Source organism: Parasteatoda tepidariorum, unplaced genomic scaffold (genome assembly GCF_982258835.1).
Source record: "Parasteatoda tepidariorum strain Cologne lab strain unplaced genomic scaffold, Ptep-v5.0 scaffold_79, whole genome shotgun sequence".
Taxonomy (NCBI): Eukaryota; Metazoa; Arthropoda; class Arachnida; order Araneae; family Theridiidae; genus Parasteatoda; species Parasteatoda tepidariorum.
The window spans coordinates 1-122,000 of record NW_028257438.1 but is presented as its reverse complement, the minus strand read 5'-3'; the positions used below and the strand labels follow the sequence as shown (position 1 = coordinate 122,000).

The following is a 122,000-nucleotide window of genomic DNA, read 5'->3' as shown; positions in this document are numbered from 1 at the left end:
ACATTTATGATTGATCTTGCACATATTTTTTTTTAAGCTAGAATGATACAAGAGTTCGCTTGTTTGTTACGCATAAAATAATACTTATTTCTCTAAAGCATATAATTATAGTTTTTTTTCTGTTTAAGTGTGTCCTTGTATGTGACATTTATGATTGATCTTGCACAACTTTTTTTAAGCTAGAATGTTACAAGAGGTCGCTTGTTTGTCACGCATTAAATAATGCTTATTTCTCTAAAGCATATAATTATAATTTTTTTTCTGTTTAAGTGTGTCCTTGTATGTGACATTTATGAATTGAGTGATATTTATTACTTGAGTGGGCGAAGGAGATGACGCCAGAAAAAGTTTATTCCAGACGATTCTGTCTTTTGATCTTGCACAAAATTTTTTTAACGCTAAAATGATACAAAAGTTTACAGTTTTTTTTATTTTTTATATCAAGTATATAATTATAGTTTTTTTTTTCTGTTTATGTGTGTCCTTTCACGTAATATTTATAATTGGTCTTGCGCAACTTATAACACGCTAGAATGATACAAAAAGTTCACTTGAATTAATTATAGTTTTATTCTATGTATGTGTGTCCTTTCATGTGATTAAAAATTAAAAGTCACGGTGGCTTCTTAGCCTCGACTTAATGATGTCCGCGGGTCAGTCCAGACCTTTAATCCTCTTTCATAATAAATAATAAATGACATGATACAAATTTTAACATTAGAATGACACAAAAGGTCGCTGTTTCTCAAAAGCATAAAAACAATTTCTATTTACATGTGTCCTTGCATGCGATTAACAAATAAAGTCAGATGATCAGAATCAAGTGAAGTAAAAAAAAAATAATAATAATAATAATAATACCATCAAATAGATTTATTCCTTTTACTAAGCGACTATTGCGAATTTTTAAATAGTTATTCATACCACCACAAATGCAATTTTCAGATTTCAAGTATTTATATAATTCTTTCCATTGTTCTAATTTACAGGAATGTGCAGAGTCAAAAAATACTTTTAAAAGTTCTTTTCTAGATCAAGTATGCCTTTTATAACATAACCGTTGGTCCCTTTTTAAAAGATTATTCAAATCACTAAAGAGCTTGTTATAATAAACGTCTTTATGTAGACTTTCCAAAATTTTCAAAAGTCTTTTTGGATTTTCATATTGGATGCGTTCCTTTATTCGCATTGATTGTAAAAACTGGAAACTAGTTTGAGATGATTCTACTTTCTTCCGTTTCGAACCAAAGACATGAACCTAAAAGAAAAGAAATAAAATGCGATTAAAATTTTAAAAATGATATAGAGTAGGATAAAAATGTTAATTTGTTATTAATAGTTAAAATAATAATAGAATCCTTTCTATCCCTTTGAACAAACATCCGTAATTGGAATAACATTTATCGTCAAATAATAATAGAATCCTTTCTATCCCTTTGAACAAACATCCGTAATTGGAATAACATTTATCGTCAAATAATAATAGAATCACGACTAAATTAAGCGTTACGCGATAAAGAAAACCACGAAATGTTTTTTTTTTTTTTTTTCAAATAACTAAACTGTAATAAGATTCTTTATAAAGAAACTCCTGAATAACTTGCAATTCCACCAATAGAGGATAGCATGATACAGTTCTTTTTTTTTTTTTTTTTTTTTACCTATTCAGACAGTCTGCGATAAAGAAATCCCTGAAAATGTTTTTTTTGTATTTATAATTATTTGTATTGTCTAATTCTATTTTGATTTATAATTCTATTTTGATTTATAATTATCTTTTACAAGATTTAATTATTTGTATTGTCTAATTAGTTTTGATTTATAATTAGTTTTATTGTCTAATTATCTTTTACAAGATTTAATTATTTGTATTGTCTAATTAGTTTTGATTTATAATTAGTTTTATTGTCTAATTATCTTTTACAAGATTTAATTATTTGTATTGTCTAATTAGTTTTATTTATAATTAGTTTTATTGTCTAATTATCTTTTACAAGATTTAATTATTTGTATTGTCTAATTAGTTTTATTTATAATTAGTTTTATTGTCTAATTATCTTTTATAAGATATTTGTCTAAGGTGATAGAGTGTTTTCTTTTCTAAGCTGTAAAATTTCAAACTATAAAATAATTAATCATTTAAAAAAACAATCTTTATTTCAAACCTAGTACTATAAAGGGGCTTCTGCGCCACGGATTTGCGATAGTACTATAAAGGGGCTTCTGCGCCACGGATTTGCGATAGTTATTGAGAATATTAACCAAAGATTCTTCAAAAAAGAAACAACAGCGCTCCTGATGTTGGATGTGGCCAAAGCCTTTGACCGAGTCTGGCATCAGGGCCTCGTATACAAGCTCATAAATTTCAATATCCCCAAAGATCTAATACTACTAATTAATAATTATCTGACAAACAGAACTTTTCATATTAAGATCAATTACAGCATTTTTCTTCCGCTAGAAACATTAAAGCAGGAGTTCCGCAAGGTTCAATTCTCGGCCCTGTGCTCTACCTAATTTATTCAGCAGACTTTCCAAATTTTAATAATATGAGAAACATCACCTCAGCCATCTACGCAGATGATACAGCACTTATGAGCAGATCAATAAATCCCAAGAAGTCAGTTACTAATCTCAGTAATATCATACCTCATATCGAAGACTGGTGCACAAAAATGGAAAGTTAGCCATCAACACCACTAAATCTTCACTACTAATTATTATGAGCAGATCAATAAATCCCAAGAAATCAGTTACTAATCTCAGTAATATCATACCTCATATCGAAGACTGGTGCACAAAAATGGAAAGTTAGCCATCAACACCACTAAATCTTCACTACTAATTATTATGAGCAGATCAATAAATCCCAAGAAATCAGTTACTAATCTCAGTAATATCATACCTCATATCGAAGACTGGTGCACAAAAATGGAAAGTTAGCCATCAACACCACTAAATCTTCACTACTAATTATTATGAGCAGATCAATAAATCCCAAGAAATCAGTTATCCAAATATTACTCTTTTCAATGATGCAATACCACTAGTTCTTTAAACTGGAATACCAATATTAAAACTATAAATCTCTGAAAACCACTAGTTCTTTAAACTGGAATACCAATATTAAAACTATAAATCTCTGAAAACCAATATTAAAACTATAAATCTCTGAAAACCAATATTAAAACTATAAATCTCTGAAAACCAATATTAAAACTATAAATCTCTGAAAACCAATATTAAAACTATAAATCTCTGAAAACCAATATTAAAACTATAGATCTCTGAAACCAATATTAAAACTATCACTTAAACCAATATTAAAACTATAGATCTCTGAAACCAATATTAAAACTATCACTTAAACCAATATTAAAACTATAAATCTCTGAAATCAATATTAAAACTATAAATCTCTGAAATCAATATTAAAACTATAAATCTCTGAAACCAATATTAAAACTATCACTTAAACCAATATTAAAACTATCACTTAAACCAATATTAAAACTATCACTTAAACCAATATTAAAAACTATAAATCTCTGAAACCAATATTAAAAACTATAAATCTCTGAAACCAATATTAAAACTATCACTTAAACCAATATTAAAACTATAGATCTCTGAAACCAGTATTAAAACTATAGATTTCTGAAACCAGTATTAAAACTATAGATTTCTGAAACCAATATTAAAACTATAAATCTCTGAAACCAATATTAAAACTATAAATCTCTGAAACCAATATTAAAACTATAAATCTCTGAAAACCAATATTAAAACTATAAATCTCTGAAACCAATATTAAAACTATAGATACTCAAAATAAATTCCTCAGATGTATTACAGGAGCCCCCAGATCCATGAGAATGAAAGATCTAAAAGACGAGAGTTAAAAAATCAACAAAATAGATGAGCACATAGCTGAACTATGTGCAAGTTTCTTCAAGAGATGCACTCTCTTGTCATACGTGCAATTACTTTAAAAAATTTTGATTTTGCACTCATCAAAGACAACATGAAATATAGCCCGGCAACCGCCTTTTTCCTATCCGACGGAGTATTGTCCCGTAAATTTTGTAAATAGCTGTAAATACTTGTAAATAATTTTGCGCATTTATTATGTATTTCTCCTTTTCTCTGGGGCTATGTGGCTACTGTGCACCTGAGAAGCTCGGGGGTAATACCTCGAAGGGAGGCGAGGCAGTCTGCCACAAAACCTCTTCTCTCTCTCTCTCTCTCAAACTTGTTTGTTCAATCTCACTACTTCATTCTAATTTTCTCTCAGTAAAAGATATTGAACCCCACATTTCAGTTGAGCTTCGGCGATTTATTATTTATTTCCACTCAGATGAATTAGTTGGAGCACCTAGCGGGGCTGATGCTAAGATAACCAACACATATGAGTAGGATTTGTGATAGTAGGATAAAGGGGCCAAATAAGGGATTGAGAGTACGAAAACAGAATTAAAATATTACGATTTTTTTTTTCCAAGTCTCAACCATAATACCCCTAATTATTTGTATTTATAATTATTTGCAAGATTTAATTATTTGTATTGTCTAATTATTTTTATTAAATCATATCTTTTATAAAATAATAGTTGTCTAAGGTGATAGAGTGTTTTTTTTTTTTTTTTTTTAAGCTGTGAAATTTCAAACTATAAAATAATTAATCATTTAAAAAAAAAAAACAATCTTTATTTCAAACCTAGTAGGATAAAGGGGCTTCCACCAAATAAGGGATTGAGAGTACGAAAACAGAATAAAATATTACGATTTTTTTTTTCCAAGTCTCAACATATCAACCATAATAACGGGCCATTTTATCTCTTACTGCATCGTATAAATCCTTTGAGAGCAAGCAGTTACCTACCTCTTCCAAACAAAAATAGCAACCAAAAAAAGTATTATTAATTGCAAAATTTAATTATTTGTATTGTCTAATTATTTTTATTAAATCATATCTTTTATAAAATAATAGTTGTCTAAGGTGATAGAGTGTTTTTTTTTTTTTTTTTTTTAAGCTGTGAAATTTCAAACTATAAAATAATTAATCATTTAAAAAAAAAAAACAATCTTTATTTCAAACCTAGTAGGATAAAGGGGCTTCCACCAAATAAGGGATTGAGAGTACGAAAACAGAATAAAATATTACGATTTTTTTTTTCCAAGTCTCAACATATCAACCATAATACCCCTAATTATTTGTATTTATAATTATTTGCAAGATTTAATTATTTGTATTGTCTAATTATTTTTATTAAATCATATCTTTTATAAAATAATAGTTGTCTAAGGTGATAGAGTGTTTTTTTTTTTTTTTTTAAGCTGTGAAATTTCAAACTATAAAATAATTAATCATTTAAAAAAAAAAAACAATCTTTATTTCAAACCTAGTAGGATAAAGGGGCTTCCACCAAATAAGGGATTGAGAGTACGAAAACAGAATAAAATATTACGATTTTTTTTTCCAAGTCTCAACATATCAACCATAATACCCCTAATTATTTGTATTTATAATTATTTGCAAGATTTAATTATTTGTATTGTCTAATTATTTTTATTAAATCATATCTTTTATAAAATAATAGTTGTCTAAGGTGATAGAGTGTTTTTTTTTTTTTTTTTTTAAGCTGTGAAATTTCAAACTATAAAATAATTAATCATTTAAAAAAAAAAAAAACAATCTTTATTTCAAACCTAGTAGGATAAAGGGGCTTCCACCAAATAAGGGATTGAGAGTACGAAAACAGAATAAAATATTACGATTTTTTTTTTCCAAGTCTCAACATATCAACCATAATAACGGGCCATTTTATCTCTTACTGCATCGTATAAATCCTTTGAGAGCAAGCAGTTACCTACCTCTTCCAAACAAAAATAGCAACCAAAAAAAGTATTATTAATTGCAAAATTTAATTATTTGTATTGTCTAATTATTTTTATTAAATCATATCTTTTATAAAATAATAGTTTTCTAAGGTGATAGAGTGTTTTTTTTTTTTTTTTTTTAAGCTGTTAAATTTCAAACTATAAAATAATTAATCATTTAAAAAAAAAAAACAATCTTTATTTCAAACCTAGTAGGATAAAGGGGCTTCCACCAAATAAGGGATTGAGAGTACGAAAACAGAATAAAATATTACGATTTTTTTTTTCCAAGTCTCAACATATCAACCATAATAACGGGCCATTTTATCTCTTACTGCATCGTATAAATCCTTTGAGAGCAAGCAGTTACCTACCTCTTCCAAACAAAAATAGCAACCAAAAAAAGTATTATTAATTGCAAAATTTAATTATTTGTATTGTCTAATTATTTTTATTAAATCATATCTTTTATAAAATAATAGTTTTCTAAGGTGATAGAGTGTTTTTTTTTTTTTTTTTTTAAGCTGTGAAATTTCAAACTATAAAATAATTAATCATTTAAAAAAAAAAAACAATCTTTATTTCAAACCTAGTAGGATAAAGGGGCTTCCACCAAATAAGGGATTGAGAGTACGAAAACAGAATAAAATATTACAATTTTTTTTTTCCAAGTCTCAACATATCAACCATAATACCCCTAATTATTTGTATTTATAATTATTTGCAAGATTTAATTATTTGTATTGTCTAATTATTTTTATTAAATCATATCTTTTATAAAATAATAGTTGTCTAAGGTGATAGAGTGTTTTTTTTTTTTTTTTTAAGCTGTGAAATTTCAAACTATAAAATAATTAATCATTTAAAAAAAAAAAACAATCTTTATTTCAAACCTAGTAGGATAAAGGGGCTTCCACCAAATAAGGGATTGAGAGTACGAAAACAGAATAAAATATTACGATTTTTTTTTTCCAAGTCTCAACATATCAACCATAATAACGGGCCATTTTATCTCTTACTGCATCGTATAAATCCTTTGAGAGCAAGCAGTTACCTACCTCTTCCAAACAAAAATAGCAACCAAAAAAAGTAGTATTAACTATTTACAATGAAAAAATATTGAAAGAGAAATTAATCTTTTAAGAAAATATTTATGTATTCTTAAAAAAAATTTCTATCTTTTTAAAGAAAATATTTATGTATTCTTAAAAAAATTTTCTATCTTTTTAAAGAAAATATTTATGTATTCTTAAAAAAATTAATCTTTTAAGAAAATATTTATGTATTCTTAAAAAAATTTTCTATCTTTTTAAAGAAAATATTTATGTATTCTTAAAAAAATTTTTTACTTTTGTTAAAAATTTTCCAGTTTTTCAAAAATTATTAAAGGATATAACTTTTTTCTTGATACTATAAACTTTTTTCACCTGTGAAAATGATCGATAAAGACAAAATATATTTTAATAAAATAAATAACATTTTATTCAAAGTTTCACCCTAGCACTTCTTCATTACCAGGTTTCTTATCAATTTTATTTTTACAATACATTTTTTAATTTTTTTATTTACATCTAAATGTGCTGGTAATTAAACATCGTTTAATGTTTTGAAAATACATTTTTCCCCACTGGAGCTGATTTTCTATTTCGCAAAAAGTCATTTATCTTGATATCCGAGTGCTTGTCCTATTTATAGGTCGTGTAGAAATCGTCCAAATGCTTTCCCCTTAACGAGAGCACAATGTTTTATAAACTCTGGTGCATGAAGAAAAAGTTGTTGTCAGTTCATCTACTTTAGTACAGCCAAAATCCTCTAAACTGTAAAACATTCTGCAACGGTGGTTGGAATGTACAAACTCCGGTAATGGGATTAACTTTCACGGCATGAAAAGCAAGTTCTTTGACAATGTAACACCATGACGAAAGTTGAAAACCTTCAAAATCAGTGACTAAAGCTGACAATCCCTTTTTCGGTTTCCTTCCTACAATAAAAAAAAGAAAATTTTGAATCACCAAGAAAAATAATTAGACGACACACAGTTAAAATGATTATGATAATCTTCATAACTCCTTTCGATTGCTACGATTAAGAATTTATTTGCAAAGTAAAAGTCTTTACCCCCTGAGTTCTGTCTAAAATAAACATTTTTTTACAAAAACAAATATGAAACGTTCCTTTAACAAAAAAAAAGTTAATTTAACAAATATTAGCTTTATTTAGATTTCGTAATGAAAAAAAAAAAATAACTGTTCGTAATTTGTAACTAAGAAGATAATAAATTTTTTTTATTATTAGCAAAATAAAAAAAATTAATTAAAATGAACAAAGCAATTTACTTTCTCCTGGTTAATTAAAGATACAGATTAACACAGCTCAGCAGATCTATAAATAATACTATTTAACATTGACAATACACTATTTTATCATCAATATAATAAAATAACATAGTTTTTTAAAATTTTAATAAAAAATTAGTACTTACTTGAATATCATCATGCTTCTGCTTTAGTATTGCGTTTCCATCCATAACGAAGAGAAGAATCCTTTTTTATTCTAGTGGCTCCATCTATATTTAAATATTAAAAAGAAAATATATGAATAACTCTTCCTAAATTCTACTAACTCTTCTCTTACTAAACTTATAACTCTTCTCTTACTAAATTCTCTTTACATGTTTCTTAGATTCAAAATAATTATTTTGAAACTTTTAGGAAATTTAAAATATAATTGATGATATAAATATGTAGCTATTCATTTTCTAATAGAAAATAAAATTAATTCAAATATTTCTTTCATGAGATTACAAAATAAGTATTTTAATATAATAATTAAATTGTATTAGTTGATAAATTATAAGTTTGAAGATGTTCGTTATTGTATTTAAAAATATGATTGAATAAACACTGTAAATATATTGTTATATATTAGTTTTTTAGTTAGATAATAATTGTTTCATAAAAATAAATCTAAAATTAATAAAATTTATATTTCCTAAATATCTATATTAATACGAGTTGAATATCTTGCAAAACTAAAAATTAGATGCAATCTGTTCAGTTTTCACAACTCTTACTGGTCGTTGGACTAAGCGTAGGAGGTTTTCGTAGTTTTCCTCTTCATATAACATGGGGACTCGACTAAGCGTAGGAGGTTTTCGTGGTTTTCCTCTTCATATAACATGGGGACTCGACTAAGCGTAGGAGGTTTTCGTGGTTTTCCTCTTCATATAACATGGGGACTCGACTAAGCGTAGGAGGTTTTCGTGGTTTTCCTCTTCATATAACATGGGGACTCGACTAAGCGTAGGAGGTTTTCGTGGTTTTCCTCTTCATATAACATGGGGATTCGACTAAGCGTAGGAGGTTTTCGTGGTTTTCCTCTTCATATAACATGGGGACTCGACTAAGCGTAGGAGGTTTTCGTGGTTTTCCTCTTCATATAACATGGGTACTCACAAAGTCCACTTCGAAGACATGTATTGTTTCAAGATCAAGGAGTTCCCTTGTCTTCTGGGTTCAAAAATGACAAGACTACATTGATAACCGTAAAATTTTAAGCTGTAAAATTTCAAAAGAAGGTGATAATTATCTAATTTTATAAAATAATTAATCATTTAAAAAAATAACATTCATTGATTTAAAATTAATATACCTTTAAGTCTAATACTTTTAATATTCTTAGTAGACATACTTAATAGATACAATTTTATTTTAATATTGAATCAATTTATTTGAAATGTATTCATTGATATTGATTAGGTTAGTTCTAATTAAGAACTATTATATCAACTATAGTTATATTAAAAATAACTAGAATTTAGGAAGAGTTATTCATATATTTTCTTTTTAATATTTAAATATAGATGGAGCCACTAGAATAAAAAAGGATTCTTCTCTTCGTTATGGATGGAAACGCAATACTAAAGCAGAAGCATGATGATATTCAAGTAAGTACTAATTTTTTATTAAAATTTTAAAAAACTATGTTATTTTATTATATTGATGATAAAATAGTGTATTGTCAATGTTAAATAGTATTATTTATAGATCTGCTGAGCTGTGTTAATCTGTATCTTTAATTAACCAGGAGAAAGTAAATTGCTTTGTTCATTTTAATTAATTTTTTTTATTTTGCTAATAATAAAAAAAATTTATTATCTTCTTAGTTACAAATTACGAACAGTTATTTTTTTTTTTTCATTACGAAATCTAAATAAAGCTAATATTTGTTAAATTAACTTTTTTTTTGTTAAAGGAACGTTTCATATTTGTTTTTGTAAAAAAATGTTTATTTTAGACAGAACTCAGGGGGTAAAGACTTTTACTTTGCAAATAAATTCTTAATCGTAGCAATCGAAAGGAGTTATGAAGATTATCATAATCATTTTAACTGTGTGTCGTCTAATTATTTTTCTTGGTGATTCAAAATTTTCTTTTTTTTATTGTAGGAAGGAAACCGAAAAAGGGATTGTCAGCTTTAGTCACTGATTTTGAAGGTTTTCAACTTTCGTCATGGTGTTACATTGTCAAAGAACTTGCTTTTCATGCCGTGAAAGTTAATCCCATTACCGGAGTTTGTACATTCCAACCACCGTTGCAGAATGTTTTACAGTTTAGAGGATTTTGGCTGTACTAAAGTAGATGAACTGACAACAACTTTTTCTTCATGCACCAGAGTTTATAAAACATTGTGCTCTCGTTAAGGGGAAAGCATTTGGACGATTTCTACACGACCTATAAATAGGACAAGCACTCGGATATCAAGATAAATGACTTTTTGCGAAATAGAAAATCAGCTCCAGTGGGGAAAAATGTATTTTCAAAACATTAAACGATGTTTAATTACCAGCACATTTAGATGTAAATAAAAAAATTAAAAAATGTATTGTAAAAATAAAATTGATAAGAAACCTGGTAATGAAGAAGTGCTAGGGTGAAACTTTGAATAAAATGTTATTTATTTTATTAAAATATATTTTGTCTTTATCGATCATTTTCACAGGTGAAAAAAGTTTATAGTATCAAGAAAAAAGTTATATCCTTTAATAATTTTTGAAAAACTGGAAAATTTTTAACAAAAGTAAAAAATTTTTTTAAGAATACATAAATATTTTCTTTAAAAAGATAGAAAATTTTTTTAAGAATACATAAATATTTTCTTAAAAGATTAATTTTTTTAAGAATACATAAATATTTTCTTTAAAAAGATAGAAAATTTTTTTAAGAATACATAAATATTTTCTTTAAAAAGATAGAAATTTTTTTTAAGAATACATAAATATTTTCGTAAAAGATTAATTTCTCTTTCAATATTTTTTCATTGTAAATAGTTAATACTACTTTTTTTGGTTGCTATTTTTGTTTGGAAGAGGTAGGTAACTGCTTGCTCTCAAAGGATTTATACGATGCAGTAAGAGATAAAATGGCCCGTTATTATGGTTGATATGTTGAGACTTGGAAAAAAAAAATCGTAATATTTTATTCTGTTTTCGTACTCTCAATCCCTTATTTGGTGGAAGCCCCTTTATCCTACTAGGTTTGAAATAAAGATTGTTTTTTTTTTTTAAATGATTAATTATTTTATAGTTTGAAATTTCACAGCTTAAAAAAAAAAAAAAAAACACTCTATCACCTTAGACAACTATTATTTTATAAAAGATATGATTTAATAAAAATAATTAGACAATACAAATAATTAAATCTTGCAAATAATTATAAATACAAATAATTAGGGGTATTATGGTTGATATGTTGAGACTTGGAAAAAAAAAATTGTAATATTTTATTCTGTTTTCGTACTCTCAATCCCTTATTTGGTGGAAGCCCCTTTATCCTACTAGGTTTGAAATAAAGATTGTTTTTTTTTTTTAAATGATTAATTATTTTATAGTTTGAAATTTCACAGCTTAAAAAAAAAAAAAAAAAAACACTCTATCACCTTAGAAAACTATTATTTTATAAAAGATATGATTTAATAAAAATAATTAGACAATACAAATAATTAAATTTTGCAATTAATAATACTTTTTTTGGTTGCTATTTTTGTTTGGAAGAGGTAGGTAACTGCTTGCTCTCAAAGGATTTATACGATGCAGTAAGAGATAAAATGGCCCGTTATTATGGTTGATATGTTGAGACTTGGAAAAAAAAAATCGTAATATTTTATTCTGTTTTCGTACTCTCAATCCCTTATTTGGTGGAAGCCCCTTTATCCTACTAGGTTTGAAATAAAGATTGTTTTTTTTTTTTAAATGATTAATTATTTTATAGTTTGAAATTTAACAGCTTAAAAAAAAAAAAAAAAAAACACTCTATCACCTTAGAAAACTATTATTTTATAAAAGATATGATTTAATAAAAATAATTAGACAATACAAATAATTAAATTTTGCAATTAATAATACTTTTTTTGGTTGCTATTTTTGTTTGGAAGAGGTAGGTAACTGCTTGCTCTCAAAGGATTTATACGATGCAGTAAGAGATAAAATGGCCCGTTATTATGGTTGATATGTTGAGACTTGGAAAAAAAAAATCGTAATATTTTATTCTGTTTTCGTACTCTCAATCCCTTATTTGGTGGAAGCCCCTTTATCCTACTAGGTTTGAAATAAAGATTGTTTTTTTTTTTTTTAAATGATTAATTATTTTATAGTTTGAAATTTCACAGCTTAAAAAAAAAAAAAAAAAAACACTCTATCACCTTAGACAACTATTATTTTATAAAAGATATGATTTAATAAAAATAATTAGACAATACAAATAATTAAATCTTGCAAATAATTATAAATACAAATAATTAGGGGTATTATGGTTGATATGTTGAGACTTGGAAAAAAAAATCGTAATATTTTATTCTGTTTTCGTACTCTCAATCCCTTATTTGGTGGAAGCCCCTTTATCCTACTAGGTTTGAAATAAAGATTGTTTTTTTTTTTTAAATGATTAATTATTTTATAGTTTGAAATTTCACAGCTTAAAAAAAAAAAAAAAAACACTCTATCACCTTAGACAACTATTATTTTATAAAAGATATGATTTAATAAAAATAATTAGACAATACAAATAATTAAATCTTGCAAATAATTATAAATACAAATAATTAGGGGTATTATGGTTGATATGTTGAGACTTGGAAAAAAAAAATCGTAATATTTTATTCTGTTTTCGTACTCTCAATCCCTTATTTGGTGGAAGCCCCTTTATCCTACTAGGTTTGAAATAAAGATTGTTTTTTTTTTTTAAATGATTAATTATTTTATAGTTTGAAATTTCACAGCTTAAAAAAAAAAAAAAAAAAAACACTCTATCACCTTAGACAACTATTATTTTATAAAAGATATGATTTAATAAAAATAATTAGACAATACAAATAATTAAATTTTGCAATTAATAATACTTTTTTTGGTTGCTATTTTTGTTTGGAAGAGGTAGGTAACTGCTTGCTCTCAAAGGATTTATACGATGCAGTAAGAGATAAAATGGCCCGTTATTATGGTTGATATGTTGAGACTTGGAAAAAAAAAATCGTAATATTTTATTCTGTTTTCGTACTCTCAATCCCTTATTTGGTGGAAGCCCCTTTATCCTACTAGGTTTGAAATAAAGATTGTTTTTTTTTTTTAAATGATTAATTATTTTATAGTTTGAAATTTCACAGCTTAAAAAAAAAAAAAAAAAAACACTCTATCACCTTAGACAACTATTATTTTATAAAAGATATGATTTAATAAAAATAATTAGACAATACAAATAATTAAATCTTGCAAATAATTATAAATACAAATAATTAGGGGTATTATGGTTGAGACTTGGAAAAAAAAAATCGTAATATTTTAATTCTGTTTTCGTACTCTCAATCCCTTATTTGGCCCCTTTATCCTACTATCACAAATCCTACTCATATGTGTTGGTTATCTTAGCATCAGCCCCGCTAGGTGCTCCAACTAATTCATCTGAGTGGAAATAAATAATAAATCGCCGAAGCTCAACTGAAATGTGGGGTTCAATATCTTTTACTGAGAGAAAATTAGAATGAAGTAGTGAGATTGAACAAACAAGTTTGAGAGAGAGAGAGAGAGAAGAGGTTTTGTGGCAGACTGCCTCGCCTCCCTTCGAGGTATTACCCCCGAGCTTCTCAGGTGCACAGTAGCCACATAGCCCCAGAGAAAAGGAGAAATACATAATAAATGCGCAAAATTATTTACAAGTATTTACAGCTATTTACAAAATTTACGGGACAATACTCCGTCGGATAGGAAAAAGGCGGTTGCCGGGCTATATTTCATGTTGTCTTTGATGAGTGCAAAATCAAAATTTTTTAAAGTAATTGCACGTATGACAAGAGAGTGCATCTCTTGAAGAAACTTGCACATAGTTCAGCTATGTGCTCATCTATTTTGTTGATTTTTTAACTCTCGTCTTTTAGATCTTTCATTCTCATGGATCTGGGGGCTCCTGTAATACATCTGAGGAATTTATTTTGAGTATCTATAGTTTTAATATTGGTTTCAGAGATTTATAGTTTTAATATTGGTTTTCAGAGATTTATAGTTTTAATATTGGTTTCAGAGATTTATAGTTTTAATATTGGTTTCAGAGATTTATAGTTTTAATATTGGTTTCAGAAATCTATAGTTTTAATACTGGTTTCAGAAATCTATAGTTTTAATACTGGTTTCAGAGATCTATAGTTTTAATATTGGTTTAAGTGATAGTTTTAATATTGGTTTCAGAGATTTATAGTTTTTAATATTGGTTTCAGAGATTTATAGTTTTTAATATTGGTTTAAGTGATAGTTTTAATATTGGTTTAAGTGATAGTTTTAATATTGGTTTAAGTGATAGTTTTAATATTGGTTTCAGAGATTTATAGTTTTAATATTGATTTCAGAGATTTATAGTTTTAATATTGATTTCAGAGATTTATAGTTTTAATATTGGTTTAAGTGATAGTTTTAATATTGGTTTCAGAGATCTATAGTTTTAATATTGGTTTAAGTGATAGTTTTAATATTGGTTTCAGAGATCTATAGTTTTAATATTGGTTTTCAGAGATTTATAGTTTTAATATTGGTTTTCAGAGATTTATAGTTTTAATATTGGTTTTCAGAGATTTATAGTTTTAATATTGGTTTTCAGAGATTTATAGTTTTAATATTGGTTTTCAGAGATTTATAGTTTTAATATTGGTATTCCAGTTTAAAGAACTAGTGGTTTTCAGAGATTTATAGTTTTAATATTGGTATTCCAGTTTAAAGAACTAGTGGTATTGCATCATTGAAAAGAGTAATATTTGGATAACTGATTTCTTGGGATTTATTGATCTGCTCATAATAATTAGTAGTGAAGATTTAGTGGTGTTGATGGCTAACTTTCCATTTTTGTGCACCAGTCTTCGATATGAGGTATGATATTACTGAGATTAGTAACTGATTTCTTGGGATTTATTGATCTGCTCATAATAATTAGTAGTGAAGATTTAGTGGTGTTGATGGCTAACTTTCCATTTTTGTGCACCAGTCTTCGATATGAGGTATGATATTACTGAGATTAGTAACTGATTTCTTGGGATTTATTGATCTGCTCATAATAATTAGTAGTGAAGATTTAGTGGTGTTGATGGCTAACTTTCCATTTTTGTGCACCAGTCTTCGATATGAGGTATGATATTACTGAGATTAGTAACTGACTTCTTGGGATTTATTGATCTGCTCATAAGTGCTGTATCATCTGCGTAGATGGCTGAGGTGATGTTTCTCATATTATTAAAATTTGGAAAGTCTGCTGAATAAATTAGGTAGAGCACAGGGCCGAGAATTGAACCTTGCGGAACTCCTGCTTTAATGTTTCTAGCGGAAGAAAAATGCTGTAATTGATCTTAATATGAAAAGTTCTGTTTGTCAGATAATTATTAATTAGTAGTATTAGATCTTTGGGGATATTGAAATTTATGAGCTTGTATACGAGGCCCTGATGCCAGACTCGGTCAAAGGCTTTGGCCACATCCAACATCAGGAGCGCTGTTGTTTCTTTTTTGAAGAATCTTTGGTTAATATTCTCAATAACTATCGCAAATCCGTGGCGCAGAAGCCCCTTTATAGTACTATCGCAAATCCGTGGCGCAGAAGCCCCTTTATAGTACTAGGTTTGAAATAAAGATTGTTTTTTTAAATGATTAATTATTTTATAGTTTGAAATTTTACAGCTTAGAAAAGAAAACACTCTATCACCTTAGACAAATATCTTATAAAAGATAATTAGACAATAAAACTAATTATAAATAAAACTAATTAGACAATACAAATAATTAAATCTTGTAAAAGATAATTAGACAATAAAACTAATTATAAATAAAACTAATTAGACAATACAAATAATTAAATCTTGTAAAAGATAATTAGACAATAAAACTAATTATAAATCAAAACTAATTAGACAATACAAATAATTAAATCTTGTAAAAGATAATTAGACAATAAAACTAATTATAAATCAAAACTAATTAGACAATACAAATAATTAAATCTTGTAAAAGATAATTATAAATCAAAATAGAATTATAAATCAAAATAGAATTAGACAATACAAATAATTATAAATACAAAAAAAACATTTTCAGGGATTTCTTTATCGCAGACTGTCTGAATAGGTAAAAAAAAAAAAAAAAAAAAAGAACTGTATCATGCTATCCTCTATTGGTGGAATTGCAAGTTATTCAGGAGTTTCTTTATAAAGAATCTTATTACAGTTTAGTTATTTGAAAAAAAAAAAAAAAAACATTTCGTGGTTTTCTTTATCGCGTAACGCTTAATTTAGTCGTGATTCTATTATTATTTGACGATAAATGTTATTCCAATTACGGATGTTTGTTCAAAGGGATAGAAAGGATTCTATTATTATTTGACGATAAATGTTATTCCAATTACGGATGTTTGTTCAAAGGGATAGAAAGGATTCTATTATTATTTTAACTATTAATAACAAATTAACATTTTTATCCTACTCTATATCATTTTTAAAATTTTAATCGCATTTTATTTCTTTTCTTTTAGGTTCATGTCTTTGGTTCGAAACGGAAGAAAGTAGAATCATCTCAAACTAGTTTCCAGTTTTTACAATCAATGCGAATAAAGGAACGCATCCAATATGAAAATCCAAAAAGACTTTTGAAAATTTTGGAAAGTCTACATAAAGACGTTTATTATAACAAGCTCTTTAGTGATTTGAATAATCTTTTAAAAAGGGACCAACGGTTATGTTATAAAAGGCATACTTGATCTAGAAAAGAACTTTTAAAAGTATTTTTTGACTCTGCACATTCCTGTAAATTAGAACAATGGAAAGAATTATATAAATACTTGAAATCTGAAAATTGCATTTGTGGTGGTATGAATAACTATTTAAAAATTCGCAATAGTCGCTTAGTAAAAGGAATAAATCTATTTGATGGTATTATTATTATTATTATTATTTTTTTTTTACTTCACTTGATTCTGATCATCTGACTTTATTTGTTAATCGCATGCAAGGACACATGTAAATAGAAATTGTTTTTATGCTTTTGAGAAACAGCGACCTTTTGTGTCATTCTAATGTTAAAATTTGTATCATGTCATTTATTATTTATTATGAAAGAGGATTAAAGGTCTGGACTGACCCGCGGACATCATTAAGTCGAGGCTAAGAAGCCACCGTGACTTTTAATTTTTAATCACATGAAAGGACACACATACATAGAATAAAACTATAATTAATTCAAGTGAACTTTTTGTATCATTCTAGCGTGTTATAAGTTGCGCAAGACCAATTATAAATATTACGTGAAAGGACACACATAAACAGAAAAAAAAAACTATAATTATATACTTGATATAAAAAATAAAAAAAACTGTAAACTTTTGTATCATTTTAGCGTTAAAAAAATTTTGTGCAAGATCAAAAGACAGAATCGTCTGGAATAAACTTTTTCTGGCGTCATCTCCTTCGCCCACTCAAGTAATAAATATCACTCAATTCATAAATGTCACATACAAGGACACACTTAAACAGAAAAAAAATTATAATTATATGCTTTAGAGAAATAAGCATTATTTAATGCGTGACAAACAAGCGACCTCTTGTAACATTCTAGCTTAAAAAAAGTTGTGCAAGATCAATCATAAATGTCACATACAAGGACACACTTAAACAGAAAAAAAACTATAATTATATGCTTTAGAGAAATAAGTATTATTTTATGCGTAACAAACAAGCGAACTCTTGTATCATTCTAGCTTAAAAAAAAATATGTGCAAGATCAATCATAAATGTCACATACAAGGACACACTTAAACAGAAAAAAAACTATAATTATATGCTTTAGAGAAATAAGTATTATTTTATGCGTAACAAACAAGCGACTTCTTGTATCATTCTAGCTTAAAAAAAAGTTGTGCAAGATCAATCATAAATGTCACATACAAGGACACACTTAAAAAAAAAAAAAAGGTTGTGCAAGATCAAAAGACAGAATCGTTTGGAATAAACTTTTTCTGGCGTCATCTCCTTCGCCCACACAATTCATACGATTATTTGAAACGTGGAGGTCTTTTCAAAAAAAAAAAAAAAAAAAAATTGTTTTCGAATCGTCTGGAATAAACTTTTCTAAAGTCATCTCCTTGACCTACCCAATTCATACGATCATTTGAAACGTGGAGGTCTTTTCAAAAAAAAAAAAAAAAAAAAATGTTGTTCGAATTGTCTGAAATAAGTAGGTTCTTTTCGACTGGATTTATTTCCATCTTGCAGAGTATAAAAAATTAGGTGTAATTCAAAAAATATTTGCTCTTGAATAAGTACTCTGAAAAAAAAAAAAAAAACTTGATTAGTTTAGTAGTAAGTATAGTTCCAACATATAACTTTCCTCTAATAATTTTTTTGTTGTAAAATTTCGTTGATATCTAACCCGAATAGGAACTGTGTTATTAGTATTTTTTCGTTATTTCAAGCATATAGCCATTTACTATCTGCTGCTCATTCGATATCTAACGCTTGTCAGGTACATCATAACGTTTGAGGTGGGGCCGATTCAAAACACTGAGGATTTATTTATCCTCTTTATGCAGTTATTATATAGAACATGGATTAGCAGCTTTCAAATTTACCAACCTTTCCAGAAAAATAAACACTCGGTGTTTTTTTGAATGTTTATAAAATGTGGAAGAAGAAGAAGAAGAAGAAAAAAAAACGATTGAATCTGGTAAGTACTAGTAAAGATTACGAGAAATAAATATTTTTATGTGGACTGTTTAGAGAAATAAACACTCTAATATTTTTATGTGGACTGTTTAGAGAAATAAACACTCTAATATTTTTATGTGGACTGTTTAGAGAAATAAACACTCTAATATTTTTATGTGGACTGTTTAGAGAAATAAACACTCTAATATTTTTATGTGGACTGTTTAGAGAAATAAACACTCTGTTTTTTTTTTGTTTTTTTTTTAATGTTTATAAAATGGATTTATTAAATTTTTAAAGCATTAAAACGTTCGACTACATTTTTTACAGACTGTAAAAAAATGTGTATTCCTCTATAAAACCACACCTTCTATTCTATTTTACACAGTATGACACCTTCCATTTAATTTTTCGCAGTTTTTTTACAAACTCTTTTAACATGTACAGTGCACTCCCGATTATCCGGGTTTATCACCGGGACAGGTCACACGGATAATCGATAAACACGGATAATCCGAAAACTTTTTTTATTAAAGAAAATTTCAATATCGGTACAAAAAATATGAAAATTACTGACATTTGCACGCATAACATCAAACTAGGAATTTTCCTTATTAAAAAATGTGTAATGCGTCTTCGCCATATATCGATACAGATATTTTATGTACTACAGTAATGTCACTGCAATCAAATCCTTCCATATAATCTAAATAAAGTTTTCACAGAGCAGCAGAATGAGAAATTGTATTTCATTTATTTACTACATCTCCTGCATCAGTTACTATCATCACTATTTGATTTAACAACATAACGATGTCTTCATGAGTCAAATACTGGAAGCCAGGCTCACATGCATCACTTTGAAACCAATCTTCTAAATTTTATTCATCAAGAATTTCGAAACCTTCAAAAATGAAATATACATTAAGGTTGTTTGAATCTGTCTTTAAACCACTGTAAATAAACACATACTCTATTTCAAAATCACACCCTCTCTTTGTGTCAGTATGAAAGAGCATTAAAATAGTTGAAGCATTTAAAGAGTATGATAGGTTTCATTTAATAAATAATTATTATTATTATTAATAAAAAAAAACCATTCGGCGTCAGTATGAAAGAGCATTAAAATAGTTGGAGCATTTAAAGAGTATGATAGGTTTCATTTAATAAATAATTAATATTATTAATAAAAAAAAACCATTCGGCGTCAGTATGAAAGAGCATTAAAATAGTTGGAGCATTTAAAGAGTATTATAGGTTTCATTAGATAAATAATTATTATTATTAATAAAAAAAAAACCATTCGGCGTCAGTATGAAAGAGCATTAAAATAGTTGGAGCATTTAAAGAGTATTATAGGTTTCATTTAATAAATAATTTACAAAAAAAAAAAACTCTGATGTAAGTTGTTAATAGATTGTTGATTCTTGGTTACAAATCTATTGCACAGAAACCTTTTTACTTTCCAGAGAAATAAACACTCTTGTTTTTTTTTTTAATGTTTATAAAATGGATTTATTGATTCTGGCAAGTACGACTAATGATTACTAGAAATAAATATTTTTGTGTAGACTCTTTAGAGAAATAAACACTATGTTTTTTTTTTTTTAAATGTTTATAAAATGGATTTATTGATTCTGGCAAGTACTACTAATGATTACTAGAAATAAATATTTTTGTGTAGACTCTTTAGAGAAATAAACACTATGTTTTTTTTTTTAATGTTTATAAAACGGATTTATTGATTTTTTAAAACGTTAAAACATTTGACTACATTTTTGACAAGTTGTAAAAGAATGTGTATTCTTCTATAAAACTGCACTCATATTCTATTTTACACAGTATGACATCTTCCATTCGATTTTTCACAGTTTTTTTATCAACTCTTTAACATGTATCTGGAAACCCTCTTTTCGTGTCAGTGGGGAAAAAACATTTTAAAATTTGTTTTGTTGAAAACATTACTTAGACATCTTTTTTAAGATTGATTATCCAAAAAAAACATTATTAATAAAAGTCCCTTAAAAAAATACATTTTAAAATAATTATAAATAACACAATACACAAACATTGTTTTTTTGAAATTTCATTTTAAAGAGTAATTAGTATTCTTAGTAAAAACACTCTGTATTAGTGGTAAAAAAGAATGTATTTTAACATTTATTCTGTTGAAAGCAATAATAAGGCATTCAATATTTATCAAATCTAGTCAAACGTTTCTCATTCATCCGGACCAAGAAGATTACATTCTGATATAGTGTTTCTCTTTCTAATATAATGCAATAAATTGAAATACAAATCTAGTCAAACGTTTCTCATTCATCCGGACCAAGAAGATAAAAACTCAAACCTATTCTTTTATAACATTTTTCCATAGCATTTTCATAACATTTTATTCTTTTATTTTTATTCAGTTGAAAGTTTTATAAAATGGATTTATTGATTTTATTAAGCCGTTAAAACGTTCGACTATATTTTTGACAAGTTGTAAAAGAATGTGTATTCTACTATAAAACTACACTCTTATTCTATTTTACACAGCATGACATCTTCCAAACGATTTTTCATAGTTTTTTTTATCAACTCTTTAACATGTATGTGGAACAATTATTTGAAATAGGTGGTGGATTGTAATCATATATTCTAAATACATCGGATGGTGCTGCTTCAAAAATGAAATATACATTAGGATTGTTTAAATCTGTTTTTAAGCCACTGCAAATAAACACATATACTAATATAAAGAGTATATAAATTAGTATTATTAATAAAAAACACTCGGTGTCCGTGGAAAGTAATGCAAATTCAGGTATTTCAGAATGATTACGGAATCTGGAATCAAAACTCACTGTAACGGAATCTGGAATCAAAACTCACTGTAACGGAATCTGGAATCAAAACTCACTGTAACGGAATCTGGAATCAAAACTCACTGTAACGGAATCTGGAATCAAAACTCACTGTAACGGAATCTGGAATCAAAATTCACTGTAACGGAATCTGGAATCAAAATTCACTGTAACGGAATCTGGAATCAAAATTCACTGTAACGGAATCTGGAATCAAAATTCACTGTAACGGAATCTGGAATCAAAATTCACTGTAACGGAATCTGGAATCAAAATTCACTGTAACGGAATCTGGAATCAAAACTCACTGTAACGGAATTTTTCAGATTTTTGCTTAAAGATCTTTAAAAGTTTAATTTTTTCCTCTGTATTTTATAAAATATAAAATGTAGATTGTTAAACAAAAAATATAATTAAATATAAACTGAGAATACTTTACAAAATCAGAGGTAAATACTGAATTTGAGAAAATTTCACTTAGAAATTAAAAAAAAAAAATTTCACCAATCAGAAGCCAGTATTTAGAAGGCTTCTTTGCACCCACAGACCACTCAACTGAAATTTGGAAACTCTCAAGCTAAGAGAATAGATATATAAAAAAAAAAAAAAAAAAAAAAAAAAAAAAAAAAACCTATTTTTTTTTTTTTTTTTTTTTTTTTTTTTTTTAATACATATATTGTCTTGGCTTGAGAGTTTCCAAATTTCAGTTGAGTGGTCTGTAGGTGCAAAGAAGCCTTCTAAATATTGGCTTCTGATTGATGAATTTTTTTTTTTTTGATATATATATTCTCTAATTTCAGTTGAGTGGTCTGTAGGTGCAAAGAAGCCTTCTAAATATTGGCTTCTGATTGATGAATTTTTTTTTTTTAATATATATATTCTCTTGGCTTGAGAGTTTCTAATTTTCAGTTGAGTGGTCTGTAGGTGCAAAGAAGCCTTCTAAATACTGGCTTCTGATCGATGAATTTTCGGTATCTATTTGTAGGTTTAAGATTTTGTTCCAAGAGTTTACCAAGACCATAAGAACTATTTGTATCAAACAACCAAAATATTTAGTGAAGTATTTTAAATCCTAAACAACCTCAACGATGGAAATATTTCAGTATGCAATAATTATACAACAATGATTTATTTTAATATAAACTTTCAAAAACTCTTTCTTTGATTTCACTTTGCGAAATTGTTTCAGTATGCAATAATTATACAACAACGATTTATTTTAATATAAACTTTCAAAAACTCTTTCTTTGATTTCACTTTGCGAAATTGTTTCAGTATGCAATAATTATACAACAACGATTTATTTTAATATAAACTTTCAAAAACTCTTTCTTTGATTTCACTTTGCGAAATTGTTTCAGTATGCAATAATTATACAACAACGATTTATTTTAATATAAACATTCAAAAATTCTCTTCTTTGATTTCACTTTGCGAAATTGTTTCAGTATGCAATAATTATACAACAACGATTTATTTTAATATAAACTTTCAAAAACTCTTTCTTTGATTTCACTTTGCGAAATTGTTTCAGTATGCAATAATTATACAACAACGATTTATTTTAATATAAACATTCAAAAATTCTCTTCTTTGATTTCACTTTGCGAAATTGTTTCAGTATGCAATAATTATACAACAACGATTTATTTTAATATAAACATTCAAAAATTCTCTTCTTTGATTTCACTTTGCGAAATTGTTTCAGTATGCAATAATTATACAACAACGATTTATTTTAATATAAACTTTCAAACATACATTTTTAACTCACTGTTAAAAAATACATGTTTTTGTTTAAAATCAAACTCTTTCGTCATTTTCACACATTTTTTGCATAGTTTATTTTAAGATGGTGAAACGTTAGTTCATCGGAAATCGGCCATTGTAAAACAAAGTAATTTATTTTAGGACGGTGAAACGCTAGTTTATCGGAATATCTACCATTAACAAATGAAGTAATTTATTTTAGGATGGTGAAACGTTAGTTCATCGGAAATCGGCCATTGTAAAACAAAGTAATTTATTTTAGGACGGTGAAACGCTAGTTTATCGGAATATCTACCATTAACAAATGAAGTAATTTATTTTAGGATGGTGAAACGTTAGTTCATCGGAAATCGGCCATTGTAAAACAAAGTAATTTATTTTAGGATAGTTTATAAATTGATTTTTTTAAATATACTTTCAAAAACCTTTTCTTTTGCTTTCACATTCGCAAAATTGTTTCAGTATGTAATATTTATACGACAGTAAATTTTTATTTTTTTTATATATAAACTTTCAAACTGTTTGAATACATTTTGAACTCACTGTCAATAAATACATTCTTTTGTTTAAAATCAAACTCTCTCTGCATTTTCACACATTTTTGCATAGTTTATTTTAGGATAATGAAACGTTATTTTATCTTAAATCTACCATTAAAAAATGAAGTTTATTTTTTTAGGACAATGAAACGTTATTTTATCTTCAATCTGTCATTTAAAAAAACTGTTGTTTATTTTTTTAGGACAATGAAACGTTATTTTATCTTCAATCTGTCATTTAAAAAAACTGTTGTTTATTTTTTTAGGATATTTTATTGGCTTTAAATTATCTGGAAATTTAATTGGTCAGTCTTGCAGTGTATAAAGAAACAAAAAAATGTTTTTTTTTTAAACCAATGTTTGGAATTTAAGAAAAAAAAATTTAATGACATATTTTAAATCCCAAGCAACCACATTCGCGGAATCGTCTTAGTACGTAATATTTAAACAACATTGATTTTTTATTAATTTTTTTGTTTATTTATTCTTTCAAACTGTTTTAATATATTTTTAACTTATTGTCAATAAATGCGTGTTTATGTTTAAAATCAAACTCTCTTTTCATTTTTCACACGTTTTTGCATAGTTTATCCACTTTAAATTAATCTAAAATTTAAAACAGTTGTTTATTTCTTAGGATAATTTCTCCACTTTAGTTTATCGGAAATCTACCATTTAAAAAGAGTAATTTTTTTTAGAATAGTTTATTGTTACTTTATCTGAAATCTTACATTGTGTTGTCATAACTAAATCTTTGACAAAATTTTTTTTGTATATTTAGAATAGTTTATTGTTACTTTATCTGAAATCTTACATTGTGTTGTCATAACTAAATCTTTGACAAAATTTTTTTTGTATATTTAGAATTTTTCCAACTTTCAATTGATCAGTTAGTCTTACATTGTATTGTCATAACTAATTCTTTGACAAAAAAATTTTTTTGTATATTTAGAATTTTTCCAACTTTCAATTGATCAGTTAGTCTTACAGTGTATTGTCATAACTAAATCTTTGACAAAAAAATTTTGTATATTTAGAATTTTTCCAACTTTCAATTGATCGGTCACTCTTACATTGTATTGTCATAACTAAATCTTTGACAAAAAAATTTTGTATATTTAGAATTTTTCCAACTTTCAATTGATCGGTCACTCTTACATTGTATTGTCATAACTAATTCTTTGACAAAAAATTTTTTTTGTATATTTAGAATTTTTCCAACTTTCAATTGATCAGTTAGTCTTACAGTGTATTGTCATAACTAAATCTTTGACAAAAAATTTTTTTTGTATATTTAGAATTTTTCCAACTTTCAATTGATCAGTTAGTCTTACAGTGTATTGTCATAACTAAATCTTTGACAAAAAATTTTTTTTGTATATTTAGAATTTTTCCAACTTTCAATTGATCAGTTAGTCTTACAGTGTATTGTCATAACTAAATCTTTGACAAAAAAATTTTTTTGTATATTTAGAATTTTTCCAACTTTCAATTGATCAGTTAGTCTTACAGTGTATAAAGAAGTATAATAATTAGATGTTTGACAAAAAAAGTATTTTATATTTGTATATTCGAAATTTTAAAAAAAATATTTAATAAAGTATTTTAAGTACTAAATTACCTCAGTGGTGTGTTTGTTTCTATATCTTATATATTTATGGTGAGAATAGTGTAACAAAACTTTAATATATTGAATGTATTTAGAAAAGGGTTGGGTCTAAACTGAGAAAAATTCAAAAAAAGGATTTAGGTGGCAAAAGAAAGTTGACATTTGCATTTAGCATATGCTCCGCGCCTTCATCACGTGGGCTGTGTTTTCATCACGTGATATTTGACAATACGAGTTCTCTGTATTGAACAATCCAGAAAAAGTTACCATCTGGCGATCGTGTGACATAAATATTTAATTTGCAATTATTATGTGTATTTTTCTTAACATTAAATATTTTGCAAAATTACTGTAAATCGTTTATTGTGAGATATAACTATTATGCTTTTTGGATATTTAAGGATTATTATTACGTCTTTATAATGTGTATGAATGTTTATATGGTGTATATAATGAGAAGTTTTCGTGATATTCCTCGACTCCAAAACTATGTCGTACACATCAATTTTGAAGTGGAAATGAATGAGTCTTACGCTTTTGAATGTGCTTTGGCGAACGTGAGGACGCGAGAAGTGACTTATTTAATTATTCCTAAAAGTGAACAAGGAAGAAATGACTTTAGGAAACAAGTTCCAAAATCTACTACTTTTTTCGTTGATGGTGACTATCAATATAGTTTATTGCTTGAGTTGTTGAGTGGTGATGGATCTACAATCAAGCGCTTGGATACCTTTTATTTTGCAGACTTTCCCGAACGACGAATTTATAGTTGGATTCCACCCATCTGTCTAGTGGAATACTATAAGCAACACATAGAATACAGTGCTATGTATTTAGCAACAATCATTGAGCCTACCGAGTTGAAACGTCTCAAATTTGTTCCCAGTCTCGTGGATCTGTGTTTAGCCAGAGTGACAGATTGCGTAGAGAGTCACAAGGATTTGAAATGCTTATCCGTACCAAAGTGCTTTGAAGAGGATTTAAAATACAAATATCTACAACGAAAAACTCTACCTTTTCTTAGACCTCTCAATTTCGTGATAGCCGACGTACAGGAATGTCCCTATCTAAGCCAATATTATGGGATTGATTTCATCAATTCTAATATGAACATTGCGGTGAAGCAAATGAATCAAAAGTTGGGATCGTATAACAAATTCATATTTCAGAGACGGATTAAAAATGAATTTTTATCTTTTCGCATTTTGATGACAAGAGTTTACCGTAATTTCGACAGTGAAGAGTTTGAAAACAATCGACATTTTAAGAGGATTGTATCCAACATACAAGGAAATTATAAAACAATTCAGGTGCATTTATCGTCATTGAATAATGTGCAGTTGTGTAAACCCGATGGATTAACGAATTGTTATATAGATAATTCTTTTTTCAACCACGTGGTACTCGTTGAATTTGAATTGGAGATTAAAAAAATCTGGAGGAAACGGAATATAGTGGTGTGCTTAAGAAATGATGGAAAATTAAATGTCCATCTGAGATCTATCATTTATTACCCTATGAATACAGAGACTCATAGTCCTATATATTGGGGGTCTAATGAAGAAATCCAACATGACGGATAATAAAATTTCTGAAAATTTTAATGTATAAAATATTTTAGTTGAAATAAATCTTTCTTTATTTTTAAGGTATGGCGAATTTAGAAATAATTTATTTTTAAGGCATGGCGAATTTAGAAATAATTTATTTTCAAGGCATGGCGAATTTAGAAATAATTTATTTTTAAGGCATGGCGAATTTAGAAATAGTAAATAGTAGAAAGAGTAGGGAGTATGGAAGTGATATTGCTATCAATCTTGTTATATTTATTAACATTTCAGATAAAACCTTTAGATACTTAAATAATGTTTTTTAAAGCTAAAATTTTATTAGAATTTTATTAACAGATTGAATGTAAATGTGTTTAAATTTTTTACCTTTATGGAGAATTAATTGCTTTGGAAGTCAAGTTAACTGTGAATGATTATATTTAAAAACAAATAAGAAGAAAAAATTATATATGCTACGCATTTTCAATAAAGTACTTACTTTTTTATGAAATTTGTAGCAAACTAGAAGAATTGAATCTGACTGTAAATCATTTTGCAACTGAAACACATTAACAAAAATATTTCTATTTTTTTTTTTACACCTCTTAACCGTTTCGTGTTTCTTTTCTTTTCTTTTTTTTTTTTTTTTCAAATATTCTTAAGAGAATGCGCTTATTTGTCGAAGGTAGAATATTATTTGAATTTTGATCTCATCGAGTAACTATTTGGTGATCACGTGTAATTCTATTAAGAAAACACGTGACTAACGCATGTAATGTTATGTATTGAAGAAACAGATAGCTATCGCGTGCTTCCCTTTATAAAAAAAAAAAAAAAAAAAAGAATCAGTTTAATTTGAACGTAAATCATTTGAAATATGCATTCAGAAAATTTTAAGAGTCGAGGAAACCATCACTGATAACCTAACACAACACAACTCCATTGGAGCAATTTCTATTCATATAGCAAAAGCCTTTGATCGGGTGTGGATTAAGGGGCTCATTCATAAACTAATCACTCTCAATTTCCCACACAACATTATTAAATTAATTATCTCATATTTACACAATAGAACATTTCAAGTAAAAATAAGAAAAATCCTTTTCTAATATTAAAAACATCTCTGCAGGTGTTCCTCAAGGTTCCAAACTTGGACCAACCCTCTTTCTCATTTATGTTAATGACATTCCTACTTCCCCATACCAATGATATTCATCTTTTTTGCAGATGATACCTTCATTCTTGCACACCACCAAAATATTGACAACTTAACTAACTATCTTAATATGCACTTTGAAATTCTCGAAAATTGGTTCAATAAATGGAGAATTAAAATAAATGCCGATAAAAGTACATCTATTCTTTTCAACTATAAAAGGATTATTACCAATAACTACCCAACATTATTCTACACCACACTGCCCTGGTCTGATACATGCAAATATTTAGGTATTACCTTCGATCCGAAACTAAGTCGGAATAAACATATTAAAATAATTTATGATAAATTTAGAGCCACTTTATCTCCTTTTATCTCGCAAATCTAAATTATCCCTAGAGAACAAAATTATCGTTTATAAAGCCTATCTCCGCCCTCTACTCACGTATGCACACCTCCCCTTGTGGAGTTACACTCATAAGACTAAAATTAATAAATTCGAATCCTTACAAAATCAAATTATTAAATTAATCACCAATTCACCACAAAATCAAATTATTAAATTAATCACCAATTCACCACAAAATCAAATTATTAAATTAATCACCAATTCACCACAAAATCAAATTATTAAATTAATCACCAATTCACCACAAAATCAAATTATTAAATTAATCACCAATTCACCACAAAATCAAATTATTAAATTAATCACCAATTCACCACAAAATCAAATTATTAAATTAATCACCAATTCACCACAAAATCAAATTATTAAATTAATCACCAATTCACCCTGGTATGTTAGAGGTGATAAAATTCGGCAAGAACTCCAAATGCCCACCATTAGGACATCATTCGCTAAAAATTGCAATAATCTTTATAAAAAAATTCACAGTATTAACAATGATATTATTCAAAATTTACCTATTTACGATTACCGATATAATTTATGTTGTTCGATCCCATGATCCCGCTAATAAATACAGACCCCGTGTTATTCTGAGATTTCAGAACCCCAGACCCCCTGATCCTTTCTTATTTTTCTTAATTTTATTACAAATTTTTGTACATTCATCTTTAGATTATTCTTCTCCCTTCACTTTCTGCCTCCACCACTATTATTAGCCACACCCCCTTAGGGAGCGACTTAGCTCTATTCCATTCTTAGCCGTCATGTGGCGACACCAAAGAGGAACTAATTTCCAGCCCTCTATCGGACAACACAAATTTACCTTTATTTTTAATTTCTTCAGGTTTTTATTGTTATTTTAATATTTTTAATTAATAATTAGGATAATTTACACCTTTTTTAATTTTTTCACTCAATTGTTTTTAATTTTATTACACATTGCTTGCTTGTTTAAACGTTGTTTAAACAATTTTTCCCTCATCTTCATCATGTTATATCTAAATCATACTTTATGTTATCCAACATAAATCTATATGTAATTTTTTATCCTTTTATCTATTAACTTTGCACCACTAATATGTGTAACTAATTTTGAGCCATGTTATCTTTCATTTGATATTACAGAGGATTAAGGGTCGGAGGACCCAGGTACCTCAATAAAACTAGGCAAAGAGCCCCAATGACTACCTTTGAGTTTGTTATTTTAACCTCTGACAATTTTGTCTATTTTTAATTAAAAAAAATTCAATTTTTTTTATTCCTTTCACAACTAATTTTTTTGCTAAAATGGGCGGAAAAATTATTGCAAGGAAAAGAAAGCGTAAGTTTATTGGAAATCAGTTTACTAAAGCAAAAAAAATTCAGCATGTTTTGAATGATACTTCAAATGATGTGAATGATATTTCAATTGCCAGTGCTCAAAAACTTGATAAATCTGAGAAAGGTATTGATATCGCTACTAACATCTTGACTGGAAATAAAGTATTTGATTTAGAAATATTTTTAAGCATATTTTATATCCTATGTTGTCCTTCTTGTTTGAACAATGGCTTGATTTTAGAGGAAGGATCAAGAATGGGAGTCTACTCTAATTTCAGCATACTATGTAAAAACTATGTTAAAATGAGAGTTTCAACGGTGTGGTGTGCTCTGGTTTACCAAAAAAATTTTTTTTTTGTGGAGAAGCAAACTCTGCGTTTGGGTGCTTTTTTTTTATACATGATACAATTTAATGAAGGTTTTTCTAGTGTTTCAAATTCAAAACAATATTCGCTACCCTCTGCAAAGTTGACTAGAAAAAAAATTACGTTCCAGCAGAAAGAAAAAAAAACTAAAATATTGAGAATAAGGAAGGTGGAGTATTTTTAGAATAATATTAGTAACATATACCATAAAAAAAAAACGCAAAATGTAAAACTTTAAGCACGTTTATTTAAAAAATCTATTTTTTAAGTACATTCAGCATTCGTGAAACATATCTCAAAAACTTACAAAGTAAACAAGTTGAAATTTTTCATCAAACACACTATTATACAAACAAGTTTTTATCAAACACACTATTAAAAAACGATATTATACAAGAATTTTGAATTAAAAGTAAGAATGATTAATTAAAATACATAAAACAGAATAATTTAAATTTAAGTTAAATTAATTTAGATTAATTAGCGTTGAATTTAAATAATTGGAATAATTAGACTAATTTAGGAAACAAATTCCCAGATATACAATCTATTAGATTGTATTGGATTAAAAAATAGTATTCAAGTAAAAGTTAAACAGATGTAGTACGAAAATAATTCTTAAGATGAACATAAGATGGCGCCATCATGGCTGTATTTCTAAAATTTTGGTGCATGCATACCATAACAAATACTTTTATAAAAGGTAACAAAGGGAAGATAATGAGTAAAAAAAATACCTAGTAAGTTAATATTTATATGGGAATAATTGGGTTATGTAATTGGTAATTAACAATTAATATCAAGTTGTAGTAGATGATAATTGTGTAATAGTAAATATATTAGGATATTAAAATACGAGGTGGGATACACAGGGAATTGTCAAGGATATAGTAGCTTAGTTAGTGCAGTTGGTGGATAACAAAAAATAATTAATAATGGAACTGCAAAAATTGAAGAGAAAAATTTATTATTGATAGTATTATTAGAAGTAACAGTAGTTACAGAGATGCCAACTTGCTCCGGACAACAAATATATATTTTAAAGTAGTAGTTTATCAATTGTAATTCTTGGCTTAATAAATTCAATTTAGCAAATTTTTATCTATCACTATCTCTAAATAATTCGCAGGTTTACATAATTCACCACTTTATAGCACATATATCATGCTATACCTTTTAAAAAGTAAGCAAAAATAGTGTAATATTTGCAAAATTTAATTTGTAGTTATTTACCGTTTTTTTTAAAATTATTTTGGCGTGTCCGGACAACGCCTTCTATAACTGAAAGTCTCCACGCGGTTTTTTGTAGGTAGTCCGATCAAATCATTATAAAGGTAAACTAAGTAGTAAAAGAACCATTTAATATGATATCTATTAAAAATTAGAAAGTGGTAGCAAATTTATATCTTAAAATTAGTTTAATTTAAGAATATAATTGGTTTGTGTTATTTACTTGTCAACCACCACAGATTCAACTCTCAAATATATGCCTATGCCTATGTCAGGTAGGAGTAGTGCCCCTTTGCACACTTCATACATCTTGGTAGATCAGTGCAGGAGTTCTGGGAGTGTCCGTAATTCTGGCAGCGAAACAATTTCCCTAATTCAAGGGAAATTAGGTCTGAGATTTTTTTGACTTCAATGTTCAATTTCCCTAATTCAAGGGAAATTAGGTCTGAGATTTTTTTGACTTCAATGTTCAATTTCCCTAATTCAAGGGAAATTAGGTCTGAGATTTTTTTGACTTCAATGTTCAATTTCCCTAATTCAAGGGAAATTAGGTCTGAGATTAAAGTCCTTTGGGAGGCCACGAAAAAGCACTTTCAGGAACTTTGAAGAATTCTCAGCATTGTTTGATGGCTCTAATAAGGGCCCTGGGAGGACGGCATCAGCTGGAGCTTCTTCGGTGGTTTCGGGACTGGAGGGGTGGCGCCGACTTCGGAAGAGCGTCGGAAGTTGGGCAGGCAGTAGGCTTAGGTGAGGATACTGCTTTGACTGCGCTAGACTTTTTCATCTTCTGCCGTCTCTTCTTCGGAGGCTCTATTGTAGGGCATTCTGTAGACGCTGGCTCGGATACCGAGGCTTCCTCGTCAGGCTCACAAGTCTGAGTTGTGCAGGTGGCGGCAGGGATCTCAGGTGCGGGCAGTCTGGGCTCGGGAACGGGCACAGGCTCTGTCGGAGTGACTGTTTCCTGGGAGGTTGAAGGAGTGAGAATTGACTCCTTCAACCTCCCATTTGATTTCAACATAAGTTCGTGAGTACAGTCGCAAAATCAAGTCGAAGAATCAATCAATCAATCTTTGAAGAATCATTTCCATCGCAGAACTAAGATATGCTGAGACAGCATTCGCCTCAGCAATGGAAGTTTCAAGTCGACGGCCGGGAGGTAAAACCTTCCCGCCGCGGGCAGATCGCTGGTACGGCATGGTCTGTATCGGAACTTGAAGTCATTGTGGCATCTTTGCCTAGGGTTAATGAGGCACCTGGGTCAACCTGACCCTTAATCCTCCTTCATAACATATTATAGGTGACATGGCACAAACTAGTCTACGCATATCAGTGGTGTAAAATTAATAATTAAAGGTGTGAAAATAACATAGTGAATTATGTTGAATGACATAATTTATGAGTTAGAGTTGACTTGAAACAAAAAGAAGAAAAAATTGTTTAAAACAATGTTTAAACAAGCAAGAAAATTGTGTAATAATATTTATTTATTTATTTATTTTTTTTTTTTTTTTGTTAAATGAATTAAATGCTGAGAAAAAGAAAATTTTCCCAACAATTATAAAAAGTTAGAAAAGTAAAACTAACCTGATAAAATTAAAATAAAATGAAAAAATGAATTGTCTGATAGAGGGTTGGAAATTTTTGGGTTCATGCGCACAAGTGGTTCGCTTTTTAAATAATCTGCGCAGACTATTTATAAGAAACCGTGTGGAGGCTTTCAGATGTTGGTGATGGTCCGGAGCAGTTGGCATTTCTGGTAGTGGAGAGATTGCGTGATGAGGTTGAGAGTGATTTGAAACAATAGATGGCACCACTGCGGTACCAAAAATTATGAGTAGGGAGTAACTGGTGATAGGAGTTTATAAAAAGGTAAATAAAAATATAGTTAAAAAAATAAAATATAGATAACTAAAATGGATGGGGATTTGGTGAATCAAGGGGTAATAGTAGTGAGGAGTAGGATTTAAAAATAAAAGGTGGATGATTAAATTGGAATGGGTAGGTATTGTTAGTAGGTGGGGAATGGTAAAAATATTAGGATTAATAAAGTAAAAGGTGGATGATTAAATTGGAATGGGTAGGTATTGTTAGTAGGTGGGGAATGGTAAAAATATTAGGATTAATAAAGTAAAAGGTGGATGATTAAATTGGAATGGGTAGGTATTGTTAGTAGGTGGGGAATGGTGGGGTTAGGGTTAAAAATGATCTAAAATATGGGTGGAATAAAATTAAAAACATAATCGTATTAAAGTAATACAAGTGGTATAATAGTAAATGTCTGGGGTTTGGGATAATTAGAGAAAAATAATTAGAAGAATACATAATATAACCAATTGATACAATATGGCAAGTGGAAAAATAAATTATTAAAAGTGATATATTTTACATAATAGTGTTGTAATAGCAATTTGATAAAAGAAGTAAATACAATGGTTTAATCATAATGAAGAATGTAATATTTATTAGAATGAGTAAAATAAAGTAAAAAAATAAGTTAAAATAATTGGAAAAGGGAAAAAATTTGTTTGGATAGGAAAAAATTTGTTTGGATATAAGTGTATTTAAAAATAAAGGCAACCAAGCAGCTGCATGAAAGAAAGTAGGAGGGGTTTGAAATTCCTAAAGAGGCGAAAAAATGGGAACCTTTAGAAAAAGTTCTCTTTTCGCTGTCTGGGAGTAAAAATAAGAATTAAGAATTTGGAAAATATTTTACTTTCGCTTTCTTTTAATTGGAATAGTATCATCATGATTTAAATTTAGAATTGCCCTTGGCCTTTTGGCTGAGGAGGGCTTGGTTGGGTCATATACAGGGATCTTTTGAATTGCTTCATTAGGAATTTGGGGGGTTTTTTAATTAAATTATTGGTTAATTTTTTAGCGAAAGTAAAAATAGTAGGTATGTTAAGATCGGAGTGAATAACTTCGTTCCGAACATACCAAAGGTCTTTAGTAATAACACGCAGGGTTTTATTTTGGAATGTCTGAATTTTCTTACGATTTGCTTTGGAGTGGGAGGCAAATCGTAAGAAAATTCAGACTCCAAACAATTATAAAAAATCCAAACAATTATCCAAGACGAACTCCAAACAATTATAAAAAATCCAAACAATTATCCAAGACGAACTCCAAACAATTATAAAAAATCCAAACAATTATCCAAGACGAACTCCAAACAATTATAAAAAATCCAAACAATTGTCCAAGACGAACTCCAAACAATTATAAAAAATCCAAACAATTATCCAAGACGAACTCCAAACAATTATAATATAGAGCACATTGAACTAATTCTTGTTTGTCAAATGTATATAAGAGTAAAATAAACAATTATAAAATATGAGCAGGGAAAGTAAAATAAGCTATGTACATTATTTACAAATGTATATAAGAGTAAAATAAACAATTATAAAATATGAGCAGGGAAAGTAAAATAAGCTATGTACATTATTTACAAATGTATATAAGAGTAAAATAAACAATTATAAAATATGAGCAGGGAAAGTAAAATAAGCTATGTACATTATTTACAAATGTATATAAGAGTAAAATAAACAATTATAAAATATGAGCAGGGAAAGTAAAATAAGCTATGTACATAATTTACAAGATATTTACAGGGTTTGAGTTGTGATTGTGTATTTAGTGTTTCTCTGCTAGCACAGAGACCCGGCCGTCCCGGTTATTACCGCTCGTACCGGGTTGCTCGCTGTGAAAATTAACAGAATGGCAGCTCACCCAGTTGGGACCCTTTCGGGTTGCTCTTGCCCCGGGCAAGCTACCTCCTGGTGTTATAATCTATGTGTGTTTGTCTGTTTAAAGTATATAGTATCATTAAAGGTAAAAAGTTATATACAGAAACTGATTCGCCGATGCGATAGAGTGACGACCAATAGGGGGAGAGAATAAAATCTGCATTGGTACCGCCTACTTTCGAAGAGAACATCTTGAGAAAAGATAAAACTGTTGGGCGATGTAGCGTCGGCCAATGAGCGTCGAGTATTCGTTTAAAAGTAATTTCACAAGACAATCAATTCCAACAAAAATGTGTATGGTAAAAATCTGTTTAAATGGGCCCGAAGCACCGGTAGTTACATATCGACTTTAACATAGGATGAAAGACTTTTTCCGAGAATTATTTCCCTTCCTCAAAAGAACAAAAACGCGTCACAGAAAAGAGGAAAGGCATTTTTGAAGCTATATCCCTAATAAGAAACTTTATGTTGTTCTGAAATTAACTTGAATGGACAAGTAAGGTGCCTTTTGAAATTTGGGAAAGTAAAGTAAAAGTGGAAAAATATCTTTATTTTCACTCTATTTTTTGAGCGTCGAAAACTTTATTTTGTTTCAAAATTGTAAAGGATTGCTTCACCCCCTTCTGAAATTTAGACATTCTCAAAAATAGTAGAATTAGTAAATTCAGAAAGATAAAAAAGCTATTTTTTTCAACATTTAAGTTATTTTCTATATAGAAAACTTAATTTTCCTCCAAATAAAAAAGAGAAATCTCTTTACATTTTTTTTAAGGAAAAGCAAATTTAAAGATATTTTCCAAGTAGAAAATTTAATTTTCCTCTTAAATTAAGACGAGGGAGCTAAGAAAGTACTTTGCTTCTTCTGTAATTCAGATATTCACGAAGATAAAGTAAAATTAGTATTTAACTCATTTTTTTCTACTTTTAAGCTATTTTTCAAGTAGCAATCTTTATTTTCCTCGTAAATTTAATTGATGAGCGCTAATGTCTGTTTATTAAATTATACCTGATGATTAAATTTGTAGTTATTGTAAACTTTGTTTGCTTAAGATTTTCTGATTATTGCTGCTAATTCTCATAAGCTTTAGTTTTTAACTATTAAATAGGAATAAATTATGTAACTAACTTATTTAATATGTATACATATGGTTAAATCTGCACAAAAAGTTTTAGTTTAAACTCAGATTTATTTTGACTTGAGATTTTTTCTTGTTTGTAATTATCAGTTTTTAACAGTAGTTTTATGTATTAATTTTTTGAAAAAATTAAGAAACCTTATTATTAGATAATTAATATTAGATTATTTCTTAACGTAACTAGTGTAGTGCTATGTTAAAGTGTAGTGTTATGTTAAAAGGGTCAATACTATGTATAGTTTCCAGAATTTTAATACATAGAATAGCTAAATTATTTTAAAATTTCTAATTTTCATTTTAAAATGTGAGAGGAACAATTTTTTTAGATGTTATATATATGAATTTATATTAAAATCTCAGATTCCTATTTTATTCTATAAGAAAGTGCAACATGAATTTTTTTAGAAGTTTTTAAAACATACTTATCCCATACATAAAGTTTTATTTAACATTCATATTTATTAATCTATGCATTCACATATGTGTTTAAATTTTACTTATTTAATAATATTAATTTCACATGCATTTCAAATAAATATAATTCAAATTTTTAAGAAATTTTTTAATTTAGAAACTTAACTCTTTTTTAATTAATGTATGTATGTATACATACTTAGTTATACAGCTTCTTTATTTGGCAAACTTTACTGTTATCACTTTTTATGGAATAAAATTTGCATTTGACAGTCTGAATCAAAATTTTTAAATTACCTTCATAGTAATATTTTATTTGTTACAGTGTTTTGGCTTATGTTGAATGTAACATTCAAGTCACCATTATCCAAAATTTCACATGCATTTCAAATAAATATAATTCAAATTTTTAAGAAATTTTTTAACAATCTGTTTATTTATTTCTGATTCATTAAAGACAAGATATTGAGTCAAATAAGAGAATCTTAACAATTTTTAAATTTAATAATTTACTTTAAATAAATAAAGTAGTTTTAAAGCAATATGATTGAAAGGCTGAGGACTTACACTTTTCTCAAAAAAATTAATCGATGTTATGATAATAAAACAAAACTCTTGCGATCTCAGCAAAAGTAAGATTTTTATTACCAAATAAGAAACAATTATTACCATTCTGCAAGGAACAAATAAAATAAAATAGGTCATACAGTTTTCAGACACACAGACTGCATGACAATCTAAGAATAAATGTTTGAACTTTTAAAGCAAATTACATACAATAAAAGCTATTGTGTGAAAAAAAATTAAAAAACAAGTTGTTACAAATGAGACTATTGTATGATTCCAGCAACTTAAAAATTCTTTTGGAATTTTAAAGACTAATGAATACTATTAAATAATAACAGAAAAGTTTTCGGTGTCTCTTTTGTCTCATTTTTGAAGCAGAATATAAATTAAAATACACATTTCACTTTTACTGATCCTGCTTTTCTCTGAATCGTTCTTATTAAGAAAGATGAATCGTGTTAAATTACGTTACATTAAGTTAGTAAATGTGTTTTCGCACTTAGGAGGAAAAAAGGCCTAATTTTAGATTGACAATAAATGTAATAATTTTCATAGAATTTTTTCCATATCTTATTTAGAAGCCCAAAAATTGAATAAAGAAATTATAAAATATGTATACCAATTGTTGAGTTATAGAATCTAATGAACTAAAGTTGTTATAAAATTATGAATAAAAAGTTACAAGATGGATAAGTTATGAAATTAATGAAGCATGGAATGAAAGGAGCTAAAGTTGTTATAAAATTATGAATAAAAAGTTACAAGATGGATAAGTTATGAAATTAATGAAGCATGGAATGAAATGAGCTAAAGTTGTTATAAAATTATGAATAAAAAGTTACAAGATGGATAAGTTATGAAATTAATGAAGCATAGAATGAAAGGATAAATATATGTAGTAAAATATAGGATAAAATTAATTAGGAAACAATTAAAAAGAAGGTGAATAATTTCAGATATATACAAATAATAGTGATAGAAGCAAGAAAAATGGAAAATATCGGAATTTTCCCTGACAAACTTAAGAAACATTAAAAAAAGTTGAGCAGCCACAACTTTAAGCTTTAATAAATATAATTTGATGTTATAAAAAATAAATTAACTATACGAAAATAGTAGTGAATATGTCAACGATTTGTTTCTTTATGTCATGGCTTTACTAAAAATATTTTTTTCTCCTTGTTTTCATAATAGCAAGCACTTTACAGAAAATATTTGAACAAATTTAATGAAAATATTTTCAACTTTTTTTAAGGACTCTCTTATGAAGAAAATATTGTCAATCAAAAGTTGTTCAGTATAAAATATATGCAATTTTTTTAAGATATTGTAAGCATTTTGAAGAATACATATTTTTTCCAAAATAGAAACAATTGAAAACACATGGTAAAAATGAAGGAAATAAAAATAATTATTTTTCAATCAGCGTAAATTTTTTTAATACTTTTATCTTCAAAAATATGTACACTTAATAATGCGATGATTTATATAGGGGATTATTTTTTTAAACTTTGTTTATTAATTAAGATATTCAAAAGAAATTGATTATTCTGAAGATATAAATATTTTATTACTCCAGATTTTTATTTAATTTGCAAGAATAGTTTCTATTTGAAAATTTTTTTAGCCGCAATATGTATGTAATTAACTGAAATAATTGTGTGTATGTAACTTTTTCTTTATAGAAGGACGAAGTATTTTGATCTCGTTATTTGAATTTTCTAGTCTTAAACGAGGATGAAATTTTAACTTAATTCAACAAGCAACTTTTAAAAATATCCATGAGCGCAAAGATTCGTTTATGACTTTTGCGAGTGCTGTATTGAGGCGAGCGTAGGGTTGCCTCTGAGTGAGGGTTACTAGATAAGGTGGTGAAACAAAGTAAGGAATTTGAAATTAGTTTAATTTTAATGCAATGTAGATAATGCTGATCTTAAAGAATCGACAAAGTCTCTCATAAAAGTAGAAAGAATTATCGAAACAATCTAATAAAATGTATTCTTCGAAGAATTTTTTTTTTTATTGATTGAAAAACAATGGTTAATTTAAACCAAAATACTTTAAATGATGACATATTTTCAGTTATTCTCAATGAAACAATGTCTATAGCGTTTTTTAAAATTAAATGTGATTTTTTAACTAAATTAAATATGATTTTTTTAAAACAAAATCAAAGTTTGCTTTTCAATTTGGAATGAAAACAGAATAATTGCTAAAAAGCATAAAAAATCGAATTTCCTATTCTAAAAATTTAATAGTCTTAATTTTAAGGTGCTTTTCAATTTGGAATGAAAACAAAATTGTTAAAAAGCATAAAAAAATCGAATTTCCAATTCTAAAAATTTAATAGTCTTAATTTTAAGGTGCTTTTCAATTTTGAATGAAAACAAAATTGTTAAAAAGCATAAAAAAATCAAATTTCCTATTCTAAAAATTTAATAGTCTTAATTTTAAGGTGCTTTTCAATTTGGAATGAAAACAAAATTGTTAAAAAGCATAAAAAATCGAATTTCCAATTCTAAAATTTTAATAGTCTTAATTTTAAGGTGCTTTTCAATTTTGTATGAAAATAAAATTGTTAAAAAGCATAAAAAATCGAATTTCCAATTCTAAAAATTTAATAGTCTTAATTTTAAGGTGCTTTTCAATTTTGAATGAAAACAAAATTGTTAAAAAGCATAAAAAATCGAATTTCCAATTCTAAAAATTTAATAGTCTTAATTTTAAGGTGCTTTCAAATTTAAGATAAGACAAAACAACTCTAACTACAAAAAAATTTTAATGTTGATTCAACGAGTCAAACCCCAGTTGCATTATCGGAGAAACAAAAAATTTTAATGTTGATTCAACGAGTCAAACCCCAGTTGCATTATCGGAGAAACAAAAAATTTTAATGTTGATTCAACGAGTCAAACCCCAGTTGCATTATCGGAGGATATTTTAATGTTGATTCAACGAGTCAAACCCCAGTTGCATTATCGGAGAAACAAAAAATTTTACTAATGACGGATATTTTACTAAGCGAACGGGGATAAAAATGAATCCCACTTTTCGACGCATTTGGGTGCGAACTTATACATGTGAGGTTTGCGCCCTTTATATCCGAATATTTGTCGATTGATTAATTAGGTTAGCGCAAACACCACATGTAAAAGTTCGCACCCAATTTAAGGTGCACTGGGGATTCATTTTAATCCCCGTGGGCTCGGCATATTTTTCGATGAGATTCATATTGCACATTAAACAGTTGACAGGTTCTTTAAAGAACATGTCTTCCATTTTGGACACGTAAATAAAGTTACGAATGTCCTGTGCAATTCGCATGAGCAACGAATTACTCATAGTCCATTTACGGACAAAAAGCTGGAGAATAATTTTCTCCAGCCATTGAATGCCAAATGTTTTGAATGTTTTAAGTGCCCACGTTCCCGGAACGTCGGCAATCGGTACATCTTTTAAATTGTTTTGAATAAACGAGTACATTTCGGACTCGCGGGATGCGAAATTCGCATCAACTAATTTTAATAATAGAAAATTCGGGTTTAAGTCAATGATTTCCGGTTCCATCATTGACAAAATATCTTCCGATATTTCAACTGGGGTTCGATTTGTTGAACCAACCAGTTTCATTTCAGACCAAACGAAGTGGACTGTTGCTTCAGTGGGATTCATTTTGGTGGGGGGGAAAACGTGACCGGTAAAAAAAAAACAAGTTCTATGTGTGTAAATTTGAGATAACTTAGTAAATCTTTAATATCTTTATCTTTATGAAAAAACTTTAATCTAATGAAATTTTTATGAAAAAACTTTAATCTAATGAAATTTTTATGAAAAAACTTTAATCTTTAATCTTTATCTTAATCTTTATGAAAAAACTTTAATCTTTATCTTATAAAACTTTAATTAAAAACTTTACTTAAAACACTAAGTGAATAAAATTTTTATTACTTTAAAAATTAAAAACTTTAATTAAAAACTTTACTTAAAACACTAAATGAATAAAAATATATATGCTTACCTGAGAACTAGTTGACAGTATGTGAACCTTAAAAAACACTTGAGAATGTTGAATGTTTCTTCTTTTCAACATTTATATACAACTTATCTGACCTATAATTTTCTTCTTCAGGGAGCGTAACTTCCTGCTTAACAGAGTGTTTTACTGTCACATAGTTTAGATTTAGTCCACACAATCTAGGATAATTACTGAACTAAAAAAATCAAAGTTCTCAAGTTTCGTAAATTGAGGAAAACATTGTGCAAAAAATTATAATATGTATTAGGGATTTAAATAGTTTATTAAGATACATATGCAATTATCTATTTCCTTAATTGCTTCGTTCTATTTACAAATTCAACAGTGTATTTATTTTTCTTTAGTTGGTAAGGAAAGTAAAGATTATTTCGTTCTATTTAAAAATTCAACAGTGTATTTTTTTTCTTTAATTGGTAAAGAAATTAGAATATGAATGTGATGCTCACGCTCTTACGTGCCTCTACTACCTTAGTCAACCCATATCCTAAAGAGCTTTTCCTTAATTCCATTAAGGAACTGTCAGACTACATAAACATAATAGGTGACCCAAGACAATGAACTAGGAAAAATTGGCTGTGAAGCATGGCATAAAATGCAACATGTGCCGAGGTGACAAGTTCAAGCAGGAAGAGTAAGAAGAAGATGAAGGAAGGGAAAGATTATGTCACTCTATTTACATATTCAATAGTGCATTTTTTTTTTAATTAGCAAGGAAAGTAAAATGATTTATAGATTTCTTCTGATTGCTTGTTGTGAAAACCTTTCAAAGAACTGGAACATTATTTATATATGTCAACATATATTCTTTGTAAACTATAAATACAGAGAATGGAATTGTATTAAGTAGTATTGTTTTACCAGTTTAGTGAAAAATGGTAGCTACTGAAAAGGGTATGAAGAAAGAAGATACAAAAAGAAGAAATTTTAAGAATATATATTACAGTGGTAAGTAGTTTTCTTGTTTCCTTTTTATTTAAAAACTTAAGATTTAATTTGTTTCATATTTCTTTTATAAGGATATAGCTTAATTATCGCTTAATTTCTTAGAAAAAAAAACATAAAGTTTATTTGCTTTTTTTTCCCATTTCTCTCTTTGCTTTAATTTTTTCTCTCAATAGACATTCAATTTTAATTTTCTAAAAAATTTAGAAGGAGGTAAGAATTTTTTTTATTAAATCAACTAAGGAAATCATATGGAAGGTTTGCACAGTTTTTCATTTACAGTTATCCCCACTTAATCGTCCCTCGGATAATCGAGTAACCCGCTTATACGAATAAAATTTAAAACCAAATCATTTTATACTAAACTAACGTTAAACTTCCCCGTTTAAACGGTTATTTGTTGTTTTTTCACCGCTTAATTGTATAAAGAAGTGGTACTGAAATGAAATTTTATTTTATTTTTGCGAAATGTTTCACCAATTAAAATAGAATTTTCCTTTTTCAGTTAAGATAAGGATGCAAGCGGGTCATTTCAATGGGGTCTTCTTATTCATTAGAATTTCATAGATTGTGAATAAAGCATTTCGAAAGATATTCCCAAAATTTGAAGCAAAAATATTAATTTGTTGAAAAGTTATAATTTTTTTAATAATTTATCCGCAAGTTAAATTACTAAATGTTCCAATATTTCACAATGTTTCTTGCGCATGAGTTTTCATCGTAGCTGTATGAAACTCATTTATATTACAGTTTGAATAAGCATAAATAAAGTTGGATTATGTTTAAACTTAGCACTTAATTTTAAACAAATAAAAAATCAAAATATAATAGTCTATATATAATTTTTAAAAATTGAAATTTAAATAACGATTTAAAGTAATTTAAAAAAATATTCAGTGAGTATTCAGCTTTTATTTATATCACATTGGTTACGGAACATTAGACCAATCATATATATGAAGAAAAAAAAAAAGATTTACTCAAAACTCATGCGTAAGGAACTTTTCGAAGTTTGAATATTATCGTAAAAAAACAATATTGAGAAAAACAGTTTAACTATAAAAACAGACAGTTTACATAACTTTGTTTACAAATCTTGAAATGCTTATAACTTTGCAAAAAATGAATGAAATTGAAAAATTTTTCTTTTAAATTGTAGCTAGATATAACTATTATTTTTTGAAACAAAAATTGAAAAAAGTATCATTTGGTCGATTTTGGGGGTTTTAAATAGTAGTTGTAAATAGTAGTTGTAAATAGTAGTTGTTACCTCTTAAGTAAAATAGTTTTTTAATCCAGTGAACAATTTTGAGTTGGATGCAAGTTGAGCGCGAAAAGGAATGATTCTAATTAATAGAAGAAAAAACAAAAACAATGAATTTTAGAAACAATAAATATAAAAAATCTCCAATTGATGTAACCCATTAATTAGGAATTTCTCAAGTTTCAAATACAAAAAAATTAAAATAAAAATTCTGAATGTATTTGAGAGGAAAACGCACAAGTCAAGAAAATTTTAGTAGAAACTAAAAAGGAATATCTAATTTTGATAAATTGACGAATTAAACTGGTATAAAAAACAATCTTCAATTATAGAATCTTTCGGATGGGATCAAATAATATTTTAGTTCCAATCTTCAATTATAGAATCTTTCGGATGGGATCAAATAATATTTTAGTTCCTAAGTGATACTTTTCACTAACATTGATTTATTTTATCTAACTTCAAATGACATTTTTTTATGATATTAAGGCTGACATTTTTCAGTCTAATTATTTATTGTTCATAAAACTGAGTTTATTTAATCAAACAATGCTGTACAGTCCGCAAAAAAAAAAAAAAAACGAATCACCCTGAATAACTTTCGTTCTAATGATCAGATTTTCACGAACTAAGTGTCAATCTTAATGGTTCCTGGGGGTGACCTCAAATATGTTAATTAATTAGTGCTAACTATTAATTAAGTTGCGAAATCAGACACAAAAACGTACTTTCTCTGAATAAACATATATTTTTTTTTACATATTTTGAATCTAGATCCTTGAATTAGTGGGGGTAGACAAAATTTTAAAAAAATTGGGTCGTAAATTGGGTTGCAATAAAGGTTTATATATTTGGCGATAGTCCAGAAAACCGCCAAAAAAAGTCGCCTGCGCAAATAAATATTTTAAGATAACCCTTGACTGATTCAAAAGAGAAACGCTTAATTTTACTAGGTTGCTAGGCAACCAATTTCTGACTGTAAAAAAATTGAAATAATGTTTTGTGATTGCTCTGAGAGGTTTAATTAATAGTTAATAGAAAACACCTCGAAGTTTCTAGGCAATAGACAATTTTTAAGTTCATTTATGTCCAAAAAGCAAAAAAAAAAAAATAAATAAATAAAAAAAAAATTATTTTAATCTCTTTTGAAAAGAAAATTTGAATCGATTTATAAGTTTTCAGAATTTAAATACATGAACTTTTTATCTGATATTATTTAGATTATGCTATTTTTGCTATGTTTATTCGAGGATTTCATACTAAAATCAAATTAACATAACTTATAATAGCTATATACAAAATTTTAGGGATAATGATTTTTACAGCTTTAATCGAGTCTTCTAGGCATGAAAGTTTGAAGGAAAAAAAAGTGCATGAAAAATAAAATGTAGATTGTATAGTAATTCTAATGCACATTCACAAGGTTTTCTGTAATTTACGATTTCTTTTTTCTATAACTCAATGAATTGCTGAATGTTTAGTGGCATTTTAAAAACATTGAAATATGTTATGTTTAAGAATAAGATATTGAAATAATATGTTGCAAATTGTAGGATTCATTGTTTAAAAAATCGCTTCATTCTACTAGATATTTAGGTTACATCGTTTCCTTTGGATAAAGATGATTAGCAAATAGCATCCTCATGTTTCAATACATTCTGAAACTTATACGTTCGCAAATTCACCATAAAATGTCGCACAGCATATTCTTCAATTACGATAAGCTACATTTATCACCAAATACTGCTACTATGATTATTTTTGCTTTCTTATATATATCTGATGATCTCTTTTTAAACAGAGCTCGTAAGATCCTTAAGATACTGAAATGGGGGCACAAAAACTTAAGAGATAAAATATTTAATTTCATAAACTCAAAATATCTGGTGTCAAAATGTTAATTTTATAGTTAAATATAACTTTTGCAATATTGATGCTCTTACATTTTTAAAGACCATATGAATCCTGATAAAATATTAAAATGCATATGTTTACTTTAACTAGTGTAAAATCCTTATCAAAATAATGATCAAGACCCAAATGTAAAACAGTATAATTGACGATAAAAACTCAACTGGCTTCAAAACATATGAAGAGGGGAGTAAAAGTCGACATGTTTCGAGTTTTCAAATATAATCGCCCATTCTCAAGATTTGTCAGGCTTGGATAACTTGTGACTTTTATTATTGGACGCTCAAAACATGTCTATTTTTTAAAAGTTGACATGTTTCGAGTTTTCAAATATAATCGCCTATTCTCAAGATTTGTCAGGCTTGGATAACTTGTGACTTTTATTATTGGACGCTCAAAACATGTCTATTTTTAATATCATCTATTATTTTTTTAAATCAATGAAGTTTTTATATTTTCGATTCAGTTTCTTGGGATTATCCATTTAGTTACACAACATATTAAATTATTTCACTCGATATTATAATAAGTTTTACATATGTTATAGGCACAGGTTCTTAGATTGAAAAAAAAAATAATTCACTACTTTGTAAAAAAATTAATGCAGTAAAAAAAAATTTTTTTTTTTGCTGCAAGCCATAACATTTCAGTTTAAGGTCATAAAAAAAATCCGTTTATAATTGAAATTTCAAAAGTGGAATGTGAAAATGGAATGTCCCCTAGTACCAGGAATCGAAATTAAATAGTAACAAGGACAACTTTTTTAAACAAGTTGGCGTTTCCGTCCTACTCGAAGTTGTTTGAAAAGGTATTTTTTATATATCGATTCCAAAGTTTATTCGACATATATTTCAGGGTACACTTTCGGAGTATTTCGATCGAGTTTAATTTTACACCCTTATTTGCTTAAAATTATTAAATAATTTACTTAAAATAAATTATTCAAGCTACATGATTTAATGCATTCATAGTATAATAATAAACGGAGCTTCCAACGCATATCCTTAACCTTAATACCGCCATCATTAAATAAATGGAATAAGCTTAGATAAGTAATAAAAGTTAATTTTTCCCTCGCTTTAATTTTCAAGGAATAATATGTTTCGATCAAACAGATTTCATTCTGGAAATAGCGAAATTTTTGAGTAGGTCCCTTGGAGCAATATCATTCTTATCCTCTTTTGACGAAATATAGGAAAATTAGTTTTCACAGTTTCTGTAAAAAGTATGTTAGCCTACTTGCCATGTTTTTTTTTTAATTTTTTTTAAAAATCAGATGACTTTAAAATTGGCACAGCTTCGGAATCCTTAAATTTCAATTTTTAGTATTTCCTGCTTAACAAAATAAGGCATTTTCCTGATAACAAATTATACTACAATAATATCTTGGAAATCATAAAATTGGCACAGCTTCGGAATCCTTACAAATTTCAATTTTTAGTATTTCCTGCTTAACAAAATAAGGCATTTTCCTGATAACAAATTATACTACAATAATATCTTGGAAATCATGCTAAAGTAAAAAATTAAACAAAATAGTTTAGTATATTATAAGAAAAAAAATCTACTTGGTATCATAAAGAGTAAAAGATATAATGAAATAATTAGTGAATCACACGTGGTCAGATAATTAAAAATTTAATTTCACAACTAGGATAGTAGGACGACATTTAAGATACTGAGATATTTTAAGACACTAAAAAAATTGAATACGTATTCCACAGCTTTTTATGTTCGGTATCTTTATCCTCTTTGTAGTGACTTATAAAACATCAACACTATTTTAGATAATCTAAGTTGAAGTCACAAGAAACAAAAAAAAAAGACAATCAATAATTTATATTCTTTTTTCAAAGAAAAATAGTATGCTAAGTAAATAATAAGCTGCTTTGCATTAAATAATTTTAAACAGCTGAATGTTTTTAATTTCTTAACAAGGTTTTATTCTTAGCTAGCAGACAATAATTCTTTAAAAAAAAACTTGACTATAATTTAAAAAATAAACCTAAATTAAAGAAAATCTAAATTAAAGTTCTAAAAAATTTTATTAGTATATTAATGAAGAAATAATAAACGTAAAATGGTAAAGAATAAGATTTTTAAAATGTTAAAATTTAATTAAATAGTTGGCAAAATAGTTCTGCAATACACTTCCGGAAATTTCTTTTAAGATTAGGATGATATAGGGTAAACCAACAAATGAAGGAGCATTTCATAGATATTTCTTAGAAATAAGATTCTAAACGTTTTAATTTAGATTGATTGGTAACAGTAGCTTACTACCTAACAATAGGAAGTCATCTAACAATGCATTTAGTTACCTGGTATTTGAGTCTTCTCTGGAAAAAGTTTTGAATGTGTTAGTATCTGTTCAACGCCTTGTTTCTTTGACAAAATTATAAGGTCAGTGTTTGTTGTTATCCGTGTAAACTACAATTAATTGCATGTAATAATGCTTTTTTTCTCATTGCGATTGCGATTTAAAATATGGTCATTGAAGTTACGTTTTATTTATTTTAATCATCATAACATAAGCAAGTACTGAGATTAGGGGGTGTTTATTAACTGGATTACCGAACGATGAAAAACCAATGAATAAACAAGTGTTCCTTTAATGGGATTTTTTCAAGTTAATGAAAATAAAAGAAAAATTTTAATTTTCTTGTACCTTTTGTCATATTATAAATCAAAATTATGTTAAAAATAAAAATAAAAAAACTTCTAACCAGTGAAGGAATAGATTTCCCAGTGAATGAATAGTATGTGTGAAATATGATTTTACATGGATAATTAGTAGTTCAGCGACATAGAGGACTCCTAAAATTCAGTTAAATGTTGTATGAATAGTTCCTATAACTATTTCATTTAAATATGCAAATTTAATTGCTAAATTTATTTAAAGAATTATAATAATAATTAATTTATTATTTATCTTAATAAATGTAGTGATTAGTTATTACATCATACCTTAGACACCTTGATAAACTATGTTTATTAACTAAATATAACAACTGAATATAATAATAAAAGCTTGGATGGAAAATTTCTTTGCAGGATTTTGTGCCAATAAATAGCTAAATTATTATTTTATTGACGTCTTTAATCTCCTAACGGGAACTGGTAGGAAAAATCCATTTAAAGGCAATTATCTAGGAGAAAAATAGGTGTGAAGTTTTTTTAAAGCGACATCCACCGATAACTCAGTGCGATGCGAAGATAGTTTCAGAAGGCAAAACTTCCCTTAGAGAATAATATTAGAAATACTGGTTTTAAGAACTTCAGAAGAATCTTTAGGAGGGAAGTAGCCCTGGCATCCTTTTTATAAAGTGATTGCATTTACAATGCGAATGAAACAAGAGTTAAATACTGCCCTTAAACGGGAAAAATCTGCGGCCTTAAAAATTATAAGGATTTATATTCTAAAGTACCTAGGAAAGAAAAAGTACCTCCATTGGTAGTTTTTCCTTACCGAAGAATTCGTTGAGATATTACAGAATCAGTCCCTGCTACATATTTCATTGGAAAAAGCTATTCATGAAATGAAACGATGACCGCAGCAACATTTTACAAATATATTGCAATTGTTTCTACCCATGGCTAATTAAAAATGCAATCAAATTCCATATTTTGCTTCTTCTGGATAGGTATAAATCTCATATCAATTTGAAACTGAGCAAGTTTTGTTCCTCAAAACAAATTTTCTGATTTAGTTTTCTACGTAAATCTTGGAAATCTCGTTAGATCTTGAAAACAAAAGAATTGTAAAACAATATGTCTAGAAAATTTTACATCCATTTTTAAATAAGATTTGAGGCATCAACCGATGAAGTTAAAATGCTTTTATGAAATGCGATATTTTTTCATTCGATGTAGAAAACGTTGACTGTAACAAATGCATGCAAAACAGACACCAAGAGTCAATGAGCAAGACAACTTATCAACAAAACACATGTTTCGAGAGTAACGATGTGCTATTTCTTCAGAAACTTGAGAAGGAAATCTCACAAGTTATGTTGCAAATTTTTAAAGGAACATTGATAGAAAAGTTTAATCTCCCAAATATCCAATAGCCTGTGCTTTCTTCAATATTGAAGAATTTATTTCAAAAAGAACAATTGTATAATCAAATTTTGGCTCTGAAGCTGAGACAACTAACATTAATAATGAAAGTTTCTTGAAAACTGATTTTGAGATAAGTCCTCTTGAGGCATTGTTAGTTGCAAAAACAATTTATTTTATAAGTAACTACTAGATATACGTCAATGAGAGATGGGTTTTACTCAAACTTCGAAACTCCTTTTTCTCATTTATTATCCAGTGAGGAATTCTGGAAATGGAACTGGAAAATCAAAAGAAATTTCGGTGATACATTTACATTGGCTCAAAATTTGGAAAAAAGAGGAAGGTTAAATCAAAAGAAAAAGAAATAAATTACTCATGACGAAGAGAAAAAAAAAATACTTAAAAAGATTTTTAAAAAAAGCTTAAAAAATATGGGGAAAAGAGTAAACAAAAAAATGATCGAATTATAATAATAATAAAAACATCATCGGATTACACAATGATAAACATTCATAATTTAGAACGGACTATTAAACTGTGAGAAAAAAATGAAAAACATTTTTTTAAAATTATGTATTCAAACATATTTTACTTTCCATTCCATGACTGAAAAAAAAGTAATATTTTACAACATTAACTATGGTTATATGTCGTAATTCCAAGAAATTTGTGTGGCCTATGGATTCCTAACGAGCATCAAACATTCTCAAAATTAAGTGTTCATTCACTGGAAAATTTAGTGTTTATTCACTGGTAAGAACTGTTCCTTCACTTGGTCATCTTACTACTTATTATTTAAACCACCAAAAGCTTAAAACAATATTATGTAAGTTATCTAACTTTTTTTTACATAATTTGCATTTAATAACAAATATGTCGACACCATCATTTAGCTAAAATTACAAATTTTGAAATTTTTATGAATTTTTTTAAAAGGCAAGCTAAGCTTAAGTGTTCCTTCATTGTTTAGTTTACCCTATAAGATGTTGAGAAATTTGCGATGTTGTGAGAGATGTTTAAAAATGTTTACTACGTATTTTTATTAATATTTATAAAATATATATTCAAGAAATTGATAAATATATTATTCCAAATCTATGCATACGTATGTATATTATTGAAATTGTATCAGTTATGGAAAAACAAAATAAGAAAAATAAAAAATAATCACATTAAATAACCACAATCTGGTGTATTCTATCAGAAGCACGCTGTTTTAAAACTAGACATTTGTTGAATAAAGTGTTTTTTATTCGAAATTCTTTACTAAATTGAAAATAAATTATTAAATGACTAAAAAAGAAACATCGTATTTTATAGTGTGAAAGAAATAAAAATAAAAAGATTAGCAAACGATTATTAGCGAAAAAAATATGAATGAAGTTTTACGCTACGCGCGCGAAGTCAAGTTCCTCCCAAGTTTATCACATTTTAATATTAATCGCTCCAATTAGTTATTTCTTTATTGTCGCCAAATTATTTTTTTAAAATTAATTAATTTTAATTTTTCTCAGCTTTTAATAAATAATAACAGTTGAAACTTTAGATTTTTCAATTGAAAAATATGTAGATTTATATGGTATAAAAAAATTCATACCTTATAATTCAATATTTTTTCATCCTCACTTTAATTAAATAATAAAAAATAATAAATAATTATTAAAAATTATTTTTTGCATGAAATTATCTTTGGGTAAATGAGTTTTATGAGTGGGTGCAATTTTTTTGAATTGCTTCATTAGTTTTGAAAATATGACTGAAAACGCAAAAAGCGAAATTAACATTAAGGGGTACGAACTTTGAATCGCTCTCCTGACCAAACTATGGGGACCACATTTCCCAGATTGCGGCTACCCCCTATATTTTGAAGATAAGAAATCCAAATATGTAAAAAAAAATGCATGTTTATTCAGAGAAAATACGTTTTTGTGTCTGATTTCGTAACTTAATTAATAGTTAGCACTAATTAATTAGCATATTTGAGGTCACCCCCAGGAACCATTAAGATTGACACTTAGTTCGTGAAAATCCGATCAGTAGAACGAAAGTTATTCAGGGTGATTCGTTTTTCTTTTTGCGGACTGTACTATGCATTAAATACTATTAAAAAGTAAAATTTCGTAAAAATTCAGAATTTAAGATTGAACATTGTACTCTCCTACTAATCGAATAACCCGCTTAATTGTATAGATTTGGTTGGAATCGATGGTATTCCTTTAAGTGGGGTTGACTGTATATTTTTAAAATAATAAAATAATAATTATTTAGTAAGGTACATTTACCCCTGAGATGAGAATCGAAAGAATCAACAAACCAATAAGTAAGTATTTTTATTTTTTTCATTTATGTTTCTTCGTTTAATTTCAGGATGAATGGAAAAGGGCCGGATATCAGTTCCATTACACGAACAAGTAAGTATACAATACTTTTTTCTGTTATGGATGAATAGGAAAGGGCCGAATATCAGTTCCATTACACGAACAAGTAAGTATACAATACTTTTGTCTGCCCATTAGCTATTTTTTACACTAGGGTAGTTTGGGATAATAGAAATACCTGGTGGAGGTTTTGCATTTTTTTTCTTTTGCAACTGAGAAAGCGTGGGGAAACTTCTATGGTGATTTTATACGATTCAGTGTAAAAAACTACATTCCGAATTCTTTGAATCAATTCTTATATGTATAAGGAGTTCTTTTTTGTGTAAGATTTCTTGAAAAATCATAAACTATAATAGTTATGTTAACTATTTGAAAAAAAAATTTTAAATTTATTTTCTAAATTGTATATAATAATTTAAATTTTTCCTTTAAAAATATTTCATGCGTTAACTGAACATTAAATTTAAAGCGCGTTTTTCAGCACATTTATCCATGAACTCTTAGTTAGAATCTAAAATATGCGTTCTAAATTTCTAAAAATATTTTTCTTCAACTTTCCTTATGTCTTTTTAAAATAGTTTTAAAAATGCGAAAACACATAAATATTTCAGTTAATACACTTCAATTTTTTTGTTGTAAATGTCATGAAAAGTAAGCAATTTATTGAAACTGTGTAGCATATATAAAATTTCCCTTTTTACATTTTTTAAAAAAGAAATAGTCATTCACGATTGACTTCAACTTACTCCTGTAATAAATTTATAAAATTTTATTGTTCAAAAACTTAGCTTCAATCTTAAAGGTACAAAACTGAGTTATTAAAAGAATTTCTAGAAACTATAACTAAAGTTAAATCATGTGTAGAATGGGGAATAAAAATGGAATTAATGAAAAATAAGATAAAATAAGAAAAAGGATCAATGATCGGGGGGTCTGGGGTTTTGAAATCTGAGAATTGATCAGGGGTGGTATCTATTGGCGGGTCATGGGATCATAAATGGGGAGATTTTTAATGATGTCATTATTAGTTTGATCAATCCTGTTGTAGAGATTATTGCTGTTTTTTGCGAAAAAGGTCCGAATTGTTGGAATATTAAGCTCTTGCCTAATTTTGTCACCTCTGACATACCAGGGTGCTTTAGTGATAAGTTTAATCATTTGATTTTGGAGAGATTCCAACTTGTTAATTTTAGTGTTATGGGTGTAACTCCACAGGGGGTGTGTATAAGTGAGTAGAGGGTGGAGATAGGCTTTATAAATGATAATTTTATTGTTTAGTGTTATGGGTGTAACTCCACAGGGGGTGTGTATAAGTGAGTAGAGGGCGTAGATAGGCTTTATAAATGATAATTTTATTGTTTAGTGTTATGGGTGTAACTCCACAGGGGGTGTGTATAAGTGAGTAGAGGGCGGAGATAGGCTTTATAAATTATAATTTTATTGTAAAGAGAAAGTTTGGATTTCCCATAAAGGAGTGTGTAGAGTTTTGCCTTAGTGGCTCTAAATTTATCAGAAATATTATTAATGTGAATATTCCATTTAAGTTTGGTGTCGAATATGACCCCTAGGTATTTACAAGTATCAGACCAGGGCAGTGTTGTATTGTGTAAAACAGGGTAGATGTTGGGTATGATTCTTTTTTTTTTTTTTTTTTTTTGTGAACAGGGTAGAAGTGCTTTTGTCGGTGTTAATTTTTATCTTCCATTTAATGAACCATTCTTCTTCAAGAATGTTAAGATGTGTAATAATATTATTAATGTTTTTGTGTTGTGCGAGGATAAAAGTATCATCTGCGAAAATTTTATTACTTTAATTTCAACTTAATCTTGGTTAAAATAAATTATTTTTATAACTTTTATAAACATTGTTTTACGCCGATATTTAAATTACACGTTACTTTGATTTTTGGAATGAGTTTAAAATTACAAAAAATATGAAGAGCATCTCGCTATATTCACCGAAATAATTAATTGTCTGTCAAATATGCTAAAAAATGATTTATTATATTAAAAAAAATTCATTACTATTACTGAGAATTTCACTGGAACTCCTTAAGCGTCAAGCAATCTGAATGATATGATTATAATAATTTGAATAATTATTTGTGCAAAGGCATTAATAAAGATCGGAAATAAATAGATAATACAATCGAATTCATAATAAATGCCACGAATAATTATTTTTATGAAAAAAGATTTTTATTTTTAATTCTAATCGAAAAATTTAACAAATTTACGGTTGTATGGCTTATATATTTTTAAAAAAAAGTGTCATTAATGTGCATTTTTAATTATAACGATTTTAAAACAATAACGGTAAACTTATAAAATTCAAAAGATTTTAGTTTTGAACTCGTTCTGTTAAATCATATTTTTAAATATAAAAAATGCTAATTAAATTAAATCAAATTGCTTGAAATTAAATTGCTTTTTAATGATCAACACTGATTACGCACAATGCTAAGGTACGGCGGGGATGTCAGAAAATAATCCCTAGGACGACGTGAACGCCACTTTTTTGTGCGTAAAACCGGTCTGTCAAAAGCGTGTTGCTTTTCTAAAACCCCGGGAAAAATGTCCTAAGAAAGCAAAAGTTTAGGGGGTTTTGCGGTCCCCAAGATGTTTCAGAGACGAAAAGGATGTTTTGACAGGTCAATGTAGGAAATCAATTTGTTACCTTTGAAATCAATTTGAATCAATTTGTTTACACAAAGCTTCTTCCAAGCTCAAGTTTCACATTTCAGGTCTCAGCTATTCACTGAATGGGTGATTTTAAATTTAATTTTATTTTTGATTTTTTTATTTTATTTTTATTTAATTTTTACTTGAATATTATTTTTAACAACGAGTTTTTATTTTCATTTCTCAGGACTTATTTGACCGATTTTGCTTAAATTTTGCATTTCGACATTTAAAATTGCAAATGATGAGAAAATTGTATACCTTATATTTCTTAAGTTTCTCGACTTCCCTTAATAATAATAAATGTTTACTACAAGTTTTATCTTGTATGGAATTATCTTTAGAAAAACGATTAGGAATTGATTGATCTGATTGGAATTGTATGCAAAACTTTTTCAATTCGGTTTAAAAAATTGGGATATAGTGAAATACACAAATTAAAGTTAACATTAAAGGGTTCTAACTTTCAAACGCGCTCCTGAAAAAACTGTTAAAACAATATTTCTAAATTGAAACTACTATATTTTGGAGTCACGAATCCGAATCCAACGAAAAAAGGTATGTTTAATCGGAGTACGTTTTTATGCCTAATTTTCTAACTTAAAATATCGTTTGGACTAATTAATTAGTACATAGTAATAGCTTCGAAATAATAGCTCAATGATAATATCTCAAACTCGTCACATCTCAAGAACGTTTTGCGTTTTGATTGAATCGAAATTTTTTCCCAAAATTGTAAAAATTCGTTCTTCCAAAGGTAATAATATCATGAAAAAAATATAGTTTTAAAAAGTTATAAAATGTTGATTATTTTTATTAATAATATACGTTGGAAAAATTCTGAATCCCGATTTTTGAAATTGTCGTAAAGTAAATGGTGACTGATGCACGTCAAATCTGTCGAGTCGCAAAGTCCTCCATGTTCCCATAGCAAATCTAGACCACTGGGGGGTACTTATCCAGGAGTTTCCTTTTCATCTGGATTGGTTCAAAATTACAAGGCTACTGAGTTGAACATTAGTACTCGTAAACCAGAACATGCCCTAGACAAATCATATATACACGTTTAGACGAATCACATATCCTTCCAGATTGCGGCAGTTTCCGCATTTTGAAAATTAAAAACCTATAACTATAGACAAACTTCTATGTTTATCCAGCACAGAATGCGCTTTTCCGTTCATTTTCGTAACTTGAAATGTGGTATTGACTCTTTGTACGTGAAAATGTGATTAAGTTAATCAAGGTGTTTTTTTCCATTTCATACACTGTACACAAAATAAGTCAATGAGAATCTGTTACGTTGATTAATATTTATTTTAAGATATTGAATACGCACAGTTTATTTTTCTGAATCAATCAACAATTTTTTACTACTAAGAAAATGTTAAAAAAATAATAAATAAAAAATATTTTGTTACTTTTTGTTTTGCTTTTTTCCGACGCGCATATTTATTGCGTGAAACTACGATTACGTAGAATTTACAATATATTTTACTAATTTTTATTATTATATTAATTCTTAAAAATAAATAAATAAAAAATCAACTACAAACATTTTTATTAGGCATTTGTAAATGAATTTTTGACATTATTTAGAAAAAACAATTGACCAGATTTTTTTCCCGACGAGACTCTAAAATTTTTCCGATGGGGGTCTGGACATGCCCGACAGGGGTATAATTGATCCCCTTCCTAATCCCCTACTGGCGCCACCCTTGAAGCGAAACAGAGGAAAGTAGGGGAGTTTTTAATTATCCTTTATAATAATATAGAAAAGCTTCTTGTAGAAAAAAATATAACATAATATTTTTCTAACGAAAAAATCTAATTTTACTGGACTATGAAGAGATATGGTATGAGAAAATTATCTTCTCAGTATTTTTTTATAATACAAATTCATTTTCTATTACAACTTGAAAATGAAATTTTGAACATCTCATGAAAAATTTATACAACATACGTGTAGAGGAGGGAAAATTCTTTAATTTTCATAGAAAAAAAACATAATATAGGAGCAGGATTTACTGTTTTTTAACGAGAAAATTTAAAATATTTCAATTTAGTATAAGACCTAAATTATACATATATATTATATATATTATATATATAATATATATATATTATATATATATATAATATATATAATATATATAATATAATATATAATATGTATATTATATATTATATATATATATAATATATATATATTATATATATTATATATTATATTATATATATTATATATATACAGGGTGTCCCAAAAGGTCGTTTACAAACTTAACATGCTGGTCTGTCATATCATGATGAACAAGATTTACATAGGAACTTGTGTCCGAAAATTAAAACTGAGACCGCTAGAGGGCGATAAGTGCAGGTTTGGATGAGGAGAAAAAAATGATATCGATAGCGGTGTTAATATGACTTTTATTATAAAACATTTACATCACAGCAAATGCTCAAAATTCCTTCCATTCGCCACAATGCACGTTTCACAGCGTCGGCGCATGGATTCACGAACCCGTTCAAATTGGCCAGGAGTGTCACGGACACGTGCTGCCGCTTCCGCGATCCTGGCGATAAGATCCATGTCCGATGTTACAGGTGTCTCGTACACTATGGACTTCATGTGTCCCCACAGGTAGAAATACAGGGGAGTCAGGTCGGGGGATCGCGGCGGCCATGGGACTGGTCCGCCTCTACCGATTCAGCGATTAGGATGAATCCTATCGAGGTATTCTCGAACAGCGTAGCTAAAGTGGGCAGGCGCTCAATCATGCTGAAGCCAGATGTTTCGGCGTGTAGCGGCTGGAACGTCACCCATCAGATCCGGCAAAACTCTTTCTAAAAAATGCGATAGGTATTTCCGCCGAGGCGTTCAGGTAGAAGGTAAGGGCCAATCAACATGTCACCGATAATACCAGCCCAAACGTTTACGCTGAAACGTTGTTGATGTGCATGGGCACGTGTACATCTTGGGTTTTCATGCTCCCATACGTGCTTGTTGTGCAGGTTCACGACACCATCCCGTGTAAAGCAGGATTCATCAGAAAACAAAATCCATGATGGAAAATCTGGCTGTGCGACCCGCTGTTGCAAATACCAGCGTGAGAATGCAATGCGCTTGGGATGATCGTCAGCGCACAATGCCTGTACTTTTTGGAAGTGATAAGGGTGTTGCATGTCATCGTGCAGTATGCGTATTATGGTGGAACGAGCTACACCCAAGACACGTTCGCCTTCTCGGAGACTTCTTTGCGGGTTGATGGCATACTCCTGTAGCACGGTTTCTTCTACGACATGTGTGCGTGTAGCACGTTCTCGACCGATGTGGCTACGTGCTACGAAAGCACCTGATTCACATAATCTGCGGTGCAATCGTTCAAACAAAACATGACTTGGCTGACGTCTGTTTGGGAAGCGCTCAAGGTACGTCCGTGCCGCGGCTCGTCCATTTCCATCAGCGGCGCCGTATACGTAATGCATGTCGGCCATTTCTACGTTACTAAACTCATTCATCCTTCTCCTTCAACGTCCACGCCTGAAATGATTGTTTTTCCCTCTCTCCCGTTTTCGTGCAATTATCGCCCTCTAGCGGTCGCAGTTTTAATTTTCGGACACAAGTTCCTATGTAAATCTTGTTCATCATGATATGACAGACCAGCATGTTAAATTTGTAAACGACCTTTTGGGACACCCTATATATATATATATATATATATATAGGGTAGGACTATATATAGGGTAGGTGGATATATATATAGGGTATTCGGGACCACCCTGTATATATATATATATATATATATATATATATATATATATATATATATATATATATATATATATATATATATATATATACAGGGTGGTCCCGAATTCATGGTACAAACTTTAATGGTAGGTACAGGACATTGTAACAATGATTTATTGTATAGGAATGTATAGTCGCAAGCGACGCGGTGAGGCGTAAACAGGAGAAATAACGGCTGATGTAACAATGATTTATTGTATAGGAATGTATAGTCGCAAGCGACGCGGTGAGGCGTAAACAGGAGAAATAACGGCCGAAAGGAAAAACAAAGATTTTATCGAAAGCGTTGTTGACAAGTGTCATGTTTACAGTAAGTGTGCAAATTTGTGTCCACCAGAAGCGATACATGCTTGACAGCGTCGGTGGAGCGATTGGCGTACACGTTCAAAGATGCCTGGTATTTCACGCACACCTGCAGCAGCTACAGATAAGCGAGCGACGAGATCCTCATCTGAGTCAACTGGAGTCTCATAAACAAGATGCTTCAGATGTCCCCATAAAAAGTAATCGAGGCTCGATAAATCGGGAGATCGGGGTGGCCAATTGATTGGTCCACCATGCCCAATCCATCGAGCCCCAAACGTGGCATTCAGGTAATTCCGTACATCAATGCTGAAGTGTGCTGGCACCCCATCGTGCTGAAACCACATGCGGTTACGAATGGCGATCGGAACATCATGCAGCAGTTGTGGTAACACTTCTTTCAGAAAAATAAGATAGCTTCCGCCACTGAGTCGCGTGGGTAGTAAGCATGGGGTAATCAAAAAGTCGTTCACAATACCAGCCCACACATTAATACAGAAACGTTGTTGAAACGCATGTGGACGCGTTGCATGTGGATTATCGGTTGCCCATACATGGGAATTGTGCGCATTAAAGACACCCTCGCGTGAAAATGTCGCTTCATCTGTGAATAGCACATCACCTACGAAATCCGGCTGCAACGTACATTGCTGCATCACCCACAGGCAGAAGTTCACGCGGAGAGGATAATCTGCCGGATTCAATGCTTGTACTTTCTGAAAATGGAAGGGGTGCAAGCGATTTTTGTTTAACACTCTGCATACAGCCTGACGACTCACACCTACGTCACGCGCAACAGTTCTTGTGCTTGACTCGGGTCTATCAGCCACAATGTTCAAGATGCTTTCTTCCAGCCTTGGAGTGCGTACAGCTCTTAATCGACCAGCGTCATGTCTGTTGACGTCGAACGCACCTGTTTCACAAAGTTGACGATGTAACTGTTGAAAAATTCTATGATCCGGCATTCGTCGATCAGGATACTCCTCGCAATACATTCGTAACGCAGCTCTGCCGTTACCATTTGCACGGCCGTACATGTAATGCATGTCTGCTTTTTCTGCATACGTATATAATATAAAATATATTATATATATATATATATATATATAATATATTATATATATATATATAATATATATTATATATATATATATATATATATATATATATATATATATATATATATATATATATATATATTATATATATATTATATATAATATATATATATATATATATATATATATATATATATATATATATATATATATATATATATATATATATATATATATATATATAATATATATACACAGTGGTGGCGAAAAGTGTGGACACTTTTTGAAAGTTTCATGCTTCTCAACTTTGCGTGCTTGTAGATTAATCACTTTAAAAAAATGTCTTAAAAAATATGGGTTATCCTACTAAGTATTGATTGTGTAAGTATCACTTTAAAAAAATGCAAATCTAAGATAGATCTTACTATTAGTTGCATAATTTTTTTGTAATACAGATATTGTAATACTGTATTCATTATTAAATTCTACATTAAAGTACCTTCAATTTGATATATAAACGTGCAAATCTAAGATAGATCTTACTATTAGTTGCATAATTTTTTTGTAATACAGATATTGTAATACTGTATTCATTATTAAATTCTACATTAAAGTACCTTCAATTTGATATATAAACGTGCAAATCTAAGATAGATCTTACTATTAGTTGCATAATTTTTTTGTAATACAGATATTGTAATACTGTATTCATTATTAAATTCTACATTAAAGTACCTTCAATTTGATATATAAACGTGCAAATCTAAGATAGATCTTACAATTAGTTGCATAATTTTTTTGTAATACAGATATTGTAATACTGTATTCATTATTAAATTCTACATTAAAGTACCTTCAATTTGATATATAAACGTTTGTATTTAAGTGAAAATTAATATATTCTATAAGCACACAAAGTTGAAAAGCATGAAACTTTCAAAAAGTGTCCACACTTTTGGCCACCACTGTATATACATATATATATTCAATAATAATAATAATTCTTTATAAATTTATTTATAGAGTCAGAAACAAGTGAAGAGGAAGAGTACAAGAAAGAGAAGAAATATGAAAAGAAGCAAATCAAAAATAAAAGTAATTTCATGAGTACTTTTACGTATTTAAATGGTTTGGAGGATGAGTCGATGATAAAATATATACGAAAAAGAAATTTTTTTATTGTTTTCTCATTAAAAAAAAAAAAAAAAAAGAAGAAGAAAAGTCGATAAAATTTTATCTTTCAGACATTGTCTGAACACATTTATATTCATTTTTTGGAAAATTATAACATATTATAAATTTCAGAAGAAAAATTTGTCAAAATATTTATACCAATAAGCAGCAATAAGTATAAAATTAAGTACAACACAAAGTTTTTAAAGTGTGAATTTTCTAAAATCACAAAACTCAAACAAAAGTGTTCTAACTAAGCAAAGTCTAGCCTGAACATCACTAGTATTATTGTATATTAAAACTATTGAAGTAATATAAAACAAATATTATTTCAGGGTCAAACCACGATTCAACCAGAGAAAAGGAAAGCCCGAAGAAGAAAATCCCCAAGACTTATTCTTCAAAAAGTTCAGGGGATGAATTCGTATCAAAAGTTGAAAGAAAAATACCACTGATCACGAAGTCAATCAACGAACCTGGAACAAGCAAGGAAACAACTTTTTTTAAATATATACGACCTGGAAACAGCCCTGAAACAAGTGAACTGGAGGAGTACAAGAAAGAAAAGAAGCAAATCAAAAATAAAAGTAATTTCATGAGTACTTTTACGTATTTAAATGGTTTGGAGGATGAGTCGATGATAAAATATATACGAAAAAGAAATTTTTTTATTGTTCTCTCATTAAAAAAAAAAAAAAAAAAAGAAGAAGAAAAGTCGATAAAATTTTATCTTTCAGACATTGTCTGAACACATTTATATTCATTTTTTGGAAAATTATAACATATTATAAATTTCAGAAGAAAAATTTGTCAAAATATTTATACCAATAAGCAGCAATAAGTATAAAATTAAGTACAACACAAAGTTTTTAAAGTGTGAATTTTCTAAAATCACAAAACTCAAACAAAAGTGTTCTAACTAAGCAAAGTCTAGCCTGAACATCACTAGTATTATTGTATATTAAAACTATTGAAGTAATATAAAACAAATATTATTTCAGGGTCAAACCACGATTCAACCAGAGAAAAGGAAAGCCCGAAGAAGAAAATCCCCAAGACTTATTCTTCAAAAAGTTCAGGGGATGAATTCGTATCAAAAGTTGAAAGAAAAATACCACTGATCACGAAGTCAATCAACGAACCTGGAACAAGCAAGGAAACAACTTTTTTTAAATATATACGACCTGGAAACAGCCCTGAAACAAGTGAACTGGAGGAGTACAAGAAAGAAAAGAAGCAAATCAAAAATAAAAGTAATTTCATGAGTACTTTTACGTATTTAAATGGTTTGGAGGATGAGTCGATGATAAAATATATACGAAAAAGAAATTTTTTTATTGTTCTCTCATTAAAAAAAAAAAAAAAAAAAGAAGAAGAAAAGTCGATAAAATTTTATCTTTCAGACATTGTCTGAACACATTTATATTCATTTTTTGGAAAATTATAACATATTATAAATTTCAGAAGAAAAATTTGTCAAAATATTTATACCAATAAGCAGCAATAAGTATAAAATTAAGTACAACACAAAGTTTTTAAAGTGTGAATTTTCTAAAATCACAAAACTCAAACAAAAGTGTTCTAACTAAGCAAAGTCTAGCCTGAACATCACTAGTATTATTGTATATTAAAACTATTGAAGTAATATAAAACAAATATTATTTCAGGGTCAAACCACGATTCAACCAGAGAAAAGGAAAGCCCGAAGAAGAAAATCCCCAAGACTTATTCTTCAAAAAGTTCAGGGGATGAATTCATATCAAAAATTGAAAGAAAAATACCACTGATCACGAAGTCAATCAACGAACCTGGAACAAGCAAGGAAGCAACTTTTTTTAAATATAGACGACCTGGAAACAGCCCTGAAACTGTGGAATTTAAAAGGCCTACAATCAGTAGGAAATATGCAATAGAAGAAGATAAAAAAATAGTTAAACATCCAGTGATAAGCAGCACTTCCCAGCAAACGATGCTGACTGCCAGCGGAGTTTCTTGTAACTGCATGGAAAATCATGATATTTTATTAAACCACGCCTTTCGTAAGTATTTTCAGAGTTCTAACTAAAAAGTTGCATTTCAGTTGCTGATAAATAAACCGCTTTAGTTTGATTAGTAATTCTTTGAATGTTAAAATGTCACTCTATCAAAATCCGAATTCGATAGTCCGTGACCTTACGAAACACGGATCTTTTCATTCAATATTTATTTACGAAATTTTTTGAGGCTTTGTAACTATTTTAAATAATTTTTTGTTACATTATAAATTTTTACACCTCTTATTTAATAATTTTTAACAGGATATTATTGAAATAAACAAGAAGAAAAATTTGTGCAAAGATACATTCATTTATCGACTTTTGCGAATGTACTATATATCTACGAGTAATTTTTGTTAAATGCGACAATTAAACGTAGCTGCCTTTGAAATTTGATGACTATTTTTTTAAAGTTTATTTAACTCTATCATTATTAGCATTATCATTTATACATTGTCATTTTTCCGCATACTCGAAATAATTAATATAAACTATATTATTCAATCTGAGCTGTTTTATAAAGTTTGGTGATTAATATCACATAGACTAACTAAAAATGAAATGGAACATGGAAGTAAAAGCTATAAAATTATAAATTGTAATTTTTCAGACACTTGAATGCTAAGGAATAATTGCAAACTGCTAAATGCTTATTAACTATTTTGCATTGTTCTCTACAAGGTATTAATTAAACTTACGTTTATAAACGAGTATTTTTTTAATATAGTATTCCTGTCCAAAAAGTTAAAAATGAAGAAATAAATAAAAATTCCTATGTGTCGTATTTTCTGAAAATTACCCATATATTCTACTTTGTAAAGAATTCATTTTTTATACATTATTTTGGCTGCTTAAATGCCACACTTGTTCAAAATGTATGATTTTTTTATTAGGATTTTCTTCATATATGCTTACTAATAGATATTGTGTTGGCTCGCTCCCTTGTATTTTATGATATAAATAAAAAATATGTATATATGAGTGTACAATTCATGGTTTTTGATGGGAAAATACAAATAATTTCTATATCTGAGTGTACAATTTATGGTTTTTGATGGGAAAATACAAATTAAGGCATAGTGTCAATGTTTTTTTTGTCATTTATTATATGAAATGCAAAATCCCAAACTTCAAAGTCTTTGAGCTACCTCTAAATATACTTCAAATGAGTTGAAATTTTGCATGGGGGCTTCTTTTGTCATGTGTACAAGTATTCAGGGTCAAGACCTGAAAATTTAAAAAAAAAGTTTTTTTTGGACCAGTCTAACCTACATGCTTGCTACATATATTTAATTGTTTTTTTTCTTTCCAGATAACTTTAGCGTCGACCACCTAATGTACATGCAAAACTATTTTAATAGTATTGTGCGGAAGACCCTCTTGGCTGAAAAACGAAGAAACCATTACTAGTAAAAGAAAACTTTTAAATATTGGTTATGGTGATTTAATTATAGTTATGTAATAACTGTTCTAGTTTCATGTTTTCGATTAAAGTATTGTAAACTTTTAAATATTGGTTATGGTGATTTGATTATAGTTATGTAATAACTGTTCTAGTTTCATGTTTTCGAATAAAGTATTGTAAACTTTTAAATATTGGTTATGGTGATTTGATTATAGTTATGTAATAACTGTTCTAGTTTCATGTTTTCGAATAAAGTATTGTAAACTTTTAAATATATTGAATAAAATTATTTTATATTATGGTAATGTAATAACTGTTCTAGTTTCATGTTTTCGAATAAAGTATTGTAAACTTTTAAATATATTGAATAAAATTATTTTATATTATGGTAATGTAATAACTGTTCTAGTTTCATGTTTTCGAATAAAGTATTGTAAACTTTAAATATATTGAATAAAATTATTTTATATTATGGTAATGTAATAACTGTTCTAGTTTCATGTTTTCGAATAAAGTATTGTAAACTTTAAATATATTGAATAAAATTATTTTATATTATGGTAATGTAATAACTGTTCTAGTTTCATGTTTTCGAATAAAGTATTGTAAACTTTTAAATATATTGAATGAAATTATTTTATATTATGGTAATGTAATAACTGTTCTAGTTTCATGTTTTCGAATAAAGTATTGTAAACTTTTAAATATATTGAATGAAATTATTTTATATTATGGTAATGTAATAACTGTTCTAGTTTCATGTTTTCGAATAAAGTATTGTAAACTTTTAAATATATTGAATAAAATTATTTTATATTATGGTAATGTAATAACTGTTCTAGTTTCATGTTTTCGAATAAAGTATTGTAAACTTTTAAATATATTGAATAAAATTATTTTATATTATGGTAATGTTATTGTGTTCATTTTAGTCTCATTCTCAAAAAATTTACGGTTTTTAAAATTGATCGCATGTTAACTCCAAGACCAAGTTTATCGGATGTATTTGCAACAAAATTTTGCCTGGTTGATAATCAGGTGGAAGGAATCACGTGTGTCACTATTTAGAAAACTCCTGGGATGTTTTGTTTACAGGTTTTATATGTGATGTAGGTGTGAAAATATACTTAGTTAAGGAACCTGCATAATTTCAATACAACAAATCAGCTGTGAATTTAGAAAAACGAATAAAATATTAAAATATATATGTATATAGTTGTGTTAAGCAACATTAATACTTGATAATGAGATTTAAGTAAATAAATTATTTAACGATGATGTTTTGTCATAGAAAAACGAATAAAATATTAAAATATATATGTATATAGTTGTGTTAAGCAACATTAATACTTGATAATGAGATTTAAGTAAATAAATTATTTAACGATGATGTTTTGTCATAGAAAAACGAATAAAATATTAAAATATATATGTATATAGTTGTGTTAAGCAACATTAATACTTGATAATGAGATTTAAGTAAATAAATTATTTAACGATAATGTTTTGTCATAGAAAAACGAATAAAATATTAAAATATATATGTATATAGTTGTGTTAAGCAACATTAATACTTGATAATGAGATTTTAATAAATAAATTATTTAACGATGATGTTTTGTCATAGAAAAACGAATAAAATATTAAAATATATATGTATATAGTTGTGTTAAGCAACATTAATACTTGATAATGAGATTTAAGTAAATAAATTATTTAACGATAATGTTTTGTCATAGAAAAACGAATAAAATATTAAAATATATATGTATATAGTTGTGTTAAGCAACATTAATACTTGATAATGAGATTTAAGTAAATAAATTATTTAACGATAATGTTTTGTCATAGAAAAACGAATAAAATATTAAAATATATATGTATATAGTTGTGTTAAGCAACATTAATACTTGATAATGAGATTTTAATAAATAAATTATTTAACGATGATGTTTTGTCACTCATGCAATCGTTGTTTGTTATAGACCTAAGATTTTTCAATATTTAAAAAAGAATATGTTTATCCGTTAGCAGATAAGATTTATAGATTGCTACCTGTGTACCTTATATCAAATTTTATCCCACAACCAAGCAGTAGCTTACGAGAAAGACATCATGAAACAGTATGAAATTCGAAACAGTATGAAATTCGAGGGCTAACTCGTAATCTCTCTCGGATAAACTGCATATTTTTTAAGAAATTTTTTTTTTGGCAATTGTTGTTGACACAAACATATTACGATATGGAAGTATTACATATTTATAATTTTTTCTCACATAGATCATTTTTTTCACTTATAAAACAACATAGTACATGATATATATTATATGGTTAATTCTTTTGTGCTAAAAAATTTTTCTTAGAAAGTTCTATGTTTTGTTTAGTGAAAACTGATAGTAATAATAAGCAATCAAGTTTTTTTTCCAGCCAACATCCTCTGCTTATTGTTAACATATTTTCTGAGACAATTTTCTCAGTAAATTTTATATTCTGTTCACAGAAAATGACAGGGGTTGTGAACATAAAAATCTGTTGTTTTTTTGTCCTCATTGCTTATTTTTACCAGTTTCTTTTAGGGTTAATAATTCTTTTCGTATTGAATATTAATTAGATTAGTACTATTTGTTATAACTTTAGCATCAATCAGAAAAGAGTAGCTTTTGAACTTGGAAACCAGTTTGATTGCCTGGAAAATGAAGTTCACCTCCCCCTCTCATACTTCATTCGTTGCTCTTCCACAACATAATAATGATTATTTTAGATTTAATTCTCTTGATAATGACGATCCTATAACTAATTTTTCACCGGCTAACCACTTCTTTCAACAATCGGTTCGAAACAATATAAACAAACCCTTATCACGGTCCAAACTAACCAATAATTTAGTTCCTTCCACACCTCCCTCAATAATGCTCATAATTTTAAAATTACTGTTAAATCAGATAGAAGATACCTCAAGATCTTTACCAGCTTCCCCTCTGAACATCGAATCCTCACTTAATATTTTATAGATAACAATGTAAACCACTGTATCATCAATTCCAAAACTAGCAAACAATTAAAAATCGTTATAAAGTCAATTAACTACGACCCGAGCCAAATCAAAAGCTCTTCTTAATAAACTAAATTTCTTTCCAACAGAAATACTCCAAATGAGGTTCCCTGAGGCCATTATTACCTCTCTATTTCCCTGACCGTCAAAGGGTTAAAGAACTTTCTTCCGATGAATCTTTCATTAATTTAATATCACAAATTAAAAATATCCTTCCCATTCTGTCACTTTTAATAACTCAATTGATAAATCCTTCGCTATTATCCAAGCTCTCGCTCCATAAAATCTCCAAACCAAAAATTTTTCCTTTTATTTTAAATGCTATGATACTTTTTATATTTTTTGTTATAATTTTTACTTACTCTGTCTGCTCTACTTTTTCAAACTTTTGCCAGACGAAATTCATTTTGGACCTCACGATTTCTCTCAATTTCCACCCAAAACATCTGTTCTCGTTTATTTTATAATTCAACGCATTCCTTCTTAATATTACACTTACACCAGTCTGTTGCTATGCCCAATATACTTTATTTTCTTTTTAACTTCTTATTATACTTCCGTGATATCATGGTGTAATGGTTAGCGCACTCGCGCAGAAACCTAATGATCCGTGGTTCGATCCCAATAGGGAACTCTTTTTTTTCTACCAATTTAATATTCGACAAATACTTTTTCAAACTTTTAAAAAAATATTAATCCATTTTCAATCTACCTTTTAGTATTATTTCACTTATTTTTTATTATAATTTTTAATTACCGTATATTTTTTTCAATACATCACCTGATTTTTGTGAGCAAAAATTTTCCAGCCACAATCTCTCCTCCTATCTGATACTTCAACTTCACACTTTTTCCAACTTCACACGCATAGTGGCGCCATCTTTGTATCTATTATGAGTTTATCTTCTTCCTATATATTTGATTATTCTTTTTGTGATTATTCTTTTTGTTGCAATGCTTTTATTGATATTCTCCGTACATTTATCTTATTTAGTATCTTTTTGTTTATCTTTATATCAAAAAATTAATTCATCTATCATTATTCTAATTAATCTCCTGTATTGTGTTTGTTTTTATTGTTCAGCTATTTGTATCTGCTTCTCATCATTTTTGTTACTCAATGAAACCTATAATATTGTTTCCAATGTTATCACTATTATCTCATAGTATGTACTCCTAAACTTTGTAACCTTCCGGTTCAAACATTTATGATAAACTTTGTAACCTTCCGGTTCAAACATTTATGATAAACTTTGTAACCTTCCGGTTCAAACATTTATGATAAACTTTGTAACCTTCCGGTTCAAACATTTATGATAAACTTTGTAACCTTCCGGTTCAAACATTTATGATAAACTTTGTAACCTTCCGGTTCAAACATTTATGATAAACTTTGTAACCTTCCGGTTCAAACATTTATGATAAACTTTGTAATTTTCCGGTTCAAACATTTATGATAAACTTTGTAATCTTCCGGTTCAAACATTTATGATAAACTTTGTAATCTTCCGGTTCAAACATTTATGATAAACTTTGTAACCTTCCGGTTCAAACATTTATGATTTTTAATTTAAAAAAATCCTACTTTATTTAATCCGTACATTTGTAATTTCGTATCCCTCGCATTTTATTATTCCGAAAAAGTTTCCTGAGTGGTTGAATATAATATATACAATCACTCAAAAAGAAAGATCTGTTCAGCAAGTAAAATATTAAATTATCTGAATATTACTTATGAATTTAATTAAAAATAAATCTGTTATAGATAAAAATCTTATTTGAAAGTGTTTCAACAAATAAAATGCATAAAATGATTACACATTTTATCCATTTTATTTGAGATATTGGAATTTTCGCAACGATTGCTTAAATAGTTTAAATATAATTAGTTGTACTTGTAAAAATTGTTTTCTTTCTAATGTATATTGCAATTTAAAGGATCTTATACCTTTTAAAATCTGAAAAAAATTTTTTTATGATATAATGTAAATTATTAAGCTCACTACGAAAGAAACTGTAAAGGAACAAAACCTACTTTTTGACAAGTAAAAAACAGCTGATCACTGTTTAAAGTTTTTGACACGTAATTTGATTTTTTACGACAGAAATTAAACTTTAAAAAATAATTATGATTTCGAATTAACATTCTATTAAATCCGAGTAAATGCAATCAAATCCGAGAATCAAAATCAGAGAACTTAGCTAAAATCACAAGAGATGTAGTTGTGTTTCACCACATGGGTAGTTTGATCACTTATACAGGGTTTAATGCAAGTTCTATTAAATCCACGTAAATGCAATCAAATCATAGAATCAAAATCAGAGAACTTCGTTAAAATCACCAGAAATGTAATTGCGTTTCACCCCATGAGTAGTTTGATAAAGGAGAAACACTTATACAGGGTTTTGAGAGAAAAAAAAGTGCTATTAAATCCGCGTAAGTGCAATTAAATTCAAGAATCAGAATCAGTGAACTTCGTTAAAATCGCAAGAAATGTGGTTGTTTTTCACTACACCAGTATTTTAATAAAGGAGAAACATTTGTATAGGGTTTGAGAAAGAAAAGAGGTTTAATTAATAGAAATCTCGAATTGAAATAAATTCACTTAATCGCAATATATAGAAACATATTTGAAAGTTCAATATTGCAGAACAAAAAACAAATTTTTAATTTTGATTGAAATTCAATCAAATTCGAACCGAAAATCAAAATCAATTAAGTCATAAACAACGTAATTATGCTTTACCGCACGATTAGTCTTATAAAGGAGAAACACTTATACAGGGTTTAGGGAAAGAGCAAGTTTTAGTGACAGATTTCCCAAATTGAATTAATATACTTAAACGCAATATTTGAGTGTTTATGAAAACTTTTTCGAATTAATGGAAATATATTGTTTGAAATAGTAACTACAACTTTTATTAAAACTTTGCATTCTTTGTACCTTTACATTTTAACATAGGCTGAAATTTCAATTTTTTTCGTTTGAAAAAGATTTTGTTGCTTGTTTTCAGTAAATATCGTATATTTTACATTTTAATTAGTGTATATTTATTATTTAAAACTCTATTTGAGTTGGTACTATTTCGACAAATAACTAAAAAATTTCTCTATACTTAAATGTAAATAAATTATTAAATATCAAACCATAATAAAATTTCAAAATATATATGGATATATAATTGTCTGGAATTATTTTCTCCTGCTTAAGAAAAATATATTCAACAATACTTGTCTGAGGTTTCTTGGAACACTCTGTACTTGTCTTTTGCTGCACTTGCAAAAACTACTTGAAATAACACTTGAAAACATTTCTTATTCAATTGAAACAATAAATTATATTCTTATTCAATTGAAACAATAAATTATATTCTTATTCAATTGAAACAATAAATTATATTCTTATTCAATTGAAACAATAAATTATATTCTTATTCAATTGAAACAATAAATTATACATACTAAGTAAATATATTTTCTCCAAATCAATATTATTTTTTTCAAAATTAATGTTGTGCTAAAACATTAAAATTTTAAATAGTAAAAAACAAAACTCTGTTATTTTTTTCAAAATTAATGTTGTGTTAAAACATTAAAATTTTAAATAGTGAAAAACAAAACTCTGTTAAATTGTTCAAATAAATTATGTAACAAAACAGTATGTTCAGTGAGTAAAATATCCGGTTTTTATATAGTAGAGAAAGTTTTAAAGCTTTGGTAAAAGACAGTGTACCAAACAGCAAATAAATAAAAATTAATTCAAATTTATCGTAAAATTTTGTACAAATGAAATTTTTATGTCAAACTGAATTTCAAAATATTTATTTGTATAAAAAGGGTTTTTTAGCTTACTAAAATAAGTATTGTTTTAATAAATAAGGTAGAAATATCTCCAGATTTTTTAAAGAAAATCAGATTATTTTCTGTAGGGTAGCAGTTCTTAAAAAGTTGATTCAAATTTTAATTTTTACAGAGTGGAAAAAAAGATTAATATATTCTATAGAATTCAAGTTTTAAGTACTTTTGCAAATAAATAAATAAATAAATAAATAAATAAATAAATAAATAAAACAGAAAAATTATCACAGACGCGGTGTAATATCCCTTCATATTAAAATTATAACTGTCATAGTCTGTGCTTTACCTTTTTATATTGAATTATCAACTCATCATGATTTAAAATGAAAATAACAAGATTTTAAGATCTTGAAGTAACTATAATTGTATAAAAAATTTGAAGTACATACTCATAAAAATCTGTAAAGTGTTTAATTTTAGCGAAAAAGAAACGAGAACGAACGCGAGGCTATCATAGTATGCAGACGACAACTGCTTTTGTTCGGATTGGTCAATTCATTTCCAAGTGACGTCAAATTACGTTTCTCTTCAGATATTCTTGGGATAATGGACAGTCAGATTTTGGAGAACTTTAAAAATTTATGTTTCTCAACCAAGATTTTGTTCTATTTTGATAGAATAAAATTACCCCTCAAATGTCGGAACGAAAGCTCGTTTAGAGCTACTTTTGAGACTTCAGCCTACGGACTACTCGTGGATTTTTTATTTCTACACCAACGAAATGTATTCAAGTAAAGGGAATAGTGTTACAAAAGAACAACTAAGAAAGTTGACTGAAATAATGAAGCAAAATCCAAACCTTGCTCAAAATAAAATTGGGCAAGATCGAAAAAGAAAATGGGAGGAAATTGCGTCTGATTTAAATAGCCTAATTGGTGCTCAAAAACCAGCAAAAAAATGGGCCAAAGTAAGTATACCTTTATGTTTAATACATTTTACTTGTAAATTTGATACTTAAATATTAATTTTATAAGAACCTGTGCTATATATTACCGTTACTTGTAATTATGCAATGAAGCTTAAAGGTGTAATCGTTATTGAATTTTTTCTCTTTTGTTGCTTTTCTGAAATAAATACTTAATACTTTTTGTTTACTCTTCAGTTTTATTTTACTAGCGAGTGGTAAAATATAAAATTTTGATTGAGAATAGTGAGAAAAGAAAATTTTTTCTTTATAATTTGTGATTATTACAAATATATTTTAACAATGTATTTAACAATTCTGTTTTTTTAGTGCTGGAGTAACAAAAAGAGTAATATTCGGAAGAAAGCAAGCCGCATCCAAAAGCACGCTAAAGGCACTAGTGGTGGATCACTTGCAATGGAAGAGCTGTCCCCTTTAGAAGAGAGTATCCTTTATCTGACAGGATACACTTCATTCAAAGGGGATGAAAAAATGCTGGAAGGAGGCATAGAGCAGTAGTGCTCATTAGAGGTATTTCTTTATCATAATATATTCAGATTTTTTTGTTGAAAAAAAATATCCTTAATTTTTTATTCTGTTTCAAAACAGAAGGCAACACAGATTGACACCAGCCATGACACCATCCAGATTGAATTAAGCCAAGATGTATGCACCACTCCTTCAAGGGACTTAACAAAAACTTTGGGTGAATGTTCCAGTGTGTCTGCTACACCAGTGGGCAAAATATTAGGGAAAAAAAGTAATATAATTCGCTATTTGTATTCAATATGCAGTTATAAGTAGCAGATATTTATTTTTTTTGTTATTAAACATATTATGATCAACAAAATAATTTAGTTTTTTATTAATGTAGTACAACTTGTTTTTTTTTCTTTCTAAAAATGAGTAACATTTTTGTTTGTATGGAAATTTTTCTTTATTAGTTATTGTAATGTTACTGGGATGTCAATTTATGTAGTAGAATTTATTAGTTTTTCTGATTCACACAAAATGAGCTTTAATATGAGTTGTTTTTACAGAAAAAGCCACGCCACGGCAGCCCATTTCTGCTGAAACTGCAGCAGAATTCTTAGAGGAGATGAAGAAACAGACGGCTGCATTCGAGAGAATGGCTTCAGCAGTCGAAAGGCAGGCAGAGGAGACGGCTGTGCTGAGTAGCACGCAAGCCTCGATTGAAGATCTGCTATGTACAATCTTGGAAAATGGTAAGTATTATAAACAGGAATTTAATTTAACAATTTTAAATTGCTTAAAACTGTCAACTGTTGAATTATATTATTGAGTGTCATACTAGAAGGTAGTTAAGCATAATTTATTGTATAATGTAGTAATTATCTATGTATGTTATTGTTATCAAATAAACAGATAAAATTGTAAGACTTAGTTATCGAACATCAATAACTTTTATTCCCTCTTTAAATTATGAAGCTAAAATAAATACCTTTGTTACATAATCTGTTTTTAACATTCCTTTGAAGAATTTATTGTTCTATTGTTAAATGGCAAAAGTTATTTTGTTATAAAGCAAACAAAACACAATATTGCATTTTTGTTTAATTTTCAATTAACTTATATATAAAAGCGATATAAAATATAAATAAAAACCATTGAAACTTTATAAGTAAATTTTAAGTGTTTTTTTAAAATATTCTTAATAATTTACTATAAGACTGATTTAATTATCTGAAACATGTGCTGTTAATAGCAAACGAAACATATTGCAGCCCTCGAGGATGACGTATAGTAGCAAAACACTTCTGCTTCATAACTTTACATTTTGTATATTCTTTGACTGATTTCTATAAGCTCTATATATATCAAAGTCATTGAAACTATAAAAAAATTAACTAATTTTAATAATTTAAAATCAAAATTTACTTATGCAGGGCTGCCATTGGAGACTAAAAAGGCGACTATAACGACTATTTTAAAGCAATAGCAACTATGGCGACTATTTTAGTAGAAGTATGAGTAAAAACAACTAATTTGCAATGATTTGCGTAAAATCGGCGACTTTATTAAGCCAAAGCGACTAAAATTAAGAATAGCTTCATGAGTTTCCCCCTTTCCCACTTTTTTTTGCCGTGCTTTCGTTTTATCCTAACTTTATTATTTCTCACTGTCTGATGTCAAAAGCATGACAGACATATTTAACCAATCAGACTGTTGGAATTGGAATTGGAATGCTCCTCCTGTTTCAGAAAGCTAATGTAATATCTCTGAGGATTAAATTTTTTTCCCTCTTTTAATTTGAACGAAGTAGCAAAATTAGAAAAATTGTCTTTAATTACACAAAATGTGTTGTAAATTTTTTTAGAGTTATTTAGAATAGAAAGAAAGGTACATGATGATATTCGTTTTGTCGAGTTGTGATCGTAATTTTTTTGATAAACATTAAAATTTGGAAATGTGTCAGTTATGAAAAATAAGCAAAATAAAATTGAATTAAATTGCAATATTTATTTTTTTAATGTCTAAACTAAGCAGCTGCAAATTGGAACCGAGAAAGGACATTCAAGTTTCAAATTCAACTGTTCTGTAACAGATAAAAATACAACTCCCTGTTTTTATGCGTAGTGTGAAAGAATATATTGTTGGAAAATCCACAAATAAATTTACATTTTTTATAAAATATGAGTATCTAAATGCATGTTATTTGAATTTTATGCTATTACAGCACAAATAATTAAAATTATATTAGAGGAGGATATGATGTTATATATCTTTGAGACTATTTAGGAGACTTTTATTCATATATGATGCTACTAACGCAACTATTTTTCTTGTTTTCATCCAGTGGCAGCCCTGCTTATGTTATTAATAATTACTGTTAGAATGATTTAATTATGTGTAATCTATGTTGGTAGTTTAATAAAAAAATTTTTTTTTAGGTATCTACGAATCAAATATATTGTGATGAAACAAATGTGGTGTACCCAAGTTATCAGAATTCCTCCATTGTGCATATATATTTTTACTAATCATTACTTATTATTACTGAATCGGCTCAGTTTCAAATACTTCATAAAAAATATCAATAGAATTTTAAAAATAAAGACTATTTTTTATTGAAATACTTTTTTTTTCGCTTCTATAATTTCAAAAATATTTTCAATCCTTTCTAACTCAACGATTAATGCCAAACTTAAAAGTTCCGCTATTGTTTTAGTTTCGAATAAGATTCACGAGCGATTTGACTGGTGAAAGCTATCCGTTCGTAGGAAACTAGCAATGTAATACAATCTGTCAGCTAAAATTGCGAGATTTGAGGTTTTTCGTTCACTGTAGAAAAATGACATCAAAATGACGTCACTTTTCTCTTCCTAGCTCGTTCGAAAGTCTGAAAAAGTCTGGGCTCCGGTTTGATCTCTCAAATAGAACATGAGAATGAAGCAAAGCAGCTATTTTCTTTTCAACACTTGTTTTTAATTTTTAAAAAAAAAATGATTAAGGAGTTAATCGAATTAGTTCAAAACTGTCCTTGGTTATATGATTGTACCCATTCGGCCTATCAAGATGCAGAAATAAAGAAGCTAACATGGATTTACATAGCAAAAAAGCTTAACACAGATGGTAAGCAAAATTTTACTATTACTTATTTTGTTTTAATAATAAATTTCGTATAATATTTTTTGAATTTACTTCATTAATTAAATCAATTTATCTAACCTATTAATGGAAAGCACTTTTAATTGATTTTAAAGATTATTTATATTTTTGAATACCATAACAATAGTACTTTAACATTTCTCTTCAGTATGTTAAAGTTACTCAGTTTTAGCGAAATGTCATTTGATACTATGTACGATTTATCTCCGTTTTTACGGATAAATAAATGTTGCAGATTAATTCTTTCTTCTCAAAACTGATAAATCTTACCCCATTTCCCACACCAAGGTGAACCACTCTCTCCTACTTTAAAGTTTCCTTTTAGTACCTTAAAGTTACTATTTATAAGTAACTAAATATAGATATTTTTTTTGTTAAAAAATAATGTTAGACACATTATTACACTGTAATCTTAGAATTTAAAACACTTATATACATATATATATATATATATATATATATATATATATATATATATATATATATATATATAATAAATATATATATATATATATATATATATATATATATATATATATATATATATATATACATATATATATTATATATATATATATATATATATATATATATATTTATTATATATATATATATATATATATTTATTATATATATATATATATATATATATATATATATATATATATATATATATATATATATATATATATATATATATACATATATATATATATATTATATTATGTAAAGTGATTCTAAAAAGATGAGCAAGCTTCCGGCCGCCGCAGGGGAAGTTGGTGTGTTTCAGAATGTTCGCCTATGTTTTCTTTGTCGTTGTGCTGCGTGCATAGCCGCTGCCATCCACTGTTTTGAACACTTATTGTAATCACATGCCATTAAATTTGCCTTTTATAACTTAACTTCATTGTTCTTTATGTGTTTTTACCTCATATAAGAACATAATCTTTGACGTCTTCTAGCGGTTTTGCGTTTTGTTTTCGACCATGTATTCTTTGATAAAAATTGCTTGCTTGTGTTTATGCTACCACTTCCTAAAATTTTACTCATCTTTTTAGAATCACCCTGTATAAACAATTCTATAAAAAATATTTTCTAATTTTCCAACGAATTATATATTTTGTAAAAAAGTTCATTTATGTTGAATAAAAAAATTATACCACAGCTATATTAGAGCTCTTTATGGATATTTATAAAGTCAAATAAACGGTATATTTATTAAACATGGATCTTCTTATAGCATTCACTCTATTAGTTTTTTTATAACTAGTTCCTTTAAATTATTTTTTCGAATAAATTTTATTTTTGTATTGACAATTTATTTCTTAATATATAAAAGACGTTGCAGCAAAATATAAATGGAAAAACCTGAGAAATACTTATGTAAAAGAGAAGAGACTGAGATTAAGTCCCTTTGCAGCAAAAAAGGAGTGGAGACATATGAAATCAATGTCTTTTCTTCATGATCATACCAGAGAGAAGCGAGAGTATGAATTAAAATTTTTTTCTAATTTATATACATAAAAAAAACGTATCAAAACTTTTATTTAACATGACTTTTTTTAACAGGACAGAGAGAAATTTTGAGCGAGTAACTCTCCAACCAACTCCTCTGATTTATGAAGCAGCTGGGAGTTCTAGTAAGCAAAAATAAAAAAGTTTCCATTACTTATTTTAAAGCCTATTTATTACTTATTTCAAAACCTATTTATTACTTATTTTAAAGCCTATTTATTACTTATTTCAAAACCTATTTATTACTTATTTCAAAACCTATTTATTACTTATTTCAAAACCTATTTATTACTTATTTCAAAACCTATTTATTACTTATTTCAAAATCAATTTATTACTTATTTCAAAACCCATTCTTTGCTCACAAGATATTCATGCTTAGTTTTTTTATTTAACCTCTTAGAAATTATGGAGTTTTAATTTTTTTCCATTTTGGATATTTTTACTGATATTGATATCAGACGTAGTTTCATTCCTTTGTATTTGGTGTTTTGAATATAAGTGAAATTTTAAAAATAATTCAATTTGCTGTTGTAAAAATGCTTAGTTTTTTGTATTTTAGTTGCTTTCGAAAACAAAAGGGGAACACAATTTGTGAATTATGTTATTATAAGTATAAATAATTAAAGTTTTACATTTTCAGCAAAAAATTTACTGGAGGAAAATCCAAAGCTACCAGATAATTCTTTGGACGAAAAAAATGCTGATTCACAAGAGCAATTTGAAATTTTTCAGCAGTTGGCAGAAGAAAGAACAGATGAAGAATTTAATGAGTCCAATCAAATAGAAAGTAAGCTTTATAGTATAATTTAAACAATTGAAGTAATTTTTACTGAACAAATTCATAAATTAAATTTAGAGAAAACAAATGCATCTTTAAATATTCCATCTTTTACACTAATTCTGAAATAAAAAACTCCGTATGTTATAAATTTTCAACTTATAAAGTACATTGTATAATTGGAGAATATTTAGTAATTATAACTTATAGATATTAATAAAATTCCAAATAACTGCTATAAAAAATTCTTAGAAGTGCTTTTAAGTAACTTTGTTAGATTGATTGGTATATTAATAAAATTCCAAATAACTGCTATAAAAAATTCTTAGAAGTGCTTTTAAGTAACTTTGTTAGATTGATTGGTATATTAATAAAATTCCAAATAACTGCTATAAAAAATTCTTAGAAGTGCTTTTAAGTAACTTTGTTAGATTGATTGGTATATTAATAAAATTCCAAATAACTGCTATAAAAAATTCTTAGAAGTGCTTTTAAATAACTTTGTTAGATTGATTGGTATATTAACAAAATTCCAAATAACTGCTATAAAAAATTCTTAGAAGTGCTTTTAAATAACTTTGTTAGATTGATTGGTATATTAATAAAATTCCAAATAACTGCTATAAAATTTTTTCGAAGGACTTTTTTATGTAAAATATTTAAAATCAGCTAGTATATAAGTCAGATAGCAGTTTCTACAAAATTATTACCAATCTAACAAAGTTAGACTTATACAAAATTTTAAAAATTCAAGTTAATGATATTAATTTTTAACAACTATTTTTATTACAGGTATTCCAGGTACATCCAAAAATTATAATGATGAGAGATTAGTTAACGATATTAATTTTTAACAACTATTTTTATTACAGGTATTCCAGGTACATCCAAAAATTATAATGATGAGAGATTAGTTAACGATATTAATTTTTAACAACTATTTTTATTACAGGTATTCCAGGTACATCCAAAAATTATAATGATGAGAGATTAGTTAATGATATTAATTTTTAACAACTATTTTTATTACAGGTATTCTAGGTACATCCAAAAATTATAATGATGAGAGATTAGTTAATGATATTAATTTTTAACAACTATTTTTATTACAGGTATTCTAGGTACATCCAAAAATTATAATGATGAGAGAATAGTTAATGATATTAATTTTTAACAACTATTTTTATTACAGGTATTCCAGGTACATCCAAAAATTATAATGATGAGAGAATAGTTAATGATATTAATTTTTAACAACTATTTTTATTACAGGTATTCCAGGTACATCCAAAAATTATAATGATGAGAGATTCCTCACTTCATTGAAAAAAAAGAAAAGAAGGAAAGAAAATTTGAATGATATTGACACAACAAACCAAATCTTAAAAAAATTTCAGCAGAACGAGGATGACAGTTTTTGTGAACTCTTAAAATATTACCTGAAGAATATAAAAAAAGAAAAAAAAATGAATATTTTTTTAGACATTTTAAATTTAGTGAAGGACGAGTTGTAGTTTACAATTTAATTATCTTTTGTGAATCCTTGTGCTAAGGAATGTGTGTTTCTAAAATGTTTGTCTTTTTACAATTTATATTTAAGAGACATATGACTGTATAGTCTCACTTTCCTCATTGATAAAGATTGTAATGCAAATTGTATTCCACTTTTTAAGAAAAGAATAACTCAAAATAAATAAAAGTTGAAAACAATATTATGTAGTTCAAGTCTCTTTCTTTTATACTATTAAATGTTTATTGATTTAATGTTTATCATCATTATAATTGCATTTAAGATCCTTTAATTTTCTATTATATTAACCTAGTAATAACATTTATTAACTACGCCAACTCCGTCTACTACGCCAATGCTTACAAGTAAGATAAAATATACTTTACTTCAGTTGTAAAGTGCTGTTAGATACTTGTTATTACCTTAAAAATGTCTTTATGTAATATTTTACGTTAGAAAAATAAAAACGTGCTCCGAATTAATATTGCAAAAATTACAAAATTTCTCTTTTTCAAATGGAGAATTAATAAACATATTACTGCCATGTTACTGTAAGATTTAAATTAAAATTTCCGTTTTTTTCTTTTTATAAAAAAGAAGAAATTTTTAAGACATATTGTTGGTTCAAAGTTAAAACTACACTTTTGCACTCACTTCTCATGTTATTTGAATAGACTGGGAAATAAAATTTCACCAATTAAATTACTGTATAGAAATTATTTTTAAATAACGAGGCAAAGTTTATTTTTAACCCCTTATTTCCGAAGCGTCACGAAAAAACATCTACATGCAAACTCCGGATAGGTGTTGTTTAAATTAGTAATATAGGATAATAATATAGTAATATAGGATAATATAGGATAAAAGTAATATAGGATAATATAGGATAAAAGTAATATAGGATAATATAGGATAAAAGTAATATAGGATAGGTGTTGTTTAAATTAGTAATATAGGATAATAATATAGTAATATAGGATAATATAGGATAAAAGTAATATAGGATAGGTGTTGTTTAAATTAGTACAGAATAATTTAAAATTAAGTTAATTTAATTTAAAATTAAGTTAATTTAATTTAAAATTAATTAACATGAATTTAAACCATTGGTGGAATTAAATTAAGAGTAGGAAACAAATTCCCAGATGTACAATCCTTATATGATTGTATTGGATTAAATATAGTATTCAAGTAAAAGTTAAAAAGTTAAAAATAGGAAATTAATATTAAAATTAAGAATAAATAATTAAAGTTAAAATTAAACACCCATTCGATATAATTAAAGCGAGAATAGCAAGCAACCGTTGAAGAAACCAAAACTACAAAGTGTAAACACAACGCGTTTTAAAAATTGATCAGAGGAGGAGGGGGTGGCGCCACTATCGCGGTGGAAAGAGAATCTCCCAGTTTCACTTTCTCCTCCGCATCGTTTTTACCGGGGCGGTGCAAAAAAGTGCTTCACCCGGGGCTGAAAATTATTCCGACGAGGCGAAGGAGCAGCGAAAGGCTGGGGGAGTCTAATGGGGGGGAGAAAAAGGTTCGATTATTCGGTAAACAACGGCGTTGCCAGGGGTAACCGCCTCCGTAAAACGGGGTGCGGTAGCCAGGCAGCTGCAGAGAGGGGGAGTGATGGGGGAATGAAATTCCTTCAGAGGCGAAAAAAAGGGGTTCCTTTAGGAAAAGGTTCTCTTTTCGCTGTCTGGGAGTAAAAATAAGGCCAAATTTTATCTTCTAATGCAAACTTCACGGAAAGACACTGTTTTAAATCAACAAATGGATGTATCCTGTGTTATAACGAAATGCTTCACAGCACTTTTTTATAAAAAATAAATAAGTAAATAAATGTTTTTCAGAATTGATGTTAAAGTATTTACAATTATTTAATCAATAAGAATTTATAATTGTCAAATTACAATTAAAACTAAAACATAGCGTTTTTTATTCTTCGCGGGAATTCCTACGAGCTGCTATACTTTAATAATTCTTTTCTCTTAACCACAAGAGTTTGTCAAAGTGCAACCGTTAAGCAAACTTCGAATAATTATGGAACATATATTAATTTCTTCTGTTTAATAATTTTTCTTTGCATTAACACTATAAATTTCAAAACGAAATTATAATTTTTTTCATATCACATTATAAAATTTTATTTTTGAAGCAAAAAAAAAAAAGAACCATTTATTCAACGGCTATGTTCATTTGTGGCAATTTGACTTGTTAAAATCGTGCTAATTATAAGTATATATGAATTTAAAATTTTTTCTTTTAACTGAAACGTAAAATAAACTGTTGCCATATTGGATTTCCATGTCGAGTTTACTGACAAAATAGCCTAAACTGACGAAACTGTACTTCACTCTAACCACATTAAATATTCGCTATTCATAGGAATAAGAAATTTGTTTAATTAATTCTGTCAAACATTGATTAACATTTCTAATACACTTGTTAAAATACATCCGTGGTTAAAAAAATGAATAAATAAAAGAAAGAAGGAAAAAAAACACTTTTGTAATAGAAAAAAAGCGTTTGTAATTAGCGCATACAGAAATTTGTTTGATGTTTCAACTTAATTACCTAATACAATTCTTATTCTCAAGTCTTTGGAGGTTATGATGCTTGAGCAATTACCTTATACTTAATTTTTCTTATTAAAAAGTGGAATCAAATTTTAATTACAAAGTTTTTCGCGGGATTTTTTTTCAAAACAATATATCTAGTACACCGAGGAAATGTAGTGTTTTATACGTACATATACGAATTAATGTGCTTTTGAGCAGGTACACAAGGAAACCTCAGGAACACTTACATAAAACTTTCGAATAGTCTTCGAATGATAAAGATCAATGCTTTATTGTTAAATAATAATACGCCGCATAAATCGATAAAGGAAAAAAAAAAGATTGAAAATGAAAAAGGACTGATTTCTTGTTTTAGTTACTTTTTTAAATTTAAAAATGTATAACAACATTAAAACTTATGTTTTTCATTATGATATGCGTCGTTATGTTACTCGATATTGATCGCGAATAAAGAAACTTAGACATTATCTTTTAATATTTTATGGTGCATAAAATTATTGAAAATACAATACATTAATGTCTACAAATTTATTTCAATGTAAGAAAAGATACGAATTTATTCTAAGGAATTTTCAGTATTTCTACTTTTTTCAATATCTTTTTCGTTTATTTTTGTTCAGAAAATGTTTAGAAATAGACGACCTAACGAATTTTCGAAAATGTTTGAAAGCCTTTCATTTGTCATACAAAAATCAAGTTTTTATCGATCAAAATACTACTTTAATTTCTCATTGATTCTCAACCTCATTGATATCAAACCGTTTTAATGTTATTCAAAATGCTAATGATTAGTGTTAATATTTTACTAACTTTAAATAATAAATATTTTCTTTTTTTTCTTTTTCTTAATTATGCGTAATCATTTTTTTTTCATGAAAATCATTCAGTGTTCTATTTCAAATTTATATTACTGTGGTAGTACTCCCTTAGGAATATTTCTTTTTTTCGAGGCAAGGGAAAGACTAATGTTTGTAAGTATTCTGAGTAAGGATTTACACAATACGGTTGTCCACTATTTGCTTTACATAGAAAAATTTCACAAAGCTTTTTGACTCCTCTTCACCACAGGGCATCTAAACTATCCTACTAACCCACAGTTACCAGAGGCAGAAATTCTTTCAATACTTGTCTATTCCATCTTCATTGTTACTTGTGGAATTACAATAGCTGCGGAAAGGCATTGTAAGGTACTGCACACAGTAAACGTCACCAAAGAAAAATACACAAAATTCAAACACTTCATTTTATGTTTTTTTTTTTTAAATTCAAGAAAAAATTATACTATATTTTTTTTTCTGGGAGAGAGAGATTAACGATCATCGTAAAAAATAAGGAAAAAACACGGAACACCTTGAGAAAAAGATATAGATAAAACTGATATTGGAGGAAAAAAAGTTAGAGAAATTCATATTCAAACATTGTCACACAAAAAGGTCGTGCAATTTTCATCAGATTTATAAATATAATATTAACTAAGTACTGTTGGTTTTTCTATGGTGATAAAATTAAAGATATCTAGCCTTTTTTCTATTACACTTTTTCTATTGTATTTAATTAGTTTCTTTTAGTAAATAATGTCTAATAATTCAACTGTTAGTCTCTCTCTCTTTAAACAATAACATGAGTTAATTAAATTTTAATTGTTTTAATTAGGGGAAAATAATATATACTTCAATTTATTAAGTGCAAATTTTTCATGCATTTTCAATTTCATATATACCTTCTCTGATCGACTACGTACCCTAGTTTATGGTGTTTCCCATAGATTTAAGAAAAAAAATAGAAAAAATTTTATCCACACATAAAAAAAATATAATTAAGTAAGTAAATAATTAAGCAGAGACATATATTGTTACTAATGCAAAGTAGAAACAGAAAATTATAAGAAATAAACTTCCTCTACTTAGTTATTTTTCTCTCTTCTTAAATTTTTTTTTTCAAAATAAGAAATGTGATTTTTATTAGAAATAATGAAATTTAATGTCTAAAAACTAATACTTAAAAATTAAAAGATTTTAAATATTGTGGGCATTTTTTTTCTTGCTGGTAGCCAATCTTAAAACAGATTTAACAATATTTAGAATATTTAATAAAGATTTTGAAAACAGAACTTTTAAGGAATTTAAAATACTTGTTCAAAAAAATCAAATTGCGCAGAAATTATAATTTAAAACTTTAAAGATTTCAATAATATAAGAAATTACATTGTATAGTGATATTTAAATTTTAAATCACTTCACAAAATCAACCATTAAATAAATGTAAGCATATTCATAAAATAAATTTATTTAAATGGTACCATTCAATTGAAATTAATTCAAAACAATTTATTCAAAATCTGATGATTATTAATTGATTAATAATAAGAAAACTCTATCAAATTTTATGTAATCAAATCTTCTTTTTTTTTTCTTAAAGAAAATTCTTAAAAAGAAAACAATAGTTGTTTTGCTGTCCTTTCAGCTTTTTTTTCTCCTTTTTAAAATTTCTTTTTTTTTCTAATAACGCAATTGGAAACAGTTACACAAGTTTTCTGTTCTGTTTCGATTTTAGCAATTTTAATAAATTTCAAATTTTGTCAATAAATTAATCATGTGAATACAATTTGAAAAAGACTTTAGTCCTAGTCAGTCATAATTTTCCTTTTATTTTCTTTTGAATAACCTCTTTGTCTATGCATGCTTAAATTAAAAAATAAATAAAAATCTACTGTTTCACGAGGGAGGAAACGAGGGGACTAAGTCTAGTAATTTTCGTTATGAATGAATGTGGTCTGCCGTTTTTCTATGTGTTCTAATTTAGGAGAAAGTGCAATAATTTTTCTTCTTATATGAGGAATGGATAAAATTTCTAAAAAATCGTTTCCATTTCAAAAATATTTTGAAAGTTTGATTGTTCTAGACGACGTATAAAAGTATTTACTGTTAGCCTGGAAGAACGAGCGGGGATAATTTTATGACACCATGCATTCTATAAGTCTGAAAAACTAGGAAAGAAACCTTTTCATCCCTTTCTTATTCGTAGCTTCCTCTATCTATCTTATTCTGTCCTTATCTACCTTTTGTGAGTAATTAAAATGATATTTGGGCATTTTCCTTCATCACCAATAGACGTTTTATCATTTCCCCAAATATCTTCCAGTTTGTTCTACCAATCATTTTATTTTTTGGTGGTTGCTGAGTTTAGTGTATTATTTTTTGCTCCCAACTGAATTTTCTTGAATTTGTATACAATGTTCACGAAAAGTTTTGCCGCAATACTTACAAGAACTGAGCTATCTAATAAAAATCCACAATTTGTACCTAAGACGCTACCTATCTGTGAATGAAAATCAAAAACCTTGCTATGTCATTGATTAGAATCACTAACTACGCGTTCAAATATTAAACGATTTTCGCCTGGAATCAACCAAAATATAAAATAAAAACTTCTAGAAGTTTTCTAGACTAACGATTTGTGCCTTATTTTTTTTCACCCCAAAACGTATGATTTCTGTCTGTAACTATTGTCTCCAATATAGCAAAATATAAAAAAAAAAATTATTATATACAAACATGTCTGCATTAAAACAATCATATCGAGTATAATATAATAATTTATATTCAAATTATCAGTGAAGTAAATATTATGCTTTAAATTTTATTGCGAAAAAAAAACAATGGTGCACGTTTCAAATAATTTAGCAATAATTATTCAAAGTAAGTCTAAGACTAAAAGGTGATATATTTCTATAAAAAAATTGTAATTTTTTTTGCAACGTATAAATGAAATTCATTTTGCGTCAATCAAATTTTAAATCTCACAATACTTTGGCTAGAGTTGAATAGAAAATATGGCTTAACTTGATGTTTCTTTGCGGTTGTAGTAAATTTAATCTTGCACTGATTTTTCTGACATTGCATGTATCTCTTCTTATTTTGTTTTAAGAAATTAGAAATGTTTTTACCTCATTAATTAAATTTAAAAAAAAAAATTATTCAGTGTGTTTATTTATTATTATTATTTTCTTTCAAGATTTAAGTTATTTTAATGCTATTAACCATGCAACATACTACTATTTCTATTTATTAAAATTATTCACGTTAATATTGAAAAAAAGAGCATAAATGAAACATTTTACTTTTAAAAAAACTCAAGTATCAACAGGTTTTATTTAAAATGTTAATATAACGGAATGGATATTATCACCTTCCCGCTTCCCGCTCCAATGTGCTGTTTACTTTATTCATTTATTTAATTTTTTAAAAAACTGAGTGTAATAAAAAATACTTTTAAAATTTAGAAAAAGCCTTCCAAAATATTAAAATTAATCAGATAGTATCTTTAATTGTATTAATTTCTTTATCGTTTATACTTTTTTTCTATAGAGAAAATTTAAAAACAACTGAATTACTTTAGTTCTGTTTTGTATAAACTTTTGTTTTTGCAACAATAAACAATGCTTAGCACCTATGTGACTTATTAAAGCATTCTAACGTAAGAAATAAATAAGAAAAAGATAATTAAATAGATAAATTAATAACATTTGTAAAATTACGACAGTAATTATTTTTTTTAAAAATTATCTAGGGTGAAATGTTTCTAAAAATATACGAGCAAGAAGGATTCGCATACAGTTTCCGTTTTATTTATTTATTTTTTTTCGGAGAAGGAGGCCAGCACACCTTGATCGAAGAATATAGTGGTGTCAATCGCTATACAAAAGGGAAAGAATTACCGATGTGTGTTGTGAATGATTGAGCCGGTTGGAAAGGGTACTGAGTTGAGGCGTGTAAGACGAATACCTGCTGCGTAATGAGAATATAATAATATACTATGCAAAACACTTCTTGACATAAGATAGTAAAAGCTAAAATTTATTTTACTTTGGCCATTTTTGCTGAAAAGGATTGCAACCAGCAAGAAACATTTTCTTAGAAAAATAACAGTTGGGCTGCATTTAACCATGAAGAACTAATCACATTCTTTAATTTATTGTTGAACGTTTACGCAAACAAATTCCGATTCGACGTCAAAAGTGGTTATTGGGAGAAAAAAAAGAATCTGTAACTAGACTTGTATTTTAAAACTTAGACTAAATAATATACTTTCAAACTACAAAAGAAAATTCTTTTATTTCTTTAAAAAATGAATTTAAGGAATTCTAACAACTTTGAAATTCTCCATTATCAAATATTAATGTCAACAAATTGCTTAATATTACACTTATACCGTTAAAAGTAAAGTATGCCTGATAATTATATACAAATTAGCTAAGATGATAGTATTCTATTTTTTCACAGATTTCTTTTCATTGAAAAAAAAAAAAGATACTAAACAGACTAATCCATCTTTCTGATTCTTCAATCATAAACTAACCATATATCTATAATAATACACACAAATAAAATGTGATAACTTGTGGACACCAGATGCGGGTATGGTTTTTGTTATAATTTAATTTAAAGTTAATGAAGCCGATGACACTATCCGAATGTTCTTGCCTACAAGATAGCGAGCACGTTATGTAAAGGCTTAGTTCTTAAAGATGAAAACGCAGGTCTTGATATCATTCAGTTTTATTACTAATTTATTGAACAATATAAGATGTGCTCTGCAATAAAATGCTGCTCTAAATATTATCACTCAAAATTTAATAATTTTGAGTGATGATTCTATTTAATGAAAAGAAATAATATTTTTGTCTTAAGAGGTCCACTTAGAATATGCATATTATTTCATATAACTATTGATTTCTATGAAAAATTCAATACACAGGTGATTCCTCAGAATGAAATGTTGTCAGAAAGGAAAAGATTGTTGTCAGATTGTTGAAATGATTGTTGTCAGAAAGGAAAAGATAATTTGGAATATATGGCCTTCATAGATCAGAAAAGAGAAAGATTGAAACTTATACCTTTAACTATTATACCTTTCTATTACTCTCTCTGAATCTAATTATGGGATCAAAAAGTATTACTCAAATAGTATAAAATTTGTTTACACTAAGATAATTTGGTTGAAAATAAGTGAAAAATATTATATTTAGTATTTTAATAATTTATGGTTATGAAATAGAGCGTGAAACACCCGTATCTTTTTTTGAGTTAGATAAAATCTTCCAAACACAGATCACTTGCAAACATTATATATATATTTTTTTAAAGTTTGCCTTTATTTTCACACACAGTTATTTTGATCTAAAAAAAATTTTTCTTTAATTTTCAATTTTTACAATTTCTTTAATTTTGAAAATCAATTTCGGATAACTTTTTTACATGTATGAAAATAAAATTTTTGTTCAAATTATTATATTCATATTTCATATTTTAGTATAAATATAATTCTGATAATCTAACAGAGTTTTTTAGAAACTATCATACTGTTTTTTACAATTAAAAAATACTGAAATAAGTTATAGATGGTAATTTGAGTGCAAGAAAAAGTATATATAAAAGGAACACCGGTGTCTCATCTTCGTCAAACGGTTAAAAAATAAAATCTAGTATTTTTTAGGAACTGTTCAACTGATCATTTCAAGCCATGGGTATTGTCATTTATAAAACTAAGATAGCTAAATCGTTTAGATTCTGCAAAATATTAATCTTTAAACTTTAATCTTTAAGATTAAGCTAAATTTTATAATTTAATCTTTAAGATTCTGAAAAATTTAATACAATATACTATTAAAAAACTATTTAATAAAAAATAATAGATTATTCAAATTATTTTTAAGTTAAATAAAATTTGAGTAAAGAAGTCTCGAGATTCGATGTCGGAAGTGGTAAAACAGAGAAATTTGTGAGGTATGGTATACATATTATTTAAAGCTAAATTAAGTATTCAAGAATTATTTGAAATAATGCAATGTAATAAAAAATTTATTGAAGAGCAATTTTTATCTAAACTTTTTACATTTCATGATTTTGTGAAAAAAAATCGAGTAAAAAAAAAAACAATAGAAAAGATGTAAAAAGAAAACAGAAAAAGAAGGAAGGAAACTTTTACAATTCTAGTTATTCGTCACCAAAAAAGTGCTGAACTAACGTTTTGGTAAATGGGGTGTTTTAAATTTATCTAACAATTTGTTGCTGCATGCATTTTTTCCCCACTTGACTGAGTTTCAATGAAGAGAAAGGAGAATCATTCACACCCCTTTTACTTATCTCACTGGGTGGGAACCGTGGTCGAGTTCAAGTGAAAAACCTTCCTTCTGAAAACTGCCTCGCCGCACTCCTCAGTGAGTTGAAAGAAGCTACTACTCCACAAGATAAATTACTTGTTATTACAAATCACTTTTCAAATATCCAAGGGTAATCCCTCTCATTACACTCCCCCCCTGAGCTCTGATTCTTTACTATTCATTCAAATTTCTTTTGACTTATTTTTATATTATTACCATTTTTTTTTTTAAATTGATATTTACTATTTTCATCATTTTTAGGCTGGTTCGCCGCTAGGGCGATACCAACGCCACCGCTATTTCAGCCACTCCCCCCTGGGGGCGTGACTATGTCTTTTTCAATTTTTCTGCACTCTTTCACCGCTAGGGTGATTGTTTCTTCGTGCGTCTGCTGGGTTTTATCTCTTTTTTTTGTTGTTTTTCATCTTTTTTACTCATTATTTATGTTCGGAACATAAATTGCTATGAATATTTTTAAATTTCCCTCTGGATTTTAACACCACTGATATGCTTAAACTATGTTTTGTGTTATGTCATAATTATTTCATTCTTATCGAGGATTAAGGGTCAGGTTGACCCAGGTGCCTCAATAATTCTAGGCAAAGAGCCACAATGACTTCTGAAAACTGCCGTAACAGAGGGGAACTCAAAATCTCAGACCCTACCGGAATGAAAGAGTTAAAATATCAATAAGCAAATAGTAGGGTTTCAAGTGTATTAAACCTATTTTGAAGCAGTAAAATGATCTAATTAAAAGCATTTTTTAAAAGAAAAATTAACTGTGTTTATGGTAGTTAATATATATATATATATATACGTTATATATACGTAAATATACGTTATATAAATAAATTAATTATTTATTTCAAACAGAAAAATGCTTTTATTTCAACATAAAAATAAGAAATTCTTAACAACAAAGCATTAGAATAAATTTCTTTTGCTCTAAGGACATTTATAAATTTACAAAGATGAACGCAAGTAAATGTTTTCATTCAAATAATAATTATACTTTTAAAATGAAAATATGTCTGCATTAAAAGTCAATCAACAGCAAGAAAGTGTTAAAAATTTTAACGCTTCATAAATTTTTACTTATAGCTGAATTTCAATAGAATTAAAAATTTCAGACAAAATATGTCAATTTCTTGACTTGAATTTCAATAGAATTAAAAATTTCTTGACTTGAATGAAAGTTTGTCAATTTCTTGACTTGAATGAAAGTTTGTCAATTTCTTGACTTGAATGAAAATTTGTCAATTTCTTGACTTGAATGAAAATTTGTCAATTTCTTGACTTGAATGAAAATTTGTCAATTTCTTGACTTGAATGAAAATTTGGAGAAACCTATCTCACTCAACAGGGGTCGAATTCTTATATTACTTTTTATTGAAAAAACCATAGAAGGGAGAAAAATTTCTTTTGTTATATTGTTGTTGTTTTGTTATCTTTTGCATTTGTTTCTTTTTGTTATCAAATTGCTTTAAAAGTGTGGATTAAGCACTGGCGATCGAGCTGATAACTGTTTCAAAGAGTATTTGTATGTATTATTATCTATATACATGAGGATATAGTTATCGTTCCACCAAAAGCATTTAACCCTTCCAAAAAACCATTATGGTGTTTATGCATTAAGCATTCACACTGAATTCTCATTTAGCTAAGACATTTTTTAAACATAGCTCTTTTTACACAATAAAAAAATGTCACTGATGGCGTATTCTAATTTAAAAACTAATCATCAAAAAGAGCATAATTTTTAGCTCTATTCTATAAAACAATTTTCTGAGGTCATGTGTCTACAGAATTCACTATAAACGATAGCAGCGCTCGAATACGCCATTTGTAGAGAAGACAGTTCTCATACTTTTGGCCTTTTCCCATAACGCTCATACAAAAGTGTTGTCTTCCACTCCATGCCACATGTAGCCAATGTAGATCGTCTATTATTTTATATCATGTATTGTTTTAGTTTGGAGAGAGTGTTGTCATTGATTAATTTCATTATGGATAATGCACTGCATGATCCGTCATTTCATTGCTTTAATTACATTTCTCAACAACTCATAGACTCTTTGTATTCATGCAATATTAATCAGAAATATCGCTCTTTGGCTGATGTATCCTATAAAACCTCTATAACGAACGTAAAGAATCGCTTTGCTACAGTTGCTTCTCGCCAAGCTACGTTTACTTCCTGGCCTCATACATATCCTACACCTAAAGAACTAGCTCAGTGTGGATTTTACTATTTAAATGTATCCGACATTGTTGTATGCTCTTCATGTGGACTTACATTGGAGCAATGGAATTCGTGGGATATACCCATTTTTGAACATGGAAGGTATTGTTTAAACTGTTTGTATGTAAAATCTCACATTGATTTTAAAAAATATGAACGTTTAATTATCGAACAACAAATTAAAGATACGCTTGTATCTGATTTAGGGATTATAGAAGAGTGTAGAGTGAGTTGAAATGTTATAAGAATGATTATGCTTTGTTTTTGTATCTGATTTAGGAATTATAGAAGAGTGTAGAGTGAGTTGAAATGTTATAAGAATGATTATGCTTTGTTTTTGTATCTGATTTAGGAATTATAGAAGAGTGTAGAGTGAGTTGAAATGTTATAAGAATGATTATGCTTTGTTTTTGTATCTGATTTAAGAATTATAGAAGAGTGTAGAGTGAGTTGAAATGTTATAAGAATGATTATGCTTTGTTTTTGTATCTGATTTAGGAATTATAGAAGAGTGTAGAGTGAGTTGAAATGTTATAAGAATGATTATGCTTTGTTTTTGTATCTGATTTAAGAATTATAGAAGAGTGTAGAGTGAGTTGAAATGTTATAAGAATGATTATGCTTTGTTTTTGTATCTGATTTAGGAATTATAGAAGAGTGTAGAGTGAGTTGAAATGTTATAAGAATGATTTTGCTTTGTTAATGTCTACTAATTTCATGTTTGCTAATTTATTATATCTTCACTGTTAAAATTTACGGAAATCCAATGTTTTTCCATATGAGTTTACAATTGGATATTTGTAGTCACAATAGGACTGCTGTCGCATACGACAACCGATTTAAAAGTTCCACATTTAACACATTGTATCATGGAGCATATTTTTATAATTTTTGTTTTAATATAGGTTATATATTAAATGTAAATGAATACTATTTTTCTAAACATATAGTATTATGATGCATTTTTTATAATTTTTGTTTAATACAGTTTATGTATTTAATGTAAGTGAATCTTATTTTTCTTATCACATTGTATGACGGAGCATATTTTCATACTTTTTGTTTAATACAGTTTATGTATTTAATGTAAGTGAATCTTATTTTTCTTATCACATTGTATGACGGAGCATATTTTCATACTTTTTGTTTAATACAGTTTATGTATTTAATGTAAGTGAATCTTATTTTTCTTATCACATTGTATGACGGAGCATATTTTCATACTTTTTGTTTAATACACGTTTTATATTAAATGTATTTGACGATATTAGGATTGTTTTTTTTTAATTATAACAAATAAACACAAATTTGCTTTAAACTAGAGATTGATATATATCTATACACTATGATTTTAACGATTATTGATGAAACCTTTTCAACACTCTCTTTAAATCAATAAAAAAACTTGTAGAAAGTAAATTTCAAAATAGAAATACAGTGGAGCATCGTTTATACGACGATCACTTATACGACGTTTACATTTATACGACGTTTTAGTGTGTTCCCAAATCATTCCTATTCATTTTAATGTAAAAATGTATCGTTTATACGACGCACAGAATCGGTTATACGTCGGTTTTTAGATTTTGCTCAAGTTTATTTAATTTTTTATTTTTTCTTGTGTATTTTAAAAAAGGGTGGAATTTGCCAACATGAATGATACAGAAAAGGGTGACAACAAGAATTCTTGGATGACGACCGTAATTTTTACTAGATGACTGAAAAAAAACTAGACAATATTATGAAGAGGCAAAAGCGTAAAATTTTGCTATTTATCGAACTATGTCCAGCGTACCCATCGATACTAATTATTTTGGAAAATGTAAAAGCTCTCTTTTTTCCTGCAAATTACACAAGTGCGCTTCAGCCATTAGATTTGGCCGTGATTAGAAATTTAAATTGCGTCATAGAAAGCAGTAAGTTCAACTCGCTATTCAAAGCATTGTAGAGACCAATAGCAAGAAAATATAATTAAAGGTAACATGCATTCAAATTGCTCACTGCAATTTTTCTTTTTTGGTTATTTGTTTGTTTTGCTTTGTCTAATTTAGAAATGTGTGTAAATCAACACGTTAAACATTAAAATTAACTGAAAACAGAGTTAGTTTCAGTTTTAGAAGTAAAAATCGATTATACGACGTTATCGTTTATACGACGTTTTTCTGTGGTCCCTTCGGCGTCGTATAAACGATGCTCCACTGTAAATCAAAATATTTTAAATTTTCCATCTTATATGCTATGAATTATATATCAAAAAAAATAAATCGGAAATTTCTAACAAATTTTAATTCCATGTTATACCGTAAATTATACATCAAAATTTTTTTTGTTCTTTATTTAAATATAAAGAATTTCTGAAAGTTACAAAAATCCATTTCAGACTTGAAATTCTTATAACAACATCGATCCATTGCATCTTTGAACTTTGTATAATATAATTAATATAAATTTTATAATCTCTATCCACCAACAATTATAAATTGTTACTGAAAAGCAATATTTCGACGTAAATTGAAAGAAAAGGTAAATGGAGATGGTAGTGAAAAACCATTTTGAAAATTTAATTTAGATTGCAGGGATAGCTGATCAGTAGTAGCTCGGCGGCACACGGGGCATTCTTGTTTAAGTTTTAACCAAGAATCGACGCAACTCCTATGAAAGAAATGGTTGCATTTTAAACTTTTGACTTTTTCTCCTTCTTGAAATTGTTCCAAGCATACAGAACATTGAGGGTTTTGCTTGATTCTTTCGGGTGTCAGATGAACATACAAGTTTGGAAAGAATTTTTCAAATGCAGAGACTTTCAGTATCTTTGCAAATTGTGTTTTAGGTGCCAAGTGAGAGGCAATCAAAATGTCTTTATTGAAAAATAACATTTTTTTCACACGTGATTTACAATAATCGTATTTTGGAAGCTCCATGGAAATGGCAAACACAAAATAGAGAGAGTTGTTTGGTTCCACACTTAATAAGGGTAAGGGTTGAAGATTCCAGCCATCGTAATAATTTGCATTCTTTAAGCAGATACATGATGCCTCGGCTGGGAAATATTTGCCATTGGTGAATTCCATCCATTCCTTTCGACAGCAAGAACCGTCACTTTTACATCGCTCTAGTTCCAACACAAAAGCAGGAAGATTATCATCATCCATAATGAAGGAGTCATTCACCAATTGTATTGTGGGAGGATTGTGATAAAAGTTTAAAATACCATTACCGTTAAACTTGCGACAGTTTCCGTCCGCGGGTAATTCAACTTTTCCAGCTAATATAATATCTGAAAATGTGTTTGGATCTCTTATAATTTTCTTATGCATTTCCAATTTAGCCTTCCAATCGATAGTTGTTAAGTTAAGTCTGTAAGAAGTATCTTTACATAGACAGTCGGATTCAATATACCACTGCAAACGTTCATCTGAGTCAATAAAATGAATTATTTCATCATACGATTCTTTATTGATGAGTGTTTTTGAATTTTCAAAACTGTAAGTAAAAGCCATAGTGAAAATAACTTAATTATTTTTTGAAGAGTTGAGCAAATGACTGTGTATTTTCAATGGGAAACATCTCCTATATTCTGACAGAATGATATCAAAGAGGGGTGTTTTGCAAATGATAATAATTGGAAAATTTATTATTATTACTATTTATTTATTTATTTTTTTCTAAGGTTTAGAATTTTCTATATTCTGACAGAATGACGTCTAGAAGGTGTATCTTGCAAGTAGTGACACCTGGAAAAAAAATTATTATTTATTCTTACTTATTTTTTTTTATTTCTTTTTTACTTTAAGCTTTGGAATCTTAGATAGTATATTTTTCAAATTTTTAAACACTACTTCAAAGGTAAACAGTTTAATCTTTTTCAAATTTTTAAACACTACTTCAAAGGTAAACAGTTTAATCATAAATTTATTCATATTATTTTATGAATTTGTCATAATTTTGGATACAAATTAATTTTACTCTTATAAACCTTTGAAAAGAATAATCAAACCTCTCAAAATAAGCAATCAATTCATACATAGTTTGGTTTATACTTGCGGGGGTCAACTAGCTTTCAAAAGATATCAGAAGAAACTCACTCTTCATCTTTTATTATGCTTTTTCTCTTTCTAAGAAAAACTTAAAAAATATTTTTTTTAACTCTAAAACGACTTTATTTATTTTCAAAATAGTTTTATCATTTTATTTAACATGCACTTTTTCTAATTATATCTTGAATTGTTTATTATTTTGATTTCATTATTTAGAGAACTAATAATAACCAGAGTATTTAAATTTATAAAATTTTACTATGTAGTCATATGAAAGTAATTCATATAAAGTAACTACATTAAAAATACATTTATATTTTCTCTATAGATCAAATAAAGTTTGTTAATTTTTTTAAAATTGATTTGCTAATTTTTAAAACTTTTTATGTTAAAGTAAAACCTTGAGTTCAAGATTTTATTTTTTTATTACGTATTTAATTTTCTTCTTTCAATTACAATTCAAATACAAATATTTTTCACAATCTTTTTTTAATTTTAATTAATTTTTTTCAAAGATTGTTACACCGTTTTGAAACTAATTAAATTCTACCACTTTAAAAAACTATGTTAACATTTAATCCATTGTTTAAGCAAATATGGTTGCTTACCATGTAAATTTGATTTAGACTTAAATATTTGAATTTCGCAATTTGAATGAACTAAATTAACCTTCACTAAAAACTCACTTCATTTTAATTATTACTTTTGCTAACTACAATTATTATTGTATAAATAACTCCGAACTGGAATTATGATTCGATATTAAAAAATAAACACCGGGGTTATTTGTCACAAACAAATTGAAACATCAAAATTGAAAATTATTCGATTTAATTATCACAAAATTTTAAATCATATTAAGACAGATCTAGTTTCCGATTATATCACTTAACTTATTCAAATAATTTAGCGCGGATACATTTAAAACTTCACCCACAAACTCATATTCATCATTTTTACTTACATTATTTCTTCTCAGTTATAGTTACTTTAAAAACTTATCGCCAGAGATATTATTTAACAATAATACAAAAGAAATTCCTTATTGATCTAAAGCAGTTATTTAGTATAAATTTATTAAACTGTATATTTTGAGAGCGCAGTTTTATATGAAGTTTATTTTAAAGGAATAAAGGAAAATATAACTTATTAAAAAGTGAATATATTTTATTTATCAGCTTTTGCTTGTTAAAAGGTATTTATATTTTATCAAATAATTTTTATCAATTAATATCTTGTGATTACTTTATATAATAAAGGAACTTCATTTTTAAATAAATTATTATAACCCTAATAACAAAGAATAATGGTAAAAGTGGGTAATGAAAGCATTTTATTTGTAAATGTCGTAAATAAAAGGACAAATAAATAACTTACAAAAGTATAACTTATTTCTAAGAAATTCCTTAAAAACTATCTTTGATAAGCTTTATAATTTTCTAAACGTAGAAGTAATATTATAAGAAAATTGATGTAACTCTTTCATTTCAGTTTTGAGGATTCATAAAAAAGTAACATTATTTCTGTCGTAAAAATAAATTATAACATTTTCGACTAATAAGCTGAAGTGACAGTTTAAATTTATTTTTCTAATAGATCATTTCGATAGATTATTAAAAACAACAAAATAAAACAATTCTATGTTATTTTACATTTTAGTACATAGATTTGTGAGACTGCTCACTGTAATTAATATAAAGATTCATCAAAATAATCGAAATTAATTTATAAAAAGTACGATAACGAAATTTTTGAAAGAAAAGGCATTTATTGGTTTTGATTAAAACTTACAACATAACAACAGATTGAGACAAGTTTACTTTACAAAATTTTATCAAATACAAAAATACAGAAAATTATGGTTATCTAGGAGATATATTCATATAGATGGCATGCTGGCTAACCCTGGGAGGTTTTCGTGATTTTCCTCTTTATGTAATGCTAATGACGGTTAGTTTTCTTATATTTTAATTAACTATAATTACACTAATTAAAGTTTGCAGTATAGAAATTTCTACTAAAACTCTTCTCCATGAATGGCAAAAGAGGGTCAGGGAAGAGAAATTAAAATAACACATTGATTACATACTTTGTTCTAGCAAAATATTATGAATAAAAATTACATTATACACTTTTAATATGAATTCGAAAAATTTCTCTTTATTAAATACATAAGATATTGCATAATTACTACTCTTAATATGTATTTTTAGAATATTGCGAAAAAAAGTTTTAAAAAGTGTATTAATTAGGAACTACAGATCAGGGAATCAACTAAGGAATCAGGTCTGAAAACATCAAAACCAGTTTGACTGTCTGAAGTAACAAAGAGTAGCTTAACTCTAAGTATTACAGCTTATTTTTATTTTTTAATTTATCGTGATGAAATTTCGTGGTGTTTATAATAATCACATTTCTCATTCTTTCTATTTCATCTGGCAATCAAACTGGTTTCAATATTTTCAGTGTTGCGTTCCTAAGCATCGATTCATTATATTTTGATACCGTTTGTATTTTTCTCTCGTGAATATTAATTATGACCACTAATGTTCTTTTACTTCCTTTTTTTTTTAAAGAATTTTACAATATATGCGTGTATTTTCATATTTTTCTTCATTTGCTGATAAAAATGAAAATTTCATAATACTTTAGTGTTCTTGTGTATTTACATTAAAGCCCTAAAAACAGGGTTAAGTGCTTGTTCATGTTTGGATGATGCGTGGTCTTGTGTACTAGCTATTTTTTTTTCTTCCTTACCGTGAAAAAACATACTATCCCAGCTATTGGAGTAATTAAAACTATTAACGGAATGAAAAAATTGGAACCTTTTAAATTTTCTTAATGTAAATGTTTTTTTAAACCTACAAATGAGTGTACTATATATTTTTGAAAAAAAAAGGAAAACTGCAGTTTTGTGATGCTTTATAGTATATTGGAAGATCTTTACGTCATTTATTCGATTTTAATTAATCTCACTTTATTCAGCAGCTAATTTTTTTAATTCTGAAACATCTCTAAAAAACAAGAAACAAAGTTTAAAAAAAGGGGAATCATGTATTTAAAAAATAAATTCCATTCTCAAAATGAATAAAAACAAGAAAATTATTAATACTAAATAAATAAAATGTATATAGAATGAACGAATTATTAGCAAATATAATTTTCATAATAAATTACAAGCTTATAACTAAAAAGAAAGCTATTGGTTTTTAAAGCGTTCCCGTTCTTCAGCGTATCAGTTCTTCAGAAGGAGAGAGAGAGAGAAAGATTTTCAAAAGGGAGCAAGACCTCCCACCGAGAAGATTAGTGAAGTTGGGGGTGGAAGTTGCTTTCCTCCCTTACTCAAAGGTAGAAAGTGACTTGTGTTTCAAAGGCAATATTACAAAAAGTAACAAAGATTAAAAAAATTAACCTACATTTTCGTGGATAGGAAAGATTGTTCGCCAAGGTTTTTATTATGATAATTCTTAATTGGAATGCTAATAATTTTTTATTAATAATAGGTAAAAGATTTTTTAAAAATTAACAAGTTTATTACAAGTTATCCCTTTTGTAGACTATGCAGTTGTTCATCTAAAAGAATTTGAAATAAGTAAAATGCCTGGTGTTCCTAGAATTTATTTAAAATGTGTTCCTACAGATTATTTTTTAGCCGTTCTGAAGGATAATGAGAATAAACTCGGTGTTAAAAGATTAACTACTGATAACGATATTCTCGAAAAACATGGACAAATTTTTCCAGTCAAAGCACTCTGCAATTACGAAACGACGCATAAAATATCATTTTTAAAAAAGAAATATTTTACCGTCAAAAGTAATCCTTTTCGAAAAAAATATTTAGAAGGCAATCCCGAAAAACGAGGTCTTTTTTTAAATATTATAAAAATGCATCAAAAATGGAAAATGACAAAGGATTACTGTGATAATATTACACCATTATCTTCCCCAAGTAGATCCAAGAATAGTTCATTTGCAGGTTCTAGATCAAATTCACTAGCAGTTTCTAGATCAAATTCACTAGCAGTTTCTAGATCAAATTCAATTGCAGGTTCTAAATCAAATTCACCAAGATCCAAGAACAGTTCACTTGCAGGTTCTAAATCAAATTCACTAGCAGTTTCTAGATCAAATTCAATTGCAGGTTCTAAATCAAATTCACCAAGATCCAAGAATAGTTCACTTGCAGGTTATAAATCAAATTCACCAAGTAGATCCAAGAATAGTTCTGGTGCTTCTACTCCCAAAAGAAACCTGTCGAGATTTTCGACACCTGTCGGTAAAAAGAAATTAACAGTTGCTCTCAATAAATTTATTAAAATGGCTCAAAAGCAAACCAAAAAAAGAAAAGCTACTACGGTTACCAAACGAGCTTACAATAAACGGTTAAAATTGCTTCCTTATTTACACAAACTCCCCCAAAAACTTCCAAAGATGGGATCTAATGTATCGACGTTGGTACTCAAAACCAAATCTAATAATTTAAATTTACCCAAAAGTATTTGTAAAGTTGTAAGAAAAAAATGTAGTTATAAGGATCCAAAAACGAAACGATTTACCGCTTTTAAACCTGACGGTAGTAAAAACAAACCATACAACTTAGAATTAAAGTATTAAAAGTTTTACAATAAACTCTGAGCATTTTAATGTTTGACAATATTTAATACTTTATATCAAACGTTAAATATCAAGAATGATTGTAGATTACAAAAATTTAGTATTACATTTATTAAAACGCCAGCAATATCCCATTCTGCTTAACTATGTTATTATTGACATTTATCACAAATTTATTAAACCCAAAACAGTTGGAACTAGATATTCTTCAACTACACATTATCCCGAGGTATTATATAATTCTGAAAATAGAGCTGATGAAATTGTATATTTAACGAGTGAAGGAGAATATTTTTATGTACACAAAGAAAAACCAAACGATATTCATTTAGATTGTTATCCCATTCAATGCCTACGAGTTAAAATTGGTAAAGGTTACATAAATTCTGTTTTAAAAACAAATGCATTATCCTTTGAAGAAGAAATTTATTATTTTATTACACACTTGAATTTTGACATTTCCAAAATAAAAGAAATTTTAAATCTTTCTTTTGTAGACAGCACTCGTTTTATACCTGAACGAATTAAAATGTGGATTTCAGATTATGAAACTCAAAAAGTGTATTCTTTAGCAGGCCCAAGCCACTATTTTGGCTCAGAGGAAGAAGTGTTTCAACCCAGACTTTATGACGGAAAATTATCTTGTTGTGTTTCTAAAGAAACAATTTTGTCATGTCGAAATGCTCGAGGCGTTAAAGAGGATTCAAATCATAATGCCATGCCTTCCAACTGCAATTTATACAATGTACATTACCTTTCAGAATATAAAAGTTTTATTCCTTTAGCTTTTAATCCTCTTGAAAATCCCATTATTACTTTTGAAGAGATTACAAATACTGTAAAACATTAGATATATGATTTTGTTCAGTATATAAAAACTTGATAAGTAAACCCAATACTTTTCCGACTCAAAGATTTTTTGACTAACAACACTAGACTAAAATAAAATTTAAAAAAAAAAAAAAAAAAAAAAAAAAATATATATATATATATATATATATATATATATATATATATATATATATATATATATATATATATATATTTTTTTTTTTTTTTTTTTTTTTTTTTTTTTTTTCATAGAGGATATCTCAGACGGAGGTTACACGTGTCGTAATTGATAATGTAATCAGTTATCAAAGTATTCTAATGACGTAAATAATTAAGCAATTACGTATATAATTAGAGTTTATTAGATAACGCCGTCATTGTTGGTAGATGGCGCTGTTTGCCGAGAGAAAAAAAAGTAACTCTAGTCAGGAGTTTTCAAATTTAAGATAGTTACAACTCAAACTACAAAAAAAATATAATGAACCCCACTGAAACCACTGTAAATTATGTGTGGGATAACATGCAACTTGATGATTTAACGAGTCAAACCCCAGTTGCATTATCGGAGGATATTTTACTAATGACGGAACCTGATGTTATAGATGTAAATCCGAATTTTCTTTTACTAAAGTTAGTGGATGCAAATTTTGCATCACGAGAATTGGAGTTATATGATTTCATAGAAAATAATTTGAAAGATGTGAAGCTTTAATCTTTGACTTGAAACATTAATGTCTTTGGGTATTTAATTCTTTCTTAAAAGCTTTAATCTTTGACTTGAAACATTAATGTCTTTGGGTATTTAATTTTTTCTTAAAAGCTTTAATCTTTGACTTGAAACATTAATGTTTTTGGGTATTTAATTTTTTCTTAAAAGCTTTAATCTTTGACTTGAAACATTAATGTTTTTGGGTATTTAATTTTTTCTTAAAAGCTTTAATCTTTGACTTGAAACATTAATGTTTTTGGGTATTTAATTTTTTCTTAAAAGCTTTAATCTTTGACTTGAAACATTAATGTTTTTGGGTATTTAATTTTTTCTTAAAAGCTTTAATCTTTGACTTGAAACATTAATGTTTTTGGGTATTTAATTCTTTCTTAAACCACTGACGGTTTTGATATTTTAATTTTGACCTCTTCCAAATAGTTGCAATATCTAGAAACTGCAGTTCCTGAAATAGCCGCTTGCCTTTTCTGAAACCCCTTGCCAAACGGTAAGAGATAATTCCTCCCCCCCCCTTACAATGGAAAACGGTGGTTTGAAAGGCCATTTTTCTCCTATTATTTACTTGACAGGTGGGGTGGTTTACTTCTTGAGGTGTTGTAATTATAGACTGTCCGCACTATCCACTTTGCTGAGGTCATTTTGAACATGAAATACTAAACCTGTTTTGCAACCTGTTTGAAAATATTTCTCATGATCTGTGAGTGAGCATAGAATCTCTTGCGGAAAAAAGAAAGAAAAAGAAGCAAGTAAAATCTAGCGTTGCGTTTTAAAATTTGTTTTTATCAATATTTTTCTCTTCATCATATCATTGTCCTTTTTATTACAGTATTTTTTGTCGATAACGTAGAGTATTTTATATAGAATACATCAAAATGTATCTAAAAATAATCCGGCATATTATGTAGAAGTGCAAGTGTTTAATTAATTTGGAGTAATCAACTTTCCCATTAATAGTATAAAGACAGAAATATTCTTTGAAGTTGTGCGAAATATTTCAAACAAACCTTTTTTAATAATTCATTTGCATTAAATCGGTTATTTAAAAAATGGCACGGGTATTTTTTTTTCTAACTTTTTTTTTTAGAATGAAATAATAAGTATTATTCTAGAGATAAAGTAAATATGGTAATAAAATTTCGGTTTTTATTTTTTTAACAATGCAAAGGTTTATTTAGAAGTTATAAAAATAGTAGTAAAACGAAAATAAAATATCTATTTTAATTATTAAGTCCATTCAACTAAAATTCACTTAATAAAAGTTTAAAATAATGATATCAATTCACGGCTCTCGTTTTTTCTACATTAAATAAATGTTATGACAGATGAATGAAGAGTCTAGTTGTGATGCAATTCATTTCTTTTCTGAACAAATCTAAATTTATACCTAAAAACATAGCAAAACCAATGCTAACTCGATTTAGTAAAATATGTGACTTATGCTCATTTTGAAATTATCTATTTAATTTCTAGATATGATGAAAGTTCGTATGAACACTTAGTAGCAAAATAAAAATTACTAAATATTTAGTTTCTGTTTCTTCAGCTGTTAAGACTTTATCTCTTTTAATTATTAACTTTACATATTTCATGAAACTATATCTCGTTCATTATAACTATTCAATAATACTTTTATATTTACTCCAGCACATTAATTTGTGTAATTTAAGTCCACTTTACCTTAATTGAGTTATTTTATTAGAGTTTGTTACAATCATCTGAAGTTGATGGTATATTTTTATAAATTTACTATCAACACATAATTAGTAGAGACTTTACTTTTAACATTTAGCTCCCTTATTTTCTCTTATATTTTTGTAAATCAGGGAGGGACATCAGATTGACTATATATTATAAGTCCCAAAGCTTAGGGAGCAATTAGAGTTGAAAGTTGAATAAGCTTAATTTACATTTCTTAACAAATCCCTTTATTTTTTTTATAAAAAATAATGGACAATAATTTATTTGAGATTTTTGTAAAACTTTTTACTATTACTTGTTACGCATGATAATGCTCATGCATCTGAATTGGCCAGATAATGCTCCGAATGACACGATAAGGAAAAATTAAAATGATTGAATTGATAATGCCCCTAATTCACTTTTGGTAATAATAATAATAATAATAATAATATATATATATATATATATATATATATATATATATATATATATATATATATATATATATATATATATATATATATATATATATATATATATATATATATATATATATATATATATATATATATATATATATATATATAAAAGCATAGGTTCCAGAACGTTTCTCTATCGTTTTCTACACATTGTTAAAGTTTCCCAGGGTTTCAAAAATTGTACGTTACTGTGATATATAGTTATGAATGAGTAGTTTCTCCATTCATTCGATTTCTAATGCTAGCTGCATGATATCTTCATTTTATTCATTCTTGTCAAGTTCAAAAACTTATTCATAAAAATCCTGGTTATCAGAGTAAATGGTACTGAAATTACAGTGCGGCGAAATGTCTGTATGTAGTAAGATGACAGTACTAAATCTTCCTTCTACTCACTGATACAATGTTACTAGTAAACACCTTTCTATTCCTTATCTCGCTCCATACATAAGGTGACAAAAATGATTAAGTACTGCAACTGTACACTCATACAACAATGCAAATAATACAATACAAATTCACTGTCAAAACATCAAAGGATATTTTTTCCTTCCATATTTTAATTTTCTTGTCTCCCGAAATTCCTTCTCATCGTTTTGCCATAAAATATATCAAATTTGCAATATATGTCAGTAAAAAAAATAGTAAAAGGTGAGTACAGAAACAGATTATATAAAATGACAAAAAAATTTATAGAAGTTGAAAATACTTAAAGTAATAATATACTTAACGGGATATCTTCAGTCAACGATGTTAAGATAAGATGTGATTATACTACCTTTTGCTTCATTTTATTCATCAATTTTTTTAATTTAATTCTTAGTTTTATAGTTTGTATCTTACTTTCATTTTTTATGTTTCTATTGTATCTCTGAAATGTATTTGTAACTGAGATTTTAATAATTAAATTTTTTGAAATTTTTAAATTCATTTATAAAAATTTTTTACGTTGGGTAAATTTGTGTAAGTTTAATAACATTCATTTTCAATAATTAAAGCCATAAATAATACCTGTTTTTGAATTGTACTCACTGTATCCATAATTATATATTCTCTTAAAATAGTAGCTGGAAATGAAAGTAATCTTACATTTGGCTGAGATAAGTTGAAAATGTCCCTAAGAAAAAAAAAATCGAAAATATTATCGCCTTCATTTATCGGAAACTATTTTAATGCTTTCGTTTCATTTTCAGATTTCGTCATTCATTACATAATTTAAGAAATTGTAAAAAAAATCATACTCTAAAATTCGTATATTATTCTATTATTATTAAATTAATTGAGCAATGATGGCTCAGTGGTTTAGGGAACTGAGCTATCATTATGAAGTACTAAGCTTCGCTTTTCGGCTAGCAGCCATCCCAGCTTCAGTTCGATGGGTACTAGCTTGTCAGGGAAGTAAAGGTTGCCTGTGCGTAAGGTAAATCATCCCGTCACAATTATGCCATTGCATGTGGAGCCTTAACTTCAATGAACCTCTGGATCACCGCAGACTGTTGCTGAATACTTGATTTAATTAATTATTATTATTAATAAATAAGTGTTGAAATTAATAAGTATTATAAATATTAAGAGCATATTTTGGGTAAACGAATTCTAAAAATAAGATCTTGTTAGTTTTAAATAATTTATAAAATTATAACAAATTTGTGTACATTACAATTCTTAAAATGTCACATTATTTTTTTATTATATATTAAAAATTATAAGCGATTATTTAAAAAAAATTTTTTTTCTAATGTTATTTCAAGAGTTTGCACAAAGAGTTATAGAACTGCTTATTTCATTTCAAGGGTATGATAAATAAATTTAAACATCAAAAATAACATAATTGAAGGGTGGGGGTATCTTCAAGAGCAAAATGCGAAAAAACAAATTACGATACATTTCATCTAATATTAGATATGCAGAAACTTTTTGAAACTTCAACGTCACAATATACTGGTTATTATATAAAATTCCAAGGCAAATATTTATTAACTTTTTCAAAGGCCGTGATAAGTATACTTAACACCACTTTTTAAAGTCCATGGCGAACTTTTTTACCACTTTCAATTTAGTTTTCCATTCGTTAACAACTTCATCTTTCTTGAAGCGCGTTTGAATAAAATTGGAAACCATTTATTAGTTTAAAGAAGCGTATGAAAGTTATAAAATACATATTTCTTTTTAAAGTTAGTAGCATTTATGAAATTTATTTTATAAATAACGAAAAATGAAAGTCAATGAGTTCCTGATGGGTCGTGGTAAATATATTTACCTAACCTAAATGAGTTTTTTTTCCTTATATCAATTACTATTTTTTTGTCAATTTCAATTCCAAGAATACTTTAACTTACCTTTACTACAAAAATGGCCCATTAAAGGGTTAAAGTAGCAAATTTACAATGTGTTTGTATAAACTTATTTAGAGCAAATTAAGAGAAATACAAAATCATTTATTTAAATCGATTTAAGAAAGAATAAAACATTTATTATTCGACATCGTATTATTCATCTTATTATTCGATATTATAATACTTTTAAGGTGGTACATTCCCAAGAAAAGTATGAATACCTTTCAAATGAAATAAAATTTTATTACAAAAATTTTAGAAAATTATTAATTAATATATTAAATTTCATGTGAAACCTGTGCATATATATAATTTAAATACATACACAAATTTCTAACAAAAAAAGAAAAACCTAAAAGCCCAGCTGTCAGATAATTGACATTTAATAATATTATACTCCTTTTTCTACGTTTAAATACTTTTGCACTACTTATTGATACTGATGAGTTTATGATTTTGATTAAACACTTTTCAGAGATTTCAGGGTGCTATGCTATCAGTTTACAACGTTTACATACCGATCATTCCTACTTAAATCAGCACCAAATTAGTTTCCAAATTCTTTTTCGAAGCAAATTTTGAAAAAAAAGTTGGTACTAAACAAAATTGCTCTCACTCTGTCAAACAAATCCCATTTTTGTTAGGACTCTTCCATAGGTAATCGCATAAAATGATATTTTAGTAAATGAATCGTGAATTCAGTATTGGTATAATTTTACAGTTGTTGTTCTATTAAACTGCATCGAAAGTTACTTATAACTCAACTTTCTGGAAATGTGGCAACTGATTTGGGAGGGAGAGAATATAAAAAAATTAACATACGATCATATGAAAAAAAAAAGTATTTCGAAGTTAAGTGAGATGATGCTAACCAACCAGCAATTACACCCTTAACTAAATCTACTATTGAATCATTAATTCAATAATTAATGCCTTCCTCTTAAACTTGATAATACTTTGAATGAATAAAATTGAAACTGAATATTAAATATTAGTTTTTTAATCACTAACAAAAAATCGCAATTTATATGTATATTTTTTTCCTTTGTATATTAAAAAATGCTCCTTTAACCAGCAAAAAAAAAAAAAAAAACAATAACGGGAAAAGTTACTATTATTTACTCGATAAATACTCTATAAAAAAGGAAATCTAACTAAATAGAAAACTATTTAAAGATTTGAAGACAATACTATATGTAAATCATTTATAAGCATTATTTTCAAATATATCATTTTCTTATTTTTCATACATTTAGGTGAATCACTTTTACCGAGATTTATTGCACTATATTTTCAAAATTAAAATCAATCACCTGCACTGAGTCAATTTTAACCTCTTACTTTTTTTAAAATCAATTTTAATCTTTGCAAATTAACATTAGATGAAAATTAGTTCTATTTTGTCATGTAATTCTCTTCCCATACCGATTTCTTTATTTTTTTTTCTTCCTTTTTATACTGAAAAAAAAATGTTTCAGTTAAATATACTCGAAAATCCTTTCGCATTTTCTTCGAAAGCAAACTCTATTGTGTATTGAGTATTTCAACAATTCAGGTGATGGAGTGGACATCAATTAACCATAGCTGAGAAGGGAGTGAATTTCACGCCCATTTCCGCAAGTAAGGGGGAAAGCATTAGCGACTTTTCACGTGCATGGCCGTTCCGCCGGACAAAAATCAGAGGCTTTTTTTACGTGCAGGACCATCTATAGGGGAAAAATGAGGGGAGGTTTTCTACGTTCACGACCATTTGCGAGCATAAAAAAGTACGACTTTCTACGTGCAGAACCGTCGGTGGGTTAAAAGCTTTAATCTTTGACTTGAAACATTAATGTTTTTGGGTATTTAATTCTTTCTTAAAAGCTTTAATCTTTGACTTGAAACATTAATGTTTTTGGGTATTTAATTTTTTCTTAAGAGCTTTAATCTTTGACTATATATTTAATAAGACAAACATATTTTTAAATGATGGTACAAGCATTTGACTCGGATGCATCAGGAGGCATGATTAAATCTAATCGCATACTATTGATAAAATCCAACACCTTCTTTTCCAGTGTAAAAACAATATCTCCATAATTTTCGTAGCGAATATCTCTCTTTAAACTTTCTCGCGTTTGGAAGCAAATTTTATGACTTGCCAGCGCAAACATGAGTTTGAGCAATTTTAAATCACCGTAATCCACTTCTTTACGATCAACATGCATCAACACAAAGTCACACCAATGCGTTAATAAAAATGAAATATTAATTCTTTTTGGATACGCAGAAAAATGATTTGCCATACCCAAACACCACAATTCATGCGAAAGTTCCCGATGTTTTACGCAAAATAGCGAATGATTAGTAGTGTAACGAAACTCATTTACGATTCTAAATTTCTCGTCTTGTTTCAAATCAAAGGATAACATATTGAGGATATTTTTAGTGTTTTGATTTGCAACATGCGTTCCCAACATCAATTTAGGATATGTAAGACAAAAAAAAGTGTCTTTATATGTGTAACCAATAATATTTTTATTTAACACAACTGCTTCTAAATCGCGTGGTGTAGATTGTTTATCGTACAAGAGAGGAGTCCAATGAATACTTTTAGGTACGTTTTTATGGATAAAACAGCGATCAAATGGGCTTTGAATATAAATCACTATTTTGGGAATGTGACAATTAATAGATAAGGCAATGTACTGTTCATGGTTCGCTTTGTCAGAAGAACTAAAATAAGAAATGTAAATGGGATATTCTATAATAATGCCAACTTCCAGCATATCGGTGGGACACGAGTTCAAAATATCTTGCACAATGTAATTGGGATCAGTAAAACATTTTCGTTTTAAAACATTACTCACGTTTTCGTGATACAAGTTTGAAAAGGGTGCATGGCGAATGGGTTTTAAAAGAATAAAATCGGAGATGGTGGCTTCAGCATCTTTAATTTTTAAAGGAATGTAATCAAAACCTTTGAGGTTATCTAGAAATTCCTTTTCGAGTGCTTGAATCACTTGACTTGACCCCACAAAACAAATGCGATAATGGTCGTTAGCCATATTTTTAGTGTCAAAATATTGACCGCCTGGATAAGGAACATCATAAGAATCTAGGTAGACTATAGCATTTTTATACGAATATATGTCGTCGTAAAAACAAACAGCGTTGCGTTCTTTCATATAAAATGCAAACAGACGAGGGTCTTTGAAAAAGAGTGGAGAGCTTCCAATGTAAGTTTCATTTCCACTCTTAGGATATACAACGCGTTCATTTCCCAATAAAATGGACCAAGATTCTTCTTTAGAGGTAAAGACAGAGACGACTGTTTCCATGTTGTAATGGTACATTATACTTTTTGCTAAAGGTTTATCGGGTTTGTAAATTTCTTTAAAATTTTTAAGTCTTAAGACGATGGATTTAGTCCAGGAAACATCAGATATTGGAATGAGAATAATATTTCCAACAACATCATTTTCAAACACATCATGGAAAGAACAATAAATGTTAGTATAATGTTGTAAATTCATTGTGTTACTTTACTATAAACATTGTTTTTTTGGTTTATTTAGTGTCTAATATCAAACTCAAAATGTTTTTTTTTCCTCCAACATTTGGTTTATTTAGTGTTTAATATCAAACTCAAAATGTTTTTTTTTCCTCCAACATTTGGTTTATTTAGTGTTTAATATCAAAATCAAAATGTTTTTTTTCCCTCCAACATTTGATTTATTTAGTGTTTAATATCAAACTCAAAATGTTTTTTTTTCTCCAACATTTGATTTATTTAGTGTTTAATATCAAACTCAAAATGTTTTTTTTTCTCCAACATTTGATTTATTTAGTGTTTAATATCAAACTCAAAATGTTTTTTTTTCTCCAACATTTGGTTTATTTAGTGTTTAATATTTGACTCAAAATGTTTTTTTTTCCAACATTTGGTTTATTTAGTGTTTAATATTTGACTCAAAATGTTTTTTTTCCTCCAACATTTGGTTTATTTAGTGTTTAATATCAAACTCAAAATGTTTTTTTTTCAACATTTGGTTTATTTAATGTTTAATATTTAGTCCAATTGCCTTGAGCTTCAATCACCATTTTTAATCGTTTAGGCATTGAGTAAATTAAATTGGAGATGTACTCCTCTGTCAAATTATTAAATGTGTCTTGAATCATTTCCCATAATTCTTGCTGAGTCTGAACATGTCTATGACACGTCTGTCTTTCTAATTCCGCCCATACATTTTCAATAGGATTCATATCAGGACTTTTGGCCGGCCAAGACAGTATTTGTATTTCGTGCCTTTTTAGCCATGCAGAGGTGATTTTCGACATGTGAATCGAGGATTTGTCATGCATGAAATAAAATGTTTCGTCTCCTATTTCGGGTAGATAAATTTGTAAAATATGTTGAATATAATATTGACTATTGAGCGTTTTTTGTCGAATCCAATGAATTTTTTTCAAGTCCAAACTAATGTATGCCCACACAGGAATTGTTTTTCGATTCGAATGACCGGCTTGCGCAATGTATTTTTCGTCAAAACGATCCTTGTGTTTAGGTCTCCACACGCGACGCATGCCTTTACCAAATGAAGAAAAAACTTTCTCATCGCTAAACCAAACTTTTTTCCATTGTTCGAATGTCCAGTTTTGATAAGTGAGAGCAAATTCTAACCGTTTTTCACGATGAATAGGTTTTAATATTTCCTTTTTGACTGCAACATAGTTTGCTAAACCTTTCTCTTTGAGTCGGTTTCGTATCGTTTGCTTAGTCACTTTTAATTGCAGATTATGTAAAATTTCACTTGCAGGCATGAACGGATTTTGTGAACTCATGGTAAAAATTAAATGATCTGTCTGTAAATCAGTTTTTCGATGACGGCCAGACTTTTTCCTCGTTTCTATGGTATCGTGTCGATGAATCCAGTAATTCACCGTAGCCGGTGATAAATCCAAATGTTTGGCAATCCATCGTTGTGATTTTCCCAATTCACGATATAAATGTAAAATTTCTCTTCGAATATTAATATCCAAATACATAACAAAATTCTTGTTTTTTGTAAAAAGTCTTGGTGTAATGCATAACACCTTTAAATAATTTTTGAATTGATAAAAATTTTCCGATGTATACATAAATTTTTTTCTTCTTATTATTTATTTTTTTAACGTGAAAATGTGTAGACAATAGTTTATTTTCTTCTTATTATTTATTTTTTTAACGTGAAAATGTCTAGACAATAGTTTATTTTCTTCTTATTATTTATTTTTTTAACGTGAAAATGTCTAGACAATAGTTTATTTTCTTCTTATTATTTATTTTTTTAACGTGAAAATGTCTAGACAATAGTTTATTTTCTTATTATTATTTATTTTTTTAACGTCGAAATGTCTGGACAATAGTTTATTTTCTCATTATTATTTATTTTTTTAACGTCAAAATATCTAGACAATAGTTTATTTTCTTATTATTATTTATTCATTTTTTTAAATTTTAGATAATAACATATTCTAAATTATTAAAACTCTGAATTGTAATAAAAATTTATATTTTTTATTATTATTATTATTATTATTATTATTATTATTATATATAATTTTTTTATTACTTTTTAGACTTTGTATGTTTTGACAACATACATTTTCTGCTAATAATTTGATCATGGATGAGGCTGCAAGCATTTTTAATTATGTTAAAGAGTTTGATTCAGAAACGTGGAGAAAAATTAAAATGATAATTAAACCACATAAAATGAGTTCTGTATTGGAAATTTTTAGAGAACATTTGAACAATTTACCTGACTTGCTAGTGTTTAATCAACATCAAGAAAATATTCCGCAATTTTTGTTGGAATTTTGCAAAGCAATTCAACGAAACTTTTTATCACCTGGAGATCCTTTTGGCATTCTTTTAACTTGCCGTGTGACCAAGCTTTATACCCAAAATACTTTGGATAAACGTCATTTAAAAGATGTATTACCTACTCTCAGCAATTATAAAGTTGAAAAAGATTTGCTCTTTGAACTTAATATTTTTACGAGTCTAAATCAAATTTTTGAAATTGCCAATAAACGTAAATTTACGACTCTATTTGTAACTGGTTATGAAGTCTCTGAGTTGTTAAATATTAGCAAAGAAGAAACGTGTTATTTATCCATTAATAACAAAAACAATAAAGCGTCCAACATTGAAAACCATAATGTGTATTTTTGCTTAAAGAGATTTATCGTTTTGGATAGTTTTGTGGAAAATTACTCAAAAATTATCTGCCAAAAGATTGACGACCGAGATTATTTGATGAGAAATTTAAAACTCACACGTGTAGTAGCTCTTAGTGATGTAAAATATGTCTTCAAAAAATGTGGTATTGTGTGTTATTTTTTTAATCTTATCAATTTATTGAAATTGCAATTTTTTAAAACCATGCATTCCACAGGTCGAAATTTTAAAGACATTATCAACATTTTAAAGTTTCAGTGTCATATGGGTGAGCCACTTCCTTTAAACAGAAATGGTTTGAAAAAACATCCGAATAGATCAGGTTTAGAAAAATTGTGTTTTGAAGCAGTCAAACAAAATTATGTGTTGGAATCGATTCAGTCGAAAATGTATGATGTAAATGATTCCGTCAGTAAAATTGTATTTGGAGAGCAGTTTGTTGAAGGTACTGGATACAAATTTAGTCTATTAACAAATACTCAGCATTAAATGTAACATGTTGAATGCCTAATATCTTTTCTGGAAAGAAATAGATATAACATAAGTATGTTGAATGTCTATTAGGGGTGTATTTATGGAGAAAAGCGTCTATGATCTATACAAATCTGGTGCCTTTCCTAAAATATTATAATATTCTGTGTAAATAAATATAACAATAGAAATATTGTTTAAAATAATTTAACTATTTTGACAATATTAAAAGATTGTATTGTATTGTATTTTTTTAACAAATGGATTGATAAATAAATATACAATAAAATAGTTTCTTTTTTATATTTACGTGTATTCAAAACCATCCATTAACTAAAAATTAAGAGACTTGTTTTATTTAAAGAGGAGTTTATCATATTTATAGAAGATTCTAATGCTAAATATTAAATGTTTAGTATCCCCTTAAATAAAATCCCGAAAGCACCTAAGCAAATATTTTCATTAATACTAAATAAAATTATTTTATCAAACTCTGCTAAAACTCTTATAAATCTTAATTAAAAATTTGTCAAACTTTTTTGTAATGTAAAAATAATTTCGCATTGTTATAAGTATTCGAAATTTCACTATCGGGAAACAATTATAAGAAACAGTTTTAAAAATCCATTTCTAAAGTTTTATAAAAGCGTTGAATTAGCAAACAGATTTTAAATTGAACTCATTTTTATGTATTGAATATTAAAATTAATGTTTTTTTTTTCTTTTCGAAAATATGCATAATTAAATCTTAAAATTATTAAAGAAATTAATTCCTATGTTTATTTCGTATTCTGATTTACAAAAAAATTTGAAAGAAAATTTTTTGGTACTTTATGTTGACACCAAATGTTATAAACATTTATTTATAACTTAATACATTAATTGAATATTTGTATTAGTTATTGTATTGTACCACTAGGCCAATGGATGTTCAAAAATCTTGTTTTTGTGAAAAGGTTTGAATGTGATGACAAAATATTTATTTAATCTATAAATTATTGACAAAAACGCACTTGTTCCAACAAACATTATATATAAACACTTTTAATTACTTGGAAATTCCATTAATATGCATTTAATCCATAAATTATTGACAAAAACATACTTGTTCCAACAAACATCATATATAAACACTTTTAATTACTTGGAAAGAGTGATATAAGACAAATATTTCCATTAATGTGCATTTAATCTCTGCGTTTAATCTACACATTATTGACAAAGACACACTTGTTCCAACAAACATCATATATGAATACTTTTAATTACTAGGAAAGAGTAATATAAGACAAATATTTCCATTAATATGTATTTAATCTCTGCATTTAATCTACACATTATTGACAAAAACCCACTTGTTCCAACAAACATCTTATACAAACACTTTTAATTACTTTGAAAATAAACTTCTCAACAAAGGAAAATTTTCAGGGAGAAAATTTCTAACTTTCTTAAATTCATGTTGAATAGTTGATTGCAATAAGAGAGATACTATTTTCATACCTTTAGAAAACACTTTTTTTTCTGATCCATTATAAAAGAATTCTACTTGAAGGGGTCCATAAAAACAAGATTGGATGACTCTGTTGAGCACGTCGATATGTTTATGCATAGAAATCAAGAAACCCGAGGTATTTCGTGGTAGTTTAATGTCTATTGGAGGAGTCCATATGGTTTGCGAATTAGGTTCCATTACTATCGTTTGGTGCGTGTAGAAAACAATGACCAAATTTTTGAGAATAGTAGGTTCTTTTTCCCCCGGCTGTTTCATTGCGTAATAAACCACTTGTTTATTGGGATAAATTTTCGCTGAAAATTGAAAACTAGGTATCTTCTCCAATTTAGGAATTAAACAGAAGCGAGACTGAAATATCACTGCTTCAGCCTCTGCAAAAACATTTACACTCACATTTCCAGAATTCACCACTGACATCGTCAACTGCCCACAGAAATTAGAAGGAATAGTTTTTTCAAGAACATTCACATTTGGTATGAGTGAATATAATAATCCATATTTTCCGGGTGGTATTTCAATATCCACATCGAAAAGTATTGTAGCTTGTTTGCGTGGTTCTATTAGAGTATTAGTCGAAGGATAAAGAAGAAGACCCGCATTTTTTATAAATATGGGCTCTTTACTTGTCGAAGGCTTTCGTAATTTATATTGAATAATGCTCATATTGAGATGAAATAGAAATGGTCAACACGGATAGTCATTTTATAGAAGATATTACGTCATAATGAGCATCGAGATGATTACATCATAGCTATCAATGATGTGAGAAATGAGTAACAGCAACAAGGATAGTCATTTTATAGAAAATATTACGTCATAGCATCGGGATTGCGACACGGATAGTCATTTTATAGTTATCTTTTATCGTGCAGTAATCCGTGATTAGATTTATTATAGTATGAAAAAAGAACTGTATCCACTGTCTGCACTATAAAGCTCTTGTTAAAATGTTGACATAAATAATTTAAAATGTTTGTCGTAAAAATAATGACAATTAATTTAAAAATGTTTTAAAAAATTTTTTTTTAACTTGTAGGTTTCAAATTAAGTATTTTATTAAAAATCTGGATTCTGAATCGCGGTGATTAGAATTATTTCATAAGCAGAAAACTTTATCATCATCATGAATTTCAATGATGAAAAATTATAACTTTCCAGTTACTGTACAACAAAGCATATACAGAGGAAATATATCCATGGTTAACAATCCATGATTGCCATTAATTCCTTTGTTTAATGGTTATGATTTAATAGCAATAAATAAATGTGTAACTCATCGTTGTATCTCTGAATTTGTAATGTTTTTCATCTTTTTTGTTTCAATTCGATGTTCATTACAAAACCCAATAGCTTTTACAACAAATTGACAATTACGTATATTACAAAAATTTACGCTCACAGAAGCTCGACATATTCTACACAGAATCATAAGACACATTTTTTTGCTTGTAATGTGCTAATTTAATTTTTCCAACTTTTGATTGAATGGTCTACGACAATTACCGATATTACAAAAATTCACGCTCACAGAAATTCAACATATTCTACACTGAATCATAAGACACATTTTTTGTTTGTAATGTGTTAATTTAATTTTTCCAATTTTCGATTGAATGGTCTACAAACACCGTAAGAACCATTTGTATCAAAAAAATATTTAATGAATTATTTTAAATCCTAAACAAGCGGTGGAATCTTAGCGGTGGAATTTTGAAATTAAAAAGTTTGAAAGATCACTTTAAAGTTAATTGTTCATCCTCCCTTTTTTAAGAGAAAAGAGTGGAAGGAGATACATTTTTTACAATTTAAAAAAAACTTAAAAATATATTCTTTTGTGTAATATATATTGTCTAATAGAAAACAAAAGAATAAAAAATTAAAAAAAAAAATAAATGATAAAAAGTTAAACAGTTCTCCAAAAATTATGTCTGTTTTTCATGCCAAGCATTATGTCTGTTTTTTATAACATCATTCATTTACAGGTATTTCAAACATGTATTTAAATTACGATTACAAATCCTCATTTGGTGTTTTCCCATTTATAGTTATAATTGCTAATGAAACTATTTATTATTCGGCCAATGCATTATGTGCCCTTTTAGGTTATAAGTACAATGTAAAGAAGGCAATTCATCGGCTCATCCAACCAGAGTTACAACTCTATGCTGCACATTTAGAACAATATGTAAACGTAAAAACTAATTGTGCAAATAATATCATCTTGACAACTTACGATGGACTTTTACAATTTTTGTGGAGATCTAAATCTATCGAAGTGAAACCTTTTTATAAGTGGTTTAAATCACAATTGGAACCTGAATTGTTTATACTGTTAGAATTACACAAATCATCTATGAGAAGGAAAACAATAAAGAGTGTTGAAACACAAACAGATGATATGGAAATTCCGAGAATAATGTTTTATTGTAGGGAAACTGGATTGTTACGAAAGTCTTCTGACAATATTTCATTCAATAAATGACATACAATGGTAAATAAATAACATTGAATATGTTTCAGTTCATCTGACAATATTTCATTCAATAAATGACATACAATGGAAAATAAATAACATTGAATATGTTTCATTTCATCTGACAATATTTCATTCAATAAATGACATATAATGGTAAATAAATAACATTGAATATGTTTCATTTCATCTGACAATATTTCATTCAATAAATGACATATAATGGTAAATAAATAACATTGAATATGTTTCATTTCATCTGACAATATTTCATTCAATAAATGACATATAATGGTAAATAAATAACATTGAATATGTTTCATTTCATCTGACAATATTTCATTCAATAAATGACATATAATGGTAAATAAATAACATTGAATATGTTTCATTTAATGTTTGTTTTAAAATATTTAATAAAGAGAACTATGAGTAAACCCATTTTATATATGATTTCTGTCGGTAATGTTTCGGTGGGTACTATCCGGCGGCAGCAATGTTTGGTTGCATGAAGAAAAAATTAAATCCTTGTTGCCGCCGGATATGAAACCTGCATCCGTCGCATACATTGAAGACATTTGTCATAATATCCCCAAGAATAGACGCTGGTGGCCCCCTGGCACACGATTCGTGCGGTACAAGGAATTAAAGTTTGAAAAAAAAATTATATAGTGAAATCCAAATAAAATATGTAAACACAAAGTGAAATCCAAATAAATGTATAAACACGTGTTGGAAATGCTTATGCATCCATACTTTTTATCTGGAAAACTAATTCAATGTTTATCATCTGAAAGTATTTGTAAATAAAGATTTTGTAAATGTTTAAAGAACTTGTTTTGAATTTGCTGAGATATCGCACAGACAAAAAAATCTGGTATTTAAAAAAATTTAAAAAGATTAAGGACAATATTCAACAAGATTTACAGGATTCATTTGAAATGAGTAAATCTTTGGTAGATGAAAATATACACTTATTTAACACGTCTACTAGTTTTTTAGATTTTTTGATAAAAATGTCCGATATACACTTTTTAAATCTTTCGTTTCACAAAGAAAAAAATGAGAAAATGTTAGAAAATCAAGCATATGACACACACCCAAATTCCAAAGCGTTAAAAAATCAAATGTTTGACGCACATCCAGATTCTAAAATTTTAAATGACAATTCAAAAAATAATGACAATTCAAAAAATAATGACAATTCAAAAAATAATGACAATTCAAAATATAATGATGATTTTAAAACTCCAAATCATAACTCTGAAGCTCCAAATTACGATTTTAAAACTCCAAATTACGATTCTGAAGCTCCAAATTACGATTTTAAAACTCCAAATTACGATTCTGAAGCTCCAAATTACGATTTTAAAACTCCAAATTACGATTCTGAAGCTCCAAATTACGATTTTAAAACTAAAAATTACGATTCTGAAGCTCCAAATTACGATTTTAAAACTAAAAATTACGATTCTGAAGCTTCAAATTACAATTCTGAAGCTTCAAATTACAATTCTGAAACTTCAAATTACAATTCTGAAACTCCAAATTACAGTTCTGAAACTCCAAATTACAGTTCTGAAACTCCAAATTACAGTTCTGAAACTCCAAATTACAGTTCTGAAACTCCAAATTACGATTCTGAAGCTACAAATTACAATTCTGAAACACTAAATTACAATTTTGGAGCTACAAATTATAATTCTGAAACTCCAAATTACAATTCTGAAACACTAAATTACAATTCTGAAACTCCAAATTACAATTCTGAAACACTAAATTATAATTCTGAAACTCCAAATTACAATTCTGAAACACCAAATTACAATTCTGAAACACCAAATTACGATTTTAAAACTCCAAATTGCGATTCTGAAACACCAAATTACGATTTTAAAACTCCAAATTACGATTTTAAAACTCCAAATTACAATTATGAAACATCAAATGACGATTCAAGTATTTTGAATAAAGAGTCTTCTAACATTGTATCCAACACTCACGAATCTATAAATTCTCACCTTTCAGATGATGAATACATTGACGACCCCTTCGAATCTTTTTTACAACCTTCTACAGACACTGAACACATTCAAACTTTGCAAGATACTCTGTCAGAATTAAATGACCAATTTTCAGAGTGTCATCAACAGTTGAATGTCTGCAAAACGTCTAATGCTAGTTTGGAAAAAGAAATTTATGCGTTGAAAGAGCAATGTCAGGTATTCGAATGTGAGTCAGCCAAAATATTACAAAAACGACTCGAGGCGTGTACCCAAGAAAATAAACTGATTGAAACTCAAGAAACATACTTAAAATTACTCACACAAAAGAATGAGCTCGATGTTGACGTGTTAGAAAAGCAGAAGGAGAAATTTGAATTGGAAAACTCCATCACTACGTATCAAAAGAATCAGAATCGATACAAAGAGTTGCAATTAGAGTTGGAAAAAACGATGGTAGATTTAGAATCGAAGCGAAAAGAGCTGCTCGTGAATCGTAACGAACTGTTGGATCAATTGGAAATGGAAAAACAACGTTTGCCTGCCTTGCGAGAGAGTTTAAAACTGATGGAACAGGAAGAGTTGGACAGTAAATCTAAAAAACAATTATTGGAAACTGAAAAATCCAAATTATTAAACCATATACAAGAATTAAAACGCAATGCTTCTCTCTGGGAAAATGAAAAGTCGGTATTGAACACTCAACTCTCGTCTTTGCAACAAGAGATTCGAGATCAAGAATCCAACATTTTTCAATTAAAAGACAGTATGAAACAACTCCGCAAAGACAAGCAAACACTTATGGAACAATACACGGCCGAACACGATACATTTTCTCGCTTACAGAAAAACATAGATAATTTAAATAGACAATTTGTCGAAAAGGAAAAACAACTACACTCTTTGGAAAAAGATATAGTGCATTTAAATGATACTTCTTTGCAATACAAGCAAGATAAAACAGCGCTCGAGGATGCCCTCTCTGAGTTGAAAGACAACATGTGCAAATGTCAAAGCAAATGTGACTCTTTTAGTTATGAAAAAGTTCAGCTGGAAAAACAGAATTTGCACCTCGAACTACAGATAACAACGTTAAAAGGGAACATTTCTGAAACTGAGAAAACGATTGAGTCGTTGAAATTGACTATTCTAAATTTAGAAAATAACCTAGGTAGTCTTACACGCCAACAATTAGCATGTGAACAGGATAAACTCAAATGTGAAGATCAACTGAAAGAGTGTCAATCGTCCTCCGAGATTAACGTCAAACACTGGAAAAATCAATATGATCTCATAAAAAAACAATGTGTTCATTTTAAAGAAAAATATGATCAATTGCAAACATTACACAGTAATCTTACACAATTTATAAAGTCAGAGGTGGAAGATGATCCCATGATAGTTGACGATCCTTTATACGAGCTCATGAAAAATTTGTTAGAGCGCAGAATCAGAGAAGCTCAGAAAAAATCCCAGACCACCATTACTGAACAACATTTACAAATTGAACGACTTCGTCAAGAAGTGAATCAATTAAACGCGACATTAAAAACGTCTCGATGCGAGGCTATTGCTTTAAAAGCACAATTTGATACAGCTCAAAATAAATATTCCAAATTAGATCAAAACTACCAGATTAAGGCAAAAACCATTCTTAATTTAGAGAAACAATTACACGATTTGACAGAAAATTATTCTATTCTACAAAAACAATTACAAGCATCAAATGAGGAAAAAGAGAATTGGTTGGAGCAAAAAGAAAAATTGGAGCAGCAATTACAATCATTGTCTGATGAGCAAATGTGGGATATATCATCAGCTCAAAAGGATTCATTGGTACCAAAAATAAATGTACCTTTGTCAAGTCGAGCATTACAATTCAGAGCAAAAGGAATTAAGAAAAAATATTTCAAAACATTGAAAAGTAAAGCTAAATCCACACTTCCATTTGATACTTGTAAAAATCAATTTGAGGAACATGCCAGCACGATTCTAAAGTTAAAAGAAAGCAATAAACAGTTAAAGATTCATTTAGATACTCTTCAACATGAACACGAGGAAAAGATGAAAGAAATTACACAATTAACAGAGAAAAACACCAAGTTACAAACAAAAAATGACGATTTACAAACGAGATGTGACGATTTACGAAAGAGATTTGACGATTTACAAACAAAAAATGACAATTTAACCACAAAAAATTTCGAAAGTCAAAACGAATTAGATAGTTTACAAGATCAATTCAATGTTTTGAAAAAGGATTTGAAACAAAAAACCATAGAGATGGAAACATTAGATGAAAAAGATAAAAAATTGGCTGAAAACTATAAGGCATTACAAGAGAAACTACGTCAAAGCAAAACACACGTGATGGAATTAAAAGAGAAAAATAAATCACTACAAGAGGAAATGAAGATATTTGAAGAACCCACTAGTCAGCATCTGACGCCCAAAACAGTACCTACGCCATCATCCGTTTACATTAAATTAAAAAAAGAATCAAAAGCAAAGGAGGAAAAGTTAAAAGCCGAATTGGAAACCAAAGAGAAAGAATTAATTGC

At 27.7% G+C, this 122,000-nt stretch overlaps 2 protein-coding genes and 2 long non-coding RNA genes across 4 annotated transcripts; 3 read left to right on the top strand and 1 right to left on the bottom strand.

The window, feature by feature from the left end:
* Positions 1-7,338: 7,338 nt before the first annotated feature.
* On the bottom strand, positions 7,339-8,499 carry LOC147800807 (uncharacterized). Its single transcript, XR_015431176.1, has 2 exons — positions 8,363-8,499; positions 7,339-7,861 (listed from the first exon to the last, which is right to left on the bottom strand). It is a non-coding gene; the product is annotated as an uncharacterized LOC147800807 (long non-coding RNA).
* Positions 8,500-9,689: 1,190 nt separating this feature from the next.
* On the top strand, positions 9,690-10,850 carry LOC147800806 (uncharacterized). The gene is made up of 2 exons (XR_015431175.1): positions 9,690-9,826; positions 10,328-10,850. It is a non-coding gene; the product is annotated as an uncharacterized LOC147800806 (long non-coding RNA).
* A 31,473-nt stretch (positions 10,851-42,323) lies between these two features.
* On the top strand, positions 42,324-63,453 carry LOC147800805 (uncharacterized). Its single transcript, XM_087156452.1, has 5 exons — positions 42,324-42,750; positions 61,239-61,310; positions 61,724-61,975; positions 62,390-62,641; positions 63,056-63,453. Exons 1-5 carry the CDS (start codon positions 42,678-42,680, stop codon positions 63,451-63,453), a joined length of 1,047 nt encoding a protein of 348 aa, XP_087012578.1. The 5' UTR covers positions 42,324-42,677.
* Positions 63,454-73,764: 10,311 nt separating this feature from the next.
* On the top strand, positions 73,765-79,585 carry LOC147800804 (uncharacterized). The gene is made up of 8 exons (XM_087156451.1): positions 73,765-73,871; positions 75,558-76,239; positions 77,615-77,762; positions 77,845-77,915; positions 78,434-78,580; positions 79,364-79,372; positions 79,444-79,452; positions 79,524-79,585. The coding sequence occupies exons 2-8, from the start codon at positions 76,110-76,112 to the stop codon at positions 79,583-79,585; spliced, it is 576 nt and encodes a 191-aa protein (XP_087012577.1). The 5' UTR covers positions 73,765-73,871; positions 75,558-76,109.
* Positions 79,586-122,000: the final 42,415 nt, after the last annotated feature.

What these genes read in the sequence shown, in the direction of transcription:
- LOC147800805 (XM_087156452.1), top strand. Translation starts at nt 42,678, where the DNA reads ATGGTAGCTACTGAAAAGGGTATGAAGAAAGAAGATACAAAAAGAAGA. An exon ending in GAAGCAAATCAAAAATAAAA is followed by an intron (nt 61,976 to 62,389) that starts GTAATTTCATGA and finishes ATATTATTTCAG; the next exon opens with GGTCAAACCACGATTCAACC. An exon ending in GAAGCAAATCAAAAATAAAA is followed by an intron (nt 62,642 to 63,055) that starts GTAATTTCATGA and finishes ATATTATTTCAG; the next exon opens with GGTCAAACCACGATTCAACC.
- LOC147800804 (XM_087156451.1), top strand. Translation starts at nt 76,110, where the DNA reads ATGATTAAGGAGTTAATCGAATTAGTTCAAAACTGTCCTTGGTTATAT. An exon ending in AAAAAAGCTTAACACAGATG is followed by an intron (nt 76,240 to 77,614) that starts GTAAGCAAAATT and finishes AATATATAAAAG; the next exon opens with ACGTTGCAGCAAAATATAAA. An exon ending in TGAAGCAGCTGGGAGTTCTA is followed by an intron (nt 77,916 to 78,433) that starts GTAAGCAAAAAT and finishes TTACATTTTCAG; the next exon opens with CAAAAAATTTACTGGAGGAA.